Below are 121,896 nucleotides of genomic sequence, written 5' to 3' on the forward strand. Positions count from 1 at the left end.
TCATAGCTCTACTGGATCATTAGAGAGATGACTGGTGGTCATTTAACCTGAGGGTCACCATACCTTCAGTGAGGGGAAAGGTTGAGAAGTAGAGTCCTTCATGGTAGACTCTGCTGGTGTGGGATTGAACCCATACTTTGGTACGAACAGACCAACTGTCCAGCCAATTGTCCAATATTACTACCTACCATCCTCCAGTAAGTAAGACAATTGCTGTTTTCCATCCATAAACCAACTTTTTCTTTGTCTGGACTGACATTGGCCATCCTATTCTATGAGCGTCAATTTGATTAACCAGCTTTTTTAGGTGATAAAACAAAGAACTCTGATGCTAGAAATCTAAAACAGAAGCAAAAGTTTCTGGAGAAACTCAGTAGGTCTGGGAGTATCTGCGTAGAGAGAGTTAACATTTGGGTCGAGTGTTCTAAAGAAGGGTCACTAGACTTGAAACTTGCACTCTGCTTTCCCTCCAGACCTGCTAGCTTCCTCCAACAATTCTTGTTAATGCATTTTATGTGATAGCTTGCCAAAAGCTTTCTCAAATCCACATAAACAACATCCACTGCAATCTCATTCATCTTTGCTGCTACTTCAGCAAGATGTCAATTCAGTCAGTCAAAAAACAATCTGGTTTTCATACAATCCGGGGACTTGCTTTAATTAACTCTACATTATGAGAAAACTGGTGTTAAACTGCTCAACCTGCAGTTATTATGGGAATGTCCTTTCTGCCTATTTTGAAGTTGGGGGAGGGTTTTCAGGTTTGGTACTTCTCCCACTATTCAGGACAGATTTGAAGATCTATTTCGCCTCCAACCTCCATTAGTGATGCAGGATGCAAACCATTCTGACTCTGACTAGGTTACTTACTAACTCCCGAAGCCAAGCAGATTCTGATGGAAAAATTCTTCAACCGAAACATCACCCCGGACCGGAGACTTACCTGCTCCCAAACTGAATAAGGACAAACAAAAGCTCAGGACCAACAAGAGAAGGGGGTACATTCTCTCGCCCCTTTCCCCTTCTCTGCAAGTTCCTCCTGTGCCAAAAGTGAGGGATGCAGTGGATTTACAGGAACTGAATGCTGGCTCTTGCCTGGGGCTTTTTAATGTCTGGCCCGGACAGTCAGAGCTGCTACAGGATGCTGAGCTCCTCCCCCTGGATCCACCTCTCAGCAGATTCTCTCCGAATGGAGCCGGCAATAAGGCTCAATGCAGGAGGGGTGAGGGCTCTCAGTTCCGGGTACTGGGGCTACACTGAAGGCATTTCACATTCAGATTCCTCCTGAATAGGTTTTGTGTTGTAACCTTTGGACCAAATTGCCATTTACTGTCAAGTGCAAACCAGGTGTGGTGCTGGGACTGGGGACGGGAGAGGCTATTAACAGAGTTGTTGAGAGGTAGATTTGTGACCAGAGTTCAGTGTTCAAACCTGAAGGAAAATATCCAAATTCCACCTTAGAAATCCAAATGGTTGCATCTATTTATGGTTGAGAAATTTCCAATACCATGACCAATTGCTAGAGCACAGCTTGTGACAAATAGTCAAGGAAGCATGGTTGCTGAGTGTTTATTCATAAATGTCTGAACTAATACCATGCAGATCAGAAGTGAGTTGTGACCTTCATCATTAAATGGTGTGATATAATCACATGAACACTTTAACATACCCACATTAAATTCTTCTGGTGTATTTATTATCTGCTCTGGTTTGTAATAATGGGACAAATTTTGTAGAAACAGTTGAATGTGATCTGAGTACATTAAGTGCTCATGTCGGATGAAAGGTGTTTAATTTTTAAATTTTTTTTTATATTTGGGGTTTGGAATTTAAAATAGTGGCATATGGGTGTAGGTTATATTTGAAAAGGGGTTTCTTATTTTAAAATATATTTTTATTAGAAAAAGGAATATTTACTTTTGAATATTAAAACAAATACAAAACCAACCAATTCAAACTGATATTAAAAAAACAAACCTGCTAATTATGTAAATAAATATCAACTAATAACTAAACTAACAAAAAAGTCTTAACAATAATAATAATGATAATAACCATTTGCAGCTCAGTAAAACAAAGCACTAGTCCTTGATTATTGAATGCACAAGTTTAGACATATTCATATGTTCATAGTTCTTCCCCTCTGGATACCAGGTTCATTACATAGAATTGCCATGGTTATATAAAGACTCTTATTAATATGGTGGACAAATCTGTACATGGGTAGTCCAAAAAGGGCTGCAACGTCTTATAGAAATGCACCATACTCATAAGAAGGTCCAAGGGGATGTGCTCCATGACTAGCTTATGCCAGTCCGCCAGCCCCAGGGGATTTTCCGACACCCACCCAATTAGAACGTTCTTTCTGGTACAAAAAGTGAGGATATTGAAAAGCCTTTTTTTGTGTGCATCTAATGAAAGTGAATTAACAAAGCCAAGAAGAAGAGATACCAGGTTCATCTCCACCTCTGTCCCCAAGGCCTAGCAAGTTATGCTTCAGAGGGCTGGGCTGTGGACCCTGCCCCGGGTGAGCTTCCTCCTTTCTTCGGCGTCCTCCAGCTGCAAGGACAAAGGAAAGTTGATTTTTTTCAGGTTTCTAGCTCCTTTATTGTGTTTTTACTCACAGTAAAGTGTTAAGGATGAGTCCTGTCCCTGTTGGGTCAGTGTTGCAGCATGGAGCTTAGCAAACACGATCCTAACAGGACTCCGCCATCTTGGATCTCCCCACAAAGGGGTTTCTTTAAAAAAAGTCCATCCAGAAGAGTCTCCATTCTGTATTGAGAGAAATCACTGTGGACCCCTACAATGTTAATAAAATGGGTTATTCGAAGAAAAAAATACCTGGACGAACTGCAGAAGCTGTAAATCAGGAACATAAACTGATACTGCTGGAAGAGCTCAGCAGGTCTGGCATCATGTGTGGAGATAAATCAGAGTTAACGTTTCAGGTCAAGTGACCCTTTATTTATTTGGTGGCAGTTTACCATGGGTAGATAAGCATTAAATGCCATTGGTGTGTTTTCATTTCAGAATAATCAAGAATTGATGTTAGTTAAGAAAACCCAGCAATTGAACCTTTTAAAGGCCGCTCAGAGAAGATTGTACTGGGGTCACAAGCAAATTCAGTTTTCTCTCTTTACAAGGGGTGAGGACTGTTTAGGAAATAGGTTATCTCAGTAGAAACATTTAGGTTGTGCTAGTTCCAAACCAGGATAGATTGAATAGAAATCTGTAGGTTATTAGAACTGAGGAAATCTGCCTCACAGAGTCATGGAAAAGAACATGTAGGGCCGATTTGGGAAAGACTTAGCAAATTGTCTCCATTCTCCATGGCAAAGAAACTGTCAAGTGTCAATTAAGTGGAACCATAAGGATTTGCAAGATGGGATATAATTTCTATAGCTTTGAATCTCTATAAATGAATTCTATTGGGAAATGGGTTGCATGTTTTAATAGCTTTCTAACTGAGTTATATATTTAGATAGCTTGCTTTTATTTATTATTTGTGTAGTAAATTGTTGCTCTGCTCACAATATTCCAGTGGCAGGGCAATTAGGAATTAGGAAAACATAAAATACTAAAACATTGCTATAAGCCAGGATGACATAAAGGTACGCTCATTTTGCACATACTGTACATGGTAGGTAGTGGGGAACTCCAACCGTCACTCTCAATCCCAATACCAGCTTCTGAACCATTCAACTAGGTCTGACCAGATTGTGTAGAACTCCTACCTAAAACCAATAATGAGCATCCGTATGTTTTAACAATAATAGATGTTACAGGATAGAACTCGGAGCAGGAGTAGGCCGTCCGGCCCTTCGAGCCTGCTCTGCCACTCAATGGCTAATCTTTTCATGGACTCAGCTCCACTTACCCAGATTTTTCACCATATTCCTTCATTCCTTTATTTTTCAATAAACTATCTACCTTAGGTTGAAAAACGATTACTGAAGTAGCATCAATTACTGTCCTGGGCAAAGAATCCCATAGATTAACAACCCTCTGAGTGGAGAAGTTCCTTCTCAGTTCAGTTCTAAACCTGCTTCTTCTAATCTTGAGGCCATGCCCTCTTGTCCTAATTTCACCTACCAGTGAAAACATCCCAACTCTTTCTATTTAATATGTTTCAATAAGATCCCCCCTCATTCTTCTGAATTACAATGAATATAATCCCAATCTACTGAGCATCTCCTCATAAATCAACCCCCTCAAATCCAGAATCAACCCAGTGAACCTCCTCTGCACCCCCTCCAGTGCCAGTACATCCTTTCATAAGTAAGGAGATTAAATCTGCACACAGTACTCCAGGTGTGGCCTCACCAGCACCTTGTATAGCTGTAACATTACCTCTCTGCTATTAAACTTAACCTCTTTAGCAATGAAGGACAAAATTCCATTTGCCTTCCTAATTACTTGTGTACCTGCACACCAACCTCTGCAATTCATGCACAAGGACACTCAAGGCCCTCTGCACAGCAGCATGCTGCAACATTTTATCATTCAAGTAATAATCCATTTTGCTGTTACTCCTACCAAAATGTATGATTTCACAGTTACGATGTTTCATCAAGATTTCCTTAATTAATGCTTTTCAGGGGAAAGACATTGCTGTAAAAATGGTAGTGGAAAAGTTAGTTCAATGCTGAAGATAAGGGTACCAAAGGAAATACAATCAGATCAATGTTCAAATTTAATACACAAAAATACAATGAATAGGTTAAGAATAGAATAATTTCCATTTTCTACTTATCACCAACAATCTCAAGGTGCATTGGAAAGATGGCATCAAACTGGTTAGACCAATTTCACTTTGCAGTAAACTCAGAGTGTTTTCATGATGCCAAAACAATGCTGACCTCAAGCCAAAAATATATTTTGCATACAGGGAAATCAGTAATGTGAGAAATGAGTTTCAGTGCCAATGTGATGCCAGATATGTAAAGCTGCATGTCCTAGTGAATGGCAGACCACATCAAAGATTAACAAGGATGTTGCCAGGGCTGGAGGGATTGAGTCAAAGGCTGAGGCTGAGTAGGCTGAGGCTGTTTTCCCTGGAGCATCAGAGGCCAAGGAGTGACCTTATAGAGGTTTATAAAATCATGAGGAGCAAGGATAGGATAAATAGACAAGGTCTTTTCCCCGGGGTGGAGGAGTCCAGAGCTAGAGGGCATAGGTTTAGGGTGAGAGGGAAAAAATTTAAAAGGGACCTAAGGGGCAACTTTTTCATGCAGGAGGTGGTACATGTATGGAATGAGCTGCCAGAGGAAGTGGTGGAGGGAGGCTGGTACAATTACAACATGTAAAAGACACCTGGATGAGTATGTGAATCAGATGGGTTTGGAGGGATGTAGGCTAAGTGCTGGCAAATGGGCCTAGGTTAATTTTGGATATCTGGTCAGCATGGACAAGATGGACTGAAGAGTCTGTTTCCGTGATGTACATCTCTATGACTCTATAACATGTTCCATTGAACATGTGCAGCAGGTAGCTTGCTGATCATGTTCAAGCACCCCATGTTTGTAAACCTGTGCTACAAATTACAGCAGAAGCCAATTTAGAAGTATTAGTCAGGCTCCTAGTGTGTTAGTTGCTAGATGTATGAATACACAGAACACTGTTTTATATAAGCAAAAGGATTTGCATATTTTTTCTTAAACAACAGGGATCATGGAGACTGCCATTCTTAATTGTATTCCTATTGCAGCACCACAATCAATCAGAATCTATCTGTTTGGTCTGAAAACTAAGATTGACAGTTAATTGTTCTTGCTGCAGTCCATGTCAACAATGGCCAAACCAATCAGCTTCCTTTTCTTTGTTCTATAAATCGGTCACCCTTTTTTCAAGTATGTTTTTTGAGTCTTAGTCCTGATACGTATAAAAAGAATGCTTTGATATCTTGTTCCTTTGAGTAATATATAAATTCTGTGCCATCAAGCAATTATTTATAAAGCTTCATGTGTACAAACAGAAAATTCCAGAGATCCTCAGCAAGTCAGACACACACACATCTATGGAGAGGGAAACAGGAATATATATTGAGTCTTATTTCAGACTTTTACAAATCTCTTTTGCCTTTCCATAAATACTGTCTGACCTGCTGATTGTTTACAGTTTTACTGTCTCTGCTTAAGATTTCTACCATTTGCAGCAATTTACTTTAGTCTACTTTTGTAAACAAACTAAAAAAAATCAATAAAAAGTTTACCTCTTTGCAAGTTTGTCAGTGACATGGGTTAGTATGGAGTTGCTCATAAATCCATTTGACAGTTTGACTATGGACTTCAGACTCAAACTAAGAACTTCTTATAATGTACACCTCGGTCATCTGAACCAGAAGCAGAATTTCTGTATCACAAGCATAAATTGCATTCTGATTCATGGACTTCCATTTCATCTACACTAAAATGTGGGCAGTGATTTAGCAGTGGCAATACTCATTCCACTCGTTCCACAAACGAAGCATGATGAGAAGCAAAGAGAGCATCTTAGAATGGGGGAGAGACAAAAAGCAGGACAATAATCCTCCAAATTATTTTATATATCAGTAGCTTAGACTTGCATGGCATTCATCACATAATTCTTTTGTTTGTGGTCTTTAAATGGAGGAATGTACATAGCATACAGAGAAAAAAGTTGAGATGAGGAGAAGATTGACATGAAGGACTCTGATGCATATATTAGGAAGCTTTTAAAAGTAAGGATAGAGGTAGGATTATGAAGTACTTTTAACAAATATTTTTTCAGGAACTGAGACATTTTAAAAAATCCTTGTAACAATTATTTATGTCTGAGTACATGTATGTATTTTGTTTGGGATCTATAGATCTGTGTAATGTATGCCATAAATTCCTATTCATACACTATCACACACTAAGACAAAAAAAGAAGTGATGGTATTGCACTTGTACAGATTCTGATTGGTTCAGGCTCTGATTTATGATTTCCAGTCTCACACATGGCAGACCTATAGTTTCTTAGATGGTTCTGATGCATTACTATGAAGGTTTTCTAAAGTGAAGAGTTGACAGCATGTTATGAGATCTTTTGTAGTCAAATTCCTAGGAGATTGCCTCACAGGTGCTCATCTGCTTCCTTGCAACTTGCATCTAAATATGGCTGAAAGACTGCCTGGAGTGATATGTTCAATGGTTTCAGTAGAACTGCCAGTAAACAGCATTTAGCTGATCTTTTAAACATACAAAGACAATAAAGCTACCTCAAATGACTTCTCCTTAGTTCAAAGTTTTCTTTCCAAATAAGCTGAAGTGTTCTCGTTCTTTACATATTCCTAAACTGTGGGCTAATACCTCTGATGATTGCAGATAGTGCCTTTGTTTTAGAATTACCCAGTCAATCTAATAGTACACTTTTGATTGTGTTCAAGAAATGGCATTGACTCACAACAGACTGGAAAGTCTTTGTCACTCCTTAAAACAGGGGTGTGGTGCGAATCAGCAAAGCGGGGGGGGGGGGGGGGGGGAACCCTCAAGACTTTGTTTTGTGCACTGTTTTAAAAATGAAAGTTCATTGGAAGTTTGGAATTGGGCATACAAGCACTGTTCCTGTTAATGAATATCTTTGAGTTTGTCTATATAGGGTGTATTTATATTTGTAGGCAGTTGATGAATTGTAGTGGAAGATTTGTGTACATCTGTGTTTATATGGGAACGATACTGCTGAAAACTAGAGCAAAATCTAACGCTACATTTAGATTTATAATTCAATTTTTGCACGCATATTTGTATACATCAGTCAACATTTCACTCAGAGATGCATCATTACTCCAATCAGCAAACTACACTTTCAGAAAAATATGTTTTCGAATGTCTAACTGTCTGTTAATCATTAATGCCACGGACCAACTGGCGAGGAGGGTATAGCTGTTGAAATAGACTCCCTGCCTTGTACAATCTCAATCCTCCCAACTCCGGAGAGATCCTGAGCAGGTAGTGTTCACTTCAGGGAGGGTATGTTCAGCTGCCACACAATGAAGCCTCCACCGTCCAGATGAAAATCAGACAAACGGTGCTGAGGATTTAGTTAGCCACGCGGAGGAGACTGGGAAAGGAAATTCTATTCTCTGCCCTCTTCCTTCCGATACCTTCAGACCTAGGTGGACAATGCAATATCGACTCATCCACTGAAGCACGGTTTGCGGAGTGTGATTTAATGATCCTGGGTATTACTAGCTGAACCCCCGGACACTCAGCAACATGAACCCGCTCTTCAATAGTTCGTTGGGACACGGCAATACGTCTGTGACTTGGAGCTCCTGGTTAGTCCTGTCGCTAGGAATCCCGCAGTTAGCTATCAATCTAGTTTCTGTGGTTTGTAACTGTTCGGTAATCCTCACCATTATCTCTGCCAGGCATCAGCACAAACCCATCACCACCCTGTTCGGGAGCCTAGCCTTGTCCGACCTCCTGTTAAGCTCATCTTCCTTTTGGATCGCGCTGCTGTTCATCCAGGAGCCGCAGGAGACTGTTTTCGGCTCGAAGGAGTTGCTATATGCCTACACAATCCTTGGCATCTCCATCCTGTCTACCGTCTACAATCTGATGGCCATCGGCGTTGAGCGTTACCTAACAGTGGCGGACTGTCTGAGAGCCAGGTGTACCATCTGCCATTGGCAAACCGGGCTGGCAGCTACAGGCAGTTGGCTGGTGGCTGGCCTGTTTGGTGGACTGCCTCTGATGGGTTGGAATTGTTTGGACAGAGACGAAGCCTCGTCTGCTCTCTACCGGCCGCTCTGCATCGACTATTTGGTTTTTGTCACCATCCCCAACTGCGTACTCACTTTCACGTGTTTACTGGTCACCTACGTTGCCATCATTGTCATTTTAAAGAGACAGAAATGCATCATTGCAGCCCAAGGACACGTTAGTCCCAGGTACAGAGTGGCTGAAGCCCGTGTAGCAAGGACGAGTGTGATCATATGGATTATGACCGTGGTCTCCTATTGCCCATTCTTTTCTGGTGTGCTCTGGGATGCTCTCGATCATTCCTCTCTCCCGGAGCTTCAAATCCACGTTTACATTTTCAGAAACCTCACAGCAATCATGATAACGCTGAACTCGTTAGTTAATCCCATCGTCTATACTCACAGATTGGAAAAAAGCGGCGTTTCCTTCAGATGTCCGGTTAATAACAACATCCACTTACAGACAGTGAGGGATTCATGAATTTATCGCGGTTCCCCGGATTTCCTGACCTGACCCTGGAGAAGGAAAGACTCCCGGGAGAGAGATTCCGCGCAATTGGCAGCGGAGCTGAGTTTCAGCACCAAGGACAGCGACACACGGGACTGGGAAATACCCGCAGTCCACATCTCCTGAAGATGATAACCTCGTGTTGTGCGGTACTTTCAAATAAACCTGTTGGACTATAACCTGTTTTTGTGCGATTTTTAAATCTAAAGGTTAAAGCAGCCATCATATTGGAATTGTTGTTGTTCGCCAAGGTTTACGGGAGCTGGATAAACTCATGCTTCACCCCTAGTTCGTTCAGTCTTTAAATGAAGCTGAAACCAGGGCCATTTGGCAAGAGTAAAGAATCCTAAAGAAACGTCTATCACGATATAGATAATGGATTGTAGTTCAAAGTAATACTTATTGTTTGTTATATCTCCTGCTGGTGCCAACCGCTTTCCACAGAGCAGCTGGATCTCCTTTCAGTAAAGTTGTCATATTTTGCAACCTCCATCCAATAATTGATATTTAAAACTTGACAACACAACGATTCTGCTGCTTTTCTGTGAAACTATAAGTCACAGTCCTAGCTGTCAGTTTTTAACCAGTTTCCAACAGCAGATCAATTATCTACTGGGGTGGCATGGTGGCTCAGTGTTTAGCACTGCTGCCTCACAGCATCAGAGAGCCAGGTTCGATTCCAACCTCGGGTGACTGTGTGCAGTATTCTCCCCGTGTCTGCGTGGGTTTCCTCCAGGTGCTCTGGTTTCCTTCCACAGTCCGAAGATGTGCAGGTTAAGTGAATTGGCCATGCTAAATTGCCCATAGTGTTCAGGGATGTGTAGGTTAGGTGCATGAGTTAGGGGTAAATGTAGGGGAATGGGTGGGTTACTCTTTGGAGGGTCGGTGTGGACATGTTGGGCCTGCGTCCACAGTGTAGGGATTCTATGATCATATTGGAGCCACTGTTGATATTAATTTCGGAAAGTATTTCATTTTTCTTTGTGTGGTCTTTGCTATGGATAGTCTGCTTGTAAAAACAAGTTCACTGTTGTAAGGCAGTAGATATGTGCAACTAAATACATACATCCTAGTCCTGCTGTCCGCGTCTCCATGTTTCTCCTGGACAGTCCAGACTGCTTTTGGTGAGAATTGTTCAGAATAGAACCCCTGCACATCGCACCACCGCGGCTGATGCCTCCTGCACTTATTTGGGGGGATTGGGGGTGGGGGGCACAGAGCAGCTCATTGCCATCGGGTGTCTCCTCTTTAGACGAAGTTGAGGACCAATCACCTTCAATGCGCGAAGAAGAAGGTTATCGCTGGCTTTGGGGATTTGCATTCGCTTCAAAACACCGGAGGAGTGGTCATGCTCCGTTTCTTTTCCACTCTTACCGAGCTCTGCATTTGTTCCTGGGAATTCCTGGAGGAGGATAGTCGGGACATCAAACCGCGCCCGCCTCTGCGGGAGCCAGCCTAGTCTCAGATTTCAATCTTCAAAAGCGCAACTAGGCACTTTGACAGCTGTTGTCAAAGGACAGATATGTAAAGGTCAGTGTAGGGTTAGGGTGCCAGGTGGTCATGGTGCTGGCGCCAGCTGGGTAAGATGCCAAGCAAGTAGGATTCCAGGTGGGTAAAGGGCCAGGTATAAGCGTGCCAGGTGGGTAAAGGGCCAGGCAAGTAGGGTGCCAGGTGGGTAAAAGGCCAGGTATAAGGGTGCCAGGTGGGTAAAGGGCCAAGTAAGTAATAAATTGCTTGGGCAGGTTATGTTGGAGACAACGGGGTAGGGGGGAGGATATCGGGGGGGGGGGGGGGGATCGGTGGTAGGGGGCCGGGAGAGTATTTGGTCCTGGGGGCGGGGTGGGGGAGCTGGTATGGAACCATGTTGTGTTGAATGAGTCTGGTCAAGGGCAGAAGTTTGCAGGGGTATAATGGAATTGGTTTACTAGAGTTGGGCTAGTGGGTGGTAAGTTGGGGCTTCCGTTTAATAGTTACCCAGGAGTTGGCCTCGGGTAGTAGGCAGTGTAATAGAAGCCGAACGCTCGGAACTCTCTCATGTTAAATGTTTGGTATGGGGCGGTGGGGTGGGGGGTGGGGGTTCCCACATACAGGGGAACTATTCACCGGAATCTTCCATTTACTGAACAATTCCCACAGGGTTTACTGCATCTGGGATTCCCGATGTATCTGCGCTGCTGCCACGGATAGCCGGCGATAGGAATTTCTACTCCTGTACCTTAACTTTCACAGGAAATGTAGTGATGAAATACAAATAAATGTTCCCTTTTGCCTGAATTTTCCAGATGTCGCTCTCTTTCCAATAGACTTCGCTTTACTCTTTTCATAGAACAAGCTGTAGTTTCCTGGGTTCTTTCCAAATCTCCATTGGAAAGTGTCCCTAATCAAAGTCAAACACCCAGTATAGCAAAAAATAATGCCGCAACACACCTATTTTAAACAGAATGTTTGTAGGTTGGGAATACACGGGACAATGGCATGCAGTTGGTGTTGACGTGTAGGCCAAGTGACTGAAGCATCAGAAAACTGAAAGAACTGTGGATGCTGGAAACCAGAAACAACAAAAACCAGAAATTGCTGGAAAAACTCAGCAGGTCTGGCAGTATCTGTGGGGACAAATCAGTTAATATTTCAGGTTCAATGACGCTAAGGGTTTGAAGAATTGTCACTGGATCCCCGAAATGTTTATTTTGATTTCTCTCCACAGATCCTGCCGACCCTGTTGAGTTTTTTCCAGCAATTTTTGTTTTTGTGACTGAAATATCAACTATCTGACCAATGGACTATCTCGTTATCTTACTTTCCGCTAGTTTTCCTTCTTCATGTAGGTTAGTGGATTTAGTAATCCAAGCATTAATGTTATTTAACAAGCATAAAACATGTCACTCTGGAAAAAGTTAATTTTGAACAAATAATTAGTTATTAGTTCGAAACAACTACCATAACGTCTTTTTAGCCAAATTACCTGTGACATTTTGAACGAATGCTATAGCTCTCCACTGCTACCCTCAACTCCACTACCATTCCTATGCTGTCAAATTAGTTGTTCCATATAAAGCTATGGATTTTGGACGGACCAAAACATTCTCTAATTGAATACAGGAAGGTCAGAGCCTTTATATTTACCTCCTTTCATGATGTACCTACTTCTTTCTTACCTTCACCTCCTTCCCGGGTTCCTTGTTCAAGCTGCAACAAACAAAAACAGTTCTGAGGAAAGGTCACTGCACCTGAAACATTAACTCTGACTTCTCTTTACTGATTCTGCCAGGCCTACAGACCTTTTCTGGCAATTAATGTTTTCGTTTCTGATTTCCAGCATCCACAATTCTTTCAGTTTTTTTTTATTTTGTTGTTTGAGTTCAAGATGAACATAAACCTCTATATCTTAATCATTGCTGACATTTCTTGCTTCCTTGTAACATTATCTACCTCAATCATTTGATACCCAACTTCAGTAAAATGGTTGTATTGTGGTGAAGTCATTCTTAGGCTGCAGTGGAGCTTTGATAAATACCAGAACCCACACTCCACATTAGCATGAACAAAATCAAAAGGGATTGAACTGTAAATGTTGATTATTGCAAATTTAATCTCAAATTTGAGTGGCAGGGATTTCACTGGGTGAGCTTTCAACTGGTGTGGCTCAGCATGTACAAGGAGAAAGAAATAAGTAGCGCATAAAATAGTCTCAGGTAAGTAAATGGTATAATCTGCTTTAAAGAGTTACAAGTCAATTTTGACAGGCTAACACAAACCAACTTAAATTCACAGGGCAGGAATATTTATGTGTTTGAGGATCAGCAGTAACCAGTGAGCCTGGAAACCACTACAATGTAAATACCTCTCTGTGATGCTAAGAATTGACGTCCAATAATGATAGGTTACTTCCTTTGTGCAGAGTCCACCCACATCCTAAGAATAAACATGGATGTAGGTGTTGCTGGCTAGACCAACATTTATTACTTTATCCCTAATTACCCAGGAGTAGGTGATGGTGTGCATCTTTCTTAAAACTCTGCAGTTTTGGGATGTTTCTACTTTTCCCTATACAAGTGATGACCTTTGATTCCTTTGCCTAAAAAGAATCTACCTACATCTGCCTTAAAATATTCGGTGACCCCACCTCCACCACCTTCAGAAGCAGACATTTCCAACATGACACAAGTTTCTGAGAGAAAAATAGTTCCTCATCTTTGTCCCAAAAGAGTGATCTTTAGTTGTAAAATAGTGCCCCCTAATGGACTGACCCACAAAAAGAAGCATCCTTTCCATATCCACCTTGTCAAGACTATTCAGGATCTTATATACATCAATCAAGTCACTTCCAGTGCAAACAAGTCCAGCCGACTAAATCTATCTTCAGAAGACTGCCCACTCATTCCAGGTTCCAATTTATAAAGCTACTGTGAACTACACAGCCTCAAATTTATTTATTGCCTTCCTTAAAAAATAACTGCACTGTATTCAAGCTGAGGTCTCACCAATATTCCGTGCAACTGAAACATAATATCCTTACTTTTATATTCAATTCCTTGCCTTAAAAAGGATAGCATCCCATAGCTTTCTTGCTATGGACCTGAATATTAACATTTTGTGACTCATGCACGAGAACACATAAGTTCCTCTGTACCTTGGAAATCTGCAATTGTTCTCTGTTTAAGTAATACTGTACTCTGCTTCTGCATACTTTCTGTCAGAGTGAACAACTTCACAATTCTCCATATTATATTCAACCTACAGATTTTGACCATTCACTCAATGTATCTGCATCTGTCTGCAAAATCCTTATGTCTTCTTCGTAACACACTTTTCTCCTTATCTTGGTGTCATATGTGAATTTACTGACCATATCTTTGCTCCTCTCATCTAAATCATTGATGTAAGAAAAACATTGAAATCCCAGTAGCAAATGCCACAGGACTCCACTTATCATTTCCTGCTATTCTGACAAAGCCCTATTTATGCATACTGTGCCAGCCAAAACCTTATATTTATGATAATCTCACCCTTTATTACATTAGATTTTATTTTCCATGATAATCTTTGATGTAACATCTAATCAAATGTCTAGCTTAAATGTAATTTTAGGCTTCCCTTTAATCACAGCACATCTTACTTCTTCATAGAACTCTAAGACATTGGTTAAATATGGGGTGAAATCTTATTGGGATCTGAACATTTTGGGCTAAGGTGAGATGTGTTGCAGAATTGGGCAACAAGAGCAGCAAGTCCCATCTCGATATCGAGGTAATCTTGCTCCATCTTTTATGCTTTTCACAAGCGGTGTGGCAAGATTCTTGCTAGGCAATGGCGAGTTGCTAATTGATAGTCATTATTGATTTTTAAATGCCTTGTCTCACTACACTTCCTTAATATTCTAATTCCCAATTACCAAACCCATCGACAGGGTCAATGTTAGAAAAATTTGAAAAGGAATGAAAGCAGGCACCTGGTGGATTCAGCTTGCTGCCTTCTCTAAATGACCTCCATGTTGGATACTGGGCAACAACAGTACAGGACAGACTCCATGATCACCAACCACGTACACACTTAATCCAGACATTGGCATCTGACAACCCATCATGACTATCATGGCACTTCTCCAAAACATTGGTAGGGCACTGAGGCACCACAACCTTGCATTTCATGGTGCACCAGCAAATAGTATTAAGGCGGCCACTGTAGGGACACTTGCTGCAGGTACAGGCACCCAGTTCATGGATTGAACCAAGCTGCATCCCAGAGTTGCTTGCTCAGTCTCTTAACACTCTCTCACTTAGCACGCTCACAGTACCCTGCCCTGTCAGTCTTTTCCTTGCCTTGCCATGCCTGATGGCATATTTGGTACTTCAACCAAAGGCTTTCACTACTGCCATTTTGACATGCTTTGCAGGACAGACATGCTGAGAGGTTGCTTGCTTGTTTGTCAGTAGGGATTTTTCTGGAATGGGTGGTGGACATTTTGATGATCAGCAAACTAAGACATCAATCTAACATCTACAGCATGTGCCAGCTGCCTGCCTCACAAACACCCCCAATGCATTTAAGCAAATAATCAAGTCAGAAGCCAGCACTGTCAAGCTGTACTCAAGGAAGGCGCTCTTGGTTAGGATCCCCCAGTATTGTCAATAATGGGTACATTTGTACACAGTCCAGGAACCTCCCTACAGTCCCTCACTTGCATGGTGATGGTTGCAATCACAGAAACTATCCCAGCCTAGGAGTGTTTGGTGGTCAGTCCTGAAGTGCCAGGTCAAGCAGTCAGGGGAATCATGCACCGTCATTGAGGAAGCTGCAAATAGAGTGGCAGCAGTCTGGTCAGTTATGTCTAAGGGCTGTTTGTTGAGGTTGGTCAGAGGTCTGGAGCAACTACAATCCTAACTGTCCATCCACTGATCTTTCAACATGGTTCAAATGATGGTCCTATATGGATAGTGGGGAGATCAAAACAAAACTGGTGAGGGAGTCAAGGCTGGGAGAGAAAGCAGAGCATTTCTGGAAATGCAGATATGGACTGTGATTGGAATTAGCTCAAGGTGAATGGAGGGATTGGAGGGTACAGTATGTTATGGGTAGGCAATTGTTGACTGTGATCACCACCATGACCTTCAGGGGGTGAGTGCAGGGTTTGCACACAAAATGGACATTATTAAAGTTCAATATTGGGTCTTTAGACAAATGGAGGATAGTTGTTGCCAGTATTCAATGTGGTGGGTCTCCACATTGGGGAAATGAGTGGAAATGAGCGTAAGGTATTAGGGGACATGGAGACTTGGGGGGGGGGGGCAGAGGGCGGAGGGGGAGGGGATATAGGTACCTGGCAAGCAGATTGTGCTTAGTACTTATAGTGTCCACACGAGCTGCATTCTCAGCCATTATCTTTCAATCTCTAGATGTGAAGTGCCACCAGAAAGTGGCTGGAACAATGCCCAGGTTGGGAAGAAAGTGTCAGATTAATGGGCAAAAGCATGAATGCCACAATATTGTAGCAACAAAAATATGAAGCAGCCATTTGCTAAGTGCAGTTACACACTACACATGCAATCATTCTATCACCCATTTGCATGCAGAGTGAGGGTGCTTAGGGGTAAGATGCTGGACAATGCCATTGATGTTTGGAAATTGTCCAAGAGTATCTCAATAATGTTGAATTTATCATCAATATTGGTACAAAAGGCCACTGCTGGCTGAGGGGAAATCAGTATTCATTCAAATTCCAAGGGTACTTCGTCAACCACACCACCTCAGCTCCTCATTTCTCATGGCTTATGGCAACCATGACTTACACTGAATGCTGTGTGGAGTTTAGTATTTGGTGTGGTTCCAGGGTTGGAGCAGTGGTGTTCTGCTGCAGGACCTCCCTTCTCAATGACCTTGGCTGGTTACTGAGCAGGTGCAGCACCTGCACCAAGATGTTGCACTTGTTGAGCTTGGATGTGGAGATGTGAATTCAGACATGCCCATCTGCGTGTAGCATGCCTCACTGTGTGGTGAAGTGTCCTCAGCTCTCAAATGGAGGATATGCCACCAATACCTGTCTGAGGGCTAAGGAACTCTTTTACTCCTCTGAGTCCCACTTGGCTCCTTTCCACTAAGGATGATGGGGCCTGTCACTGGTGGGATGTTGGGCACTGTGGCTACCTACCTAAGATGGCAAAGACAGGTGCAGGAGGTGCTGGGCTGATGGTAAGCTCTGGAGAAGTAGCAGCTGCTGGTGTAAAAGATAAGGACCAATCAGCTTAAGCAGAGTGTCCGCCCACAGGTCCCCTCGGGGTGCATGTGATGTGTAGGAGGAAAGTGTTTTCTGTCACTTCTAGGATGAGTAAGGCACAGTGCTAAGGCAGGCTCTATGTCTCCTTAGACATGGTGACAGAAGTGTGCTAGATGCTGGAGAGGGACCTGAGAGCTGCAGGAATGGAAGCCACTCTCTCTCTCAATGACTGTGATGGTGACAGCTGCTTTGAACTTCAATGAAACAGGCTCATTCCACAGAGCGGAGGGTGACCTATGTGGGATCTCTCTGTCTTGCACACATAGCTGCTTCAGGATAATGACTGAAGCTTCTTTATAAGACCACAGCTGTTTGCATTGTTTGCCCCATGATGAGGTCAGTGCCATAGTCCAGGCAGTAGGATTCAGGTATGTAATTAGTTTCCCCATCGACTGCACACACATGGCAGAGAGAAAGCAGTATCACAATACTGCAGCATTCTGAACTCATCGACAGAAAGGCCTTCCATTCAATTAATGTCTAGGTGACCTGTGATCACTGTTACAACTTCCTGGAGGTGTGTGCCCACTGCCCTGGCAGCTGCCATCAGTTGTACATTCTGGAGCATTGTCATGCACCTATTTCAATTTCAGGGACATTATGAGGCTGGGTACTGGGGAACAGAGGCAACCCACTGTGAACCTGGCTCATATCAACTTTGCACAACCCTCTGACTGATGCAGAGCTCAGATATAATGCCACCCATGCATTGATTGGGGCTGTGTTGGAGCAGAGTATAGGTATTTTGAAGATGCAGATTTCCTGCTTGGACTGGTCTGGGGGTGGCCCTCCAGTACAGTCTGGACTGAGTCTGCTGTATCATTCTGGAGAGCTGTGCTCTGCACAACTGGAGCAAGCAATGAGGGTGATGTGCTGGATACTGAGGAACTGGAGAATGGAAGTAATCTTTCAAGGGGGAAGGTGAAGACAATGGGGAGGAGGAAACTGTCACTGACATGACAGAGCTCAGTTGTGACAGATGATACAAGCCAGACAAAACCTGATTTGCAACTGATTCTAACACATGAGAGTACAGAAGGCAATTGTTTGCTGTAAAATGTTCTATGGTCATAATACCAAAACCTGGTTGTGATTGTGGGGCAAAATTCAGCCTCTGTTGGCTTTCTTTGTTTGCCATTTTCCTTTCTGAAGGTAAAAACTTACATTTGTCTTAGTTTCTATGCTATTGCTTGCCTGTATGTGATGTTTCTGTACTGGACAATGAGAAATTGAGGATCACACTGTATAGTGCTGACATTGTGGATGTTCAGCCAGGATGGAGCTAAGGACAGGTTAAAGTGTGTGGAATGGTCATTAAACAGTGATAATGGTGAGAGAATGGGGTTTGTATGTGTGAGGACAGTGTGGCTTTGTGACTGCGATGCCATAAGGCTGCTAGTGACAGCTATCACTGGATTGCCAATATTTATCCAAGTGGATGGCAGTTTTTCAAAGATAGCACATACACATGGTATACTGGTGTTTCAGCAGATATTGGAAGAGAAAGTGAGGACTGCAGATGCTGGAGATCAGAGCTGAAAATGTGTTGCTGGAAAAATGCAGCAGGTCAGGCAGCATCCAAGGAGCAGGAGAATCGACGTTTCGGGCATGAGGTTAAGGTGAGGGTGATAGGCCGGAGTGGGGTTGGGGGGCGCTCTTCCTCCAGCCGTCGTGTTGCTATGGTCTGGCGATGGAGGAGTCCAAGGACCCCCTCCCACTCCACCAAGGACATGCAGGTCCTTGGACTCCTCCATCGCCAGACCATAGCAACACGACGGCTGGAGGAAGAGTGTCTCATCTTCCGCCTAGGAACCCTCCAACCACAAGGGATGAACTCAGATTTCTCCAGTTTCCTCATTTCCCCTCCCCCCACCTTATCTCAGTCCCAAGCCTCAAACTCAGCACCACCTTTCTAACCTGCAATCGTCTTCCTGACCTCTCCGCCCCCACCCCACTCCGGCCTATCACCCTCACCTTAACCTCCCTCCACCTATCGCATTTCCAACGCCCCTTCCCCAAGTCCCTCCTCCCTACCTTTTATCTTAGCCTGCTGGACACACTTTCCTCATTCCTGAAGAAGGGCTCATGCCCAAAACGTTGATTCTCCTGCTCCTTGGATGGTGCCTGACCTGCTGCGCTTATCCAGCAACACATTTTCAGCTTTCAGCAGATATTGACAAGGGTGACGAGTTGTTCAAGGTAGGACACAGGGTAAGATGGGGTGGAAATCGCATATGGATAGAGGTAGGGGTGGAGTAGGTAATTAAAGAGACAAGTTCAGTAAGATAGGGTAACAGAATGTGCTAGGCCTTGTGATGAGAAACACTCCAAAAAACTTGATGCAACTTGGACTTAGCCAAAAATATTGAGATTCAGTTCACAATTCTTTTGATGAAACCTTGCTGATTCTTCCTGATTACTTTGAATTTTCCTTAATACACAGCTATAATATCTTTAATAATCAATTCTAACACACTCCCAAGACATGTATCAAATGATTTTTCCTTGAATCCGTCAGGGGATGTTTGCACTTCTGCATAGTCCAGTCTTTATAGCCCATTCCCATTGCCTAATTAAAAGTCAATTACATTACCATGGATCTGAAGTGACTTGCAGCCAGACCAGTTAAGAATGGCAGATTCCCATTCCTAAAGGACATTAGTGAACCAGATGGGTTTTTACAACAATGTGGACACAGTTAGGTTAGCCTTCCCCCAGATTTTTATTGAATTTAAATTTCACCATCAAATTTGATGAGATTTGAACCCATATCCCCAAAACATTAGACCAAAGTTTTGGATTACTAGTCCAGTGATAGCAGTGTTCCACACATCCCCAAACTATGCCATAGTTTGCTCTTTTCTGTTAAAAATCACACAACACCAGGTTATATATAAAACAAACAATCCAGATCTTTTTAATTATATAATTTCAGTTGCATCACACTGTAAACCTTTGCTATAAATTCTGTCTTATGATCTTATGCTCCACAACCACCTGATGGATGAGCAGCGCTCCAAAAGCTAGTGCTTCCAAACAAACCTGTTGGACCATAACCTGGTGTTGTGTGATTTTTAACTTTGTTTACCCCAGTCCAACATCAGCTCCTCCAAATCATTGCTGTTTTCTGCCTTCTTCACTTCTTGAATAGAGGAGGGAATCTAATCAAAAATGTAATATCAAGAAACGGTTGGAGACATTGGATACTGCAAAGGCTAAAGGCTCTGACAACATTCCTGTGATAATACTGAAGACTTGTGCTCCAGAACTTGCTGCTCCCCTAGCCAAGCTATTCCAGTACAGTTACAATCCTGGTGTCCAACCAACAATGTGGAAATTTGCCCAGGTATGTCCTATACTTAAAAAGCAGGACAAATCCAACCCAGCCAATTACTACCCCATCAGGATACTCTCGATCATCAGTAAAGTGATGAATAGTGTCATAAACAGTGCTATCAAGCAGCACCTGCTCAGCAATAACCTGCTCAGTGAGGTCCAGTTTGGGTTTTGCCAGGGCCATTCAGCTCCTGACCTCATTACAGCCTTAGTTCAAACATAGACAAAAGAGCTGAATTCCAGAGGTGAGGTGAGAGTGACCGACCTTGACATCAGGCTGCATTCAACTGAGTGTGGCATCAGGAACCCTAGCAAAACTGGAATCAATAGGAATCAGGGGTAAACTCTCTGCTGATTGGAGTCATACCTGACACTTAGGAAGATGATTCTGGTTGTTAAAGATCAGTCATCTCAGCTCCAGGACATCTCTGTGGGAGTTCCTCAGGGTAGTGGCCTAGGCCTTGGTCATTGTCAGCTATTCATTAATGACCTTCCCTCCATCATAAGGTCAGAAATGAGGATGTTCATTGATGATTGCACAATGTTCAGCACCATTCACGACCCCTCAGATACTGAAGCAGTCCATGTTCAAATGCAGAAAGATTGGGACAATATCTAGGTTTGGGCTAACAAGCAGCAAGTAATGTTTGTGCGACACAAATGCCAGACTATGATCATCACCAATAAGAGAAACTCAAATGACTGCTCTATGACATTCAATGGTCCTTTTGTTATGTTTGTCTTCACTGTAGGCATATTCCAAGGTGTCTACCTGGGTTCTGACTCTTCCTGACCTATTTACCATATTATATTTTCTTCTATTATCTTGTCCCTACCTTTTGACACACATGTTTCCAAGCCTGATCTTCTGCCATTTAGTTTAAATCCCTCTCTATTTCCTCCCTACTTTTGTAACACGCAGTAACACTGCCACAGCAAGGTTCAAGTATCAGCTATCCCAATGGTTCAGTCCCCACCCTCCCCAGTACAAAATTTACTGTTCCTATGCCAGTTCTTGAGTATTCATTGCTAATTTTACATACCCTATGCAAAATGCATGCAGCTCAGGTGATAATCTACAGATGATTATGTTTTTGATGTTCTGCATTCTAATTTATTGCGTAGCTCTTAATACCTGCTATGCAGAACCTCTTTCCTAGTTCTACCAATGACATTGGTATTGATAAACTTCAAGACCACTTGCTCTATCATTTCCCACTACAAGTTATATTCCAGTCTTGAGCAGATGTCCTGAACCCTGGCACTGGTCATACAACACAACGGTTTGCACCGTTTGCTGCATAGAGCAGAGTCAGGGGAGCCTCACTATAGTATCCCCTGCACCTACTGCATTCCCTTTCCCACTGTGACTTGAAAGTAGCTTCCTGTACTACAGTGGTACTTTATTCATCTACCCTACAGCCGTCACTCTCATCCAAATAGAGTGAGTGCATCTCAAGCCTATTGGACAATTGCAGAGGCTGTCACTTTTGCACTCTTGCTGGGTCCTTCTAATTGATAGTCACACTCTCCTGTCCCTTACCAAATTAGAAGACTTTACCCTTAGTGATGACCGCCTCTCAGTATAAATAATGCAGGTACCTTTATCCCTCCCTGATACTTTTCAATGTCTGCTGATCAGCCTTCAGCGCGTAACGTCTGAGCTAAAGCTGGTCAAATTTCAAGCAAATACTGCAGACATGTTTGCTCTGGATCACAATGATATCTAGGAGTTTTCATGTGCTGCAGCTTTGACGCATCACCTGTCTCACCAGTGCTGATAAAGTTGCAATTAATTATTTAATTATATTATGCACTCATTTGTGTATTTTATTAACTTTACCACCAATTTGTATACTATGTTAAAACTTAAGAATGGAAATGAGTGTGACCACTTACCAGATACACACCAAAAATTAACTCCTTTCTCTGTGGTAGAGCAAAAACCATTTACAATTAACTCCAGAAGAGTTGATAGAATATGTCGGCTCTAATCTTTCTATGATGTGGAGGTGCCGGTGTTGGACTAGGATGGACAAAGTTAAAAATCACACAACACCAGGTTATAGTCCAACAGGTTTATTACACGACACTGTGATCTTTTGCTATACATTCTGTGTCTTACGATCCTGTCCCACTAGTTACCTGAAGGAGCAGCACTCTGAAAGCTAGTGCTTCCAAATAAACCTGTTGGACTATAACCTGGTGTTGTGTGATCTTTAATACTCATTCTAAACATTAAATTTTAACATGAAACAACTTGCACGTCATCATTTTGCAAATTTTCTTTTTATCAAGTGTCTCAAAGGCACATTTTATTTTAAAAGATAATTTGGTAAAATTAATCACACTTGGAAAATAAAATATAACTCAGTCTGCTTCAAGAGTTGGTTAGAATCATGAGGTTGTACAACATGGAAACAGACCCTTTGGTCCAACTCGTCCATGCCGACCAGATATCCCAACCCAATCTAGTCCCACCTGCCAGCACCTGGCCCATATCCCTTTCTATTCATATACCCATCCAAATACCTTTTAAATGTTGCAATTGTACCAGCCTCCACCATTTCCTCTGGCAGCTCATTCCATACACGTACCACCCACTGCGTGAAAAGGTTGCCCCTTAGGTCTCTTTTATATCTTACCCCTCTCACCCTAAACCTATGCCGTCTAGTTCTGGACTCCCCGACCCCAGGGAAAAGACTTTGTCTATTTACCTTATCCATGCCCCTCATAATTTTTTAAACCTCTATAAGGTCACCGCTTAACCTCCGACGGTCCAGGGAAAACAGCCCCAGCCTGTTCAGCCTCTCCCTTTCGCTCAAATCCTCCAACCCTGGCAACATCCTTGTAAATCTTTTCTGAACCCTTTCAAGTTTCACAACATCTTTGCGATAGGAAGGAGACCAGAATTGCACACAATATTCCAACAGTGGCCTAACCAATGTCCTGTACAGCTGAAACATGTCCTCCTAACTCCTGTACTCATTACTCTGACCTATAAAAGAAAGCATACCAAACGCCTTCTCACTATCATATCTACCTGCAACTCCACTTTATGAACCTGCTCTCCAAGGTCTCTTTGTTCAGCAACACTCCCTAGGACCTTACCATTAAGTGTATAAGTCCTGCTAAGATTTGCTTTCCCAAAATACAGCAACTCGCATTTATCTGAATTAAACTCCATCTGCCACTTCTCAGCCCATTGGCCCATCTGGTCAAGATCCTGTTGTAATCTAAGGTAACCTTCTTCGCTGTCCTCTACACCTTCAATTTTGGTGTCATCTGTAAACTTACTAACTGTATCTTTTATGCTCACATCCAAATAATTTATGTGAATGAGAAAATGTAGTGGACACAGCGCCCATCCTTGTGGCACTCCACTGGTCACAGGCCTCCAGTCTAAAAAACAACCCTCCACCATCATCCTCTGTCTTCTAGCTTTGAGCCAGTTCTGTATCCAAATGGCTAGTTCTCCCTGTATTCCGTGAGATCTAACCTTGCTAACCAGTCTCCCATGGGGAATCTTGTCGAACGCCTTACTGAAGTCCATATAGATTACATCTACCACTCTGTCCTCATCAATCCTCTTTGTTACTTCTTCAAAAAACTCAATCAAGTTTGTGAGACATGATTTCCCATGCACAAAGCCATGTGGACTATCCCTAATCAGTCCTCGCCTTTCCAAATACATGTACATCCTGTCCCTCAGGATTCCCTCCAACAACTTGCCCACCACCGAGGTCAGACTCACTGGTCTACAGTTCCCTAGCTTATCCTTATCACCCTTCTTAAACAGTGGCACCACGTTAGCCAACTTCCAGTCTTCCAGCACCTCACCTGTGACTATCGATGATACAAGTATCTCAGCAAGAGGCCCAGCAATCACTTTTCTAGCTTCCCACAGAGTTCTCGGGTACACCTGATCAGGTCCTGGGGATTTATCCACCTTTATGTGTTTCAAGACATCCTCCTCTGTAATTTGGACATTTTGCAAGGTGTCACCATCTATTTCCCTACATTCTATATGTTCCATGTCCTTTTCCACAGTAAATACTGATGTAAAATACTCACTTAGTATCTCCCCCTTTTTCTGTGGCTCCACACAAAGGCCGCCTTGCTGATCTTTGAGGGGCCCTATTCTCTCCCAAGTTACCCTTTTGTCCTTAATGTATTTGTAAAAACCCTTTGGATTCTCCTTAATTCTATTTGCCAAAGCTATCTCATGTCCCCTTTTTACCCTCCTGATTTCCCTCTTAAGTATACTCTTATACTTTATACTTTTCTCAGGAATCACTCGATCTATCCTGTCTATACTTGACCCTAATCAGCTTTTGAAAGTTCTTGCCTAATACCGTCAAAATTAGCCTTTCTCCAATTGTTTGACCAAAATCCGAACTTTGTGTTTTATTTGGGAGGAGAGCTGCAGTCCCTAACTGATAACCAAGAATGTTGCCCTACTTACACAAAACTCTTTAATCCTTTCCGGTCAGGGAAAAGGGTGGGTAAATATACCATTTGTGGATTTTATGTTTATTTGAATATTAGTTAAGTATACAATAGGACAATTTTACTGAAAAGAAAATAGACAAGCAAAGTTGTTTCATATGATTGTGTGGAACAAACAGACACTGCATTATATACATAGTCAGTCTTTTTCAACTTAACTACAGTGAGGCAAATCAGCAAAACAAAATAAGCACATTATTGTAGAGTTAGGAAATATCTATAAAACAAATTTCATTTTTAAATGAAGCCACATAATGTCATTACCTTTTCAGAAATTACTTATCAACAAATGTTTCATAATGTGATAAAATCAAATTACTCTTGAGTATATAATTAAATTAGGGTTACTAAGGAGAACCATCATAAAACTGTTTACTTTTCAATTAGTTCTGCTGCCCCATATTTGAAATACTCTCCAATTTGTGCATTTTAGCTTCACAGATGGCACAGTAGATTTTACAGAGCTGGTTTTATAGCACACAGCAACACTTGGGGGATTGAAACAGTGTGTTCATACTTTAGGACACAGGCATAAAAGGGATTTAAGTATGGTTTTCAATTATTATAAACATTAATTGAGTTTTGGTATATAGGAACTAAAATATTTAGCAATTAGTTAAAACAAATAGCAACCTTTCAAACATTAGCAGAGTTGTAAGATACCTTCGTTGCACTCCAAAACATTTAATAGACAAAATGTTAATTGTATTTGTTAGAAAAAGACATTTCATTCGATCATAAAATATTATTCTCAAAAGCCACATCAAAACTTGTTTTATTTGCAAACTTAATTAGTTAAGATTAATAAAAGCATATTTCACATTAATGAGAAGGACCTTGCACTGGACCAGGTTTGTCTAACCTTTTCACATGTAAGGCCATATTTCAATTTCTTTAAGTGGCAAATAAGCAAATTTGGAAAGATAAGGACTGGCATGACATTATATGTGAATTTCAAAGAAATATGAGAACAGTGGCAAGTTTGCGGATGACATCAAAATTGGTGGTGTAGTGGAGAGCCAAGAAGGTTATCTAGGATTACAAAGAGATCTTGATCATTGGGCTGAAGAATGACAGATGGAGTTTAATTTGGATAAATGTGAAGTATTCCATTTTGTTAAAACAAGCAAGGGTAAGGTTCATACAACTAAACGTAGGGCCTTGAGTACTGCTGTAGAACAGAAAGACCTAGGGGTTCAGGTATATAATTCTTTGAAGTTTGCTTTGAAGTCATAAGTAGATCGGGTGTTTAAGAAAGCATTTTGCACACTTGCTTTCATTGCTTAGACCTTTGAGTACAGTAGTTGGGACGTTATTCTTGAAGTTGTACAGGACATTGGTTAGTCTTCTTCTAGAGTACTGTGTCCAGTTCTGGTCACCCTGTTATAGAAAGCATGTTATTAAGCTGGAAATGGTTCAGAAGAGATTTACCAGAATGTTGCTGGGAATGGAGGGCTTGATTTAAAGGAGAGGCTGGATAGACTGGGACTTTTTCACTGGAACATTGGAGATTGAGGAGTGACCTTATAGAGGCCTTTAAGATCATAAGGGGTACAGATGAGGTGAACGACAGCAGGTGTCTTTTCCCTAGGGTGGGAAGCATATTCAAGACCTGGGGAAAGGTGCAAGTGGAAAGATTTTAAAAAGACACGGGGGCAATTTTTTTTTACAAAAAAAGTGGTTCGATTGTGGAATGACCTTCCAGGGAAAGTAGTGGATGTGGGTACAGTTGCATCAGTTAAAAGACATTTGGATAAGTTCATGAACAAGAAAGGTTCGGAGGGATATGGGCCAAGGGAAGTCAGGTGTGACTAGTTTGAATGGAGTAGTTGAACCGAAGGGTCAGTTTCCTTGCTGTATGGATATAATAAATTGATAATTCAATAAAATGCATATTTTTTAAAAATGACCATTAAAAAGTGACAAACAGCAGAATTAACTAGTAACACTTTTTTCTTTCTTTTCATTAAGTTCAGAGCTAGAGAGACTGTGTCAGTCTTAAGTTCTAATTATCAGGGAAGCGGGTTGGACTGGGATTGAGCTAAGGCTTTACTTTTAATCAACACTGACTTTGCCTTTGCTTCCTTTGCTTTACACACCAAATTGGCTTCAACAGAATTCATACGAAAATGAACGGGTTCCCTTTTAGTATGAGTTTCCCCAGGTCCCACTGCTCAGTGGATAGGATTTTGGGGAGGGGAGAAGATGCCTATACTCAGTGCACTGATCAATAACAGCAAGCATACAAAACGCCTTCTTCATTATCCTGTCCACCTGCGACTCCACTTTCAAAGAACTATGAACCTGCACTCCAAGGTCTCTTTGTTCAGCGATGCTCCCCAGGACCTTACCATTAAGTGTATAAATCCTGCCCTTATTTGCCTTTCCAAAATGCAGCACCTCGCATTTATCTAAATTAAACTCCATCTGCCACTCCTCGGCCCTTTGGCCCATCTGATCAAAGTCACCTTGTACTCTGAGATAACCTTCTTTGTTGTCCACTACACTTTCAATTTTGATGACATCTGCAAACTCATTAACCATACCTCCTATGTTCACATCCAAATCATTTATATAAATGACGAAAACTAGCAGACCCAGCACTGATCCTTGTGGCACAATACTGGTCACAGGCCTCCAGTCTGAAAAGCAACCCTCCACCACCACCCTCTCAGTCCTACCTTTGAGCTTCGTCTGTATACAAATGGCTATTTCTCACTGTATTCCACCTGATCTAACCTTGCTAACCAATCTACCATGAGGAACCCTGCCAAATACCGGACTGAAGTCCATATAGATCACCTCCACCGCTCTGCCCTCATCAACCCCTTCATTTAATCTTCCTTCTAAAAGTATCTAAAAAGGAAGAGAATCATAAAAGCAAATGTAGATTCTTTAGATTTTCAGACAGGTATTACCACAAGGATAAAGGAAAAGGTATGTTAGAACAGTGCGTTTGCCTTCAAAATAGAGTATAGAAGAACACGCTAAAGATAGGGGGAATCAATAATCTAATGAGAGTAGGAAATGTAAAGGCAGATAATATTAGGAAAGGAAAAGGTACTGGTGAAATCTGAAACAAAACCAGAAATTGCTAGAGAAACTCACCAATGGAGAGAAAACAGAATTGATGTTGTGAGTCCCATGACCTTTCATGAGAACTGCTATCAACCCCTCTGAGTCTGAAAGCCTTCATCCAACAATTCTAAAAGATATAGCTACACTGTCAGGATCATCTCAAAATGCCTTATATCATGGAATAGTCCCAGTGGAAGGTGCACCCAAATGTATCATCATCAATCAAGATTGGAGAGACAGAGATAAAGAGAATACTAGGGAACTACAAGCCAGTTATCCTTTGGGAAAATACTGAAATCCATATCAAGGAAACCATAATATTGTTATTCAAAATCAACCTGTTGTTATGAAAAGGAAACTGTTGCTGACAAATCTATTTCTTTATCAATGAAGAATTTCTTCATCAATGTAACTAGTGGAGTAGACAAAGGGAAATGAATAGCTTTATTATGTTTGGATTTTCAAAAAAAAGATCAATGAAGCACCCCATAAAGGGTCATTAACATCAAATCATACAGAACATTTACTTGTTTATCATTTAACACATCTTTTTGACATCCCACGAAAATGAAACCACATACTTCACATTATATCTCATCTAGCACCTTCCTTTTTTTCCACTTCTTACTTAACTGACTATACCTTCCTTAGCATACCCTTTATAATCTGCCACAGCTCCAATTTTCCACCTGGCTTTGCATCACCAACAAACAAATTAAAGGGCTGATACTTGAATTGTGCTACAGCAACAGCTAGATTACTGCGAATTTGTATTAGTATACACAAATAATGGAACACTTTCTCTGCTCAGACAATGTCACTTTTTAAAATATATATATTGATAAAACCTTAAGTTATCTCGGGACTGCGATTTGAAACAAGTTCTAGGATTTACTTATTAATCAATTGAATCCTTCATCCCCATTCTGAGTGATTAAAGACAACAGCAATCTAGATTTGTTCAATACATTGCACCAGTTGCATGACACTTTGACCTTTTACTCTAAATTCTGTGTCCTATGATCCTGACCCACAAGCTACCTAATGAAGGAGCAGCACTCTGAAGGCTTGTACTTTCAAATAAATCTGTTGGACTATAACCTGGTGTTACGTGATTTTTACCTTTGTCCACCCCAGTCCAACAAGGGCACCTCCACATTTTGCTCATTTCTATAAGAACACAAGACCATAAGAAAGCAAGCGGGAGCAGGCCAAACCGTTTCACAGACCTGTCCCACCATTCTCTTAAATTATGACTGCTCTGCACTTGGCTTCAACTCCTCTTTTGTGGCAATCTTCATAGCCCTCAATTCCTCAACATTTCAAATATTTATCACCTACTCTTTAAAAACATTCAATGATGTCGCCGCTATAACTCTCTGGGACAGAGAAAACCCGACATTTGTTAACTGTCCGAGAGAAGAAATTCCTTCACACCTTACATTTAAATAAGCGCCCTCTTATTTTGTAATGACGTCCTCTAGCTTGAGACTCCCCCACTGGTGGAAACATCTTTTCAAAGTCTATCCTGTCAAGCCCCCCGAATGTTGTATGTTTCAATAAGATCACTCCCATTCGTCTGAACTCGAATAAACTAAGGTAAAAACAATGACTGCAGATGCTGGAAACCAGATTCTGGATTAGTGGTGCTGGAAGAACACAGCAGTTCAGGCAGCATCCAAGGAGCTTCGAAATTGACGTTTCGGGCAAAAGCCCTTCATCAGGAATAAAGGCAGTGAGCCTGAAGCGTGGAGAGATAAGCTAGAGGAGGGTGAGGGTGGGGAGAAAGTAGCATAGAGTACAATGGGTGAGTGGGGGAGGGGATGAAGGTGATAGGTCAAGGAGGAGAGGGTGGAGTGGATAGGTGGAAAAGAAGATAGGCAGGTAGGGCAAGTCCAGGCAAGTCAAGGGGACAATTACTGAGCTGGAAGTTTAGAACTAGGGTGAGGTGGGGGAAGGGGAAATGAGGAAACTGTTGAAGTCTACATTGATGCCCTGGGGTTGAAGTGTTCCGAGGCGGAAGATGAGGCGTTCTTCCTCAAGGCGTCTGGTGGTGAGGGAGCGGCGGTGAAGGAGGCCCACGACCTCCATGTCCTCGGCAGAGTGGGAGGGGGAGTTGAAATGTTGGGCCACGGGGCGGTTTGGTTGATTGGTGCGGGTGTCCCAAAGATGTTCCCTAAAGCGCTCTGCTAGGAGGCGCCCAGTCTCCCCAATGTAGAGGAGACCGCATCGGGAGCAACGGATACAATAAATGATATTAGTGGATGTGCAAGTAAAACTTTTATGGATGTGGAAGGTTCCTTTAGGGCCTTGGATAGAGGTGAGGGAGGAGGTGTGGGCGCAGGTTTTACAGTTCCTGCAGTGGTAGGGGAAAGTGCCAGGATTGGAGAGTGGGTTGTTTGGGGGCGTGGACCTGACCAGGTAGTCGCGGAGGGAATGGTCTTTGCGGAAGGCGGAAAGGGGTGGGGAGGGAAATATATCCCTGGTAGTGGGGTCTGTTTGGAGGTGGCAGAAATGTCGGCGGATGATTTGGTTTATGCGAAGGTTAGTAGGGTGGAAGGTGAGCACCAGGGGCATTCTGTCCTTGTTACGGTTGGAGGGGTGGGGTCTGAGGGCGGAGGTGCGGGATGTGGATGAGATGCGTTGGAGGGCATCTTTAACCACGTGGGAAGGGAATTTGCGGTCTCTAAAGAAGGAGGCCATCTGGTGTGTTCTGTGGTGGAACTGGTCCTCCTGGGAACACATCCGGCGGAGGCGGAGGAATTGGGAATACGGGATGGCATTTTTGCAAGAGGTAGGGTGGGAAGAGGTGTAATCCAGGTAGCTGTGGGAGTCGGTGGGTTTGTAAAAAATGTCAGTGTCAAGTCGGTCATCATTAATGGAGATGGAGAGGTCCAGGAAGGGGAGGGGGGTGTCAGAGATGGTCCAGGTAAATTTAAGGTCAGGGTGGAATGTGTTGGTGAAGTTGATAAATTGCTCAACCTCCTCGCGGGAGCACGAGGTGGCGCCAATGCAGTCATCAATGTAGCGGAGGAATAGGTGGGGAGTGGTGCCGGTGTAATTACGGAAGATCAACTGCTCTATGTAGCCAACAAAGAGACAGGCATAGCTGGGGCCCATACGTGTGCCCATGGTTTGGAGGAAGTGGGAGGATTCAAAGGAGAAATTGTTAAGGGTGAGGACCAATTCAGCCAAACGAATGAGAGTGTCGGTGGAAGGGTACTGTTGGGGACGTCTGGAGAGGAAAAAACGGAGGGCTTGGAGGCCCTGGTCGTGGCGGATGGAGGTGTAGAGGGATTGGATATCCATGGTGAAGATGAGGCGTTGGGGGCCAGGGAAACGGAAGTCTTGGAGGAGGTGGAGGGCGTGGGTGGTGTCTCGAACGTATGTGGGGAGTTCCTGGACTAGGGGGGATAGGACGGTGTCGAGGTAGGTGGAGATGAGTTCAGTGGGGCAGGAACATGCTGAGACAATGGGTTGGCCAGGGTGGTCAGGCTTGTGGATCTTGGGAAGGAGGTAGAACCGGGCAGTGCGGGGTTCCTGCACTATGAGGTTGGAAGCTGTGGGTGGGAGATCTCCTGAGGTGATGAGGTTCTGTATGGTCTGGGAGATGATAGTTTGGTGATGGGGGGTGGGGTCATGGTCGAGGGGGCAGTAGGAAGAGGTGTCCTCGAATTGACGTTTGGCTTCAGGGTGTAGAGGTCAGTGCGCCAGACTACCACTGCGCCCCCTTTGTCCGCTTGATGGTGAGGTTGGGATTGGAGCAGAGGGATTGGAGGGCTGCGCGTTGTGAGGGTGAGAGGTTGGAGTGGGGAGGGAGGTAGACAGGTTGAGGTGGTTAATGTCCCGGCGGCAGTTGGAAATGAAGAGGTCGAGGGCAGGTAATAGGCCAGCGCAGGGTGTCCAGGTGGATGCAGTGTGTTGGAGGTGGGCGAAGGGGTCCTCGGAAGGTGGGCGGGAGTCCTGATTGTGAAAGTAAGCTCGGAGGCGGAGGCGACGGAAGAATTGTTCGACATCACGGCGTGTATTAAATTCATTGATGCGTGGACGGAGGGGGATGAAGGTGAGTCCTTTGCTGAGGACTGATCGTTCGTCCTCAGTGAGGGGGAGGTCTGGGGGGGATGGTGAAAACTCGGCAGGGCTGGGAGCTGGGATCTGGTGTGGGTGTAGAGCTGGGAGTGGGGGCGGAACCTGTAACTGGAGTGGGTGTGATGGTGGGGGGAACGGGTGTGGAGTCATGAGCAGGGGTAGTAAGGCCTAACCTATTGTAATAAGACTTCCTTATTCTGAAACTCTAAACACCCAGCAATAAAGGCAAAAAATTTAATTTGCATTCTTAATTATCTGTTGTACCTGCATATTTAGGTTTTGTGCACAAGGGCACTAGTTCCCTCTATGCTGCACTTCTTTGGAATCTCTTTCCATTTAAATCAAATAAAATTTACGTGATTCTTCCTACCAATATAATGGTTACACAATTCACTACATTAAATTCCATCTGCCAAATCTTTGCACACTTAATGGGAGGCAATGGCCTAGTGGCTGGATTGTTAATGCAGAAAACCTGGATAAAGTTCTGGGGACCTGGGCTTGAATCCAACCATGGCATTTGAACTCAGTAAAAATCTGGCAGCAAGAGTCTAATAACAAACATGAATTTTTCGGGGTGGCTCAGTGGTTAGCACTGCTGCCTCACAGCACCAGGGTCCCAGGTTTGATTCCAGCCCGGGCAATTATCTATATGGAGTTTGCACGTTTTCCCCCGTGTCTGCGTGGGTTTCTTCCAGATGCTCTGGTTTCCTCCCACAGTCCAAAGATGTGCAGGTTAGGTAGACTGGCCATGCTAAATTGCCCATAGTTATAAGTACATTAGTCAAAGGGAATTGGATCTGGGTGGGTTACGCTTCGGAGGGTCAGTGTAGACTTGTTGGGCCGAAGGGCCTGATTCCACACTGTAGGGAATCTAATCTAATCTAAACAGCCTAACCATATCAGAGAAAGCAAGCTAACATTTCGAGTCTAGATGACTCTTTATCAAAGCTAATTTGAAGGGTATTTTGACTCGAAATCTTAGCTTGCTGCCTGCCCAACCCACTGTGACCTCCAGCATTTTTTCAGTTCAAAATCCAAAATCTGCAGTAATGTGCCCCTAACCTATCCATATCCCTTCTTAGATTCCTGATGTCCCCATACCCACCGACCTATATTTGTATTGCCAGAAAATGTGGATACATTACCCTCTGCCCCTTCTTTAAAGTTATTCATATAGATAGTAAATCATTGAGTCAAATAGCACTCCACAGGGACAAGAGGGGATCATTAGAGGAGTAGGTCTGGGAGGCAATAATGTCAGAGAAGGTGAGGTCAGAGAGGTGTGACATCATAGAAGGGTCAAGGGGCAAGTTTAGAGGGGTGTAGGGTCAGAGAGGAGGAGTCAGAAGGGTTGGGTCAAAGAGAAGCTAGACAGTGCAGGTCAAGGGGAAGAGTCAAGGAGGGGAGGGGTCTGGGGTGGAGTTATAGAGAGGCAAGTGGGGGGGGGAGAGTTAGAGAGAGGTGGGAGTAGGGGTGTAGAGGGGGTGGGGTTAGTAAGGGATGGGGTCAGAAGTGGTTCAGGGTGGAGTTACATGTAGTGGGGTCAGGGAATGGATGAGAGAGGGGTGCGGTCGGGGTTAGAGTTAGAGAGGGTTGGGTCAGGGGTAGGTTAGAGAGAGTCTTGGTCAGGAGGTTGTTAGAGAGGGGTGGGTTATGGTTGGGGTTAGAGACGGGTGGAGTTAGAGGTAGTGGGGTCGGGGATGATTAGAGAGAAGCAGGGTTGGGTTGGAGAGGATAGGTCAGACGGTTGAATTAGGTGTTGGGTTAGAGAGGGGTGTGTCCATGGGTGGAATAGGGAGGGGAGGGGAGGGGAGGGGAGGGGTCAGGGGAGTGGAGTTAGAGTGGGTGGGGTCAGGGGTGTACTGTACTGGAGAGGGTTGGGACGGGGTGGAGTTAGAGGGTGGATGTGGGAGGGGTAGGGTTGAATGAGTGGGGGGGTGGAGTTAGAGGGGTGGGGTGGGGTGGGGTGGGGTGGGGTGGGGTTGGGTTGAGGGTAGAGTTAAAGGGACGGGGTTGCGGTGGGGTATTAGAGGGGGTGAGGTTAGTGGGGATGGGGTTGGGGTTAGAGGTGGGTGGGGTTACAGGTAATGGGGTGGGGTTAGAAGGGACGGGGACGGGGATGGGGTTAGAGGGGTGTGGGGGTAAAGAGGGTGGGGTTAGAGGGGTGTGGGGGTAAAGAGGGTGGGGTTAGAGGGGGTGGTGGGATGGGGTTAGAGGGAGAGGGGGAGGGGGAGGGTGGGGCTGGGGCTGGGGCTAGTGGGGGGGTGGGGGGACTGGGACTGGGGCTGGGGCTAGAGGGTGGTGGTGGTGGTGGTGGTGCTGGGGCTAGGAGGGGGTGGGGCTAGAGGGGACGGGGGTGGGGCTTGGGCTGGGGCTAGAGTGGGGTAGGGGTAGGGGTGGGGCTAGAGCGACGGGGGTGGGGTTAGGGGGGTGTGGTTACAGGGGTGGGGTTAGAGGGGGTGGGACTAGGGGCGTGGTTAGAGGGGACGGGGGTGGGGCTAGGTGCGTGGTTGGGGCTAGGGGCGTGGTTAGAGGGGACGGGGGTGGGGCTGGAGGGAGTGGGGCTAGAGGGAGTGGGGCTAGAGGGAGTGGGGCTAGGGGCGTGGTTAGAGGGGACGGGGGTGGGGCTAGAGGGCCGTGTTGAGGCGAATGCGGGCTGTCCGGCCTATCGGGGTTTGCTGTTGAAGAGCGGGATGGTGACCTGCCGAGTGTGTGAGGAGGTGCCGCCGAAATATCGGTGTCCGCGCTGCGGCCTGCGTTAGTGAGTGCTGCCCGGTGTTGTTTACAACTCGAGCCCACGGCTGCCCTGCGGCCTGCTCCAGTGACTGGCGTACAGCCCTCCCTGAGCCGGGCCGGGCCATGTGGAGGGACTCGCTGAGGGGAGAAACCTACAGCCCATGGTGGCCTGGGCCTCGCTGTGATGGTCTCAGTGGTCAAATAGCTGGGTCCCTGAACACAAGATCCAGCTGAGATCTGGGATTTTCCTCTGTATCCCCCTGCAGCCTCATATTGTTTTGAGTAACTGTATCGATTTTACGTTTCTTGCAGTTGAAATAACTAGTTATTGTCAGTCCATTACCTCCTGCGATCTGCTATTCTCCTTCCCATTATGTACAACGTTGGAAACTTGTACAAAGTGCAGAATATGTCGTGTATATCAAAGTCTAAGGGATCAAACATTTTTAAAATGTGCAGGGGATTGACACCAACACCCAGGGACCATCACTGGTTACTTCCCTCTGGCTTGAGAAACAAGTCTCACCACCACTGTTATAGTTCCTGTTCTTAGGCTATTGTTTTCACTGATGCTACTAGCGCCCTGTTATTGTCATGGGCTTAAATTTTGCAAACTGTTGTATAACTTTGGATCCAATGTTCCTGTGAGGTTCTATGGCTGTGCAGTCTAAATCTTACTGTGTGGGCCTTGTGCACAACCTCAAAAAGAAAACTTGAACAATGAATATAGAATAATGGGCAGCAACCAGCAACAGGTTTTTGAAGTGAACAATGGTGATGTTTACAACCTGATGAAGGGCTTATTTCTGAAACGTCAACTCTCCTGCTCCTAGAATGTTGCCTGACCTGCCAGGCTTTTCCAGCACCACACTCTTGACTGATCTCCAGCACTTGCAGTCCTAACTTTTTCCTAGATGCTTACAACCACCTAATAAGTATTGTTGTAATTGTAATACTGTTTTTTTTATTTATTTTCAGTTGTTCTGTAGGATGCTACAAGAAACACAAAGGTATGAATTGTTCTTTGATTACCTAAAAATGTTCTTCAAATTATAATAAGAAAGAACAAAGTTATTCGGCAAACTACACTGGTCAAACAGTATATATGGAAAGGAACAATGGCCTTTCTTCAACCTGAAATATTAACTGGTTCTGTTCTCAGTAGTTACTTAATACTTTGGTCCAACTCATCCATGTCAACCAAATATCCTAATCTAGTCCCATTTACCTGTATTTGGCCCTTATCCCTCCAAACCCTTCCTATTCATATACCCATCCAGATGCCTTTTAAATGTTGCAATTGTACCAACCTCCACCACTTCATCTGGCGGCACATTTCATGCACACACCACTCTGTGTGGAAAAGGTTGCCTCTTTGGTCCCTTTTATATCTTTCCCCTTTCACCCTAACACTATGCCCTCTTGTTCTGGACCCCACCCCACCCCACCCCACCCCACCCCACCCCACCAACTGTTTATTTACCTATCTGAGCCCCTCATGATTTTATAAACCTCTAAAGTCAGCCCCTGCCTATTCATCCTCTCCTTATAGCTCAAATCTTCCAACCCTGGCAACATCTTGTAAATCTTTTCTGAACCCTTTCAGGTTTCACAGCATCCTTCTGATAGAAAGGAGATCAGAATTGTGCACAATATTCCAAAAGTGGCCTAACCACTGTCCTGTACAGTCTCAGCACGATCTCCCAACTCTTATACTCAATGCGCTGACCAATGAAAGAAAGCATACCAAATGCCTTCTCACTAGCCTATCTACCTATGACTCTACTTTTAAGGAGCTATGAATCTGCAGTTCAAGGTCTCTTTGATCAGCGACAAGCCTCTGGACCTTACCATTTGGTGTATAAGTCCTGCTCTGATTTGCTTTTCCAAAATGCAGCACCTCACAATTACATAAATTAAACTCCATCTGCCACTCCTCAGCCCATTGGCCAATCTAATCAAGATCCCATTATACTTTGAGGTAACCTCCTTCGCTGTCCACTACACCTCCAATTCTGGTATCATATGCGAACTTACTAACTATACCTCCCTATGCTCACATCCAAATCATTTATAAGTGCACCCAGCACTGATCCTTGTCGCACTCCACTGGTCACAGACTTCCAGCCTGAAAAACAAACCTCCATCACCACCCTCTGTCTTCTCCCTTTGTATTCAAGTGGCTACTTCTCCCTGTATTCCATGAGATCTAACCTTGCTCATGAGTTTCCCATGGGGAACTTTGTCAAACGCCTTACTGAACTCCATATAGATCACATCCACCGCTCTGCCCTCAACAATCCTCTTTTTTTTAACTTCTTCAAAAAACTCAATCAAGTTTGTGAGACATGACCTCCCACACATAAAGCCATGTTGACTATCCCTAATCAGTCCTTGTCTTTCTAAATACATCTAAATCCTGTCCCTCAGGATTCCCTCCAACAACTTGCCCACCACCGAAGTCAGGCTCGTTTATAGTTCCCTGGCTTGTCCTTACCACCTTTTCTTAAATAGTAGCACCACGTTAGCCAACCTCCAGTCTTCCAGCACCTCACCTGTGACTATTTATGATATAAATAACTCAGCAAGGGGCCCAGCAATCGCTTCCCACAGAGTTCTAGGGTACACCTAATTAGGCCTTAGGGATTTATCCACCTTTGTGTTTCAAGACATCCAGGACCTTCTCTGTAATGTGGACATTTTTCAAGATGTCACCATCTATTTTCCTACCTTCTACAGCTTTCATATCCTTCTCCATATTGACTGAAGTTTTAACAGATATGTCTTCTTAATTTGTAGGGTCATACAATATGGAATTTAAGACATCCAGTATCTGTATATTTTGCTTTTGGAGGTGAGGCTGAAATTACTTGATGAGTCATTGTGAAATATTCAAATTTCCAAAGCTGCTAGTATAACATCAGCTCTAGTGTTTGAAGAGAGATTGTAAACCTCTAAGATTAGTGCTTCCCTTAGGTGGGTGGGGGATGGAAATGATGTCCAGTAGCCATCAGTTTGGATGTCCACAGTTGTAGCAAAGAATTCCAGAAATGTCAGTTGTTATCTAGGGCCTGCTTTATTAAAAGGTCAGAAGTCACATGACACCAGGTTCCCTGACGAAGGAGGAGTGCTCCAAAAGCTAGTGATTTCAAATAAACTTGTTGGACTATAACCTGGTATCATGTGACTTCTGATTTTGTCCACTCCAATCCAATACTGGTACCTCTGCATCATTATTAAAAGTAGGTCATGAATAGAAGGCTTTCATCTTTAATTTATTAACATTCTTTGTCTCATTTTGTTCTGATTTTAAATTGAGATATTATGTCTCCTTTATTTGTAAGAGTAGTGCATGCAGTGTCTATGTACAGTACAGCAAATTACAAGGCCAAATTAAAATCTGCATTTAGATGTCCTGTGTCCAAATTGTATTATTGTTTGGAGCCTTGACCTTTTGAAAGATATTATTGTTCAAATTACACTAGTTGTTCTTTAGTGTGAAATCTTAGTGTCTGACAAGTCTCTGTACTTGGTGATTTTATCTGACTTTTAGACTATAAAAACATAATGAATAGGAACAGGAGTAAGTGATTTGAGCCTGCTCCACCTTTCAGTAGGATCATGGTTGATGGTCATGGTCATGATTCATGGCTGATCTGACATTCCTCACATCTACTTTCCTGCCCTTGTACTTTCTGGATTAATGCATTCTTACACAGCACAGCTTCTCCAATTAGAACTTCTGAACCCATTGACTTTAATGTGCTTAAATAGTAATTCAATTAATTCAAATATCTTGGTGTGGATTTTGTATTACCTTGGGTCCCAATTGTTTCAATGTTTTATGGCCATTTTAAGTTTGGACATAGTATAATGACATTGGAAGAATACTTAGGGATAACCTAACAAAATAGACACACTAGTGGATAAATTTACAGGTGTAACTTGTAATTTGCCATCCCTGAAGAAGGGCTCATGCCAGAAACGTCGATTCTCCTGCTCCTTGGATGCTGCCTGACCTGCTGCGCTTTCCCAGCAACACATTTTCAGCTCTGATCTCCAGCATCTGCAGTCCTCACTTTCTCCTATCTGGCTCATTGAGCCTGCTGTACCATTCATTAAGATCATTGATGATCTTTCCCTGGTCTCAGCTCCACTTACCCACCTTCTCACGATAACCCTTAATTCCTTCATTGTTTTTAAAGCTAAAGTAGATTTTATTTTGAACAGTGACGGAACTAGTGCTAACTACGTCACTGGGTAGGGAATTCCATAGATTCACAACCTTCTGGGTGAAAAAGTTCCTTCTGAATTCAGTCCTAAATCTGCTTGCCTGAATTTTGAGGCTATGTCCTCTTGTCTGAGTTTCATCCTCTCTACATTTATCTTATCTATTCTATTCATAATTTTAAATGTTTCTATATGATCCCTCCCTCATTCTTCTAAATTCTAATGAATATAATCCCAGTCTACTCAGTCTCTCCTCAGTTGCCAACCCCCTCAAATCTGGAATCAATCTAGTGAACCCCCTCTGCATCACCTGTGGCAGTTATCCCTTTTCTTACAGTCCTTCCTTTTCAGTGGAATATACTTTTACTGAGCACTTTGAAAAATTGCTTTGAAAGACCTCCACTGTTCGTTAACTGTCCCATCAAAGTCTTTGTTTCCAGTCTAATTTAGCCAAGTCCTCCCTCATCCTATTGTAGTCTCCCTTGTTTCAGCACAGGCCCCTAGTATTGGATTTTATCTTCTCACTTTCCATCTGTATTCAAAATTCAACTATACTGTGATCACTCCTTCCAAGAGGATCCCTAACTATGAATTATTCCTGTCTCATTACAAAGGACCAGATCTAGGATAGCTTGCTCCCTCATAGCTTTCTTGAACAGTATGTAATGGAACCTATCGCGGATACACTCAACGAACTCCTCATCAAGGCTACCCTGACTGAGCTGTTTCAACCAATTGTTATGTAGAATAAAATCCCCCATGATAATTGCCATACCATTTTTACAGGCATTAGTTATTTAGAGTCATAGACGTAGAGATTTAGAGCACAGAAACAGACTCTTCAATCCAACCCGTCCATGCCGACCAGATATCCCAACCTAATCTATTCCCACCTGCCAGCACCTGGCCCATATCCCTCCAAACCCTTCCTTATTCATATACCCATCCAGATGCCTTTTAAATGTGGCAATTGTACCAGCCTCCTCCACATCCTCTGGCAGCTCATTCCATACATATACCATGTACCACCCTGAGTGAAAAGGTTTCCCCCTTCGGTCTCTTTTCTATCTTGCCCCTCTCGCCCTAAACCTATACTCTCTAGTTCTGGACTTCCCCACCCCAGGGAAAAGACTTTGTCTATTTATCTTATTCATGCCCCTCATTATTTTATAAAGCTCTATAAGGTCACCCCTCAGCCTCTAACCCTCTAGGGAAAACAGCCCTAGACTATTCAACCTCTTCCTACAGCTCAAATCCTCCAACTCTGGCAACATCCTTGTAAATCTTTTCTGAACCCTTTCAAATTTCACAACATCTTTGCAAGACCAGAATTGCATGCAATATTCCAACAGTGGCCTAACCAATGTCCTGTACAGTCGCAACATGACCTCCCAACTCCTGCACTCCATACTCTGACCAATGTGATGTTGTTATTTGGTGGCATATAGACTGGATCTATTAGTGACTTTTTCTTTGAAATTCTAATTTCCACCCAAATGGATTCAACCTTTTTCTCCATAGGCATAGACAGGTCTACGTAGGTAGACAGGATAGTGAAGGAGGCATTTTGTATGTTTCCCTTTATTGGCCAGTGCACTGAGTACAGGAGTTAGAAGGGCATGTTGTAGCTGTACAGGACGTTGGTTAAGCCACTCTTGGAATACCATATATAATCTAGTCTCCCAACTATAGTAAGGATGCTGTGAAACTTGAAATGATTCAGAAAAGGTTTTCAAGGATGTTGCCAGAGTTGGAGGGTTTGAGCTAAAGGGAGAGACTTTTTCCCTGGAACATCTGAGGCAGCGAGGTGACATTAGAGGTTTTATGAAGTCATGAGGGGCATGGGTTTGGTAAATAGCCAAGGTTTTTTCCCTGGCATGGGGAGTCCAAAACTAGACAGTATAGGTTTAGGGTTAGAGGGGAAAGATTTAAAATGGACCTAAAGGGGCAACTTTTTCACACAGAGGGTCATGTATGTATGGAATGAGCTGCCAGAGCAAGTGGTGAAGGCTGGTACAATTACAGCATTTAAAAGGCACCTGGATGGGTACATGAACAGGAAGGGTTTAGAGAGATATGGGCAAAATGCTGGAAAATGGGACCAGATATATTTGGGATATCTGGTTGGCATGGACGAGTTTTAACAGTTGGACCAAAGCTTTAGCGTGTACTTACTGTAAAATAACTAAATCAGCACTTTATTTTAGTAGATGATTGTAAACCCCAGGAGTCTGGTTCAAAGCTTTCCCCAGCATTAAAGGAACCTATACAGCAAGACAGCAATGGTAAGATATGCTGTTGACTATGGTAATTAAAAAAGTATCTACAAGGCTTGAACTGTTTGAGTTCATGTGTTTTTCAAAATATTTTGAGCCATGAACACAAGTTCCATTGAATGAGTTTTACTGCAGCTATACCATGCTAATGCAAATATATGGTACTAGAAATAAAAAACAGCCAATAGAGAGGATTTTCTCTATCGACTGTATTAAACACAAATCTCTTAACCTGCAATATTCTCTGTTCTGAGCTGCACACTTTTGTCTGAGTCACAAACTTTGTTCTTTTGCTAAAGTTCTAATAAACAACGGGGCTGGATGAAAATAGTCATATTCAAGCAATGTAGCATGGAGACAGACCTTTTGGTCCAACTAGTCTGCACCAACCATGTTCCCAAATTATTGTCTCACCTACCTGCATTTGACCCATATCCCTCCAAACATTTTCTAATCATGTACTTATCCAAATATTTTTAAAATGTTTTAATTGTACTTGCACCCACCACTTCCCCACATAGTTCTTTCTGTGTATTTTTTTTAAAAATAGCTCATTTTTAAAAAAAAATCTTTCTCCTCACCATTAAAATATGCACCTTTAGTTTTGAACTCTCCCACCTTGGGGGGGGCGGGGGGAGAGACCTTGGCTATTCAGCTCATCTATGTCCCTCATGATTTTATAATTCTCTGTAAAGTCACCTCTAAACCACCTATCCTACAGTGAAAAAAGATCCAGCCTATTTTCATAACTTCAATCTTCCATTCCTGGCAACATTCTGGTAAATATTTTCTGAACCTTCTCCAGTTTAATATCCTTCCTATAGCAGGGAACGAGAACTGCACAGAATACTTCAGAAGACGCCTCAATGTCCTGTACAACCTCAACACGACATCCTGACGACGACTCAAATTTCTGTGCAATGAAGACAAATCTAACGCCACCTTAACTACCCTATCTACCTGTGATGCAAATTTCAAAGGATTATGTACCTAAATCCCTAGGTCTCTTTGTTGTACAACACTACCCATGGAACTCCCACCCTAACAATATTGTGGGTTTATCTGCATCAAATGGGCTGCGGAGGTTCAAGAAGGCAGCTCACCACCACCGTCTCAAAATGCACACAGGAGAGGACAATAAAACATTGATAGGCAGCATTCAAAGGTTGTGAAATAGATTAAAATTTCATATACACAAAACATCAATCAATCTCTCCCCTTAAAATACCATCTATGCTGTGTTTTAAGCATTTTCTAGATTTCAGTTATACAGTAGCGCCTCGACATACGAACGACCTCATTCATGAACAAATTGGTTTACGAACAGGATTGTACATAAAATTTTGCTTCAACGTATGTACGAAATTCAAGGTACGTACGCAAAAAGCCCATGTGCGACCACGTGATTTCATTGTACTGCTTTGCTACGCGCTTGTTGAACGCAAAAGCCATCGGGCCCTGCTTGATCTCATTCAGTTCGTTTTTGGCGCGTGCGCTGTGAACAGCGTTCGTTGCTCCGTCCAAGCATTCTTACGCTATCCGAACAATGGGAAAAATTGATTCAGTTCGTGAACCAGGTCCTGGAACAGATTAAGTTTGTAAGTCGAGGCACTACTGTACTTAAAACTTCAGGTGCTTAAAGTCAATGTTTCTGGAGACATTAACCATTTTTCAGGTTCTCTGTAATCGCTCATAATTCAGGAGCTACCTTTCAACTCTGTCATTTGAGATCTGTTGAAAACCTTTTATGTTAGTAGGACACTACTCCGGCACAGATGAAATCTTGGATAATGGTGAAGAATCTGATCGTGTACCACTAGAGAAACTGAGACGACTGGGTATGTAGACAAAAGAAAAAACTGACTGTGAAAACAAAAACTTTTTCTAATATTTGCAGTTGGGAAATAGTGATTAGAATTAGTTGATTTAATATTTGGTGTTTATGCACTTGAGTTTCACATAATTCTTGCACAGCAATCATTTGAAATGGGTTTGACTGCAAATTGTCTCCTTTTTATTCTTGCATTGGATTTGAACATTACTGTTGATTGCCCTTAAAACGAGTGACTTGCTAAAGCATTGCAGGTAGTAGTTAAGATTCGACCCTATTGCTGTAAATCTAGAGTCAGCATGTAAGCCATGCCATGTAACACTGGCAGCTTACATAAAGGATATTGTGAACCAGGTAGGTTTTCACAACTATAGTTTCATGGCACCTTTACTGAGACAATTTGTATATTCCAGATGTATCAGTTGCATTTAAACTCTTCCAGATGGGTTTTGAATCTGTGTCAGAATACAAGTATTAGTCTTGACCTGTGGATTACTGATTCAGTGGTGTTAATACAAATTTACTACCTCTGCCTTAATGCAGCATGATGGTACCATTCTCCCTTGGGTTAAAGGGAAATATTAATTTGCACTGCTTATTGTGTAACAGTATTTGTAGTGGCCAGGGCTCAAAATACACAGATGGTGGGCAAATTTGCCCCCAAAACACTTGAGTAACCTTCAGTTACAGGGCAACAATCCAAGAAAAGTGGTCCATAAGCAAAATTGACAAGTTGAAAAGGAGCAATAAGCAGTTAGGCATTTGTGGCAGTGAGGAAGCTGTAAGCTGTGCGCTATAGTCTTTTGGTGGTGAGGGAGGTGATAGAGGTAGATTGTATCTGCCAGGGGAAGGAGGAGGCAGCTACAAAGGTGGGGAGCTGGATGAAGTCTGCTTCTAAAAGGCTCTGGGCTGGGGAGAGGCTGCAAGAAGTGAATGGAAGGAAGTTTCAGAGCAGGGAGTAAACTTTAAACCCATCAACAAGGGATTGCTAAGTGAACTGGAAGCTGGAAAAGTTTGATATAGAGGATGACTGCCCTCCCAAAAAAAAGTGGACTCTCTAGCTTAAGGTTCCAGTGCTTAGGAACTACAATTAGGGTGAAAATGCAGTGGATGCTATTGTAGTGAACACTGCATCAATTGTTATATTTAAATTGGAGAATTGAGGACTGATATGCAGTAACTAGGTTGCAATTACCTCGTTAAAATATTCTAGCATTATGCTATAGAAGCATGTTGGCTTACAGCAATACTAGTCTGAAACTGCCCGATTTCGGAAGCTAAGAGGACTCAGGTCTGATTACTATTTAGGCGGGAAACTGTCTGAGAATACCAGGTACAATAGGCTTTTTCTGCCAGTAGTGGTTGCTCACATCACCCCTCTGCATTTGTAGTACAGAGATATAAAAGTATAGCACAGAAACAGATCATTTGGTCCAACTCATCCATGCCAACCAGATATCCTTGTGGAGAAGTACTTGTAAATCGGAAATCATAGGTTTGGTCTCCCCTTTCACCTAGCATTAGTTACTGATTACTGGACCTGCCATGAACCGACGGACGTTGAATGTTTGTCATTACTTTACTATATATATTTTTTAAAAGTTCTTTCCCTTCAGGATATAGATGCACATTGGCATAAGTCTGCTTCAGCTATGTTTAAAGTCATGACTTTTTTGATATAGAATTGTCATTTAATTTTGGGGGGGAAAAATACTTATGCCTGTTTTGTGCCAATATAAAATACTGATTTCAGTAAGAAATTAATGCTTTCCTTGTGTATTGTGGCTCTAAGCTTAAGGGAAATTTGATAATCAATCGAGGATATTGTTGAATTCCTCTAATTCTGTTTCAGCAGGAGTCCACATACCCTATATGTCAACAAAGGTACAGACGGTAATGTTAGCTGAGTGATTGCATCTGTTAATGTACGGATTTTTAAGAATGAGAAAGGAGCTCCGAAATAGAAGTAGTCCCAAAAAAATCAATAGGCAATCCTGAACTATTGCTCTCCACCAGGGAAAAATAATTGACTCCTTGTAATGGTCAGTGGACTCCAGCCAATACTGTTCCCAGATCATAGGAGATACAATTAGTTTAGAGAGGTAATTGTATGTTTGGAAGCAGCCTTAGTCCTTGCTGGATCTCTGAAAACCACCTTGTGAGGTAATACAGCATCTTTTTATATCTGTGGTACCAGGGCAAATGTTTCAGAAACACCCTTTCACACTGCCAACTACATTCTCTGGAATGTTCCTGATGGAGTGGCCTGAGGTTTTTAAGATGTTTGTTTCAATAAGTTCTTGCATTCCGATTCATTCAATTTCTGTCATTCCAATAGCAGGATCAGAGAAGTTGAAGGGTCTACTTTGCAACCCACACCTTAAACAGTTGCTGTTGACAGTAGACAAGGCGGAGGATAAAGAAAGCATCATGAAGACAGCTATGCAGGAACCAATTTTTGTGGAATTTGCAGATCAGTGTTTACAAATAGTTGAACCCCCAGAGAAAGAAAATGAAACTGTTGTATCCTAGTATAAACTCTCCGACCTTTGAGTAAATACTTTTGTAATTACTTTGTAAGATATATAGCTATTCTGATTTTAATTAGGTTTTTCCACTGGATTGAAAAATAAACATCTTGGGTGTTCAGTGACTGGGCTGTGATGCCAGTACTTTGATGTATTATTTTGCAGTGTTTTATTAAAATATTTTTCTTTAAGGTGTTCAGAAAAACAAACAATCCAATACTGGTACCTACCAATGACCTGAAATAAATAGTCTTGCTTTTCTATACCATTACCAAATAAAATAATTCAATTTTCTCAATTCCTTGTACACTAAGAATCTATTGCTCCATTTATTTTTTATTTCTATCTGAACTCATAGTTTTTGTCTGATTTAGTTTGAGCTTATGTGGGCTGAAAATGTGTTGCTGGAAAAGCGCAGCAAGTCAGGCAGCATCCAAGGAGCAGGAGAATTGACGTTTTGGGCATGAGCCCTTCTTCAGGATCCTTGCAAATTTGCAAGGATGCCTTCCTTGAAACTGCAAATCCTCTTGCAAGGATGCCTTCCTTGAAGAAGCTCTCTTCCTCCCTCCACTGCAAATCCCTTCTGAGCTTATGTCCCTATAATTTGAAAATAAGTGAAATACCATCTGCATGTCACCAGTACCACAAAAATATCAGTTTACTCCAGTTCTAACTAATCCTGTTTTTCTATGTAATTCTGTCACATTGTCTTGAAAGTACTAAAAGACTTGCCATATTTGCTTGCTTTGTACACTGATTTGTGGGTTAGTAACTAGATTAAACCTTTTAATAATGAATGAATCACTGTGCAACCACATTATAAAAAAATTTGCATAATAGCAGCACTATTAAAATGAAGGGTTATAATCAATACCCACTTTCCAAGTTCGCGCTATAGAAAGTGTCTCCAAATTTATCAATTGTGTTAACGAAATGCATGTTAGAGCAGAATGACTTGTACTGGGCTATTTGGGGGAAGGTGATGGCTTTGTGGTATTATCGCTAAGCTGTTAATCCAAAGATCCCACTGCTGTACTGGGAACCTGGGTTCACATCTACCACTGCAGATAGTGGAATTTGAATCCAATAAAAATCTGAAATTAAGAATCTAATGATGACCGTGAATTCCATTTGTCAATTGTTGGAAAAACCCATCTGGTTCATTAATGTCCTTTAGGGAAGAAAACCTGTGCTTATGGAATCTAGACTTCATAGGATTCCAGACCTCCAGCAATGTGGGTGATTCTGAACTGCCCTGCGGGCAATAAATCCTGGCCTACGCAGTGACATCCACATCCTGTGAATGATTAAAAAAGTATTCAGATCACTGAATTTATTATGAAAAACATTAGTTTTTTTTTAAAATTCACAGTACATGGGCATCCCTAACAAGATCAATACTTATTGGCCTTGGTCTAGTGAGCTGCTTTGAAATATCGTTGTGTATGTTCACCCATAATGTTTTGTGGAGGGAAATTACAAGACTTGAAATTGTAATTATTCTATTTCACAATAGTGGGTGACTTGGGGAACCTGCAGGATGTTTTTGACATGTCTGCTGCCCTTGTTGTAAAGGGTAGAGATCATGGTTTGGGAGATACTGTCAAGGAAGGTAAGAACATTAAGGTCCTCAGCAAGAGGGCTCGATGCACAATGGTGGTATCCCTATCTCTGGGCCAGAGTCAAGACCCATGTGCCCTAGCCATATTTCTTAAAATAAGTAAGAAAAGATCCTGAAGATCTTCTGCAGGAATGTGCTGTGGCTTTAGGATGGAAGTGCTCCTGTGATTGGATGCTGATGTTTTGAAAGGAAGCTGTTTCTTTTGGCGTCATTTTAAAAGTGCTGTACTATGGGAGATGTAATTTTGTGACAACAGCTTGCACAAGTTGTAATCACTAGTTTAATCTCGACAAAAATCAGATCTGTCTAATATGATTGACTTCAAATTCATGAGTGCTGAATTCACCAGCAGTTCCTAGAAACCAGAAGTACTGATGAAGAAACTGGTGTTGCAGTTATGAGATAATTCTCATTCTTTGAAAACAATTAAGCTTCATTTTACACGTTCAGGTTTTGCTACATAAAACTATACAGAATTGGAAGGATAGAAGTCAATTTAAGGATCAAAGTGTTTACAAATAATATAACTGCGAAAAAGTGCGATTACCACTCCTAAAAAAATGCACAGAGTTAAGCACTATGTCTAAAAGCTTTCCCTTACCTAGTTAAAAAGAATGAATATCAACTTGTTTAAGGATATATGTTTATTGTTACATAGATCAGCTTCTCATCTGTATACAATTTACTTTGAATAGATAGTTAACACATAAATACATCATTCTTTTATAACTAGTGTTATTTTGAAAGAATATTACATCATCCCATATTTTTGTTTAGTAATGACCCCTGATTTGAAGCAATTACAGAATGGAAAAAGAAACTTCTGCTTGAGATCACCCTGCTCAATAAATAAAAATTATTACTACTGTTCAGGAGGACAGGAATGTAGCAATTCTTTTCATCAGGAAAGGAGAGTTCAGTAACATGGACTTTTTTTTAAAAAAACAAAAGACGCCAATTTGGCAAAATATTTTTAAATCTAAACATTTTCATTTATCAACCCAAAGATTACTACTTAGTGCAATTTTATTGTCCAGTTAAAAATCTGCACCCCTCGTCTGACATTCAAAGCTCATAACTAAATTTAAGTTACTACCAAGAATGAGTGTTGTGATGAATTAATATGAAAAATCAGTTAGTCCTTAGATGTAGTTTCAAAAAAGAAATATACTCTAGCACCCCAGTGATACAGAACATAGCAGCAGTCTGGAGGGGTGCAGAACCCAATACTCTTAACATAGTGCGTTCCTGACCTCAGTTGGACGGTCTAGAAAAAGTGACTGGTTTGATTTTAAAATGTTGTTCAATTCTTAGTGAGGGGTTTCAGATATGACCATCAGGAAATGGCAACATGTGGCAGGAAGTGGAAGTAAAGGTAACACTTTTTTTTTAAAGAAGTATGGTTACTTTGTGAGAGAATGTAGGTGCTTGACCTTAATCATGTTTTTCTTCGCATTTCAATCCATTTCCTTAAACTAAACACCACTCGCTGCCAATAAAAGTTTTTTTGTTCTTGATATAAACCTACATTCAATTATCCATACCCTGCTTAAACAGGGATTGCAGCTGGCTGAGGCAAAGCAATATTGATGACAAAATGTGGAGAAGCTACATATGAATTGCTTAGCAAGTTGGAAAGATAGTAATCTAAACTTAATATAGCATGTGACAACTTTAGTGTCTGATATGTCTTTAGGGATTTATCAAGACAAGACAGCAAATTCTACAGAAAAACCCAAGAGTCTCAGTGCTATGCAAGAGGCATTTGAAATTTTCAGTGAAATTATACAATCAGTATCCAGTATTAAGTCAGTAAAGTAGTTTTTCTTGGTCTGGTCCAAAAGAATGTCATCGCACGAATCATAAACAAAAACACAGTTGTGGTATTAGTAAAGCAAAACGGTCAAAGTTTCCCAAGACAAGAGTCAGGTTTAAAACATGTCACATTTAGAAAAATAAAATGCTTTACATTCCTCCAATTTCAATAAATCTCTGAATTTAAAAAAAATAGTGCTCCTATGAATTCATATGCATTGTAAGATTTTGTTCAATTCAAATGTCGTGAGGTAAAGCACTTAATTATAACTTGGATTTTTCCAAATATTGGAATAGCAATGAATTTTCGATTGAATTTTTCTGATCAGAAAGGTAGAATAAACACAGAAAATTTAGTGTCGTGTAACAGGCAGAACAGTGCTAATCTCTGTCTCAGGTTGAGATCCTCTGGGCAGTTGCCATAATGCACTGTTCTGCTATTGCTTTCTTTAAAATGTCATTTTGCTGAACAATAAAGGTTCAATAAAATTTAAGAGATTATGTGAATTCTGTTCAATAAGTGCAAAATCAATTTCTGGTGATAGGTTTGGTATTTATGCTATCTTGTCTTAATCTCTTTTTGAATTATAAATGCAGTTTATCCCAAACCTGATTTGGTCCATTAGTAATGTTGATCAGGGACTAATCTAATAAAGATTTGATCCACATTTCGAGCTGTGGCTTCAATCAGCATGAGAGATTGAAATTGAAACTTTTCACTATTGTTATTCACTGTAAAACTAAAGTGACAATAAATCATTCAATTTAATGCAATTCAGTAAGGACTCCCAAGATACCTGTGGTAACAAACTTCTATTAGAAAAGATTACAGGGACATGACATCTAAATAAAATTATTAATCTTCCTTTTTTTCCAATAAAATCTGGTTAAGGCCAATGATTGTGCAGTGTGTGTGTTCAGGATAAATATCAGCAAAAAGCAATGGCGAACGTTTGCAATGAAACTTTACTTGCACCTGGAAAAATAACAAAATTTAGTTACAATTACACAAAATCATCAATGCACACTCTGTACTGAGCATCACTAATGTTTAAGATGGATACAAATATAATTTATACAAAAAATCCTTACCTCAGGTAATGCTCTAATAGAAGCAATACCCTGATCAAACTGATTATGTTCCACCTTATAGTTGCTTCTCCATTTCACCTTCAAGGCAGCCAATCGAGTAAAGGCCTTAAGAGCTTCAGATATGGATGGAGTCATTCCAGTAATGTAAGCAGACGAAAGGATCAGACCCAGCGGCCAGGCACGTAACGTTAGATCTCTGAATTGAATACCTTGGAAAAGCTTGTTTGGTGGTTCATATTTTGACTGATATGAAGGTGAGCAAATAGGAGAATCCGGAACATATTCCATTTCTTCAAAATCTGTTGTATCATCCAATTCCTTTGCTGCCAAGACTTCCATTTTAATCTGAAGATGTTTGCAATTAAAAAGCATAGATTAGTTGAATATTTGAATTTAAGTGCCCGCTTAGTTCATTTGATAATACACTCGAGTCAGGGAGGATACAGGATTGGACCTACTTCCAGATCATAGTACGAAATATAAATCTTCATTGCAATGTAGTGCTGTAAGGAAGATGCTGTCTTTCTGAATGGACTTTAAAATCTTTAGTGCATGGAAAAAGGTGAAATGACTCCATAAAAAGCAAAAGGACAATAGTGTATTTACATATCATAATGTTCTTAGGGCATTGCAACACACTTTATAACTAAGGGTCAGTTTTGTAATGGATTCATTGTTCTGATGTAGACAAAAAGAAAACAAAGTTCTCAATATGTCAGAGCCAACAACCCACAAGTAGATTAACTGCTCATTAATTTTATATATCATGAATGGGATCTTCCATGGAATAAATCAATTGCTGCTTTAACCGAACAGGTTTAGTGGTTAGCACTGCTGTCTCACAGCACCAAGTACCCAGGTTCGATTCCAGCCTCGGGCGACTGTGTGCATGGACTTTGCATATTCTCCCCGTTTCTGCATGGATTTCCTCTGGGTGTTCCAGTTTCCTCCCACAATCCAAAGATGTGCAGGTTAGGTGAATTGGCCATGTTAAATTACCCATAGTGTTCAGGGATGAAAAGGCTAGGTGCATTCGTTAGGGGCAAATGTCGAGTAAGAGTAATAGGGTCAGGGAATGGGTCTGGGTGGGTTACTCTTCGGAGGGTCAGTGTGGACTTGTTGGGCTGAATGGCCTGTTTCCACACTGTAGGGATTCTATAAAGTGACTTTAGAGAGAAGAAATCAGCAAATGTGAAAACCCATGAGAAGCTAAAAGATGTAATAAATTCAATAAAATTAAAGACAAAAAAAAATTCTTTGTTCAATATATCCAAATCTAATTACTAAAATTTTTAAACTTCCATATAATCTGTACCAATATAAGAATATTCCAAAATTTGAAGTGTTCTTTTTAGAGAAGACTCATCCAATATCTGCAACTGTAATGCAATACTTCTAGATTAAGAAACTAGATTTAGAAAATGTATGCAAATTTTAAAATCTGATAAGGTTTAGCTATTCAATGCAGTAACACAATTTCAGTGAATAGTTACTGAATTATAAGAGATGAGCACGTAAAATTAAACTGCATTGGATTGCAGTGGCTAATGTACGGATATGGCCAGACAACAATTACTGGGATACTACAGACATCAGTGCTTGGGCCCCAGCTTTTCACAAGATATATTAATGATTTCGATGAGGGAACTAAATACAATACCTTCTGGTTTGCAGATGACACAAAGTTGGGTGGGAGGAGGAGCTGTGAGGAGGATGCAGAGATGCTTCAATTTGATCTAGACACGTTGAATGAGTGGGCAAATGCATGGTGGGTGAAGTATAATGTGGATAGATGTCAATAATCCATTTTGGTAGCAACAACAGGGAGGCAAGATATTATCTGAATGGAGATAGATTGGGAAAGGGGGAGGTGCAATGAGACCTGGATGTCCTTGTACACCAGTTGCTGAAAATCAGCATACAGGTGTATAGGCGGAGAAGGTGACAAATGGTATATTGGCCTCCATAGTGAGAAGATTTGAACACAGGAGCAGGGATGTCTTGCTTCAATTGTACGGGACCTTGCTGAAACCATACGTGGAGTATTGTCTGCAGTTTTGGTTTCCTAATAAAAAGAAGGATGTTCTGACTATGGAGGAAATACAATAAAGGTTTGCTAGGCTCAGTCCTGGAATGCTAAGACTGATGTACGGAGGGAACTAAAAGTTTGGGGGGGGGGGTGTGGGTGTGTGGTGTGGGGGGGCAATTGCATTGCTGGTTAGGGATGATATCACGGCTGTGCTAAAGGAAGACAGTATGGAGGGCTTGGGTAGTGAGGCATTATGGGTGGAGCTGAGAAATAAGGGTGCAGTTACATTGTTGGGGCTGTATTACAGGCCTCCCAACAGTGAGCATGAGGTAGAAGAACAAATAGGTAAACAGATTATAGAAAGAGGTAGAGGCAATAGGGCAGTGGTGATGGGAGATTGACTGGTATACATTTAGTGTCAAGAGGTCTGGATGGGGTAGAATTCGTAAGAAGCGTCCAGGAGTCTTCTAGAGCAGTATGTCAGTAGTCTGACGAGAGAAGGGGCCCTATTGGACCTGGTATTGGAGAATTAGCCAGGACAGGTGGTAGAAGTTGTGGTGGGGGATTTCTTTGGGAACAGTGATCACAATTCAGAAAGTTTTAGAATACTCGTATACAAAGATGACAGTGGTCCTAAGGGAAGAGTTCTAAACTAGGCCAAGGCCAACTATATCAAAATTAGGCAGGAGCTGTGAAATGTGGATTAGATACAGCTATTTGAAGGGAAGTCCACAATTGATATGTGGGAGGCTTTCAAAGATAGGTTAAAGATAGGGCAGGATAGACACGTGCGGTTGAAGGCAAAGGATAGGAAAGGCAAGATTCGTGAACCGTGGATGACAGGAGAAATTGTATGACTAGCCAAGAGGAAAAGGGAAGCGTACATAAGGTCCAGGCAGCTAAGAACAGAATGGGCCCTGGAGGAATATCAGAAGAGTAGGACCAGTCTTAAAAGAGGAATCAAGCAGGCTAAAAGGGGTCATGAAAGAGCGTTAGCGAACAGAATTAAGGAGAATCTCAAAGCATTTTATTCTTATATAAGAAGCAAGCGGGTAACTAGAGAAAAGTTGGTCCACTAAAGGATAATGAAGGAAGGCTGTGTGTCGAACCTGAGAGAATGGGTGAGATTCTGAATGATTACTTTGCATCAGTGTTCACTGAGGAGAGGAGTATGGTGAATGTTGAGATTAAAGACAGCAGTTTGATTAGGCTAGATCACGTTGACATAAGTAGGGAAGATGTGTTGGGTTGGCTAGACAAATCCCCAGGACCGGATGGGATCTATCCCAGGTTGCTGAAGGAAGCGAGACAGGAAATAGCTGGGGCCCTGACAGATATCTTTGTTGCATCTTTAAACACAAGGGAAGTGCCAGGGGACTGGAGGGTTGTTCATGTTGTCCCCCTGTACAAGGAGGATAGTAGGGATATTCTGGGTATCTAAAGACCAGTGAGCCTGATGTCAGTGGTGGGAAAGTTGCTGGAGAAGGTACTGAGAGATAGAATCTATTTATATTTAGAAAAAAGTGAGCTTATCAGTGATAGGCAACATGGTTCTGTGAGGGGGAGATCGTGCCTTACCAACTTAGTGTTCTTTTGAGGAAGTGACCAAACTGATAGATGAAGGAAAGGCTGTTGATGTCATATACATTGACTTTAGTAAGGCATTTCGTAAAGTTCTCCATGATAAACTAATAGAGAAAGTTAAATCACATGGTGTGCAGGGTGTTCTAGCTAGGTGGATAAAGAACTGGTTGAGCAACAGGAGATAGAGTAGTAGTAGTTGAAGGGAGTTTTTCGAAATGAGAAAGATGACCAGTGGTGTTCCACAGGGGTCAGTGTTGGGGCAATGTTGTTTGTGCTATACATAACTGATCTGGAAGAGGGCACTGTTGGTACAATCAGCAAGTATGTAGATGACACGAAGATTGGTGGAGTAGCAGAAAGCATAAGGGACTGTCAAAGAATACAGGAGAATATAGATAGACTGGAGAGTTGGGTGGAAAAGTGGCAGATGAATTTCAATCCAGACAAATATGAGGTGATGCATTTCAGCAAGTCTAATTCTAGAGCGAATTATACAATGAACAAAAGAACCTTGGGAAAAGTTGATGAGCAGAGAGATCTGGGAGAGCAGGTCCATTGTACCCTGAAAGTTGCTGCACAGGTGGATAGAGTATCAAGAAGGCATATGATATGCTTGGCTTCATTGGACGGGGTATTGAGTATAAGGGCTAGCAGGTTATGTTAAAATTGTACAAGACATTGGTTCGGCCGCATTTAGAATACGGTGTACAGTTCTGGTCGCCACGTTACCAAAAGGATGTGAACGCTTTGGAGAGGGTGCAGAGAAGGTTTACGAGGATGTTGCCTGGTATAGAAGGTGCTAGCTATGAAGAGAGGTTGAGTAGGTTAGGTTTGTTTTCATTAGAAAAAGGTGATTGAGGGGGGACCTGAATAAGGTTTACAAAATCATGAACAGCGTAGACAGGGTAGATAGAGATAAGGTTTTTCCCAGGGTGAAGGATTTAATAACGAGAGGTCACACTTTCAAGGTGAGAGGTGAAAAGTTTAAGGGAGATACAAGCGGCAAGTACTTTACAGAGGATGGTGGGTGTCTGGAACGCGTTGCCAGCAGAGGTGGTAGAGGCAGGCACAGCAGATTCATTTAAGATGTGTCTGGACAGATGCACGAGTAGGTGGGGAGCAGAGGGATATAGATGCTTAGGAATTGGGTGACAGGTTTAGACAGTAGATTTGGATCAGCTCAGGCTTGGGAGGGCCGGAAGGCCTGTCCCTGGGCTGTAAATGTTTTGTTCTTTGTTCGATGTATGACACTGGATCAGGACTATATTCACTGGAGTTTAAAAGAACGAGGGAAGTTCACTTAGAAACCTATAAAGTTCTAACAGGACAAGACAGGGTAAATGTAGGAAGGATGTTCTCGATGACCAGGATGTCCAAAACAAGGGATCACAGTCTAAGGATATGGAATACGCCATTTAGGACAGAGATGAGGACAAATGTCTTCACTCGGAGAGTGCCATAAAAAGCAGTTGAGGCCAATTTATTGAATATTTTCAAGGAGTTAGATGTTGTTCTTAGTGCGAAAAGGATCAAAGGGTCTGGGGATAAAGTAGGAATAGGGTTCTGAATTGGATGATCAACCATTATCATATTGAATGACCAATCAGACTCAGAGGGCTGAATGGACTCTTTCTGCTCCCATTTTCTATGTTTCCATGAATTGTATTAAATTATTCATTTAAACTAGGCATAGTAGCATTTTTAAGTTCAATACTCTAACTCACTTTCCAGGTTTTCCATGCTCGTTGCAGCACCATTGCAGCATGATGAAGTTTTTTAATCCACCGTCTGGTCAACCATGATCTGATTGCTGTCGAGAAACAAATAAAAGAACTGTAAATGAGAAAGAATATGCTGTTTGTAAATACAGTGCTACAATCTGTATGTATGTAAAGCTTTAAACTAATGCCTTTTGATCTAGCTTCATTACATATATTTTTTAAAAAGTCCTCTTGAATTCAATTGGAAACTAACATTGCGTTCCACTTGTACATATGTCAGCATGAGGCGCAGAAGACAATTTCTGTTGAACAAGGAACGTTTGTAGAAAAATTTATAGCTGCTACTTCCAATTTTCTAACAAATTAAAAATGGTTTTATTAAGTGATAAATCAAATTATTTCTACACTATCTTAAGACACAATATGTTACAGAAACTGAATGGATTGCATAGGATATTTTTAAGATAATCAGTTTGTTGTTGAGTTGACCAGAAGTTACATACCTTGATATTCTTCTTTAGTTCTATGATCAGCAGAAGAGACAGTCAAAATATTGAATTGAGTTAGTAATAGTTGGAATAGGTTTAACTGTGGGGGAGCTAGTTTGAGGATGGAACTGAAGTGGGGAGGGAAAGAATGAAATTTAAACTTGGAAGTTAGGGTGGAGGAAGTGGGGGACACAAATACACAAATGTCTAATATGGCCAGCTGTGTGCATTGTTTTTGGTTTGGACACCTGAAACTGATTACTCTAGTTGAGGAACCAGGTTGTATTAGTTGTCTGTCTTCTTCTTGCTTGTATTAAAAATAGAAGTATAACAGCAACACTTTAGTTAATATAAATTGAAACCTACAGAGAAACAAGTTAGTGAAAACTAGAAATCTGAAATAAAAATAGCAGATGCTGGAAATACTCAGAAGGTTTGGCAGCATCTGTGATGTTGAGTTCTAAAATGTAAACGGTTTCTCTTTCCGAAGAGACATTTCAACACAGCAGTATTATACAAGTTGTGGTCCATCCCTACATTAAGAAATCCTCCCAAACATGAAACATTTCCCTTACCTGGGAAGCTACTTCTCATCTAAGGCTGACACCATTGCGGAGTTTTAACATCGCACCTGACCTGCAAGCACCCAAGAACGAGAACGTTCAATGACGAAGACATCCAGGCTGACACCAAGATCCTTGTGTACAAGACAGTCAGCCTTCTGACTCTTTACAATGGCTCCGAAATTTGGACAATGTATAGTCGCCACCTTAAGACCTTGACAGGTACGAGCAAAGTTATTTGAGACAGATTGTCTGCATCAGCTGTCAGGACAGGCACACTAACTTCAGTGTCTTTGAAGCAGCCAATTGTACCAGCATAGAGGCCATGGTCATCCGAAATCAACTCTGCTGGTCTGGCCATATGCTTAGAATGTCCAAGTTCCAACTACCAAAACAAGTCTTCAGCCGGTTCAAGGCACTTGAACAAGAGGAGGACAAAGGAAGCCTTTCAAAGACTCCCTGAAGGCTTCCCTCAAAAAATGCAACATATATATTAATGCATGGAAGCCCCTCATTCAGAATAAATGATCTTGGACAAATCTCCTTTATGAAGGGTCACAAATCTTTGAGAACACCCATCGGCAAGAAAAAAATACAGAAAAGGAACCAAGGAAGGATCTCAAAGCCAAGGACTACTTTGACCGCCTGGAAACACCTACCAAATATGTGACTCTGAAACTGGAGTCATCAGCCAGACAAGGACCACAGAACGCATCACCAGTGATTTGGAATTCCCTGGGCAGACAATTATTCCCGTTAGCAAGTGATTGCTGTTGACGATACTCAAGTGGTTAGTTTGAAACCACTCAAGCCAGAATCATATGGAAGTTATTGCAGGACTAATGATCCTTTGTTGCTGCAATGACCATGATGAAACTGACTTAACAGAATTACAGAGACTAAATTAATAAATTTCCAAAACTTATTCAAAGAAATAGGTGAGGTGAGCAAATTACAAAAATCATAACTTTCCATAGCTCTCTACATTAAGAAATTTTGTTTTTAAACTGGAAAGCTGCAAATATGATTCCAGGATTTAAGACTTGGGGAGGGAGGGGATGTTGCAGGAGGAGGGGAGGAGAGAACCACTTCAGACCTGCCAGGTTCACATTACCAGTAGGGAAATTAGTGCAATTTATCATCACTGAGGAAACAGAATGTTGTACAATCTACTTTACCCACAATCCAATTTACCATGTATCCTAAATTGTGAAGACAGATGAGCAAATTCCAAAAGAGGCAAAGACAGATTATGTGATTGGGAAAAAATTATGGCATCTGGAGTTGAGTCTAAATTGTCACCTTTAATGGATTGTACAAATAAAAATTAGAATTTTTTTTAAAAATTGCTGGTCATTAAAAAACTATGGAAATGTTGCATGGTATTTAGATGTCCATGTACACAATACTAAAAGGCAGTGCACATGTACAAAAAGGAATTAAGGTGGCTAGTTGATGAAAATTATACTTCTGTTCTACACACAATGCACCACAATAGGAATACTATACGTGTTACTGGCATGGTAACTCAGTAATAATAAGGATATATTTGTCTTGGAGAACTACACCTCAAATAGACTAGAATCATACCAACCTAACAGGGTTAAATTGTGATAAAAGTTTGCATACTTTTAGCTAATAAATTCCTTGAATTTAGAAGACAGGTAGTTTCTCGATGTTTAGAACATCAAATGGATAAGGCACAAAGGAAATATTTCTCCATGAGGAATAAGAGGGTGCAATCTTCAAATTAGAACTAGGTCATGAAGGGGTCAAGTCGGAAAGCACTATTTTAGACAAAAAAGTAGCAAAGTATGAAATGCAGTCTCCTAGAAGGATATGAATGCTGGATCAATTGAAAATTTTAACTCATTGTCATTATAATTTTTCAGAGATTGAGCAGAAGGAGATATCCAGTCTTCAGAAATCACATTGGATTTGAAATGTTGACTATGTTTCTCTCTCCAAAGACACTGCCAAACCTGCTGAGTTTCTTTTTATTTATTGACTCATGGAAATGTTGACTCATTTTATGCTGCCCTCCCTGTTGCCCTTGAAAAGGTATTGCTGAGCTGGCTTCTCGAACTGCTGCAAACCATGTGCCATAGGTAGATCCACAATGTTGTCAGGGAAGGAATTCCAAGAGTGTGACCTGACAATACTGACGGAAAAACAACAGGTTTCCAAACAGGATGGTGAGTGGCTTAAGAGGAGACTTGCAGATGACATTGTTTCCATATATCTGCTGTCTTGTCCTTCTAGATGGTAGTGGTCATAGGTTTGGAAGGTGCTGCCTAAGGATCCTTAGTGAATTTCCACAGTACATCATGTAGATAGTAGTATTGTGTACTGAGCAAGTGTGGTGGAGTGACTGAATGTTTGTGGATGTGGTGCTAATGAAGCAAACTGCTTTGTTCTGGATGGTATCAAGCTTTTTCAGTGTTGTTGGAAATGCATTCATCCAGATAGTTGGGGAGTATTCCATCACATTCCAGACATTGCCTTGTAGATGGTGGATAGGCTTGGAAGAGTTAGGAGGAGACGTAATCGCTGCAGGATTTCTAACCTCTGACCTGTTCTTGTATTTATATGGCAAATCCAATTCAGCTTCTGGTCAATAGTAACTCCCAGGATGTTGATAGTGGGGTATTCAGTGATGTAATGCTACTGAATATCAAGGGACTGTGGTTAGATTATCTCTTATTGGAAATGGTCATTGTCTGCCATTTGTGTGGTGTGAATTATATATTCTATTTTTCAGTCCAAGCTTAGATATTGTCCAGATCCTGTTGCTTTTTGTCATGGACTACTCATGTATCTGAGTAGTCACAAATGGTGCTGAACATTGTGCAATCATTGTAGAATTTTCTGTGTTGGTTCCAGATTTCAAGCATTTGCAGTATTTTACTTTTATTTGAGATTTCTTTTGTACGTATTCATTATAAAACCAGAGTTGGAAATGCTCAAGACAAACACAAAAGTGTTTCATTCCATCATTAAAATCTTTGCTAATATGAGCCATAAAGGTACAATACTAGCCTGCTTGAATGATGGTCGCTGCTCGCCTTGATCGTGCTAATTTTCTTTGACGATATCTTCGCCAGCTAGATTGAATGTAAAGTGCTTTCTTGGAAAGAGTTTGACTTCTTGCCCCTTCGAGCAATTCGAGCTAAAAGAGATTTAATAATGTAGACATTTACTAACCATTTTAAACATTCACATCCACCCATAATCTACCAATGCAGAAGGGAGTACATTGCACCAGTAGTAGATGGCAGAATATTTCCAGATATTCTTTGTTCATGGGTTGTGGGCATCGCTGGCTAGGCCAGCAATTTATTGTTTATCCCTAATTACTCAGAGGCCAATTAAGGTTCAGTGATATTGCTGTGGGTCTGCACTCACATGTAGCTCAGACCAGGTAAGGATGGCAAATTCTCTCCCTAAAGAACTTTAGTGAATAGGGTTTCTCCCCACTTAGCTGGTCATTATTTGATTCTTAATTCCAGATTTTAATTGAAATCAGAGTCCTCCATTTACCATGGCAAAATTCAAACTGAGGTGACCAAACATTATCCATGCCTCTAGATTAATAGTCTGATTTATCAATAATCGATAATAGTGATAGGTCATCACCTCCCCTGGTAAAGGAACACAAAAAATTCAGAGGAAGAATAGGCCAGTCAGACCCTCAAGTCTGCTCTGACATTCAACTACAGCATGGCTTATCTTCTACCTTATTTAATTGAACTGGACCCATATCCCTGATATGTTTAAAATCGAGAAATCTAGTCATTTGGTAGTACTGAACTTAAGTATTGCTGGAAAAAAAGAACATTTGCATTCACTAGGATAATTCACAAGAAACGCCAAAGGGGAAACAATACTTATACTGTATGAGAGAGGAGTGCTAATTGGTTAGTATGTGAATTCTGATTGACAGGGAGAATGTACCAGCTAATATTGACTGATAGTTAGCTGCTAAGTTTGGTTTACATTTTAAACAAGGTAGATTGACACCAGACAATGACTGAAAAATGTGTTGCTGGAAAAGTGCAGCAGGTCAGGCAGCATCCAAGGAACAGGAGAATCGACGTTTCGGGCATAAGCCCTTCTTCAGGAATTAGGAAGCTGTGCCAAGCAGGCTAACATAAAAGGTAGGGAGGAGGGACTTGGGGGAGGGGCGTTGGGAATGCGATAGGTGGAAGGAAGTTAAGGTGAGGGTGATAGGCCGGAGAGGGGATGGGGGCGGGGAGGTTGGGAAGAAGATTACAGGTCAAGAAGGTGGTGCTGAGTCCAAGGGTTGGGACTGAGATAAGATGGAGGGGAGGGGAAAATGCGGAAGCTGGAGAAATCTGCATTCATCCCTTGTGGTTGGAGGGTTCCTAGGCGGAAGATGAAGCGCCCTTCCTCTAGGCGTCGTGTTGCCATGGTCTGGCGATGGAGGAGGCCAAGGACTTGCATGTCCTTGGCGGAGTGGGAGGGGGAGTTAAAGTGTTCAGTCACAGGCGGTTGGGTTGGTTGGTGCAGGTGTCCAAGAGGTGTTCCCTGAAACGTTCCGCAAGTAGGCGGCCTGTCTCCCCAATGTAGAGGCCCCTCCTCTACATTGGGGAGACAGGCCGCCTACTTGCGGAACGTTTCAGAGAACACCTCTGGGACACCCGCACCAACCAACCCAACCGCCCTATAGCTGAACACTAACTCCCCCTCCTACTCCACCAAGGACATGCAGGTCCTTGGCCTCCTCCATCGCCAGACCATGACAACACGACGCCTAGAGGAAGGGCGCCTCATCTTCTTCCTAGGAACCCTCCAATCTTCTTCCCGACCTCTCCACCCCCACCCCCTCTCCGGTCTATCACCTTCACCTTAACCTCCTTCCACCTATCGCATCCCCAACGCCCCTCCCCCAAGTCCCTCCTCCCTACCTCTTATCTTAGTTTGCTTGGCACACCTTCCTCATTCCTGAAGAAGGGCTTATGCCTGAAACGTCGATTCTCCTGCTCCTTGGATGCTGCCTGACCTGCTGCACTTTTCCAGCAACACATTTTTCAGCTCTGATCTCCAGCATCTGCAGTCCTCACTTTCTCCTACCAGACAATGACTGTCACTTATTCTATGGTGATGAAATACATGCAGAACCTCATCTCTTTCCCTACCTATGTCGTTGGTACCAACATGCACAAAACATTTCTGCTGGTACTTGCCCCTTTCAGAATATTCTGTACGCTTTCGGAGATGTTCTTGACCGTGGCACCAGGAAGGCAACACACCATCCTGATGCCTTGCTGACAGCTGGAGAAACATCTGTATGTACCCTAGACTAGAGAGTCCCCAATTATAATCGATTGCATGGAACGTGACATACCTCTCATTCAGTAGAGCCAGTTAGGGGACCAAAATCCTGGCTGTCAGTGCAAGACTCTGATAGGCCCTCCCCTGCTACTGTATCCAAAACACCGTATCTGTTTGAAATGGGGATAGAAACAGGAATCTTCTGCACTACCCGGCTACATCTCAAATCACTCCTAGCGGTTAACCATGTATCTGACTATATCTTCGGTTTTTCTATCTTTCTGAAACTGCCATCTAGCACACACCCCTTTGCTTTTGTGAACTCGTCTAACTGCCACTCCAACTATCCATGCAGTCCGATAGGATTCACCACCAAACATATTTCCTGCAGACACAGTCTCTAGAAACATTCAAGTTTTCCCTGATCTCTCACGTCTACTAGGCAAAGCACATCACCCTACTAAAAGCCGCTTCTGCCCCTTTAACAATCTACAGACCCAAAAATAACATAAAAACAAACAGAACATATTTTGCTCAAAACGCAGCATTAGTCTAGGCTTACTGCTCAAAAACATTGCTTGGGATAACTTAATATCAATCCATAACATAAAAGTCAATTAAGAGACAGATCACAGTATAAATGTAAGAATAAAATGTCCTCACATTACTCACTATTATAGACATACAGAAAAAAATCTAAGATTTAGAAGTTCTATAAGTCTTAAAAATCAAAAACTTAGCTGATCAGGCTCAAAAACCAAAGGTTGTCCTCTTCTCCTGTATTTTTTTTCTAAATCACTGATACCTCTGCAGCCGGACTAAAGCTCCATATTAGACCTCCCAGGTCGGCTATGAAACTGCACTGCTTGTTTGTTATTTCAGTGAAACCCAACATCCAGAGTCCTTGTGCAACTTCTCAGTCTGACAGCTGTGAAACTACATTTTCTAGCTGCTTCATAAAAAGCCAGAAGTCACATTACATTTGGTTTATTTGAAATCATAAGTTTTTGGAGGTCTGGCCCTTCATTAGGCAAACATCACCTTGTCACCTAACAAAGGAACAGCGCTCCGAAAGCTTTTGATTTCAAATAAACCTGTTGGAGTATAACCTGGTGTCATGTGACTTCTGACCTTGTGCACTGCAGTCCATCTCTGCACCTCCACATCATAAAAGCAGATCTCTGAATTTTATGCAATTCCTCGGACTTCGACCTTGCCAAGTGGTCGTTCTCCCGAAACTTTCTCTCCTTCCTCCCTTTTAAAGTTTCATCGTTTTTGATTTTTTTAACAAGTTTCAAAAACAATGCAAAACTCGTAAAGAACAGCAATTATTGCCGCAAGGAAGTGAGTAAATCCAGCTCAGCACTGAAAAAAACCTCAAAACTAAGAGCGGCTCTCCCAGCCACAATCGACTGCCATCTACCATTTTATTTTATTCCTATCCACTGGTATGCTGTGCAGAAGTTCTGAAGAGATTGTGAGGACAGAATACACAAGTTGGATTTGAGATCTTCTAGCATTTAGAAGGCTGAGAGGAGGTGATTTAATTGAGTAATTTTGAAAGAAATTGGTAAAGTAGGGAGAGAACACAAGTGATGAATGCTCCCGATAAAAGCAATAAAGAAGCTCAATTGGTAATTTTAAATCTAAGATCAGTAGATTTAAGCTAGCCAAAGGTGTTAAGCAATCTGAAACCAGGACATGGAAATTAAGTTTGAGATCATGGCTGTTCTGCATGATTTGAATGGCTGACAGGCTTGAAGAGGTAAATAGTCTACTACTTTAATGAAAATTAAAAATCAAATTTCTAATCAGATTTTTTTCAAGATAATTTAGGCAACTTACCATACTGTGAGTCATGAACACTCTCGTTTTGCCACAGTGTACTAATGAGCTACATGACCTTTTCTCAGTTGGCGTAAAGGATGAGGCGACAGTTTGGCCAGCTAATACATTAGTGAGTATGTCTTGTACAGTGATGTTCAAAGCTTCAGTGCTGCCACCTGAAGAACCTGCAAAGTCAAACGATATCCATTTCCATGGCAACAGCACCTTCATAACAGGCAGATGTAAGAAAGCATCAGAGATACCACACAAAGTTGAGTCAGTTAGCAAACTGAAGGCAGCAAACAGAAAGTGTAGGAATTGGTGAATTCAAATCCAAAAATACTGGAAGAAGAGAGAAGGGAAGAACAAAGGAAAGAAAAGAGAAAATTAACAGAACGCATAATACAGCACTAGGTAGAAACACAGTATGGACATTAAACCTAACAACAGTATAAAAATAAGTACTCATGTTTTAAGTAAAGCAACATCATCAATACAGTATTAAACCAGTTCAATTACAGTTAAAATTGTAAATGTTATGACTCGGGTTACCAATAAAAACTTCATGACAAACCTTTCCTCTTTTTTGCAGGACAGCATCCATTAAAGCTAGCTGCAGTTTTAAAATTAAGTTTCCAATCTGTTTTCAGAAGTCCATAGCGCTCCACAAAAGGCTGGAATAGGATCCTAAAAAATAAAATACCTTTAGATATCCTGTGAGGACAATAATATAGTTTACAATACATATCATTAAAAAAAAGGTTTTTAATCCGTGTCAATTGAAATGTAAATGTTACACCAGGTCTTCTCCACAGGAATCTCCTGTCAAATCAATCAGTATTCTGTGCATAACTGGCCCAATTTGTAGCTTCTTGAGCATACAGTTTCCACAATTAGTTATTCATAACCATCAGGAACAAATAAGCCATAATTACTAAATACTATGTTTCATCATGTTTAGGTATACATCAAGAACTAGAATTCATTGAAGATCCATTATTCCACTTAACAAGCAATTAATAATGCCTGGCACATAAAGAGCTATGAGTTCTTTTCATTTGAACAAGATAACTTAGAATAGACCAACATACCTAATGGGGAATCCAGCTGCACTGATGTTGATTGTTTCAATTATACCACAAGCTTCTAGCTGGCTGAGAATCTAAAGCAAATAGGTCACTCATGAAAATAAGCTTAAGTACTTGCAAATATTTGATATAAATTTCCTTCTAGCTATACCATGGACAAGTTCCAAAAGGATGGTGCACCTACAGTAAAACTGTACACAAAGACAATGCATTGATTTTAAATATTGCGGAGTAATAGTTGTACAAAAATATTAAACTCAGAAATACTACTGTATTAAAGATTACATAACATCTAAAGCTTGAGCATATTCTAAATAAATCTCCATTTAAAATTGTTTATAGTTTCAAACTATTAACAAAAATAATTTATTAAACCATCAGTTCTAAACGCATACATCAAGGCAAGGTTAAAAACTTTTTATTAAATCAAAACTCTATTTTACAGCTTCTGAAAGCAGATGTGCCTACATAGAGATAATCAATCCTAAATCAAGCTAATCCAAATTCTATCACCTTAATGTGAATAAAGGAAACTAATTTATTTTTTGTATCTTCACCAACATGTACATTTTCTTCTTGTTTTATGACAGTACCTCCTCTGATCTGAAAAGGAGAGGTTTGCAGTCCATGTTAGGCTTGATGCATCTGATATAATGAGGTGTGGTGCTGTTTAATATACACATTAAGTTTTCCAGTGAACCCTGCAGGAAAAGAGAGGGATGGTGAAACATTGGAGGACAGTAATGATGAAACTCATCTTGTATTTGGCAGAAAGAGCAATGCAGTGTTAATGCAAACAGACCTTAAATTTGGAGACCACAGTAACTGCTTTGTTTTGAGCTTTACTATCATTGTGTTCTTTATCTCCAACAGGAAATAGCTCCTTCAATAAGGTATCCTGAGATTTCTCTAATAACTGCACCAGCTCTGGTGGAACAGGATCCTACGACAAGAACATAAATGACTTACAAGATATATAATGGTCCATCTGCTGCATGGTGTCATAGCAAGGTAAACAGCAAAGCTCTCTAAAAAAAACTATAGTTCTATTAAAATGGAATTTAGTGCAACATTCTAATAATTAAATTGTTAGTTGTGGTGCTATGCTGTGTTTACTTATATATCTTTCATGGCTAGATAAAAAAGGCATTTCATGAGTATTTTATGGATTTTAATTAAGACATCCATATTACATTAAGTTTTAAAATAAATAACACAAGTACGTGTGTAAGTTGCTGGCACCATTGTAAAAAATATATTTTGAAGTTACAAAAACACTATAGTTTCTTATATAAATCTTATATATCTTGTATAAATAATATTGTATAATGCCATCAATGACGCAGACATTTAGAACACCAAAGGAAATCATTCAGCCTATCATGTCTGCACCTAGAAATGAAGATCTGGCAACACTCAGCTTCTTTTCTACTCTTAATTGGAGAAAGGCCAATTTTGACGGTATTAGGCAAGAACTTTCGAAAGCTGATTGGGGGCAGATGTTCACAGGTAAAGGGACGGCTGGAAAATGGGAAACCTTCAGAAATGAGATAATGAGAATCCAGAGACAGTATATTCCTGTTAGGGTGAAAGGAAAGGCTGATAGGTATAGGGAATGCTGGATGACTAAAGAAATTGGGGGTTTGGTTAAGAAAAAGAAGGAAGCATATGTAGGGTATGGACAGGATAGATCGAGTGAATCCTTAGAAGAGTATAAAGGCAGGAGGAGTACACTTAAGAGGGAAATCAGGAGGGCAAAAAGGGGACAGGAGATAGCTTTGGCAAATTGGCTTCTCCTTAACTCAAAGGGTTTTTAGAAATACATTAAGGACAAAAGGGTAACTAGGGAGAGAATAGGGCCCCTCAAAGATCAGCAAGGCGGCCTTTGTGTGGAGCTGCAGAAAATGGGGGAGATACTAAAAGAGTACTTTGCATCAGTATTTACTGTGGAAAAGGACATGGAATATATAGACTGTAGGGAAATAGATGGTGACACCTTGACAAATGTCCATATTACAGAGAAGGAAGTGCTGGATGTTTTGAAATGCATAAAGGTGGATAAATCCCCAGGACCTGATCAGGTGTACCTGAGAACTCTGTGGGAAGCTAGAGAAGTGATTGCAGGGCCTCTTGCTGAGATATTTGTATCATCAATAGTTACAGGTGGGGTGCTGGAAGACTGGAGGTTGGCTAATGTGGTGCCACTGTTTAAGAAGAGTGGTAAGGACAAGCCAGGGAACTGTAGACCAGTGAGCCTGACGTCAGTGGTGGGCAAGTTGTTGGAGGGAATCCTGTATTTGGAAAGGCAAGGATTGATTGAGGACAGTCAACATGGCTTTGTGTGTGGGAAATCATGTCTCACAAACTTGACTGAGTTTTTTCAAGAAGGAACAAAGAGGATTGTTGAGGGCAGAATGGTAGATGTGATCTATATGGACTTCAGTAAGGCATTTGACAAGGTTCCCCATGGGAGACTGGTTAGCAAGGTTAGATCTCCCGGAATACAGGGAGAACTAGCCATTTGGATACAGAACTGGCTCAAAGGTAGAAGACAGAGGGTGGTGGTGGAGGGTTATTTTTTAGACTGGAGGCCTGTGACCACTGGAGTGCCACAAGGATCGGTGCTGGGCCCTCTACTTTCTGTCATTTACATAAATGATTTGGATGCGAGCATAAGAGGTACAGTTAGTAAGTTTGCAGGTGACACCAAAATTGGAGGTGTAGTGGACAGCGAAGAGGGTTACCTCAGATTACAACAGGATCTTGACCAGATGGGCCAATGGGCTGAGAAGTGGGAGATGGAGATTAATTCAGATAAATGCAAGGTGCTGCATTTTGGGAAAGCAAACCTTAGCAGGACTTATACACTTAATGGCAAGATCCCAGGGAGTGTTGCTGAACAAAGAGATCATGAAATGCAGGTTCATAGCTCCTTGAAAGTGGAGTCGCAGGTTGGTAGGATAGTAAAGAAGGCGTTTGGTATGCTTTCTTTTATTGGTCAGAGTATTGAGTACAGGAGTTGGGAGGTCTTGTTGCGGCTGTACAGGACATTGGTTAGGCCACTGATGGAATATTGCATGCAATTCTGGTCTCCTTCCTATCGGAAAGATGTTGTGAAACTTGAAAGAGTTCAGAAAAGATTTGCAAGAATGCTGCCAAGGATGGAGGATTTGAGGTATAGGGAGAGGCTGAACAGGGTGGGACTGTTTTCGCTGGAGCATCGGAGGCTGAGGGTTGACCTTATAGAGGTTTAAAAAATTATGAGGGGCATGGATAGGGTAAATAGACAAAGTCTTAGCCCTGGGGTCGGGGAGTCCAGAACTAGAGGTTTAGGCTGAGGGGGGCAAGGTATAAAAGAGACCTAAGGGGCAACTTTTTCACACAGAGAGTGGTACATGTATGGAATGAGCTGCCAGAGGAAGTGGTAGAGGCTGGTAAAATTGCAACATTTAAGAGGCATTTGGGTGAGTATATGAATAGAAAGGGTTTGGAGGGACATGGGCCGGGTGCTGGCAGGTGGAACTAGATTGGGTTGGGATAGCTGGTCGGCATGGATGGGTTGGACCGAAGGGCCTGTTTCCGTGCTGTACATCTCTATGACTCTTTTAGCTGGAAGCCACTGGAGCAAGTAAATATCTAAATACTGACCCTTTAAAGACAGAGATGAGGAGGAATTTCTTCTCTCAGGCAGTTGTGAATCTGTGGAATTCTTCACAGCAGAGCACTGTAGAGGCTGTGTTGTTAAGTATATATTCAGGGCTGTGACAGACACATTTTTAATAATTAAAGGAATCGAGAATTATGGGGAAAAGGCAGAAAAGTGTAGTTGACAAACAACAGATCAACCATGATTTCCTTGAATGGCAGTGCAGACTTGATGGGCTGAATGGCGTACATCTGCTCCTACAACTCAGGATCTAAAATATTAAAAGAATTTCTGATTAAATCAGTCTTTAAGTCAATAAGTTCCAGACTCTGGCCACTCTCTGAATGAAATACATTCTCAACTGTTCTCTTACCCTAAATCCACACCTCCTATTTATTGATCTCCCCACTTATCGATAAAGGGCCTTCTATCCACCCTACCTATGTCCCTCATAACAACTGAAGCATATCCAAACTTCTCTCAGAGCTCTGACCCTTCAGCCCAAGCAGCATTCTGATAAATCTCCTTTGCGTGCTCTCTAGTACAGTACATGCTCTTCTAACATGTGGTCACCAGTACTTCAAGCAATATACCAGTTGTGGCCTAATTAGCATTTTACATAGTTCCAGCATAATCACTTTACTCTTGTATTGTATGCCTCAGCTATCAAAGGTTAAGTATCATATCATCTACTAAATATAACAAATCCAGTAATTTGCTGAATACAAGTGAATTCTTTCTCTGTCCCTTCAACCACACAATTACTATATACCAAGACAGATTGAATAATATTAACAGATACTACTCTAGGTTCTCCTCAAAATGGATAAGTCCCTCACTTTTGCTCATCACTTCCCTGTAGTGGCCTCGATGAAAAAGATTAGTGAACCAGGGAAATCATGCCCAACTATTGTCACACAACATATTTGTTTTAAAACTCAGTGTAAGTATGGTTTAGGTGAACTACTAAAGAAAATAGCCAAGACAAGACAAATATTACATTCATCTGGCACTATTTTAAGTGAAAAGGCAGTGGGGGTCAAGGCCCAAACAGGAACTTTGTTCATATAATCTAGGCTGACATTTCAGTGCAATAATAATGGCGTGTGAAAACAATCATACCTCATTAAATCAGTCTTAGTGAATGTCTTCGAAGTGTTCAATTTTCCTTACCTTATTCTTTTCCATCATTCCCTCAATCTGGTAATTAACCTTTCCTGCATAATGAGCCACTACAAAATTGGGAACCTTGCTAAACACATTCCAGCTCAGACAGTGATTACTTGCCAAAACTGTCTGAAGGCGAGTTTTAAATTGATTTGCATCAGAAAATCGGTTCAGGCGGCTCTCCTACAGGAAGAGAGATTCTGAATAAATTTAAATGAAGAATCATTGAGCATTTACTAACCATTCACATAATCCATCACTACAATTTATTAGGTAAATGAATCTCAATACATCTGTGTTTATAGCAGCTAGACTAACAAAACTGCAGTAATCAGGTAAAAAAATTCAAGTCAGTTTTGAAAGTATGAAGACAAGTTTTATTTCACAAAATCATTATTTTAAATAATTCTTCCTCCGTTAACTCATGTACAGCATGAATTAATGAAGTGGATCAATGTTTGTGCAGGAGAAGATTTAAGCTGGTTGGTAACAATGATATAAACTTTAATTTAAGCAGTATCATTGTGTTAACGTTTTCAACAACATGAGTTTCACCACATACAATTTGAGTGAATTTTGGTAAATCAGGAATTATGCGCATTGTACAAATTGTGTTCAAATGTACTTTGGTAAACATAGCATATTTTCTACACCACAGCAGAGACCACACTTAGAAATCTTTATTGGCTGTTCAGCACTTTGGGTCAGGTCTGATGCTCAATTCAAATTCTATGATCAATGTTGAGTCCCTTTGCACAGCAGCCATCTCACACTTTGTGCAGCCAGCCAGTCAAGAGGAAATAGATTTAAGAGACATTTTTAGTAGTTCTGGTCTTCATGTTATAAAAAAGGATACAGAATTGGAAAAGATACAAAAGCCGCAGGGATGATACCAGATCGGAGAGGATACAGAGATAAGAGAAGGCTGAAGCCTTTTTTTTCTGGAAAAAGAAGAGGCTGAGAGCGTTAACAAGTATCTTAATATAACAAAAGGTGTCAAGCTACTTCACACGAGCAAGATAAAAACAAAATATTAAGTCACATTAGGAAATGTTGATTGAAGTTTGGCCAGAGGTAGATATTACAGTGTTTTAACTGAGAAAAGCAAGGTAGAGGCGCAAAAAGCCATTGGGAAGGAATTCAAAACCATACGAAACCAAAGACATTGCCACTAATGGTGGCATGATTAAAATTAGAAATGTTCAAGAAGCAAGAAGGTGATTGGAGATATTGAAGAGGTCTGTGAGGCTGAAGGAGACTACAAAGATAGAAAGCCATGGAAGATACTAAACTAAGGGCAATAATTTAGTAAACTAGGACTTTGCTTGACTGGAAACTAAAGTAAGTCGAGAAGTACAAGAATGGAATGTAATGGGACTTAGTGCAAGTTAAGATTAGGGCAGCAGAGTTTTAGAAGAATTCAAGTTTATGGAGGTTAGAATGTGAGGGAACAGTCAGCTGTTTGTTTGACTTTACAAGTGTACAGAGAATTTTCTAGGTGCAATTAAGGCAAAAAATGGGGAATGCAGCAGGGCTAAAGTTACAGTGGTGGAAATAAACAATTATTTGGTTTAATCTCATACTATTACCAAGGAGAAAGATGAAGTAGGAAATGGAGCAAGGACTGAAAACAATGCTATTTTTCATGATAAACTGACCAAATCAGTCTGTGGTAATCATGGTGTCAAATCGGAGTTGAGTTTTTGACCACATTCATGCTGTCACAAAGTCTGCCTATTTCCAACTCTAAGTTTACTATTAAACCAAAATGTTCTGCAGACACTTCAACACCAGGGAAGAGTATTATATTTAAACAGTTAACAGAAATTCTAAGTGTGGTCTCTGCTGCGGTGTAGAAAATATGCTATGTTTACCAAAGTACATTTGAACACAATTTGTACAATGCGCATAATTCCTGATTTACCAAAATTCACTCAAATTGTATGTGGTGAAACAAGGTCAGTACCTGGGAACTGCGACCAACAAGTCCGGAAAAGACCATATAGTCAACTAGATTGGCAGTTGAATGGTAATTGGGACATTTTGGAATAAACAGTGTGTGCGCATCAGGGATTGGTCAAAGTTTGAATTCAGTTTTAGACTGTGTTTTCTGTGGAAAAAAAAATCAGGTTGTTGCTGCTACAGCTTAAAGATTTGAAAGCTAACCCTTATCAATTCTTGGAAGCTCAGAATAGAGAACCAAGTTACAAGAATTACTGTATGTATCTGTGATTTGGAGATGCCGGTGTTGGACTGGGGTGTACAAAGTTAAAAATCACACAACACTGAAAGCTAGTGTGCTTCCAATTAAACCTGTTGGACTATAACCTGGTGTTGTATGATTTTTAACTGTGTGTATCTGAGTGAACTGTAAAGATGACCCTGACATCTTCAGAAAATCAACCAAGAAGCCATCATCTATGTGAGTGAAACAATGTATCACGAAAACAACTTAAGTAATCTGGCCAGTTTTGTTATTTTGTATTATTTATCCCTTAACTGCATTTGTTTATCTAACCTTTTTTTTGTGAATGGAGCTGAAGGCAAAGGCCTTTGGGTTTAAAAGCACAACCGTAAAACAACTTTGTCTGAGATTGTTATTCAAAAGCCTGATTAGGAACCATTGAGATAAATTTTGAGATCATTTGAAAATTTTAATTTTACAGTGTTGTAAATGAAGAGGTAAAATTTGGTTTAGCTATCTGTCATTGTGTTGTAACAATAGATAATGAAGGAGTTTGAGATAAAAGTGTTTCTACTTGGAGTAAACCTTGGAGTAAATGCTATAAGATAGTCACTAACAAATTCACCAGGGAAACTGGAGCAACTTTCTGAAACAAATGCACACAGCAGATAGGATGGGGAACTCATTACCACAAAAACGAATTGAGGTAAAAAGCACAGTTGCATTTAAGAGGAAGTCAGATAAGCACTTGAGAAAGGAAGGATTAGATTATATTTGGAGTGTTAGGCAAAGGAGAATGGGGAGGGGCTGTCGGCAACACGAATACCACCAAGGACCAGTTGAGGCAAAAGGTATTTGTATACCATGTCAGTGTAGTAAATGTAACACTGATCTTGGAATTAGTAAAGTTAGTGAAATTGGTGGAACTAAATTTTGAAGACAATCTTTTCAGTTCAAGAAAGAAATTTCACCTGACAATAGTTGATAAATTGCAGTCTACATTTCCTCATAGCTACCAGAGTTAGATTGTTGGTGTAAATACTTTGCTGGGATTCTAGTAAAAAAATAAACTAGTAACTCAGTACCTCAAATTATTTTATTAATCCTATGTCTGTGCACTGACACCTTATACAGGTATGAGCATTTCATTCCCAATTTCAAATAACATGTACAAAATAAGCTTGTGCAACTTTTCAGAAACCAAAAGGCAAGTACAAAAAAAATTGAAATTGAATAATCAAGAGCAACAAAGAAAAAAAATCAGCCTCCATTTGTAAAACAAAAACAGAAATTGCTGAAGAAACTCAGCAGGTCTGGCAGCATCTTTGGAGAGAAATCAGATTTAATGTTTCAGCTCCAATGACCCTTCTTCAGAATTTTTCTTTCCATTTCTAAAATCCCTTTTGCACGCATCCTCAGGAGACTCAGAAAATTAGGCAACCTGCGGACAACTCTTTGAAGTGCAGTCACTGTTTCTAGGTAAGCAGGCCAGCCAGTTTGCACACAGCAAGGTATTATAAACCAATAATCATTTTTTTTTTGTGTTGTTGATTGGTGTATAAATACAGAATGCAGAGCTTTCTACCATATGGGGTACTTCAGGCAAGTAGTATAAATGCCTTTACACGGCTGCTGAAGGAGTGTACCAGAAGGGTGAAGGGAATAAAAGTTTACATAGAAATGCTTAGATGAAGTAGGGCAAGAAGAGATCCAATATGGGGGTCATATAGATAGTGAACATTGAAATCAACCAGTTATGCTGTTTCCCTGAAATAAATTTTATGCAAAGATATCAGTGGAGATGTTGCTTCTGAAATAACACTATCGAATCCATCTGAATGGGCACATATGATCTTCATCTAACATTCCATTGTACAGCTGCATCACTGACAATTCAGCACTGTATTTAACTTTCAATGCACTCAAATCCCAAAGGATTTGAACATCAACCTTCCAACTTGGATGAAAGAACTACTGCTGAACTAAACAAGTCATTTGCAGTACCTAAATTGAAATGCAAAGGAGGACAAATTACAAGTTATTTATTAGGTTACACCAATTTTGCATTTTGCATGTATGAAGACTTAGGGCAAAATGAAAGATTTAAGGAAGTGAGAAATAACAAATTTTTGAGGTAATGGGAAAGAAAGATTAGAAAACACTTGAGATTTCATTTCAAAAGTAGACAATGCCAGCTGTGTTAAAGGATTAGGAGATGTCCTGTACAATGGTAGGTAATTAGTTCACTGAAAATTCTCAAAAGATTTCCATTTTCTACTTCCTATTTTCACCAAAGGCAAGAAATTCAAATCAACTAACAAAAGATCCAAACTACTGTGACCTTTAAATCTGCACTTTCTATTTAGCTTATGCTTACAAACAACAAGTTTGAGAAACAACCCACCTCATTTAAAAGGGAAAATATGCTAGTAGGATTTCCTTCAATCAGATCTAAACAGCTCTGGTTATCCTGGTAAGTAACAAAGGACCACTCCAGCTCTTCTGCGGTGTATTCCTCCTAACGAACAGCAGGGGATAAAAACATCAAGTACAAAACTATAGCAAGTTCTCTTGAAAATGAGCCAAATCTCATTTGCAACAACTGTTGTTTGCATATGTTATTGCTAGCCTATTGCTACTTCCCTGCTCTCTTCATGTGTGGAATTAACAGAATTACAGCTACTTGTAATAGACTTCATTGTACAAAGCTTAACTGAATACATTCAATATTACTGAGTTTAGGAATAACAATCTTGCATTTCTAACAGGCAATTAAACACTTAGTTTCTTCAGGTTTCTGTACTGCTTTTGAGAGATACTTGACCCTAAAAGGGGGATTACGAAAAAAAAAGGTACACACAAATAAAGGTTGAATCCTACAACAGTTTATCACTGAGCTTTAAACAGATTTTTCTGCATGGTAATAACTGGAATCCTGCATCTTATGTTAATGCATCATAAGTTTCAAGTTTCATATTGAATTCTAACAAACTTTTGCTGATTCATTGTGATTAATTGAAGATTTAGTTGTAATACTTCATAGGTGGAAATACAATTCCACATGAACCATCTGTGTTGCATCATGTTAAAGATATATTGGATCATCAAGCATGCATACTTGCTGTGCTTTGAGATAATGTGCCACAAAATGCTGCTGGAGCTTTTCATTTGCATAGTTAATACAAAGCTGTTCCAGGTTATTTTGTAGAAATGACTCAAATCCATACACATCCAACAGACCTGCACAAACAAGAAAATATTAAGCATCACTCTGTTTTGCTCAATTGCAGTAAATATTTACAACAATGCATGACTGAAGTCATTTTAAAAATTAAAAGTGGCCCGATAAACATTCTAAGATAAGCATTCAACTTGTTCTTTTTACTTCAATTTCTACAAACACTTGTCCCTTGAGAGATGGTTTTCTTTTCTGTTCTTGTGCAATCCATCAGGTTTGTAGAATTAATGGTTAATTTATAAATAAAGTGCAATGCAAGGGATGCCAAGGTGGCAAAACACAAAAGCCTATGACTGATTACCATTGTCTATACAAAATGCTTGCATCTTAACTTACTTGTAATGCATAACAAATTTTCTTTTTAAAAAATGTTCAGGAAGCAATTTCAGGCAATTTGATTCCGTGGACACTTGTCCCAGCCTTACCTCCGTGCTTAGACTCAAAGAAAAAAATATAAAATTCACTCTCCATAAGTTAGATTAGACACAAATGATGTGTTTTTAAAAATCAAGAAAATTTGTGAAATATTGTTCCCTGTTAAATGAGTGTACTTCCAGGAAGTACTCTTCCTCTTTTATTCTCCTGCCAGATCCACCTTATGACTGAAAATTCATCTGGAATATCACCCTGTTCTATTCTCTTAGAACACAGTCATGGAAAGGACCAGATAAGTGACTATTCCAAATTTGAATATTATAAAACTATCATAATTACCTATAAAATTTGTCCACTTGAATGAATCTGAACATATGGAACCATTTATAATTTTTACCAGCCAGTCAAACAATCTGCAAAATACCCAAAAAAAACATTTAAACAAACAATAACAAGGAAACAAAAAAAATATACTGTGACAGATTTACACATGTAAGTTCATCTCAGTCAATAGATGTTCAGTGCTGTAATGAAGTACTATCAACCATCTTCCAGCTCAGGTGATGCAAAGCATCTCTTAGCATTATTGAAAGCTGCGAAGAGTTGTCCCAGTGTTTTGCCTATTAACATGATTGACAGTAAAAGTTGGTTACCAAAGTTGCTAGACGTGATGACTTTCCAAATGTCACCCATCGGCTGAAAAACATTGTCGTATATTAAGAATGTGATACAGTGTGATTTCAATACAAGCACTTTCTCAATATTCTTCTTTGCAAAGTGAAGATATGCATTATCCAAAGTATCAGAATATTCCAAAGTGCTATACTTATAATTAATTACATTTGCTCTAGCCTATTTGCCAACAGCAAGATCTCTCAAATAGAAAATGAAATAAATGGCTGATGAATCAGTTATTACTCTTGTTAAATGAGGCAGAATATTGACCAAGACCTTTTGGAGTTTTATGTTTTTCCTGAAATAGTGTCATTAACAAAAAGATGGCACCTCTGACAAAAAGATACACTTAATGTTTCACTTTGCAACATCCCAGTTTAATTTACATCTGTTCTAATGCCTACGATCCATCTAGTTTTCATAGGACATTATAACTATTTACAAAGTCAACAGGGAAACTATCAAGGAATCACAGATAATTGCAGAAGAAGATCAAAATTTTTACTTTACTAATGCTCCACTTTTCACAGAGGAAAAGTACTCTGCTCAACTGAATGAGAAAACAGCATTACATTAAGTTCTCAGTTTTAAAAAAACCACCTACTTTGCATAGATGACTTTAGCCACACAGTCCCTTCTCATGCCGCACTCTATTTTGGAACACGGCTTTTTGAACACTTGCTGCTGTCTGCCTGCTATAATAGTCCGGACTCTGAGCTCTTCCAAAAGGCTGTCCTCAGAAACTTTCAGTAGATTTGCAGTTCTCTTAAGAAAGTCTAAAGGAAATAGATTCTGATTAACACACTGGTGCAAAGATAAGCTTAAATCAGAAGAACACATACGAACTATTTGCAGTTTTGAAAAAAAAAACTAAGGCCAACAGAAAGCACACTGTCCTGGATTTCTTTATCATTGAATAATAATTTTTTTTTAAAAAAAGGTCAAGATACTGGCCTCAATACTCCAGGAAATTTCTCCCAAGTATAACCTCTTCAGAATTTAAAGAAGCATTTTTTAAAATAATAATCCACTTCACATCTCTTACACTTTGCTTTTTCTTTAAGATCACAAGGGTGAGACTCATCTGTAGGAGAGCTAAATCGCACATTTCCAAGATGTAGAAGACCCGCTAGAATCTAATGGAAAAGCACAAAACAAATGGAAGAATAACAAGAACTGTGCTGACAAGCACTTCTCCCACATTCATGCTAAATATACTTAAAATGTTTGACAGAATAAACCACAAGAAATACACAATCCAATTAATTAAAATTCACTTTTATATATTTTAGTACCTTTGGATTTTTACATACACGCCTATTCATTGTTGAGGCTTTAATTCACCTTTTTTTTTGCTTTTGTCACCCTTCAAAGGCTTCTTCCTCAGAACTTAAGATGCCTTCCCACTTCGATTCAAAACACAATTCTATCACTAAATGTCCAGTTCTCCTGACCCACTTTCCTCACCTGCATCTCCTGATTTGGATTCCTTTTCATTCTGTGAACAAGGAAAAAAAATCTACAGGGCTATATTACCCATATTTTAATATTATGAAAACTGTCCTCAAATTCTAGTTTTTTTTGTTCTTTCTACTTTTAAACACAGTTATTTATTCTGCCCAATTTTCATATTCCTTAATCTGATGTAATAGTTCCCTGATGGTACACAGAGTAATAGAGTCATACAGCATGGAAACAACTCATGCATGCTTACCAGGTTTCCTAAACGGAAGTAGTCCCATTCTCCTGCGTTTGGCAAATGTAACTGTCCAAATGTCTTTGAAATATTCTAATTGTACCTGCCTCTACCACTTCCTCTAGCAGCTCATTCCATATACGCACCACCCTCTTTGTGAAAATGTTGCCTGGCTACTTTCTGATGTTGGACCATAGCTTCTCACTTTACGAATCAACCTTATACTACATTTTATTAAACTATTCTACTTCAACTCACCCAGAAGTTTATAAAATAATGAGAGGTATAGATTGAGCTAATGGTATTTGTCATTTCCTTAGGATGGAGGGTTTCAAGACTAGGGGGCAAATGTTTCAGATGTGAGGAGAGAGATTTTAAAAAGACATGAGGGGCAATTTCTTTTTGTATATCAGATGGTTCGAGTGTGGAATGAACTTCCTGTGGAAGTGGTGGATGAGGGTACAATTACAACATTTAAAGACATGAATAGGAAAGGTTTGGAGGCATATGGGCCAGGGGCAGGCAGGTGGGACTAGTTTAGTTTGGGATTATGATCGACATGGTCTAGTTGAACAGACGGGTCTGTTTCCATGCTGTATGACTCTATGACTCAAGACTCCAATGAATATTTTAAATGAATCTGTCTTCAGTGTACAAATTTGAATAGCTGTTACTAAGAGAGAACAATTAAACTAGTCTTGGATAAGGGGCAGCATCCATCTCTAATTTCATAATAAGTCATTATTTGGAGGTGCTGGTGTTGGACTGGGATCTACAAAGTTAAATTTTTAACTTTATAAAAAGTACTTATTATAAAGTCCAGAAATAATTATGACACATACAAATAATGCAGTGATTAGTGTGTCACTGCTTAACTTAGAAAGGTAGAAATTGTAAAGGTTAATGGTTCACTTACCCTGAATACCTGGTCTTGTGTGCAACTGTCAATACCCAGGTGTAGCATCGCATCTTTGGTTTCTTCAAATTGGTCCTCTACACAGATGGAAAAGATAAAAACAATTTGACTGTCATTTAAGTAGCTGACCAGGCTCTCCACATAAACTATAAAACATTCATATCTTCAATTTCTTCCACACTTCATTACTCTATTCCCCTTCTTACTCAGGTCATTTGGTTACTAAACTGTTCAAAAATATTACTTAGAAATTTGTTCCATGAATTAACTGACAGAATCACTACACAATAAGACAGACAAACAAGGTAGGTGTTGACGTTCAAAAAACTCAGTGCAACATTAGGCAAAGATAACACTTTTCAAATGACAGATCTGTTTCAGAGGTATATGTGAAAGAATTCTGTAACTTATCACATAGTACATAAAAACAAAAAGAGCAACCAGTTTCACATATTTCATTAAAATAGAAACTGAAAGCCAAAAAGAATAAGAAAGTTTCATGTTCATTCCTGAATCTCTGCCACTGAGGAGTGGCAGCAATCCAGGTGATAAAACTGGCGTCAACATCAAAGACTGAGTTAAGGAGGAATGAAAATTCAGGGATTCACATCAGATTGCTCTCAAGATACCCAAGTTGAAAATCCTCAAAAGTAACAACGCCTTCTTAGTCGGGTACACTGCCGAAAGCTCAAGAACCTTTGATTCTCCCCAAAGGATGTCAGTATTTAAGCAAGAAGTCAATATTGCAAGCAAATGACAAAAGTGAAAATAATTGGTATAGAAAATAATAAAAAATGTATTCAAAATTCGCTAGAGCCACAGACATGAGATGTGCCTGATAAATAATTTTCTTTCATGTCTGACTTGCCAAGCGAAAGATTTAATGAATGATCTCAGGCCAGGAATATGCAAAGGATTTGGCTCTGATGTGAAAATGAACAGGATAGCTTAAACACACCTCCACATCATCAACTTCAATCATATATTGCATAATATTACATATATCACATCATGCATTACATAGCTGTACAATGATAAAGCAGAGTATCTTTCAATACAGTGAGCAATGTGCGAGAAGATCTAGGAGTTAAGTATATTGTACTAAAATAATGAGTGCATTCTTGGATTCCTTACTTGCAAATGCAAAACTGGTCAGAGTTCAAAAACCTTGCTAACCTTCTAATATTTTGTCAGCATTTGGTAACCAGAAGAATTCTTCCTTTTCAGAAAGACCCCATTCCAGTCTCTGCTCCTCAGTAGCTCCTTTCATTACCTGAGGAACAATTACTCTGCTAGGTTACAACATTCAAAATTTTGCTAAAGCAATGATTTCAACATAATAAAAACAATATATTCAAGAAAACAGCAAAGTGTTTCAATATTCCTACTAGTTTCACTTTTGAATATCCCCTACTACAACCAATGGTTCCTCTAACTGCTCTTTGTTGTGCATGGCCAGCTGTGCAGTGCTTCCAAGATTGCTGCATGGCTGTGTACTGGTGCATCTCAAAAGGAACCATAGATTGTGAGAGTCCTGTTTGTTTCCTGCATTGCACATTTTTAATTGCTACGTGACTGTCTTCTTGTGCAGTTGGAAAGAATATTGATCACAAACCTTATTGTACATTGGCAATAAAGTTCTGGTTTGCCAGTATTACAATTCAAAAGCTTTATCAAATGTTCATATGCAATCTTTGAAAGGAGAATGTTTCATTAGCTTTTTAAACAGGTCTATGGTAGAAGCGCAGAAACTGGATGTGAAAAGAGCACTGAATGTCTGCAGTGTTCGTAAAAGAAACTTGGCCATCATTTCCAATGGACCAACAAGTATATGGGCTTTTTTGAATTCGAACAGCATGTGGATTATTAAACTAAAAGCACAGATTCCAAACTAAAAGTCAATTTTTCCATCAATGTTTACAGGCAGTGATATGCAGGTACTTGAACATATCATACACCATGTGAGCTTGGTTTTAAACATAGCAAATGGCGTCAATCTCGGAATCTTTATAAATAACAGTATATTTCCATCTGTAAGTGGGCTTTGTTCGGCATTAGTGACAAATACAAATTAATTTTTTTGATAAAAAGAAATTGCAACCCAAAACCTCACTTAGTGTATTTCCAAGGTTCCGGTATAAACTTTCAAAATTAACCTAAATCAGTAGTTTTAAAATAGACCAATTGCAGATTATCATCAATTTGTATGAAAAAATCAAAATGGAAACTGAATCTGAAACAAAACAGAAGATAGTGAAAACAGTCAGATAGCCAGACAATATTTGTGGAGCAAACAGTTAAGTTAATGGGGTAGATGTGAATACATCATCAATATTCTGAAACATTAATTTCTCTATTTGATCCACAGATGCTCTAAGAATATCTGTTAAAAGGTTTCAAAATATTATTTTTATTGCATCAACATAGGTCTCATAAGTGTGCACCACCCAAACAAGAATCACCACTTCAAAAATTGACATTTTTTCTTTTCGCTTATTGTGTGAAGTGTGGTATAGAAAGAGAAATCAGGAGTAGTAGGCCATTTGGGCCTTCGATCCTGCTCTGTCATTCAGTATGATCGCTGCCTTTAAAATCTAAGGACAACTAGCGATGGGCAATAAATACTGTCATGCCAGCAGCACTCACATACCATTAACCTCTTCAGGGACTGTATTAAAAGCCTTCTGAAAATCCTACTACTCCACATCTACTGTTTCCCCCTTATCTATTTTACTAGTTACATCCTCAAAAAAACTCTAGCAGATTTGTTAAGTGCGATTTGCTTTTCATAAATCCATACTGGCTTTGACAAAGTTTAATATCAAGCTCAATTGATGCTTCTATCAGTTTATGAACCCTGGATCCAATAACCTGCTATGTCCAACATCTTCAATACAAATTCAAACTTGCATTAGTATCCAGTAAATGTGAAAACCACCTTTATTTAGAATCACTGCCTCACCTGATAAAAAACGTGAAAATTTCTTTCTAAAGGAGCTTGATTGGCAACCCGTGTTTTCTCCAAAAGGTAAGTCTGCACAGATGCTCCCTCCAGCTGCTGTGATCTGGAAAGTAAAGCAAGCAACTGTTAGAACTGACTGTCTGGTAAAGAGGACAAAATTATAAAAGTTTTGGTTGGACAAGAAAGGACTAAAATAAGCAGTGTCCTCAATAAAAGCAAAATACTATTGGTGATTTCATGAAGTTTTTATGAAAGGTCTTCAATTTCTCTTCACAGCTACCTAACTCCACAGTTTTTACAGTACCTAGGACAAGTTAATAAGCAGTTTTGCGTACAGAAATTCTAAAATTTATTCTCCCCAAGTGATCATTCTTTATGCACAAGCTTCAAAAGAAACAATGTTAAGCAGAATACATTTTTACAAAGGAATCATGACCACAGTAAATCCTGCCTTCAAATTATTTCTGCCAAAATGTAATTTCATAAGATCTGTTCTACCTAGAGAGTGACCCATTTGCAGAAGAAGTCAATTTCTATCCAACTAAATGGATCAGAGAGTTTAGCACAGAAAAGGTTCAAACGGTGAACTTTCTTGATTGGTGTGGGTCACACCTTAGGAAGGATATATGTGCCTTGAGGGAGTACAACATGAATTTAGCAGATTACACCTCAACTTCAAAAGTTAAGATTGAGGAGAGATTCCTAACTATTGCCTGGAATGTAGAAAGCTAAGAGATGATTTGGTCAAAGTTGCCAAGATAATAAGGGGAAAAAATAGAGTATATTGAGAAAACAATTTGTACTGGCTTAGGAGTCTCGGATATGTGGGCATAGGTTAATGATATGAGCCATAACTTTCAAGAGTGAAACTAGAACATGCTTCTACACACAAAAAGGTGTAGAGCCTTGGAACTCTCTTCCACAAATGGCAATTTAACTATATACTAGTTTTTACATTTACAGTGGGGAGTGATAAAATATTTGATTTTAAAAATGTCTTAAGAGACATGGGAAAAAAAGAAAGATAATCGGTGTTAGGTCACAATCTCAGTGTATGATGAAGCAGACTTAAAAGGGTGAAATGGTCTAACTTTGTTCCAGTATCCCCAGCATCTTCTAACACTAACCTGCATCAGGGAAGTGGTAATTTAAGTGATTTGCCATACATTTGTATTATAAGCATGCATCAACAGACACTAGATAATTGGCTTAAATCACAAAAAGTATTAGCTTTTTGAAAACAATTTTTAAGAAATTGAATAAATGCACACACAGCTGACCTATTAAAAAAAAGCTACCTGTTTAACTGCAGTTGGATGTATTTTCCAAATCGACTGCTATTGTGATTCCGTAGTGTACAAGCATTTCCTATGAAAGAGTAAATCTGTTGATAATCAATGACTTCATAATTTATGTTGTCTTTAGCAAGTTTCAGTTTCATGTGCAAATTTAACATAAAGAAATGGAGCAAGGCTTTATTTTCCTTCAACACCTTCAATTGCGAAGGCTAGGCCTCAAAAACCATGTTGCTCAGCAGATCAGACCATTAACTGAATATCTGGTCTCCCTCCTATCGGAAGGATGTTCTGAAACTTGTAAAAGTTGAGAAAAGATTTACAAGGATGTTGCGAGGGTTGAAGAATTTGAGCTATAGAGAGAGAGGCTGAATAGGCTGGGACTACTTTCCCTGGAGCATCAGAAGCTGAGGGGAGACCTTATACAGGTTTATAAAATCATGAGAGGCATGGATAGGGTAAATAGACAAGGTCTTTTTCTTTGGGTGGGGGAGTCCAGATCTAGAGGGCACAGGTTTAAGTGAGAGGGGAAAACGGTAAAAGGCACCTAAGGGGCAACATTTTCCCGCAGAGGGTGGTGCGTGAATGGAACGAGCTGCAGAGGAAGTGGTGGAGGCTGGTACAATTACAACATTTAAAAGGCATTTGGATGGTTATATGAATAGGAAGCGTTAGAGGGATATGGGCGAAGTGCAAATGGGACTAGATTATTTTAGGATATCTGGTTGGCACAGACGAGTTGGACTGAAGGGTCTGCTTCTGTGCTTAAATCTCTATGACTGTATCTCAAGCTGGCCTACATGTTGTTCAAAATCTGGTCATAGTTAAAATCTAGATGGCTGAATTCTGGATTAGTGGTGCTGGAACAGCACAGCAGTTCAGGCAGCATCCAAGTAGCTTCGAAATCGACGTTTCGGGCAAAAGCCCTTCATCAGGAATAAAGGCAGTGAGCCTGAAGCGTGGAGAGATAAGCTAGAGGAGGGATCTGCAGTCATTGTTTTTACCTCTAGATGGCTGAAGCCAATCAATGGAAAATGTTCTGCTATCCCAGCTAAAATGACTTAATACTTCCTTCTCGCTCAGTGTCTGTTATCTGGCACTTTCTATTTAAGACAAAATTCCTCCAAAAGTTGTTTTTAAAACATCAAAAGTTTTCTAGTATTTAATTCTTGATCTTATTTTTTTTTAATTGCCAATTTTTGTGCAGTGATATATATTCAAATAAGCAGCTTTTCATCCATAATGGCTTCCAATACTTTCATTAACTTGCTTCCCATGTCCTTTTATCTGCATGTTAAAACATAAATCCAGAATTAACCAAAAAATATTACAGCTGAATTTGGTTTCCTAACATGTAAGATTAGTTGAATTCAAATATTAGCATTCTTTTAAATTAATTTTCCTCTTTCCCCATTTTGATTTCTTTCTGTCTGTTCCCCAACCCCGACTATCTAGCATTCTTTCTGTGACATACCTTATTATTAATTTGAGCACAAGAGTGAGAATATGTCCAATACTTAAACTAATAATTTCCTACAGTAGCCCACTAGGTGGTGCAGAATTGTCAATCTGGGATTTGTTAATATTTTTATTACAAATTCTACTGGAGAAGCACTTGTTTGTTCTGCTCAAATGGTTCAGCTGAGATGGTAACTCACCATATTATAAATTGTGGACACAACTTTTGTGATCTCCATTAGTTTTAGCACGTAGATTGCTAAAAGACACGCTGTCTAAATCCCATTTTCAAAAAGTACTGACAAAGCCTTTGATTTCAAATAAATCGACCATTGAAATCTCTTCAGATCATATAGTTCTATCTCCTGATTATTCTGTAACATTACAGAAGTTCTCAAACTTCTAAGACGATGGCTTTTGATTAACTTAAATCACACTTGCACAGAATGAACTACTACCAATTTGTATGATAAATATCACAGAAATAAAATGTAAGCAAACTCAAATGAGGATTCTCAAATCATTCATAACGAACCTGTCATATGCTTGGCTTGTCCATTTAAATTAATGATAAAAGCAAATAATATTTTGCTTTTCTAAGAATGCAAGTATTTAAAGTGGTATTTCAATTGTTGGAAACTAAATTCTGATTTTGGAAACTGCCATGGCTGTTTCTCTGTTCAATTTTATACAGGAGGAAGAAAGCAGCAATGCAGAAGTATAGGTTTTCTTTGATCAACCTCACAGTTGCATGTGACCCTGACACATCTCAGATCCTTGAATTCATTTGCAGTTATGACTCCTGCTGGAGTGTGGCACAGTGGTTAGTACTGTTGCTTCCCAGCTCCAGTGACGTGCATTCGATCCTAGCTTTGGAATTTGCACATTCTCCCCATGTCTGTGGGTTTCTACCAGGTTCTCCAGTTTCCTCCCACATTCTGAACATGTGCAGGTTAAGTGGATTGGCCATGCCAAATTGGCCCTTGGTGTTCAGGGATATATAGGCTAGGTGGATTGCAGGGTTATGAGGCTACAGTGTGGGTCTGGGTGGAATGATCTTCAGAGGGTCAGTACTGATTTTATAAGCTGAATGGCCTCTTTCTGCATTGTAGGGATTCTATGATTTCATACTGAGCTACAAACACCTTTACAATGACTGCACTGCCAGTGGTGAGTGAAGGTCACTGCAGCACTAATATTTAGTGATTTCAAATTACCTCGGACAACACTGGCCATATCAAAGAATTTGCTGTGCAGAAACTGGTATGTTGGTTAGCTAATATGTACAATATGATGTGAATACTGGTTTGAGAGAGCAAAATATTTGATTAATTACTCAAGCATAGACATAAAAGCAGAAAGTTTTGTTACCAAATGCCTCCATCACAGGATTGGAGTCTAATACTCTCTTTTCTATTCTTTCCACGTTTTCCTGGCACTTAACAGAAATGGATGAGGTAGCAACTGTGGCAAAGTAGTTCATAAGGCACCGAGATGTCCAGGTCTGCAAAAGGAAAATATTACCAAAAGGTATGATACAAAAGTTCAATCTTCACATTGCTAAACTTAGTCATTCATAACAAGTAAGCACGTATAGTTGGTTGTATATTGGTCATTTTGCTGCCTTTAAGTTCAACAGAAAAAGTGTGTTCCCAAATCCTGGAGCTCTTAAAATACCAGTGTTATGGGGAAAATCACCAGTCTTTGAGTCAGAATCAGGGTTCAATGACAGAGTTTATTGTTCAAGGAAATACCAGAGATCCGGGGAGAGAAAGACACCAACAGCACAGTGGTCAGCGATTCTTCTTGATGGAGCATGTCAAGATACTTTTATACATCTTGTGATACAATAGGTCAGTGATGAAATTATTGTCTTTGTAACATGATTTGCTTATGGCAATCATTGCAGAATCGTTGATAGTTTTGATACAGTCATGGTCAGATTAGATTAGATTCCCTACAGTGTGGAAACAGGCCCTTCAGCCCAACAAGTACACACTGACCCTCCGAAAAGTAACTCACCCAGACTCATTTCCCTCTGACTAATGCACCTAACACTATGGGCAACTTAGCATGGCCAATTCACCTGACCTGCACATCTTTGGACGGTGAGAGGAAACAGGAGCACCCGGAGGAAACCCACGCAGGCACGGGGAGAATGTGCAAACTCCACACAGACAGTTGCCTGACTGGGATCCTGGTGCTGAGGCAGCAGTGCAAACTATTGAGCCACCGTGCCACCACGTGCAGTCGGTTCCAGCGCAGCGTTGTTAATTTCAGCATGGTTGTTGTTAGTTTCAATGCAGACATTGTCAGTTTCAACGTCTGCATAGAAGTCCATTGCTGTAGTAATGGGCGCGAACTGCTCTTCCCGAGAAGGACGATTACTGCAGACCTGGCCATGAGCAATTTGTATTGAGTCCGTATCAAGCTGTAAGCATTTCTATCAAAGGTGTTGGGTGGACCTAGACACTTCAGTGGGCAGTGTACGTTACTCCATAAGACCATAAGACATAGGAGTGGAAGTAAGGCCATTCGGCCCATCGAGTCCACTCCGCCATTCAATCATGGCTGATGCGCATTTCAGCTCCACTTACCAGCGTTCTCCCCGTAGCCCTTAATTCCTCTAGACAACAAGAATCTATCAATCTCAGCCTTGAAGACACTTAGCGTCCCGGCTTCCACTGCACTCCGTGGCAATGAATTCCACAGGCCCACCACTCTCTGGCTGAAGAAATGTCTCCACATTTCTGTTCTGAAATGACCCCCTCTAATTCTAAGGCTGTGTCCACGGGTCCTAGTCTCCTCGTCTAACGGAAACAATTTCCTAGCATCCACCTTTTCCAAGCCATGTATTATTTTGTACTCATGTGTATTCTCTCCCCCACCCACCACAAATTAATCAACTAGGTTGTGACTGCATCGTGCTGGCATTCTGGTGGCCCCAGGCAGTGTCTGTATTTGCTCTGCTGTCTCTCTCCATATTGTGGACCGGCAGCCATCTTATGTGTCACGTGGCTAACTGATGACTCAGCAGCCATCTTGTGTGTCCGTGTGCCTAATGTCACCCTGCCCTGTGCCATCTCCCACTTCATCAGTTTTAATAAGATTTGCCATTAAACCACTACTGAAAAATATAACGCAATGCTTTGAACTTACTGATTCATGAACGTAGGAGAAAGTGAGGACTGCAGATGCTGGAGATCAAAGTTAAGAGCATGGTGCTGGAAAAGCACAGCTAATCAGGCAACATCTGAGGAACAGGAGAGTCAACTCTCCTGTTCCTCGGATGCTGCCTAACTGTATATGCTTTTCCAGCACCACACCCTTCAACTGTTTCATGATTGTGCCTCATTATTAAAAGGAGAGACAGATCAACAAAGAAAATTAAATGGAATCTTATTATTTTAATCAGTTTTAATGATTAGGTGCTTTCCATAGTTTTCTATAACCACACCAGTTACCTTCTGCACAAGGTAGATTTATTAATTCTTCCTACATTTCACATGCTGAGTTCTTACCTTTCCAGCACCACTCTCCCCACTGACTATAAGTGACTGGTTAACTGGTTCAACGTGGCTTTGCACATTCCTGAATGCTTCCTCAGCCATCGTGAAGATGTGCGGTTTCAATTCCTAAAAAACAAAGATTTAATCTCTCAAATGGTTTTATCTATCCATATAGGCACAAAAGCAACAAAACAGGAAAACGTATTTGATTATTAATGATGTAAAGCTGGAAAGTTTAAGCCAGCACAAATGTAAACCAGATGCTGCTAATGTGTCTGTGTAGAGATTAAAATTAGTTTTCTGATCACATAACCACCATTAGATAAATTAATTAAGCAGTTTTTCATAAATTCTCAACCCATATAGCCAGGGTACCAGAGGGATTTTTTTTCTCATTTACTTAACTTTAAAGACTACTTTATGCAGTCTCTGTAAATTTGTGGTGTAACTACAGTGTATGTTACATTTAATAAATGGTTAGAATAAACGAGGCACAATTAGGATGTTAATATTTTGATTATCTAGGTTACAGAATTATCAAGAATAGCATTAAATTAATTAATTGTTTCAAAACCCCTTTTATCATCCAAGCAGAATTCTATACTAGAGTTACCTGCGGTCGAGACGCAGAGTGGTACGCCTTCATAATGTCTGGGGAATACAAGTTAGGCACAGGCTGGAATGGGTTAAGAGCCACCAGTGTACACCCAGCACTGGTATAAAATATACCAGCCGCATACCTTGCTTGTAGACATTTTAAAACTAGGAGACAGAAGGAGGACATGAATTTATGCAGGTTTTTGAATACTGTAATGCTGAATGATCTAATGTATTTTGTTTTGGACAGTAATCTGTTAATCAAAATTATTTTAATTATAATACAATATTTGTAAAGAATATGTACATTTAACATTAGATCCCCATGTACACCCAACATCTCTACCAGAATGTTGTTTGGCATTTTTTAAGTTAGAACAATCAGACTACTATAATGTAATAATTCCTCAACCTTGGACAATGAACATGGGGAGAAGCATCCCTTGAAATCCATCAAATCAGCCCATTCTTGTAAATGTACTTTTGGTGGAGACGCATCTTTTTTTTAAAATCAGTCTTCTTTTACTGAACGTAACGGGTACTGAGATGTGTTTCCAGTGACATCTTATTTCACATTGATAGTTTCACATCACTCAATGTTTTTTAAATTTATTCATTGGAAGTAGACTTCACTGACAGGGCCAGCATTTATCAATCAGTCCCAAATGCCATCCAGGTCATTATGGTGGTGAGCTACCTTCCTGAACCAATGTAGTTAATTTGGTGTAGGGAGTAAGTTCTAGGATTTTGAGCCAGCAACACCGAAGGAACAGTGATATTTTTCCAAGTCAGGATGGCATGACTCCAAGGGAACTTGAAGGTGGAGATGTTCCAACACAACTGGTGCCCTTGTCCTTCTAGATGGTATTGGTCACGGGTTTGAATGGCAGTGTCTATGGAGCCTTGATAATTTCTTCAATGCATCTTATAGTGCACTTTTACTAGTGTTTGTCAGTGGTGAGTGTGTGAATATTTGTCGATGTGGTGCCAATCAAGTGGGCTACTTTGTCCTAAATGGTGTTGAGCTTCCTGAATGTTGCTGGAGTTGCATTCCTCTAGGAAAATGGGGAGTATTCCATCTCACTCTTGATTTGTACCTTGTAGATTGTGGACAGCTTTGGGAATCTGAAGGTGAATTGCTTGTTGCAGGATTCCTAGCCTCTGATGACACAATATTTATATGGCTAGGCCAGTTCAATTACTGGTCACCTCCCAGGGCATTGATGGGGGAGATTTAGTGATGGTATTGCGACTGAATGCAAGGGCCAATGGTTACATCCTTTCTTGTTGGAGATGGCCACTGCTTAACACTTGTATGGCATGAATGTTATTTGCCATTTTTCAGGCCAAACCTAGACATTGTCCAGGTCTTACTGCATTTGGACATAGATTACTTCATTATCGGAGGAGTCACAAATGTTCTGAACATTGTGAATTATTGGCACATGTCCCCATTTCTGATCTTAGGATAAAGAAAAATTCATTAATGAAGCTGCTGAACATAGTTGGACCTATGACATTACCCCATAGAATTCATGCTGAGATATCCTGGAGATGAGATGACTGATCTACAATAACTCAACCATCTTCCTTTGTGCTAGGTATTGACACCAAATGTAGTCAAATGCAGTGTTAATGTCAACTACAATCACACTCACTTTAACATGTGCTTTGTCTAACCATTAAAAATGCACAAAATACCAGAATCATATTCAAACACCCAATATTTTAAAAACAGCTATGCTGCATATATCATGTAAGTAACCAGTTAAGTAGTTACCTGTGGCAGTTGTCACTGGGTTGACTTTAGTGAGGTCATCGAACTGGTGTAACTCCTCTTCATTGATGAGAAAAGCTTTTACTTCTTCAAGAGTATGATTTAATATAGAGTGATCTGAAGCTTTGTGGAACTTGTTGAAACAATTACTCTATAAATAGAATCATAAAATAGTCAGCAGGTACTTTTGTTAGAGTACAAACCCACTTGCTTAATGAAATAACTGTACAGAGGCTGGTATCCCGTCACCAAGTCAGTCTTTATTCACTTGTGCACAACATACTAGCTATGGCCAGTCAACTCAGTCAGTCGCCTGAACTGAGGAGATTCTAATCTCCTGATTATATTTTTTTAATTTTTTTAATGAGAACAAACACAGAAGGCAATGTCTCCTAGTCAAAGGAACTTCTCCCCACAGCACATTGGCTATGGCCTTCCACCTTGGAGTCAGTTGTCTGACCTGAGGAGATTCTAATCACCTTATTATATTTTTTCATATTTTAAAAGATTTTTTTCCCCCTAATAAAAGGAGAGAAAACCAAAAACATACACAAAAAAAAGAAAAACAAAGGCAATGTCTCCCAGTCAAGGTAACTCTCTTTCCCCCACAGTACACTGACTGTGAGGCCTGCCAGTTTGGAGTCAGTCACTTGAACTGAGGAGATTCTAATCTCCTTATTATATATTTTCAAATAAACCCCGACACTATCGCCAAACAGATATAGTGCTTATTTTCACCAGCACCAATGTGTGTGTGCAGATGTAGGACACAGTGAAAAAAATGAAAAGTGCTGAAAACTTTATTCATATTTCAACACCACGAAGAAAGGAAACATCTGACTGGCCAGTGACTGGCAGAGCCCTTCTCAACAAAGGGCAATGCTAAGTGATCAAAAAGGTGAAAGGGAGGGCAGGGACTAAATCAAAATAGAGTCGGAGGGGGAAATAAAGCACTCCACTCCCTGTGGTGCCCACATTCCCCTGAAAACCTCAAGGTTGTGCGTAGACACTGCGTGTTCCTTCTCCAGGGACACCCGGGCCTGGACATCACCACAGAAGAGGGGAATCTCCTTATTATATATATTTTTTTCTCTTTCCTTTTTCATGTGTGGGTGTAGATGTAAGACACAGTGAAAAACAAGAAGTGCATAAATCTTTATTCATATTCCACCACCAGGAAGAAAGGAAAACCTGAGTGGCCAGTGACAAGCAGTGCCCTCCTCAACGAAGGGCAATGCTCAGTGATCAAAAGTGAAAGAGGGTCAGGGTTTAAATCAAAATAGAGTCAGAGGGGGAAATAAAACACTCCACAACTGTGGTGCCTACATCACCCTGAAAACCTTGAGGGTGTTAGTAGACACCGCATGCTCCTTCTCCAAGGACACCCGGGCCCAAACGTATATACAGAAGAAGGGACTGTCTTTATTATATTTTTTTCCTAGCAAATGAAAATAAATAATAGGAACTGAAGATGCTGGAAATTTGAAACAAAAACAGAAAGTGTTAGACAACGACCTATATATAAAAAAAACTCCACAGAGGCTAAAATCCTGTTACTAAGTCACCCTTCATTTACACACAGAGTCCTTGATGCTAATCCAGCTCCCTCAGAGCCAGCCCTCAGAGTGAATAGAATCTAATACACTCCTGTTTTTTTTAACCTCTGACACTCCTGATTATTTTTTTCTCACACTGGTCCAGCTCCCTCAGAGCCAGCTTTTTTAATATACGTTTGTTTTACAGAATGGATACCATTACAGATATTGGTCCACTAATACTTTTCTTTGTTCTCTCTGTATCATTTAGTATATGTGCTGCTGAATTGAGCATGCAACACACTTGAAAATATTGAACTGAACTTGTAATCTCAGCACTAATTATTTACAAAACTCCAATTCATTCTCTTTTTCATGAGACATAGGTTAGTGGCACATGATCTAAAATATACAAAAATGTTGCATTATGTTTTTAGGTTTAATAAATCTGGTAACAGAATTCCATGAAAAGAAAAAAGCAAGTTAGAATATTAGAGTGCAGAAAGCACTGATCTCTGCATCTGGTCTTTGTAATATTATGACCCCAGCTGATGGTAGCACAACCCAGAGCCAAACTTGGCTTGATAGGCCATTAGTTTTACTTCTGTAATTTGTTTATCTTGGTGATGAGTCACTAAACGTACTCACACAAGGCTGCCAATGTACTTTTAACAAAAGAGCACCAGATTATTATAGAAAAGTAAAAACCAAAGCTATATACTATTTGAAAATTTAATATAAAGAACAGCAGAAAGATTCAACTCTTCCCCAGCAAATATCCTTTATAGACATTCAACCCCTCCTATCTTCACATTTTAATATTTTATTCTGATGATGAGGTTGCAAGTGTTTCCCTTCAAAAACTCGCTGCACATCCACAATGTGAGATTCTCTCTGTTCCTTGAAATACTCCAACACAAGTTAGTTCATTGATTTTTCTTATTGAAATCCAAGGAAAGAAAATCAGGCCTTTTTCCTGTTACTTTGAATATTTTTGAGGCTGTTAAACAGTACATTTGCTGGTATAGATCTTTTCTTCAGAACTGACCCTGCTTCTGTCCTCTGGCATCTCTTTTTCTCGATCATAAAAGCTCAACTTAGTAAACACTTAAATTATCTCACCAATTAATTAATTATTTAGTCATTTAGCTTAAGTCACATTTCTTGGAAATGCTGTTTTGTCCCAATGAAAAATAAAATTTCCAACAAAGTCATCCTCTTAGAACTGAAGACCAAAAACCCATTCACCTCCACTTGAGAACCCAAAGTTCCAAAACTTGATAATTTATTAGAACCTTCATCACAAATTTCAGGCAATTCTAATAAATGCGATAGTCCAGTTTGCACAATAGCTGCACTATTTAAACTAGTGGGGCCAGAATCAGACTATAGTCAATGTAGGTAAGGACAGTTCGCATTCTACACATAATGGTCTAAATTCTTCAACTGCTCAAAGAAACACACGTTACGACAGAACTGACTGTGTTTAGAGATTAGGGGCCTGGAGGGTTGCCCAGAAAGATACAACATTACTTTTCAATTCTGATGTCTCAGTTGAAGTCCCCATTCGAACAAAAGACTCCTCCATATGTCAGTTGTAAGGACCCTAGGTGGGACCACAACAATAAATTGCCCCTGTTAGCAAACTCTTCCAAGGAGGTATAGGATGGCTGGTGTATGAACTAATGAGGATTATCAAACTAGTACAGTGAGTAATATTCTGATAAAAAACAAAGAACTGCAGATGTTGGAAATCTGAACCAAAAGCAGAAATTAGAGAAACTCAGCAAGTCTGTCAGCATATGTGGTCAGCATAGACAAGTTGGACCAAACGGTCTGTTTCTATGCTCTACATCTCTGTGACTCCACATAAAAAAAGAAACAGAATTAACATTTTGAGTCCAGTGAAGAAGGGTCACTGGACTTGAAACTTTCGTCAACTTTGTTTTCTCTGCATAGATGCTGCCGGGCTTGCTGAATTTCTCCAGCAATTTCTGTTTTTGTTTGAGTATTGTTCTGAGTTGGAGTTGAGATATAACTAAAAGGGATCAACAAATAACCTTGGAGCTGGAGATGTGGCTATCAGGTACCTAAAATGATCATACGGTTTCTCTGCCTGAATTAAAAATGTCTTAATGTAGAATATAAGGGACAAATTAAAACATTTGACCTGCACGATGTACTAGTAGGAAACCAGCCAACAAAACATCCAATTCTTCTTGGTAAGACAATCATCTACATTGAACTTATGAAAATCCCAAGGTCAACATCAACAGATGTTTGCGCTCATTATGAAAGATGAAATTCACTTCTCTTTCTTAGAACCAAGCATTCCTCATCCTAACGAAATGAAAAAGTGAAGATGTGTTTATTGCAATGCTGACCAAAGATGACAAAAAGTGTTTTTTGCTGGATGTTGAGCCAATTTTCTATTAACCATCACTTCCACACTTGCTTCAACTCTCCCATGTTTGATGAAACTAAAACGTTAATTCATCCCCCCATTCATATCATTTAGCCTTACAATTAAAAAAAAAATCTGTATTTGTGTTCACCTTCTTTTGATCCATCTACTATAATCGGCTCTGGCAACTTCTTCATCTTGAGAAATCCAGAAATGAATTTTTGAAGTTACTGTGAGATTTTACCTCGATTAACATCTTCGGTTTGCTTTGTAAACAGGTAAGGAAAGTACACTACTTGTAAAGTCAGAATCAAACTTTATCATGATAAATATAGGAAGAACTGAACTACACAGATCTGGCTTGGCTTTAAAAAATTACGAGTTGGTGCTCTGCTGGCTGATCTTCGTTTGGGAGGCAGTACTGCAATTTACTTGATCATACTGGCTTATGAAAAGTGAAAAAGCAACTGAAATTAGCTATAGTTCTTGATCTCTCCCATTCATTAACCAAAAACTACTGCTAGGACCAATTAAGCGAACTTCAGGCAACCAATGTATAGGAGGTTGAGAGGAGTGAGGTCAGGGATAGGTTTACAAGGTCACGAAAGGGCACCAGCAATCAGGATGTTGGTTTGAAATGTGTGTACTTCAATGCCAGGAGCATCAGGAATAAAGGTGGGTGAACTTGCAGCATGGGTTGGTACTGGCGATTTCGATGTTGTGGCCATTTCAGAGACATGGCTAGAAGAGGGACAGAATGGTTGTTACAGATTCCAGGACTTATATGTTTCAGCAAGGACAGAGATGGTGGTAAAGGGGGGGGGGGGGGGGGGGAGAGAGAAAAAGAGGTGTGGCATTGTCAATCAAGGGGACTATTATAACAGCTGAGAGAATGTTTGAGGACTCACCCACTGAGGCAGTTTGGGCTGAGGTTAGAAACAGGAAACAAGGGGGGGTCACCCTGTTGGGAGTTTTCTATAGGCCTCAAATTGTTCCAGGGATGTAGAGGAAGGGATAGATAGCAAAGATGATTCTCAATACGAGCGAGTGTAATAGGTAGTTGCTATGGGGGAACTTTAACTTCCCCAATATTGACTGGGAATACTATAGTTCAAGTAGTTTAGATTGGTCAGTTTTTGTTCACTTTGTGCATTGAGAGTTTTCTGACACAGGATGTAGACAGGCCAACAAGAGGTGCTGCCATATTGGATTTGGTACTGGAGATTTGTAGGTAGGTGAGCACTTTGGCAATAGTGACCATAATTCGGTTACATTTACAATAGCAATAGGCAGGGAAAGAGGTATAACTGGGGGAAAGGCAATTATGATGTGATTAGGCAAGATTTAGGTTGGGGAAGAAAACTGTAGGGGATGGACATACTTGAAATGTGGAGCTCATTCACATTTGTCGAGAGAGGGAACCATCGTTTACTAAAGAAGTTGAAGTACTTGTCAAGAGGAAGAAGAAGGCTTATGTATTGATGAGGCATGAAGGCTAGAGAGTTATAAGTTAGCCAGAAAAGATCTAAACAGAGGGCTAAGAAGAGCCAGGAAGGGACATGAGAAGTTGTTGGCAGATAGGATCAAGGAAAACCCTAAGGCGTTCTATCGTTATATCAGTAATTTTTTTTTAAATGACGAGAGTAAGACTAGGGCCAATCAAAGATAATAGTGGAAAGTTGTGTGTGGAATCTGAGGACATGGGGGAAGCGCTTAATAAATACTTTTCGTCAGTATTCACATTGGAAAAGGGCAATGTTAGTGAGAATACGGAGATGCAGGCTACAAGATTATATGGGATTAAGGTTGACAAAGAGGAAGTTTTAGAAATTTTGGAAGATCTGAAAATAGATAAGGCCCCTGCGCCAGATGGGGTCAGATTCTCTGGGAATCCAGGGAGGATATTGCAGAGCCTTTGGCTTCATCTTTACGTCATCATTGTCGAGAGGAGTAGTGCCAGAAGACTGGAGGAAAGCAATTGTTGTTCCCTTGTTTAAGCAGGAGAGTCAGGACAGCCCTGGTAATTATAGGCCAGTCAGCCTTACTTTGGTTGGGGGTAAGGTGTTGGAAAAGATTATAAGAGATAGGATTTATAATCACCTGTAAAGGAATAATTTGATTCGGAATAGTCAACACGGTTTTGTGAAGGGTAGGTCATGCCTCACTAACCTTACTGAATTCTTTGAGAAGGTGACAAACCAGGAAGGTAAAGTGGTTGATATGGTGTATAGTGTATATGGACTTCAACAAGGCATTTGATAAGGTTCCACACAGTAGCTATTGCACAAAATACGGAGTTTCTGGATTGAAGGTGATTTTAGTTGTTTGGATTAGAAATTGGCTAGCTGAAAGAAGACAAAGTGTGGAGATTGATGAGAAATGTTCATCCTGGAGTTCAGTTACCAGCGGTATGCTGTTTTGGGGCCACTGCTGTTTGTCATTTTTATAAATGATCTGGATGTGGGCGTAGAAGGATGGGTTAGTAAATTTGCGGATGACACTAAAGTAGGCAGAGTTGTGGATAGTGCCGAAGGATGTTGTGGGTAACACAGGGACATAGATAAGATGGAGAGCTGGGCTGAGAAGTGGCAAATGGAGTTTAATGTGGAAAAGTGTGAGGTAGTTCACTTCAGAAGAAATAAGAGGAATGCCAAGTACTGGGCTAATGGTAAAATTCTTGGCAGTGTAGATGAACAGAGAGATCTCAGTGTCTTGGTGCATAAATCCCTGAAAGTTGCCACCCAGGTTGATAGGGTTGTTAAGAAAGCATATGGTGTGTTGGCGTTATTGGTAGGGGGATTGAGTTTAGGAGCCACGAGGTCATGTTTCAGCTGTACAAAACACTGGTAAGACTGCACCTGGAGTATTACCTGCAGTTCTGGTCACCACATTATAGGATGTGGAAGCTTTGGAAAGGGTTCAGAAGAGATTTACAAGGATGTTGCCTGGTATAGAAGGAAGGTCTTACGAGGAAAGCCTGAGAGAACTGAGGCTGTTTTCATTGGAGAGAAGGTTGAGAGGTGACTCAACAGAGACGTATAAGATCATCAGAGGACTAGATAGGGTGGATGATGACAGCCTTTTTCCTCGGATGGTGAAGGCTAACATGAGGGGACACAGCTGTAAATTGAGAGATTTAGGACAGATATTAGGGGTAGAGAGTATTAGGCCTGCCTGCAACAGCAGTACACTCACTGATGTTAAAGGACATTTAAATGGGTGTTGGATATACATATGGATAATAATGGAACAGTGTAGGTTATATGGGCATCAAATTATTTTCACAGGCCGGCGAAACATCGAGGGCCAGGGCCTGTGCTGTAATGTTCTATGTTCTAAGAAGAACACACGCAGCTGCAATAAACAGTTCAGCCTCAACAGCCTGCAGAGACTCGCTAGTAAATCTCATGAATTTGGAGCATGAGCTTTAATGCAGTGGAAATCAACTAGCATCTAAAGGACTATTTTGAAGTAAGGAGACAACACCTTCCAGAAGAGCAAGAATTAGAAAGGTGTTGCAAACACAGCAACAATCAGAAGTTTTCTCTCAAAATATTATGAGCTCAATAAGCCTATCTTCTTTTTTGCCACTGGTTGTGAGGTGATAAAACTTCTCATCATATGTGGCATTATCTACAAATTGGGCAAGAGGATAATTAGGAACACATCCAGCATATTTTATTCCAAAAATATCTTCCTGTAGATATTTCTGTAGATTATATACATATTTAGGACTCAGGTGATTGCTGCAAGTCTCTCGTTCATGGTTCACTGTGTTTTGAAGAATAGCTTTTGGTTTTAGGAATTAAAGTCATGATTGTAGAAAATAGGATTAATGCAATTAATACAAATTTGAAATCTATCACACTTAAAAGGTTGGGATCATGTTGAATTAAGAGGCTCACAGCTAGAAAGGTAAGATCAGAAAGCAGCCGATAGGCTTTTTTTAAAAACAGAAAGCCTGTGGCATTATGTCTGCTTTCCTTGTACCACAGTGCATTCTGCAGACATTTCGTGTTTTGAAAATAATCAATATCCCTGAAAGGTTGTAAGTCCATTTATTTGCTCAGATCACAGAAAAAAATTGTAAATAATAGATAATTAATCTAAAGGTTAGTAAGAGCACACTCCAGAGCTGACTATGTCACCATGGTGATCGGTGGAGTATTGGGGCATTATTTGCTTTCAATTTATCTGAATATTTGCTGAGAGTTAGTAGCAGCTTGGAATTAGCAGTGTGAGTAGTTTGCAGCTCACAAAAGAACAACAGCCAAAGGAAATGGTAGTTAGCTTAACCTGTACTGTAAACAAAGTAAAATACCACTTCATCATGAAAGTGTGGAAGGTAGGTGAAGCTTAATCTCAATTTGAATCTTGTGAGGAAACAGAACCTGAAAGACAGTCAAAATTTGAAGCTAGCTGGAAATAGGTAGCCTTACGGTGGTAAGGCTATCTCTTAGAGTCATAGAGATGTACCTGCACTCCAAGTTCTCTTTGTTCAGCAACACTCCCTAGGACCTTGCCGTTAAGTGTATAAGTCCTGCTAAGACTTGCTTTCCCAAAATGCAGCACCTCGCATTTATCTGAATTAAACTCCATCTGCCACTTCTCAGCCCATTGGCCCATCTGGTCAAGATCCTGTTGTAATCTGAGGTAACCCTTTTCGCTGTCCACTACACCTCCAATTTTGGTGTCATCTGCAAACTTACTAACTATACTTCTTATGCTCACATCCAAATCATTTATGTAAATGACAAAAAGTAGAGGACCCAGCACCGATCCTTGTGGCATTTCACTGGTCACAGGCCTCCAGTCTGAAAAACAACCCTCCACCACCACCCTCTGTCTTCTACCTTTGAGCCAGTTCGGTATCCAAATGGCTAGTTCTCCCTGTATTCCATGAGATCGAACTTTGCTAATCAGTCTCTCATGGGGAACCTTGTCGAACACCTTACTGAAGTCCATATAGATCACATCTAATACTCTGCCCTCATCAATCCGCTTTGTTACTTCTTCAAAAAACTCAATCACGTTTGTGAGACATTAATTCCCATGCACAAAGCCATGTTGACTATCCCTAATCAGTCCTCGCCTTTCCAAATACATGTACATCCTGTCCCTCAGGATTCCCTCCAACAACTTGCCCACCACCGAGGTCAGACTCACTGGTCTACAGTTCCCTAGCTTATCCTTATCACCCTTCTTAAACAGTGGCACCACGTTAGCCAACTTCCAGTCTTCCAGCACCTCACCTGTGACTATCGATGATACAAGTATCTCAGCAAGAGGCCCAGCAATCACTTTTCTAGCTTCCCACAGAGTTCTCGGGTACACCTGATCAGGTCCTGGGGATTTATCCACCTTTATGCATTTCAAAACTTCCGCCTCTGTAATCTGGACATTTTACCATCTATTTCCCTACAGTCTATATCTTCCATATCCTTTTCCACGGTAAATACTGATACAAAATACTCATTTAGTATCTCCCCAATTTTCTGTGGCTCCACACAAAGGCCGCCTTGCTGATCTTTGAGGGGCCCTATTCTCTCCCTAGTTATCCTTTTGTCCTTAATGTATTTGTAAAAACCCTTTGGCTTCTCCTTAATTTTTTTTTGCCAAAGCTCTCTCATGTCCCCTTTTTGCCCTCCTGATTTCCCTCTTAAGTATACTCCTACTTCCTTTATAATCTTCTAAGGATTCACTCAATCTATCTTGTCTATACCTTACATATGCTTCCTTCTTTTTCTTAAACAAACCCTCAATTTCTTTATTCCCTATACCTACCAGCCTTTCCTTTCACCCTGACAGGAATATACTTTTTCTGAATTCTTGTTATCTCATTCCTGAAGGCTTCCCATTTTCCAGCCATCCCTTTACCTGCGAACATCTGCCTCCAATCAGCTTTCGAAAGTTCTTGCCTAATACCTCTTATAAAAAGAAAGTAATTAGCTTGGAAGGATTGAAAAGTAACCAGAATAAAGGATAGTCTGCAGGAATCCACAGTCAAGAAATGGCAAATGAAAATATTTTCTCTGGAATAATTGGAGCTGAGGAGGATTCTTCAGAGGGCTGTAGCACACCTTTGCGTGGTCTCTACAGATTAATGGTTTATGTGTCTTATTAGAGACTTTGGAGGGTGATTTTAAGTAAACCTGAGTGCAAAAGACACATAGTTATGATCTATAGTGTTAATAATGTTAACTTCCTCAAATATTCTTCTCTAACACATTCCACATACATATGAACATACGAATTAGTAGAAGAAGTGGGCAACTTCGCCCTGAGCATGTTCTGCCATTTGATAAGATTTGGTTACTCCTTATTGCCATCTAACCTTCCCCCAATAATCTTTACCATTTTGCTTACGAATTTACCTCTGACCGAAAAATATTCAAAGATATTTTCCAATGCCTTTAAGAAGGATACTGTCAAAGACTCACAACCATGAGCGAAAAGAAAACTCCTCATCTCTGTCTTAAATAGGGAACAGCTTATTTGTAAAATGACCCCTGGTTCTAGATTTCTCCGCAAGAGGAAACACACTTTCCGCATCTACCCTGCTAAGATCCTTCTCAAGTCACCTCTTACTCTTCTGAACTCCAGCTGATACAAGTCTAATCTGTCTAATCTTTCCTCATAAGACAACCCACCCATTTCAGGTATTAGTCTAGTAAACATCTGAACTGCTTCCAATACACTTACATATTTCCTTCAATAAAGAGACCAATAGTGCGCATAATACCCGGAGGAAACCCATACAGATATAGGGAGAATGAGCAAACACCACACAGACAGTCACCTGAGGCTGGAATTGAACCTGGGTCCCTGGTACTGTGAGGCAGCATTGCTAACCACTGAGCCATCGTGCCGCCAGGTGAGGTCTCACCTGTGCCCTATATTAATGAAGCATAACTTCATTAATTTAAGTACTCAATTTCCCTCATCATAAATAACATTATTAACTCTTAATTACTTCCTGATTCTGCACACAAACCTGTTGAGATTCTTGCATTAGGATACTCAGATCTTTCAGCATCCTAGTTTTTTTTACAATTTCTCACCCAATTAGATAATATGCTTCTTTTATATTCTCCATGCCAAAATGGACAATTTCACATTTTCCCACATTTGCAAAATTTTTTCCACCCATTTAATCCATCTCTATCAATTTGTCACCTAATGTCCTTTTCACAGCTTATTTTTCTACCCATCTTTGTGTTATTGATCTATTCATCCAAGTCATTTACATAAAATTGAAAAATGTTATGGCCCCAACACTGGCCTCTATGGAACATTGTTTTCTGGTTGGCAAACAGTCCATTCATACTACTGTTCCCCATGAGCTTGCCAATCTTTTATTCGTGCCAATATGTTACTTGCTACATCATGAGCTTAGGTTTTCTGCAGTAACCGATGATCTGGCACATTTTTAAATGCCTTTCGGTAATCTAAGTAGAGTACACCTCCCAGTTCCCCTTTATCTACAGCGCATGTTTATATCTCAAAACAAAAACACCAAATAAATTGGTTAATCATGATTTCCCTTTCACAAAATCATGACTTTAATATTAGCTTTTAACAGCTTCCCTATGATAGATAGCAAGCTAACTGACCCTGTTTTCTGTTTTCCTCCCTGAAAATAAAGTTTCTATTTTGTTAAAAGAAGCTGAAGTCTTGTGGCATAGTTCTATTAGTTAAAATGAGATGTTTGAATTTCTATTTACACATCAACCGTCTCTTGCCAGATTGTAACAAGGTGCATTGAAACAACATTAAAATTGTTGCTCCCAAAATTCATTGAAACATCTAAAAAGTATGATCAAATAACCATATTAATTTTTACAGTAACATTGATTAATTTTTTAGAAAAACCCTGCTGCAGTTCAATCTGGGCAGAAAGTGGTCAAGCATTTTAAGATCTTGCACACTTTGTTAAATTACCTTTTTTCTTCTCTTAGAAGAATGGACATGGATCATGACATGGATGGCAAAATATACCATAAATAAAGCAAATTGTACACTCAAAGACCATTTTAACAAATCCTCTGGAATTATTTTTGAAAAAATCAGAATTTTTACTAAATTTTTCTATTTCCAAAAAGGCAAAAAAAATTTTGTTATCCACTTTGTGCGGCAACAATATGGCGTCCTCTGCCCAGTTCTTGGACATACATCCCTCCACAAACTAAAGCACTTGTATTTACAACCAGATCATAAGATTCAGTTTCAATTCAATAGCCCTATCAATCATTTGCAAGATCATGCTCTACTCATGAAGGCTCTTTTTACAAATTACTACCAGAAATTTTCCCAAATAAGAGTAAATAATCAATTCTAAAAAATGACAATTTATTCTTAATTCTAGCAGGCATTAACTTCAGACTTAAGCCAAATTAAAATCTGATGTTTCAGTATACTAAAAAGCTTTTTTAGTGAATTGCCCCCAAATTGACATCACCATTCAATTTGATTTTGTACCACTGAACATTGATTAGTATACATGACAAGGATTCTACTGACTGAATTGTCCTATTTTCTGGCAGCTATTTTTAAGGAGATTCATAGAGGGTTTCTCGCCATGCCTTATGCTGACTTGTCTCAAACGTTTTCTGCTATTCACCTCATTATTTTGTTTTCAGGCTCCACGGCACCCTTCTTATGCAATGACACGGCAGTAGAGGCAGGAGGTACTCACTACCACCAGTATCTTGGCTGTTCTCTCCAATGGTGCCATACTTAAACCTCAATTACTCATCACTTCAAAAACTGAATACCAGGAACCTCCTACTAAGTGCTGTTCCATTATTTTTCAGCAACTAGGGAAGAGTGGAATGCAGATGCTGGAGAGTCAGAGTCGAAAAGTATGGCACTGGAAAAAGCACAGCAGGTCACGCAGCATCAAAGCTGCAGGTGAGTTGATGTTTTGGGCATAAGCCCTTTAGGAGTGTGGAAGGGGAAGTTGGTTTGGGTGGGTGGAACTGGGGGAGAAGGTAGATGGGATGGGAATAGGTGGATGCAGATGAAATAGAAAATAGTGAACCCTGAAGCGTCATTTCAAATCCAGCAGAGGCTTTCCTGCACATCCACCCACCTCATTTATTGTAGCCACTGCTCTCGATGTGGCCTCTTCCACATCGGGGAGACCAAGCGCCAACACAGGGAGCAGCTCAGGGAACATCTCTGGCCCTCACACACCAAACAATCCCACCACCCTATGACTACCACTTCAACTCCCCCAAGGACAAGCAAATTCTGCCCTCCTCCACTGCCAAATCAAAGCAACCTGCCAAGTAGAGGAAGAACGCCTCATCTTCCACCTCAGAACCCTTCAACTACATGGCATCAACAGTAACTTCACCAGTTTCCATATGTCCCCACCCCCCACCACATCTCAGATGCAATCCTCCAACTCACCATCGCCCTCTTGACCTGACCTATCTGCTCCACCCTCCCCGCTAATCTATCACAATCAAATTCCACCTGCATCCACTTATCGCCATCCCACCCACCTTCCCTCCTGCCCCCCAGCCCTACCCCACCCCTGCATTTATTTCTTAGCCCACCTCCCCTTTCACATTCCTGATGAAGGACTTAAACCAGAAACATCGACTCTCCTGCTGCTTGGATGCTGCCTGAACTCCTGTGCTTTTTCTAGCGCCAGTTTTTGACTCTGTTCCATTTGTTTTGGCAACAGGATGTCACCGTAAAATATGTTGGAACGCCATGTCAGAGAAAGGGACCTGAAGATACTATGGACATAGTGCTGGGTAAAGAGCCGTCAAAGGAGACCACAGCTGGCCTGCATTCATATACCAGGTAGGTAACAACAATGATTGTAGATGCTGGAAACCAGATTCTGGATTAGTGGTGCTGGAAGAGCACAGCAGTTCAGGCAGCATCCAACGAGCAGCGAAATAGACGTTTCTGGCAAAAGCCCTTCATCAGGAATAAAGGCAGTGAGCCTGAAGCATGGAGAGATAAGCTAGAGGAGGATGGGGATGGGGAGAAAGTAGCATAGAGTACAATGGGTGAGTGGGGGAGGGGATGAAGGTGATAGGTCAGGGAGGAGAGGGTGGAGTGGATAGGTGGAAAAGGAGATAGGCAGGTAGGACAAGTCCGGACAAGTCATGGGGACAGTGCTGAGCTGGAAGTTTGGAACTAGGGTGAGGTGGGGGAAGGGGAAATGAGGAAACTGTTGAAGTCCACATTGATGCTCTGGGGTTGAAGTGTTCCGAGACGGAAGATGAGGCGTTCTTCCTCCAGGCGTCTGGTGGTGAGGGAGCGGCGGTGAAGGAGGCCCAGGACCTCCATGTCCTCGGCAGAGTGGGAGGGGGAGTTGAAATGTTGGGCCACGGGACGGTGTGGTTGATTGGTGCGGGTGTCCCGGAGATGTTCCCTAAAGCGCTCTGCTAGGAGGCGCCCAGTCTCCCCAATGTAGTGGAGACCACATTGGGAGCAACGGATACAATAAATGATATTAGTGGATGTGCAGGTAAAACTTTGATGGATGTGGAAGGCTCCTTCAGGGCCTTGGATAGAGGTGAGGGAGGAGGTGTGGGTGCAGGTTTTACAGTTCCTGCAGTGGCAGGGGAAAGTGCCAGGATGGAAGGGTGGGTTGTAGGGGGGCGTGGACCTGACCAGGTAATCACGGAGGGAGCGGTCTTTGCGGCCAGGGTGAGTGCTATTTTGTGGACCAAAAGAAACTCCCAGCCTTGCCAAAGGAAGGTTAATAATCTGTGTTCTGCAAGGATAAGTGCTACCATCTTCTCTCTGCATTCTCACCCTCACTCTGACACTGCCACCAGCCAGTAATATCTTCAAGGGTAATGGTCCAAAATTCTCAATATTGCATGCAGCAGCTGCACTGAAAATCTCCCATACACCTCATCCTCCAAAACCCTTCCTACCCCTTCTCCTCATTCACTCAAGTCATCTTACTACTGCTGTTCCTGTACCAACAGTTCTTCCATTTCCTTTCATCTCAGTCAAGCTCTCCCTTTGTCTCACGACAGAGACAATGGTTCCTAACTGTGCAGAAATTACGAAGATAGACATGTGGCATGATGGCCGACGTCCAGTTCTTCATCCCTCAAGATGGCTGGAAATGACAGAAACTGCTCACATCAAGTGCCAAGACATTCACATCAAGGCAACCCAGTAAGATTTGCAGTACTGTACTCTCAAGTTACCAACTCTATCAGCTTACAAAGATTCTCAAACTGTTACCTCTATTGCACAACTAATGGCATATAACAGCAACACCCATGCAGCCACTGCTCCAAATATGCCAGCCCAATTGCTCCTCCTCCTCTCAGGAAGCAACCACAGATACCTGAGGATGCACTTGCAGGCTTTCTCCTGTGACCACTGGGAGTCTTTCACCTCAATGGGTTCGCTATCTAAATTAGAATCAAGAACACAAGGTGGTGAACACATCACTGGAATGTCGCTGCTAACACTTTGACAGTCAGAGGACTGTGGACTGCTGGAGACCAAGCACTGTTCGAGTACAGGTAAAAAATTACCCATAGTGTTGGCCATTAATTATATTGTATAAATGTAGAACAGAAAGCAGGCAGATTTGGTCAGTGATGCACAGTATACAGGAGTGAAATTTGGAGGAGTCTACAGATATTATCACAATGCTGGGACCGGCATGCACACACATAGCTGCCTCCATGGACAGGTTGACAGTGTTGTGGAAAGCCAGCTCTAGCAGGACCCAGTAGCTGCATGGAAAGCATGCAAATCTGCGCCCCATCACTTTAGCCATTGGTGCTCAGCATCAGTGGCATGGGAAAATGGGACCAAGTGATGTCAACCTCATTCCAGATTATCCTTCCTCTCAAGGAGAAGTGGTGGTACTAGCAGACACCCAGATAGAGGAACTACAGAGAACTCCCCAGAGGTTACGGGTCAACACATTCCAAAGGTGTCAGGCTCCTTGATCTCCCTGCAATCCCCAACCCTGCAGAATTTGCAGCCAACAGGAGTGAGCCTACATTTGGAAAGGTCACTCTCAACATATCTGAACCCTCTAGCTGCAAATACCCCTTTGGTCATTTACCCAAATCCTCCATGCCAACAAGGTCCACGAAAGAGAAAGTTCCTTCCATCCCAGCTGCAAGCACCAGGACTGCACTAAGTCTTAGTGAGAGGGCAAGGAAAAACTCTCCCAGGGCACAACGTAGTACAGGGACAAATCATTGGAAATATGCCTTCACATCTCTAAATATATATGCACTTTCAATTATCACATCTCACTGACTGTCAATTTAGATAAAGGACCTTATTATGTGACCACAAGGCCAGAATTCAGCAGTCTCTTCATCCACTCCAAGGAGGATTGGAACGTTGCTCAACTCTGAGCAGTGGACGTTATGTATCCTTCAATCCTGACATTCATGTGTGTGTGCAATACTTAGCACTTTAACAAGGAGATCACAGAGGCTAAACAAGTGTCTTGTAATAGTGGCTTGCTTCCTCTAATGTTCCATATTTGTGGGCACCTTGTGTGTGCACGACACATTTGTATGTACACTCTTCTCTGGAAGCAAAGGTTCATTCCAACATACTTAATGAGACAGCACACACTCATTCAAGCACAGGTAATGACCAATGCTCAACTACCTCCCAAACAAGAACTCATAAGGCAAACATTTATACCCCATCCCAAAGACCAAAATAAGATGGAAACTTTATTCCACCCACTTGTAAATTTGTTGCCAGCCATTTGTGTTCCTTATTGTGCAGTCGAGATTTGGTCAAAGGCGGCATGGTGGCACAGTGGTTAGCACTACTGCCTCACAGCGCCAGAGACCTGGGTTCAATTCCCACCTCAGGCGACTGTGTGGAGTTTGCACATTCTCCCAGTGTCTGCGTGCGTTTCCTCCAGGTGCTCCGGTTTCCTCCCACAGTCCAAAGATGTGCAGGCCAGGTGAATTGGCTATGCTAAATTGCCCGTAGTGTTAGGTGAAGGGGTAAATGTATGGGTGGGTTGCGCTTCGTCGGGTCTGTGTGGACTTGTTGGGCCGAAGGGCCTTTTTCACACGATAAGTAATCTAATCTAATCTAACCTAATGGCATACTACCCAGGTCATGCTCCTAAGAATGGGCTTCAGGCTCTACCTAGTAAAATTCTCTTCCCTTCTTCCCCACTTCACGCATCATATTTTGTTGCTATCCCTGCCAATTCTACCAGAATATAGACTCCTCATGTTCACATCTAATCCTTTTATTCAACAGTTAATATCCCCAATTTGCCCCCACAGCCTTTGGTATAACATATTTCCTTGTTCCAATATAGCTATTCATTGACCCCCAGCAAAGTCAGAGTGGTGGATACTTGTGAAATTACCCTTCAGTACCCTTCGATGTTATATCAGATCCACCTTTATATTTGTGTTGATTCCTTCACTGTCAATACCCCTTCTGCATCAGAGCATAATATATGCCATTCCCAAACCAGAGTTGCCCACTTTCCAATACATTGCACAGGTTATCCCTAATAACCTTCCTTGTTGTTTACTGCCCTAAACCCCAATTCTAACCTTGGCCTATCTCAACTGAAATGTTACAGTTCGGCCCCAAAACCGATGTCTCTACAACACCACAAATAACTTATATGTGATGCCCAGGCTGCTTTTATGATCTGCAGAACTGACCATGGCCCAAGACTCAGAGTGAAAAGTCATGGATCCCTAGACCCTGCTCACACCAAATACATGACTCACATGTGGCCAAGCCCCAAACTGATATATGGTGATGCTCTTGATTGACATTTATGACTGATAGCTTCACATCGCTTAAGACTGGTCATCTTTGACTTTCGGAGCTAACCATTTGTTGAAGCACATGTGTGTGCTGGCAGATAAGCTACTCGCATATGCTATTGGTGTGATATTGATGTAGCAATATTTTCTATATTCTCTTTGAAGCAGTAATGAGCTAAAAGGCAAGGGTAGCCACAGATGCTGAGTGTCCAAGCAAGCATGAAGTAAGTCAGCACTAATGAAAAACAATCTAAAAGCCATAAAATGCATCGAATGCAGATGCATGGTAGGTCCGTGTCTCTGGACACAGAACAACCTGAAAGGGGCACTGGAACTCATGGACAACTTACATTGCAAAGTTTTAATGGTATTGGTCTAACTTTCAAGTTGGGAATTGACATTGAGGAGAAAGTGAGGACTGCAGATGCTGAAGATAAAAGTCGAGAGTATGGTGCTAGAAAAGCACAGCAGGTCAGGCAGCATCCAAGTGGCAGGAGAGTTGATGTTTCAGGCATAAGTCCTTCATCAGGAACTGACATTGTCTGGTTTCTCACCAGTGCATGGGAGAAGCACAAACTACACCTAAATGAGGTGAGATTAGCTAATAATGAGATGCAAATACCTGGACATAAGGTGGTCACCAATTACAGTATAGCTAAATTTAAAACTCACTGTTCTAACCTTAAGGGACTGTTTTTCTCAATGTCAAGAATTGGGTTTTTCATTCTTGCTGTATTTTTCCAAAGTTCCCGCCAGTGCCAGAAAAATTTCACCTTCTGTTTCTGAAAGGTGATAAGGACAAACCAGGGAATTATAGACCAGTGAGCCTGACGTCAGTGGTGGGAAACTTGTTGGAGGGAATCCTGAGGACATGTATTTGGAAAGGTAAGGACGGATTAGGGATAGTCAGCATAGCTTTGTGCATGGGAAATCATGTCTCACAAACTTAATTGAATTTTTTAAAGAAGTAACAAAGAGATTTGGTGAGGGCAGAGTGGTATACCTGATCTATATGGACTTCAGTAAAGCGTTCGACAAGGTTCCCCATGGGAAACTGGTTAGCAAGGTTAGATCTCATGGAATACAAGGAAAACTAGCTATTTGGATACACAACTGGCTCAAAGGAAGAAGACAGACGGTGGTGGTGGAGGGTTGTTTTTCAGACTGGAGGCTTGTGACCAGTGGAGTGCCACAAGGATGGGTGCTGGATCCACTACTTTTCTTCATTTATATAAATGATTTGGATATGAACATAAGAGGTATAGTTAGTCAGTTTGCAGATGACACCAAATTTGGAAGTGTAGTGGACAGTGAAGAAGGCTACTTCAGATTATAATGGGATCTTGATCAGATGAGCCAATGGGCTGAGGAGTGGCAGATGGAGTTTAATTTAGATTACTGCGAGGTGCTGCATTTTGGGAAAGCAAATCTTCGCAGGACTTATACACTTACTGGTAACGTCCTAGGGAGTGTTGCTGAATAAAGAGACCTTGGAGTGCAGGTTCATAGCTCCTTGAAAGCAGAGTCGCAGGTTGATAGGATAGTGAAGGCAGCATTTGGTATGCCTTCCTTCATTGATCAAAGTATTGAGTACAGGTGTCGGGAGGTCATATTGTGGCTTTACAGGACATTGGTTAGGCCACTTTTGGAATATTGTATGCAATTCTGCTCTCCTTCCTATCAGAAAGATGTTGTGAAACTTGAAAGGACTCAGAAAAGATTTACAAGGATGTTGACAGGGTTGGAGGATTTGACGTATCCAGAGAGGTTGAACAGGCATGGGCTATTTTCCCTGGAACATCAGAGGCTGAGAGGTGACCTTATAGAGGTTTATAAAATCATGAGGGGCATGGATGGAATAAATGGACAAAGTCTCTTTCATGGCGTGGTTTAGGGTGAGAGGGGAAAGATATAAAAGAGACCTAAAGGGCAACTTTTTCACGCAGAATGTGGTACATGTATGGAATGAGCTGCCAGAGGAAGCAGTGGAGCTAGTACAATTGAAACCTTTAAAAGGCATCTGGATGGGTATATAAATAGAAAGGATTTGGAGGGATATGGGCCAGGCCCTGGAAAGTGGGACTAGATTAGGTTGGGATATCTGGTTGGCATGGACAAGTTGGACCGAGAGGTCTGTTTCCGTGCTGTACATCTCTAGTTGAACTGCTGTATTCTCAATATTTCCTAACTAACCTGTTCAGAGATGCTAATATACACTTCTGGAACTCAGGCCTCCTTCCTCAGAGGCAGAAACACTACCACTGCACCACAAGTGTCCTTACTATTGTATTTTCTATATTTTCTAATCAATCAATCTGTTCACAGATATTAAACTCACCTCTGGAGTAGGTGAAAGTGACAACTGCAGATGCTAGAGACCAGTCGAGAGTGTGGTGCTGGAAAAGCACAGCCAATCAGGCAACATCCAAGGAGCAGGAGAACATTGATTCTCCTGCTTCTCAGATGCTGCCTGACCGATTGTCCTTTTCCAGCACCACATACCCAACACCACTGGAGTAGATGGGACTTGAACCCAGGTCTCCTGGTTCAGAGGTAGGGGCACTACCACTGCCGCACCATAATCCATACTGTTGTATTCTTTCCGTAAATACTAAATTGTCAACATCTGTGTATTTTTAAAAGCAATTTGTTTTATCAAGAACAGTATTTTACAATTGTCTAAATGCATACCCAAACAGGAAATATGAAAATGTAAGAAGTTACAACTAATAGTTACAGCTTGGAAATTGCTATAATGAAATCCAAGCACTGTGGCCCAAGCATTGTTCACAAGCCAGGATGGTGACTTCACAGTACACATCTTGGCTGTGAGTTATTTCTAGCTTGCTACTTTCCTAACACAACACAGCCAACTGTAAATTTCTATAATCCTAATGCCAGCATGGCATTTTTCAACAGGGTGGAGTTAAACACAAAAATCTGTGAAAGGCTTGACTGTTACCACAAAGTCAGACACAAGGTTACTCTATCCAAGTCAGCAAGGGCCACAAGCCTGTTCTTGCTGTCTCAGCAAATAGATCCTTGGAACAATATTATTGCTGTACACCTAGAAACTTAATGGTTCAACTATTATGCCTAGGAAAATTACACCTATAAATATTCTGACAAAACCTTTACAGTTAGTGTATTATTCCCCGGCAAGGTCGAATTTAATAGATGTACGTTATTTTCAACCAAACTTAAAACTTCTTTAGCTGTAAGGGATTGGTCAATTTGAAATCAATCAGCATTGCAAGAGGCTGTATAAAACTACTCAACATCCAGCAATGTAAGTTCAAACATACCATTACATCGTGTGATTATCGCTCCCAGTTTAGTAAAGCAGAAAGAAAGCCAACACAATAATAAAAAAAAGTACAATTCTAACATGTTCAAGGAATCGGCGGGGTGCTCTTGGGATACTGTTAATGAAACGCAATCAGCTTTATCATTTTCACGATGATCTTGGTGACAGGTCACTTTTAAGGTTCAAAGTTTTCTCTCCGTTTAAAAACAAAATGTTTTCGAATTTCCTCTTTTTCAAAAAATAAGCAAGTTTTTCAGGAGTGTATTTTCATTATTAGGAGTCATGGCAATAAAGCACAAACTGTCATTGCTAAGCCATTAACTCAGATAGCAAACTATTCAGTGATGGTTGCATCAAAGCCCAGCTTGATCCTGCCCGTTTAACCGTCCTACACACTCACAAAGACTTGAGAAAGTCGGTTTGGAAATACGATGGAAATTCAAATCCAATCATATTTTTGGAGATCAGGGAAAGCTAATTACAGTCGTGACTCGTGGATGATTCATTTCCCTCTTTTGTCCAGACTTCTCACGACCAAAAATTAAAAGTATTTAATTAACGGCGCCACTATCACAGCAATCTTGCCTCTTAAAAATGTTTGGATAACGCCAGTTTCGTCCCAAGTAGTAAAAGGAAAACCCCGAATTATAATCATCCAGACTCGTTTCCCTGAAGATCAGGAGTCTTTTAGAGTTTAGCGACCAGACGTGAGATCAGTAAAATAACGTGCATTTACACACTCCCTTTCCCGACTTCAAACACACTGCAGAGCAAATCAAATCCTATCCAGGCTTGGTGACTACCAATGTGGTTGAGATTGTATGATATTTGAAATTCCCAAGACTGGCAGCATTTCTTTCCGCCAGCACGCAGTATCTTTTGACATATTTCTCATCGCCTTGGCACATTTTTAATACAGTATTCGAACAGAACGCTGTAATTCGCTTCACGATCGAAGAAGAGCTGGAGTTAGAGTGTGCGGTGCAATGAGACACACTCTTTGCTGTGGGGTAAAATAAAACTCGCCGCCTCATGTTAGACAGTGGCAGTGAAGGGCTGTTAGAGGCAGTTACAGAGACCAGCAGCCCCTCATCTCGAACCTTGCAGAGCCCCTCCTTCTTACCTGACTCCCCTCTATCGAGGGGGTAGCTCCCCGCTTGCGATGAGCTTCCCTCGGATCTCGCCGAGCGCTGTCAGTGGAAGCTGCCATTCCCGCTCTCCATCCCCGGGCGGGATATGACGGGAGCGCGCCTGGCTCGCGGGGACTGGCAGGAGCGCGCCCGACTGGGCGGGTCTGGTCTCCCAGCTCTGGCGGCCGTTGGTGTTCGCCGTGACCTTTCACCCTGTCCCTGCTCCCGCGAGGCCCCTGCACCGCAAGTGTCTGGGAAGGAGTCCTGCGCTGTCGTAACGCTGAGTCCCGCCGCCCAGGCCTAGGCCTCAGCCTGAACCGTCGCGAAGAACTTGGTTGTTAAAGGTTACGGGAGTGAGCAAATGAATAAATCCTCATCCGAACGATTTTAATATTTCGATAATGTTGGAGGGACAAAGACGAGATGATTCGGGTAATGGATTCCCTCTTGTGGCCCTGTCACTGGATCCTCAAAACAGCGGGTTTGTGGGGATAACATTGTGAGACCGTGACCGATGTTCCTAACAAAGGATGTTTTTTGACTTTGTCCACCCCAGTCCAACAGCGGCACCTCCACAACATGCCTGACAAAGTAGACTGCTTTCGCTTGTGTTGTCACAGAAGACATTGAGTAACTTTCCTCGTTGTGGGTGATGTGCTCAATCCCATTTCTGAGCGCCGCAAATGCATAACCAAAACAATCTCCGACACAGAGAATTTGCTGGAAAGGCTGAGCAGATCTGGCAGCAGCTGTACAGAGAAATCAGAGTTAACATTTCGAGACCAGTGACCCTTCCTCTCAAATCAGGCGTAACATCTTTTAGAAACTATTAGAAGCTATGTCAGGAAATGAGAATGTCTTCAAAATGATCATCTGATACGTGTTGGATTCCTTTTAAAACACATTTGATATCGTAAGATCTATTTAATTTAACAGAAACAACCATCCCAATTGTAATTCTGAAAATACTCAACATGTCAGGCAACATCTAGGAAGACTGAATTTTTCTGATCATTGTCTTTGTGTCTTTATTAAATCGTTTTTTAATTCTATTATTGCCAAATACGGCATATGTTAAGGGGTCTTGTTCAGAAAAATAAACATTCCTAATATGGCAGAAAAAGAATTGAAAGTAGAATTTATCAGTAATCTGAGTGGTACTACTCTAGCTGAGAATTTATTGGGTTTAATTCTGTCTGCATTATGTATCACCTATCGAGGACTGATATTAATGTATTTTGTTGGAGAAAGTGTAACATCATCGTGGAAAAGACTTCTGCTGATTGATTTTTTTGTGTTAGTGGCATTTCTTATATTGTCCTGCACAGTTTTGGCAAATGTGCTTCACTGGTTAGTGTTGGTTCTAGCAGCTGTACTTGCATCATCTGTATTTAAAATATACAGTCAACGAAAACAGCACTCCCCTCAGCAGTTAAAAGAAGTCATAAAATCTTTTTTGGAAACCAACTTAGATGTGAATTATATTCCTTTTGTCACTTTGTTTCGTGTTTTCATTAACATAAAGACTGGCATCAGCATTCTAGCCGTGGACTTTCCAATATTTCCAAGACGCTATGCCAAAGCTGAAACATATGGAACTGGGATTATGGATTTTGGAGTGGCAGCCTTTGTATTTGCAAATGCTGTTGTATCTCCTGAAGCAAGACAAAAAAACAAAACTATATCATATTCCAAATTTAGTTTTGTGATTAAACAGATCATAGCAGTTTGGCCTTTGGTTTTCTTAGGATTAGCTCGTTTAATAAGTGTTAAAACAGTGGACTATCATGAGCATGTAACCGAATATGGTTTACATTGGAACTTCTTTTTCACCCTGGCAATAGTTAGGGTCTTGTCATCTTTTCTTTTAATATTATGTCCTGTGAAAAGTTCCTGGATCTTGTCAGCTAGCATTGCTATCTGTTATCAGTTGCTCCTTGAAACTACAAATCTGAAGCAATTTATATTACATGGAAGTGATGGCAAAGGCACAAGGTTTGGATTCATTAATGCCAACAGAGAAGGTCTCTTTTCATTGTTTGGATACATAGCCATTTACATGGCTGGTGTACAGGCTGGTGTTTACATAATGAAGACGAGGACATCGGTAAAAGACTGGATAAAAGTTCAAGGTTTCCTTCTGTTGAGCTTTCTGATCTTGTGGCTACTATTGCATGTGTCTGAGGCTCTCACAGATCCAGTATCCCGCCGGATGGCCAACTTGAGTTTTGTTTTATGGACAGTTGGACAGAGTTTGTTTTTTCTGATGATTTACTTGCTAGCTGATCTTGTTTTAGTATTTGTCAAGGTTATCTCAGGGATGGTTAATGTGCCAAGTTCATGGAACATTTTACCAGATTCTTCTGAAAAGACAAAAGATAGGAAATTATTAAAGAGCCATTCTTTTGGAAAGTTAGATAAAACCACTGTACATTTCTGTCTTATTGAAGCTATAAGCAGAAACCAACTCCTGTTTTTCCTGCAATCTAATATTTTGACTGGTTTGGTGAATCTTACAATAGATACGATTCATAGTAGCACATTTATTTCCTTATTTATACTTTTAGTTTATATGTTTTGTAATTGTATCATTGTCTACATTTTACACATTAATGATATTACTTTAAAGTTTTGGTGACTAGCTCGTTCCATAATTCACTTTCAACTAAGTAAAATCATTCTGACACTGAGGCCAGACTTCTTGCACTTCATTGAATAACCTTTGTGGTATGTTTACATCTCAATTAACTTAAAACTTACAAATGCAGATAATTACACGTTACATCTGCCTGTGATTATTCTGCTTATTCTCTGCAAAACAGAAAACAAATACTAGATTCTATGAAAAGTGTAGTGTCTAGGAAGTTACACCATGTTTTGGTGCATTGTGGAATTGTTTGTGGCTTTATCCTACCTGCTAATGTCTCCATTTCAGTTATAGGGCATCACTGGCCTATATCAGAGAAACAGTCATTTCCTGGTGACGCTTACATTTTTTGCAGCTAAGGTCCGAGCAGTATTGGTGAAGGGTTTGAAACAGCTTATTAATGATTTTAATCTGAAATGGTGAATAGAATATCAATTAAGAATGAGTAAGAAAACAAGTTTATTGATTTTTAAATACTTGAATGTATAAAACAATAACAAAAAAGTCTTATTTACCCCAAAAATGAAATGTCTTAACACTCACTCACGTTTTAAATAACAGTATTTGTGATACATTTTAGTTTGCTGACATGTATTCTGTATAAATTAACTGCTGTAACAGCTGTCCAAAACAAAATAAAATTAAGATCCAGATATACACATCTGTCTATTTTGCTTACACGTGCAAAAATGCTATCCTTCATTCATGTTCACATTGTGCTTGTTACTTTACCAGCTGTTTGCAGATTGCTTTTACATTGTGGAGTGTTTTCTACTGTTTATTGAAGTCATAGTGTTCAATATTTTAGATATCTCATTGCTCCTGAGATATGCTAGGCTTACATTGCACTATCAAATTGTTTTAGTTGCAGTAGAAATATGCACAGTCCTAAAAATGTCGTACTTGGTACAAGCGTGGAGATATTACCGACTTTAAAGCTATGCATGTATAAATTAGACACAAATTTTTTTAATGATGGCTAATAGCTTGTCATGTGACTTTGGCAATATTAATTTCAGTCAGCTGATATGAACCAAATTACATATGGACAATTACAGTCACTTATGAAATTAACACATTCATTTGTTCATGTCAGACCATCAACAAGGAAGACTAACATATCAGCTGACTCCTTTTTCTACTTCACCATAGAAGATAGAGATATTGAAAGTCAGTGGGTATTCACAGAATCCCTACAGTGTGGAAGCAGGCCATTTGGCCCATCCTCTGTAACCCTCCATTTCCCATGGCTAATGCACCTACTTTGCACATCCCTGGACACTGGGCAATTCACCTACCCTGAACATCTCTGCACCGTGGGAGGAAACCACAGCACCCAGAGGAAAACCATGCAGATATCAGGAAAATGTGCAAACTCCTCATAGTCACCCAAAAGTGGAATGGAACCCAGGTCCCTGGTACTGTGAGACAGCAGTACTAGCCACTGAGCTGTCATGCAATGTTGCACAATTATGAAATGAATTTCATTAGCCCTTTGTTGCATTATGATGGGCCTCATCCCAAACACAAACACTTTGGCTGTCTCAAATGGGGAAAACCTCCAACACATGATGTTTAGTGGCCAAGTACACCATTTTACATGGAAAAGGACTTTGGATTTGTAACAGGGCACATGTAAGGTAGGTATGTCAGTTGCATGATTTTAAAAAATAACAGCACAAGCTATTCTTACACAAACACATGGAAGATAATATCTGAAAAGCATTGAGCCATCTGAAAGACAACTACACAGTCTAGATAAAACAGCTATTTCTAGAAAATGGGAGAAAGAATTACCCCATCTCCTCCAAATCTACTTAAACTTCAAGCTCACTTCTTAGCTGACCTGACAGTTTAACAATAAGAAGCCTTGCCGCTCACTGAGTATCATCTGCTTTTCCAAACCTCCACTCTAGCTATAACATGAATTCAGAGCTCTTATAAAAGTGACTGAAATACAGTAATTCCTTTATATAACCACTTCCTAATTGTAGTAAATCTCTGTGTGTGTGGTAATATGTGAAATTACATTTTAAACATCCAGGGAAAATATGTAGTAATGAATAGACATCTTTATTTTAAATTCACATAAGCTTGCTGCTGATTTTTACATTGGGTCAAATCGCTTTGATGGTAAGAAAACACACAAACCTCACAGAGAAACACTTTGATCACGGACATTAATAAGACACATAGATTTTGTGTAGCACATATTTAAAGCAAAGTTAAAAAAGAGACAGTATTAAACAGCAAGACATCCATTGCCATGAAATATTTTTACTGTTATTTTCGTGACTAACTTACTTGAAAATAGAATTTGAACCATGACATGTAAGCCTAACCCTGTGAAGTGCTTTAGAATGTTTTGTTACCTTGAAAACATACAATGTGTGTTTATTTTGTGTACATTGCTTGATTTTGTTGCATTTTGCTTGTCAAACCACTTTTCCAGAGTTGAAGTGTACAGTATACCTATTTTCTCATGTATTTATACTTTTTTTTAAATTGAAGGGACTATGCATCCAAAATATGTTCAACCAGCAAACAAAGCCTATAATTAAACCATAAATTAATTTTGATGAAATATTTATTCGCATGTTCAGTTTCTTGCTGTCATGCCTTGTTGATTACAAGTGCAATTGTTATTTAGAAAAACTGAAATTGTGAAAGCATGCTGCACTTGTGCAGGAAGCCTTGGTGCAAGCTCGAGAAACAGCAAATCATTTCCCACATGGGGACCCTGGAGCTTCTAGGACTCAACATCACGTTCAATAACTTCCATGTCTGATTCTATCCTTCTAGGTGTTTTACCCACCGCACACCTGGTCCTGCTTTGACATGGTTTGCTTTTAGTACAGTCACCCATTCCCACATACTCCGAGGCCCATTATCATATTGCATAGATTGCATTCAGCACACCTAACCCACTTTCTCACTCTAGCTCTTATAGATTTTTCATTGTCCTGGCCTGTTTTCCATTATCTCCACCTCTGAGGAAGAGTCACTGGACCTGAAATATTAACCCTGATTTCTCTCCACAGATGGCCAGACCTGCTGAGCTTTTCCAGTAATTTCTGGTTTTAGTTTCTAATTTCCAGCGAGGGTTTACTTTGGAAAAGGACATGGAAGATATAGAGTGTAGAGAATAGATGGTGACATCTTGAAAAATGTCCATATTACAGAGGAGGAAGTGCTGGATGTCTTGAAACACATAAAAGTGGATAAATCCCCGGGACCTGATCAGGTGTACCCTTGAACGCTGTGGGAAGCTAGAGAAATGATTGCTGGGCTCTTGCCGAGATATTTGTATCATCAATAGTCACAGGTGAGGTGCCGGAAGACTGGAGTTTAGCTAACATGATGCCACTGTTTAAGAAGGGAGGTAAGGACAAGTCAGGAAACTATAGACCAGTGAGCCTGACGTTGGTGGTGGGCAAGTTGTTGGAGGGAATCTTAAGGGCCATGATGTATATATATTTGGAAAGGCAAGGACTGATTAGGGATAGTCAACATGGCTTTGTGCGTGGGAAATCATATCTCACAAACTTGATTGAGTTTTCTGAAGAAGTAACAAGATTGATGAGGGCAGAGCGGTAGGCGTGATCTATATGGATTTCATTGAGGCATTCAATAAGGTTCCCCATGGGAGACTGGTTAACAAGGTTAGATCTCATGGAATACAGGGAAAACTAGCCATTTGGGTACAGAACTGGCTCAAAGGAAGAAGACAGAGGGTGGTGGCGGAGGTTGTTTTTCAGACTGGAGGCCTGTGACCAGTGGAGTGCCACAAGGATCACTGCTGGGTCCACTACTTTTCATCATTTATATAAATGATTTGGATGTGAGCATAAGAAGTATAGTTAGTAAGTTTGCAGATGACACCAAAATTGAAGGTGTGGTGGACAAGAAGGTTACCTCAGATTACAACGGGATCTTGATCAGATGGGCCAATGGGCTGAGGAGTGGCACTTGGAGTTTCATTTAGATAAATGCGAGATGCTACATTTTGGAAAGGCAAATCACAGCAGGACTTATGCACTTAATGGTAAGGTCCTAGGGAGAGTTGCTGAACAAAGAAATCTTGGAGTACAGGTTCATAACTCCTTGAAAGTAGAGTCACAAGTGGAATTGATAGTGAAGAAGGTATTTGGCATGTTTTCCTTTATTGGTCAGATTATTGAATTGGGAGGTCATGTTGAGGCTGTACAGGACATTGGTTAGGCTCCTGTTGGAATATTGCATGCAATTCTGTTCTCCTTTCTAGCAGAAGAATGTTGTGAAACTTGAAAGGGTTCAGAAAAGATTTACAAGGATGTTGCCAGGGTTGGAGGATTTGAGCTATAGGGAGAGGTTGAATAGGCTAGGGCTGTTTTTCCTGGAGTGTTGGAGGCTGAGGGGTGACCTTATAGACGTTTAGAAAATAATGAAGGGCACGGATAGGGTAAATAGACAAGGTCTTTTCCCTGGGGTCGGGAGTCCAGAACTAGAGGGTATAGGTTTAGGGTGAGAGGGGAAAGATATAAATGAGGCCTAAGGGGCAACTGTTTCATGCAGAGAGTGGTGCGTGTGTGGAATGGGCTGCCAGAGGAAGTGGTGGAGGCCAACTGCAACATTTAAAAGGCATTTGGATGGGAATATGAATAAGAAGGGTTTGAAGGGATACAGGCCAGGTGCTGGCAGGTGGGACTACATTGGGGTGGGAGATCTGGTCGACATGGACAAATTGGACCGAGGGTCTGTTTCCATGCTGTACATCTCTATGACTATGAGTTTATCTGCAGTTCTTTCAGTTTTTATCCATTATCTCCTAATTTGCCTACTCCTTTCATATCTGTCTAGGGTCTCTCTCCACCTATCCACTCACCTCTTCCCTTCCCCCACTTCAGTACAAATACCAGTTTTTCCTGGCTTTTAACAGTTCTGATGAAGAGTCACCAGACTTGAAACGTTATCTCTGCTTCTTTCTCACAGATGGTGCCAGACCTGCTGAGTTTACCCAGCTTTTGTTTCAGATCTTCAGCATCCACAACTTTTTATTTTATTATAAAGTTATAAGACGTAGGCTTTGTGACTGAAATTTATCAATGAAGGCAAAAGTATTTGAGTGGTATTCTTAACTATTTCAAAATAGTTGGTTACAGATGCAATCATCAGGAGCAATTTTGGATCAACATGCTAGTTCTGAGGAATTCAAAAGAAAAATGAAGGTTGCAGGTATTCTACTAAATATTTACACAGCTTAAGGCAGTCTGAAACTACAAAATTCAGCCCGAATGCGTATTATTTGGGATCTGAAACATTTTAGAACATGCATCTAATTCTGCCTGAAGCTATGTTTTCTGAAATGCAACTGATTTCCTGTCACATTTTTGACTGCCTCAGAACTAGACAGTTATTTGAATTGACCCACGTTGATTAGCCATATTTAAATTATCTTGGGAGGGAAAAGTAGGAAATCAGTGACAGTAAAGTAACAAAATCTAGGTTCTGATGAATTGGCATATCAAAACATTACCTTCAATATTCCTTTATTGAATACTGATTAATATACTGAGCATGTTAAATGTGTGTATCCTTGAATCCTTAGGATATGAAAATTGCTACTGATCACAATTGAAAGTTAATCAATAGCATATTTGTATGATACCCCAACTATTTTAATATGAATTTCATGTGTTAAATTTAGCATTACCAAACATAATTTTTATTATGTGTTACTCTTGACTTTAAAACTCAAATTGTTGTTTGCTTTCCAGGAACACACCTGGGAGTTGAATATTGTTTATAAATGGGTCTAATTGATTACTCTACCCTGGGATTTGTAGTATGTTTGTGTTTATTACTATCACATCTCTTCTGTCATTGAAGATGCTCAGTGCTCTAATTTGGAAAGTGTGCAGTGTTTCTCACATTATTTATGAATTCCACCATGAACGATGATAAATATTAAAAATGTTGAAATAAAATACTTTGCAAAGATACAACAAATACCAAATGTTCAACATTTTCATGGATAGGTTATAGTTTTCACCACAAGTTATGAAACCTTAATTTTGGCCAAATAATTACACATTTCCCTCTGCCCATAAGGGTGGTAGAGACAGAAAAGTTCATAACATTTAAGAAGTATTTTAATGTACACTTGCAATGCCAAGGTATACAAGGCTATAGGCAAAGTACTGAAAAATGGGATCAGAATAGTTGGGTGGTTGTTTGACCAGCATGTACGCAATGGGCTGGGGACTCATTAGGGACTGTAGATCTCTATGACTCTAAGGAAAACTTGCAATCAGTCTAATTCACATTCCATATCATGTTTCCAAACACCGATTCATTACTAAAACCAAGGGCAAGTCATTTCAAATAGTGAATCGGATATTGTTTATAAGGATTTCGGGAAAACATTTAGAAAAACATTTAATTATGGGAGTAATTTTTTTTGTTGTACCTTTGTGTCAACATTTTGAATTATTTCTGTATGTGTTTGCAATAGAAACTTCCCATATAAACTTGTTACACAGTAATTACGCTCTCTGTCAATGGACATGATGCAGTACTGTATCTCAATTCTGCAACACTCTACCATTCAATCTACTCTCTAAAAAGCACCTTATGTTTTCCTGGAATCTCTACAGGGCTATATTTGAATTAACTATACTCTGCTTCCCAAATTATCATATGTATTGATAATTCACTATGAATTATATTTTCTAGTTTCATATTATATAGCGGCAAGGGCACTAAGATTTTTTGAATACAGGCTGAATTACACCAACAAGCCCAAGCAATTATCTGTCATTGTCACTTTGTTTCATCTAAAAACAATGCTTGGTCTTACCCCTGTAAATGCAATGTCATGGATATTGACTAGCATTATACT

The 121,896-nt window shown here is 40.7% G+C and overlaps 4 protein-coding genes and 1 long non-coding RNA gene across 12 annotated transcripts; 4 read left to right on the forward strand and 1 right to left on the reverse strand.

Moving 5' to 3' along the window:
- Nucleotides 1–8,219: 8,219 nt before the first annotated feature.
- On the forward strand, nucleotides 8,220–9,188 carry LOC140491199 (lysophosphatidic acid receptor 3-like). Its single transcript, XM_072589177.1, has one exon. It carries the CDS (start codon nucleotides 8,220–8,222, stop codon nucleotides 9,186–9,188), a length of 969 nt encoding a protein of 322 aa, XP_072445278.1.
- Nucleotides 9,189–34,623: 25,435 nt separating this feature from the next.
- Nucleotides 34,624–45,900, forward strand: znhit3 (zinc finger, HIT-type containing 3). 7 transcript variants are annotated; one of them, XM_072589592.1, is made up of 5 exons: nucleotides 34,624–34,762; nucleotides 35,716–35,747; nucleotides 41,175–41,252; nucleotides 42,998–43,081; nucleotides 45,413–45,900. In XM_072589592.1, exons 1-5 carry the CDS (start codon nucleotides 34,695–34,697, stop codon nucleotides 45,604–45,606), a joined length of 456 nt encoding a protein of 151 aa, XP_072445693.1. In that variant the 5' UTR covers nucleotides 34,624–34,694; the 3' UTR covers nucleotides 45,607–45,900. The 7 variants fall into 7 exon arrangements, with proteins under 7 accessions (XP_072445693.1, XP_072445696.1, XP_072445694.1 ...); XM_072589595.1 differs by having other exon boundaries at nucleotides 45,416–45,900; XM_072589593.1 differs by having other exon boundaries at nucleotides 43,001–43,081.
- Nucleotides 45,901–47,867: 1,967 nt separating this feature from the next.
- On the reverse strand, nucleotides 47,868–112,595 carry myo19 (myosin XIX). Of its 2 annotated transcripts, XM_072589589.1 has the most exons (24): nucleotides 112,363–112,595; nucleotides 90,225–90,372; nucleotides 88,461–88,609; nucleotides 87,860–87,973; nucleotides 85,710–85,842; nucleotides 82,884–82,953; nucleotides 81,586–81,688; nucleotides 79,800–79,896; nucleotides 78,624–78,700; nucleotides 77,057–77,147; nucleotides 76,616–76,787; nucleotides 75,676–75,749; nucleotides 74,842–74,963; nucleotides 74,128–74,241; nucleotides 69,545–69,721; nucleotides 65,528–65,668; nucleotides 65,319–65,426; nucleotides 64,729–64,799; nucleotides 64,212–64,324; nucleotides 63,656–63,822; nucleotides 59,555–59,684; nucleotides 55,468–55,553; nucleotides 50,131–50,475; nucleotides 47,868–50,014 (listed from the first exon to the last, which is right to left on the reverse strand). In XM_072589589.1, exons 1-24 carry the CDS (start codon nucleotides 112,447–112,449, stop codon nucleotides 49,895–49,897), a joined length of 3,009 nt encoding a protein of 1,002 aa, XP_072445690.1. In that variant the 5' UTR covers nucleotides 112,450–112,595; the 3' UTR covers nucleotides 47,868–49,894. The 2 variants fall into 2 exon arrangements, with proteins under 2 accessions (XP_072445690.1, XP_072445691.1); XM_072589590.1 differs by lacking the exons at nucleotides 88,461–88,609; nucleotides 112,363–112,595 and having other exon boundaries at nucleotides 90,225–90,306.
- Nucleotides 65,642–106,531, forward strand: LOC140491433 (uncharacterized). The gene is made up of 5 exons (XR_011963309.1): nucleotides 65,642–65,736; nucleotides 85,785–85,868; nucleotides 102,974–103,070; nucleotides 103,855–103,976; nucleotides 105,146–106,531. It is a non-coding gene; the product is annotated as an uncharacterized lncRNA (long non-coding RNA).
- On the forward strand, nucleotides 112,512–115,673 carry pigw (phosphatidylinositol glycan anchor biosynthesis, class W). Its single transcript, XM_072589591.1, has one exon. The coding sequence runs from the start codon at nucleotides 113,481–113,483 to the stop codon at nucleotides 115,005–115,007; it is 1,527 nt and encodes a 508-aa protein (XP_072445692.1). The 5' UTR covers nucleotides 112,512–113,480; the 3' UTR covers nucleotides 115,008–115,673.
- The last annotated feature ends 6,223 nt before the right edge of the window (nucleotides 115,674–121,896 follow it).

The sequence above is a fragment of the Chiloscyllium punctatum genome, chromosome 19 (assembly GCF_047496795.1).
Source record: "Chiloscyllium punctatum isolate Juve2018m chromosome 19, sChiPun1.3, whole genome shotgun sequence".
Taxonomy (NCBI): Eukaryota; Metazoa; Chordata; class Chondrichthyes; order Orectolobiformes; family Hemiscylliidae; genus Chiloscyllium; species Chiloscyllium punctatum.

Coding starts and splice junctions, on each gene's coding strand:
- LOC140491199 (XM_072589177.1), top strand. CDS start 8,220: ATGAACCCGCTCTTCAATAGTTCGTTGGGACACGGCAATACGTCTGTG.
- pigw (XM_072589591.1), top strand. CDS start 113,481: ATGGCAGAAAAAGAATTGAAAGTAGAATTTATCAGTAATCTGAGTGGT.
- myo19 (XM_072589589.1), bottom strand. CDS start 112,449: ATGGCAGCTTCCACTGACAGCGCTCGGCGAGATCCGAGGGAAGCTCAT. Junction 88,610..90,224: donor CCCAGTGACAACTGCCACAG/GTAACTACTTAA, acceptor TCTGTCTCCTAG/TTTTAAAATGTCTACAAGCA. Junction 76,788..77,056: donor TCTTAAAGAAAAAGCAAAGT/GTAAGAGATGTG, acceptor TATTTCCTTTAG/ACTTTCTTAAGAGAACTGCA.
- znhit3 (XM_072589592.1), top strand. CDS start 34,695: ATGGTGACCTGCCGAGTGTGTGAGGAGGTGCCGCCGAAATATCGGTGT. Junction 34,763..35,715: donor CCGCGCTGCGGCCTGCGTTA/GTGAGTGCTGCC, acceptor ATTTATTTTCAG/TTGTTCTGTAGGATGCTACA. Junction 35,748..41,174: donor ATGCTACAAGAAACACAAAG/GTATGAATTGTT, acceptor ACTTTATTTTAG/TAGATGATTGTAAACCCCAG.